At 46.1% G+C, this 144,179-nt stretch overlaps 3 protein-coding genes and 1 pseudogene across 3 annotated transcripts in view; 1 reads left to right on the plus strand and 3 right to left on the minus strand.

Moving 5' to 3' along the window:
• Window positions 1-9,778, minus strand: part of ChT (choline transporter) — a 26,290-nt gene extending 16,512 nt beyond the window's left edge. Inside the window, exons 1-4 of the mRNA XM_084585896.1 lie at window positions 9,537-9,778; window positions 4,928-5,035; window positions 1,954-2,109; window positions 1,098-1,246 (exon numbers count right to left, since the gene is read on the minus strand). Coding sequence (XP_084442022.1) covers window positions 1,098-1,246; window positions 1,954-2,109; window positions 4,928-5,035; window positions 9,537-9,714 — 591 coding nt within the window. The 5' untranslated portion in view covers window positions 9,715-9,778. The remainder of the gene's footprint in view (window positions 1-1,097; window positions 1,247-1,953; window positions 2,110-4,927; window positions 5,036-9,536) is intronic.
• A 45,200-nt stretch (window positions 9,779-54,978) lies between these two features.
• LOC146203907 (uncharacterized) lies at window positions 54,979-56,007 on the plus strand. The gene has a single exon (XM_084585907.1). It carries the CDS (start codon window positions 55,065-55,067, stop codon window positions 55,671-55,673), a length of 609 nt encoding a protein of 202 aa, XP_084442033.1. The 5' UTR covers window positions 54,979-55,064; the 3' UTR covers window positions 55,674-56,007.
• A 7,379-nt stretch (window positions 56,008-63,386) lies between these two features.
• LOC146203908 (uncharacterized) lies at window positions 63,387-107,622 on the minus strand (annotated as a pseudogene).
• Window positions 107,623-117,926: 10,304 nt separating this feature from the next.
• Window positions 117,927-129,478, minus strand: LOC146203909 (uncharacterized). Its single transcript, XM_084603652.1, has 4 exons — window positions 129,324-129,478; window positions 127,951-128,221; window positions 127,031-127,240; window positions 117,927-118,301 (listed from the first exon to the last, which is right to left on the minus strand). Exons 1-4 carry the CDS (start codon window positions 129,476-129,478, stop codon window positions 117,927-117,929), a joined length of 1,011 nt encoding a protein of 336 aa, XP_084459778.1.
• Window positions 129,479-144,179: the final 14,701 nt, after the last annotated feature.

Below are 144,179 nucleotides of genomic sequence, written 5' to 3' on the forward strand. Positions count from 1 at the left end.
CAGGAATGGGCGCCAAAGAGCTGCGCTTCTCTAAAATTCTAGCGGGCGTTACAAGGCTCACAGATGTGACCCTGATAGGCGGTTTCACCCAACAACCCAGTGCCGGCAGCGCGACCGGCGTAGATCGCTTCGCCAATGCACGCTCTGAGGCCGGACTGCATTGGGTACCGGCGCAGCGGCATCAGCGAGGCTGTGGTCGAAACGAAATTGACAACGAATAGCCATGCGCCCGTCTGCAGCTTCCAGGTGATGCCGGCAGAGAGAAGAAATCTCTGGGTGGAGCGAGCTTCGTCACAGGCGCTGTGCTAGCGTGTGAAACTGCCTATCAGAGCGACATTTGAGGGCCTTAGAATGCGCGCGCTACAATCGTTCTTAAAAAAATCTTTCTTGATGGGTATACCATTTGGAGTACGACCTCCAATTCTACAGATACAAAAACTATTTAAAATGCAAATTTAAAAGTTAATTAGTTTTTTATTTAATTCGCGAAATAATTGAAGCAGCTTGGTTTGTAGCTGATGTCCGCCATAGCCCCCCAATATAGCCCCACAGCTAAAATAGATCTAAATCCAGTTACCTTTGACATAAAATTTTGGACCTTCCAAATAAAATGACTCGGTATACTTATTGCTGCCCTATTTCTACACTAATTGACCGCATGAGACATGTTGCTTAAATTTCTGTTGCAACTATAATCAGCAAAGGGCTATTCTTTCAAGAGGAATACGTGTCAGAGCATGTTTAATTAGATGAACTCGGGCACGCTACTGACCAGTGCCATTTTTATTTTATTTAAAAATACTGCAATCACCGCGAGGTGATTTTAGCAGGTTGACATTAGGCTAATCATTTATAGAACGGTGTGTACTGGACAGTGAATGCACGCAGCAGATGTTAATATACGGTCGGGTTAAATAGCCACAAAAACATCTACAAAGCCCATTAACAAGAACAAAAATACAGGTACAAAGTAAAAGCAAAGAAGCAAACCATTTAACACCTAATACAATAAGTAATGTCCCCGTAAATATGATCAGAACGAAGTTAATTTGGTGTAGAGACGACGCTGTTTTCTAGACAGTAATTAATAAGCTCACCAGTCCAATGAATATGCAGAAGAGCTGGATGACATCCGTGTAGGCCACAGAGTAGAGACCTCCAAAGAACGTGTAGAAGAGCGCTATGCACGCCGACGCGATGATCGACGTGTTGGTGTCGATGTCGATGATCACACCCACCGTGGCGCCTGTGATCGACAGACAATGCGGAGTTAGTTGTTAAGCACGAGAATGGTTGCAAGAAAAAAAAAGTGCAATAAGGCCGTCGTAAACACACACACACACACACACACACACACACACACACACACACACACACACACACACACACACACACACACACACACACACACACACACACACACACACACACACACACACACACACACACACACACACACACACACACACACACACACACACACACACACACACACACACACACACACACACACACACACACACACACACACACACACACACACACACACACACACACATATATATATATATATATATATATATATATATATATATATATATATATATATATATATATATATTAATAAAAAGCCGCATATATCGCCCCAACGTTTAGGCATCTGATCATCAGAACGTCCGCGGCAGAAACGTCGGAGTACTTTTACGCAACGCGTTAGGCCTTATGAAAGAGCCCGAAAAGGTTTTGGGTCCTGCGGCGCTCTTTAAATATAGTGCCATCGCTCGGTCATTGATCATTCTTGTCTTTGTGTCCTTGAATGAGATGCTTTGTCACCGCCACTGACTGGATGTAATAGGTTAGGTTAGGTTAGGTTAGGTTAGGTTAGGTTAGACTTGGGGGTCCTGAGGGCAGTAGTGACTGTTCCTTCAAGCAGACTTAATGGAGATTGCTTACCAAGCGCAGCGAGGATTGCCGCCGACCAGAACACTTCTCCGCACAGCGCTGGGATGAACAGCAGGCCGCCCATACGACCACCGAATAGCTCTTGGAATGGGTCCAACATGGTCACGTAACCTTCGGCTCGCATCTTGTTGGCGAAGAAGTAGCCGCCTGGAATAAAATGATAAGAAGAACTGCTCGCCAACCCGCATATATCCGTCGGTCTTGTATATTGTCGTCAAATCTCGCGGTTACAACCTTTACTTTGGCTCGCCGCTCGAAGAGGAAATTGCTCATATCATTTTGCAGTACACTCAGCTCAGCGTAAGCGTTTTTGGGACAAGATAGCTCCCTGTCGTACGAAGCTTGGAATACATTTGTCAGTACGTACACAAATGCCACTGCTGGGTGGAATGAAAAGCGTATGGAAAAAGCGTATGGCACACGAAGCAGCGAGGTTTGGAAGGTTCCCCATACCCGTACCAACTATGGCCGCCAAATGTTGATGTACATGCTACCACAAGCTCTTAATTCCTCTGTTAACAAGTCCAGCTAATCTATACAACAGTATATGTCCTCAAATCAAAATATTTTTAACACATGCAGTTCTGCACTACCCAATATTAGTCCTATCGTCTACATGTACTTTGTAATATATAAAGCCGTCGTTATGTTTATGGTCTTTTCTTGTTTTGTTGCGTTTTTTCCGCTGCTGTATTGCACTGTAAGCGGGTGCTAGCCTTTGTTAAGCCATCGCAGGCTTTTTCCTAGCACCATGTAGCATCACGAGTACTGGGTAATCAGTGTTGATGCTAAATAAAATTATTTGTACTTGTATTTGTAATAGCACTTACGAAGAAAGCAGAATATCCCCCCCCCCCTCCCGCCACTATTTTCAGCTAGTATGCAACTAGTGTGGTTCGTGTTTGTCTAATGGTGTCGTGCCTCGTCGACAGACACTTTGGTCCCCGAGAAGAATTGTCCTTAATGCGAGTAGTCCGCAATAGCGAATAACATAGAACAAAAAAAAAAAAAAAAAAGAAAAAGCTGGGAAAAATGGTGTGAGTAAGGCTTGCTTTCGTTCATAGTGGTGGCCAGTGAAGTTGAAATTAGACATAGTTATGGTAGGTACAAGACCACCCTCCCGGTCACCAGCATGATAGAAATAGTGTGGTGCAACTTGATACGTCTTCTACTACAGCTGTTCGCATCATATATATCAGCGCTCAGTCCGCTCAAAGCTGCTGAATGCGGCCGGAGCCCTTGCTGTCGGATGCCTGCCTCCCATGGTTATCAAAATGACAAGGGTCGTGCGCACAGATTTCGAGAGTTTCCTGGGAACGAATTCAAATTTTATCTTGAAAGACTACACGCTTTGGGACAAATTGTAGTTTCTTTCTTTCTTTCTTTCTTTCTTTCTTTCTTTCTTTCTTTCTTTCTTTCTTTCTTTCTTTCTTTCTTTCTTTCTTTCTTTCTTTCTTTCTTTCTTTCTTTCTTTCTTTCTTTCTTTCTTTCTTTGTCCATGCTCAAAAATACAAAAATAACAGGGGTGGGGGGGGGGGGGGGGAGGGGGGCGATCTCGGCGTGAAGAAGCGCGCTGAGTTTGCGCAGCCGGCTGAGGGACTTTAATTAAGTAGCCTGAAAACTTCGAGAGTATAGGCGATACTAATAGGACTAATTTATGCCGCTGCTTCTATACGCTCGAGAGCGCGAAAAAAACAAAAAAAAAACAAAGCGACAGCACGGGGGTTTCGCTTCATCGACACTAACGCCAATAAAAGGCAAAAAGAAGAGAATAAATTGACAGGGGCGCTTGCATTGCTTCCGTAAGCGAAATGCCCTATACTTTATCCAATGCGAGGCATACGACAGAGCTGTGGTTATATATGCAGCGAAGAGAGAATTTGTGCGTATCGCGAGTGAGAGCCTGCGCTGGTCGTTCCTGCTCGCGCTTGAGCTTAATGGGATTACTGTCAACGAGTACTGCTTATGAATGGCCGTTTTTGGATTCCTTCCTTTTTTTAATCTAATTTTGGAAGAAGCGGCATGCTTTCCAGTGCGTTCGCTGGTTACGTAGCAGCATAGCAAATACCGCGTTCCTTTTTGTAGCGTGTATTTTTTTAATTGTAGCGAGGATTTCACAACCTCCCCTCGCGGAAGTCCAATTAATTCCTATGCTGTGAAGGCTACCCTTCGCAACTTTGCGCTGCGGAGATGGCGGAGCTAGGCCTTTCATCCCTGCGGCTTCTCTTCTTGGTCGCAGGGATTTTATTTTACATGCTTATTCGCATTATGTGCATCTATCGCAGTTGGCACTGTCGAACAGTAGACATAAGAAGCAAGCTAAACAATGCAATGCAAGCAGTGCCATAATGCGTTTTTCTCAGCTACCACCAGCAACAGCAAAGAAAATTATTGACCCAAGAGCAGTCAACTGTACTGTCCAGTCGTCGATGCGCTTAATTTTAGATAAGATTCTCGCAAGTCTGCGGCGTTCACAAAGTATACGCCGGGTGCTTCCTTCCTTTGATAATGTCAATGCCATTGCGTTTTCTTTTAACAGTTATTGACTATATATAGGTATTTATTCCATCTGTCTACTATATTGCGCATTCATGAACAGCGCCCTATCAGTGCTCGGACTTTTGTTCACGCAGCTCACATTTTTTATATATTTAACCGTGCAAGGTGCAGTCGTGCAGCCTATAAAAACCAAACAGCGAGTGAGACCAATGTTTAAAAAGGAAAAGAACAGAATAATTGGGCCACTTTGTGGAACATCATATGCCCGCAACTCCGGCAACGAGGCATTAAGAGCTCTTGATTGGTTTACTCGATACGTGAAAGAAAATAATAAAGCCTATCGCGTTGTTTCGTACTGCATGAAAAACACATACGACGATCACTGTCTGAAAATAGTTTTAAAAATACGCATCCAGAGTTTCGCTTAGTATCGAAGGAAGAAGCAGCTTGGATGATGTATACTCACCCAATACTAGGCTCAATGCGTAGCCAACTGGAGCTTGACACCAGATGATGCCGTTGCTGTAGACAGCCTCGGCGGTGCCGTTTATGTAGCCACCTCCCACCCATGTGGCTGAAAGAATGAAAAAAAAAAAACAATAACAGAAAATATAAAGGTTTCAGTCGGCAGGAACAAGCTACGGTGCCGTCCAGGGCCGCAAATGGACCCTTTCTGTAATACGGGAGCAGAAATGCGAGGCGTGTAAGGACGTTGCTTCATGTGGTAGTTTTCTGCGCGTTTAGGCGCTGTACACTTTCTTCGAAATGAAGCGCCGTTTTTCTCTGAGTTTTAATGGTGCTTTATCACTGCGACTCGCGTGCTCGGCCCAAGCATACCAGCTCCCTTGCCTCTAGCTTTTTAGTGGCCTAAAAATAGGGATAATAGAGCAGCACTAAAGAGGTACCGTGAGAAAAAAAAAAGGAAATGGAGAGAGGGAGGGAGGTGCTGAGGTGGTGGCAAGGAAAGAATATTTAGAATATAAATAAAGAATACTTACCTGAACTTGCAAAACTGGATGGCTAAATGAGCAAGCACTTTATGGAATCATGCTTTTAGAAATATCCACGGCCAGTAAAATTGCGTAAGCAAGAACCCCAAACAAAACGCGCCACAGTATGACTTTCGTTCAAATCAACATTTTTCAATAGTGCGGCGTTCCATCACTAAAATCCCTATTAAGACGCAGCCGGACGAGATGTAATATTAACCGGGGCCGTTTCGTTTAAATTAGGCGAGCGACGAACTCTGCTCTGGATATACACGGAAACATCTCTCGACAAGAACTGATACTTGCCGAACCTATCTCTCTCGTAGACTAGTTTGCTAGCTAATTTGTTGGGCACTGATGCTCCAAACAGTAACCGAAACTTATTCATGCTAAAACGAGCGCGAAAGAACAAACACGGAAGGGAAGACAGCACGACACAAGCGCTCACTCGCAACTGAATGGTTTATTCAAGAAAAACAGCTTAAGAACCCAGGAGAGGAGAAAAAAACAAACAAAACCCGAAGCCGCATCAGGGATCTAATCAGCGCATCAGAACTTGCGCATGATAAAACGTGAAGTAAGCAGAGAACACCGGCACAGAACAAGCTATCTTTTACAATATCGGCAGTGGTCAGCCAGGTTACAGCGGTCTTCGCTGAATGAAATGTTGTGTTCCATGAGGCGTATGTTTAGGCATCGTCCAGTCTGGCCAATGTAAGCGTGGCCGCAGGTCGTCGGAATTCGATATACAACATTTCTGCAGCATTCAAAATATATGTTGACATACTTGACGCCACATGTTTTGGTGTTTTCTGTTTTACTTCACGTTTTATCATGCGCGTGTTTTCATGTCCTGGTTAGATCCCTGATGCGGCTTCAGGATTTGTCTGTTTTTTCCTCACTCTTGTGTTCTCAAGCTGCTTTTCCCGAATAAACCATTCAGGTGCGAAAAAAAAAAGCAAAAGTTACAGGAGTGTCACAAAAGCGTGAGAGTATAGTTGCTGAAAATGGGAAGTTTCGAATGAAAACAAACTATTCTCGGGAACAAATTCTCTACCGGCGGGCATGATTTACTGAAAAGCTATAGTTATCCAGCCAATTAAATAGAACGCAGAGATCAAGCTTCAACAACTCAGTTCGCTGGTTAGCGCGAAGCTGCGGACGAGGAGATGCCATGTCGGTTCATGAAACGAATAAAAACTCATTATCACCAAGCAGCGTGACGATATCCTGCGCTGCCATATCATTCTGCATTGACCCTAATGACCGAAATTGCTGAATTTAAATATAATCTGTGATCTTTCATTGAGTTAGCCCAATGTAATCCGAAGAGTCCTTAAGTTAAATTACACTCATCACGGCTGAGCGCTTATTCCTGAAAATGCCTTTATACCTTACCTTACCTTTATACCTTACCGTGCAAGTTATGAGGATCGGAATACCTTTGTGGAACAGCTGCAGAAATCGCGACAAGAAGGGGCTGCACCGTAAACACACGAGAGTGCCTTTCATCTTCGCATAAACAAAAAATGGAATATGCTCAAGCTCCGACTTAAGGGCAGGTCACGACAGTGGTCTGTGGACGACGCAGGCTCAGCACTTGCGCGCCATCCGTTGAGGCAACGGCGTACACCACATCGCGGGGGGTGTGCATAAAAGCGTGCCTTGCATGGCGAGTCGGAAGCGTGTCTGGTTCGCAAGCGAAAGGTCGAGGGCTCAAATTCCCCCAATGTCCTAATTTTGGGGGAAATCAATTACTTTATAAAGTTACGAAATATTTTAGACATGCGGCGGCCATGTTTTAATCGCTTTGATTCCACGCGTGACCTCAAGTTTAAGTTTTTGGGTCGTCTGAAATTTCCGCTTGTGGTCATGGCTGTGACGCCATGACCCAATCAGCCAATCATGATTTTTTTTAATGACGACGTTACCGACCCCTGCTTTTCTGCGACACGAGCTGTTTAACACTGTCGCTTTAATAAATTATGCTTTACGACCTCTGATTCTCGATGCATTTGTATTGTGAGAACCACGCTAAAATAAAAATCTATACTTCGCGATCTTTTTTAATGATGTCAGCTAGGACACAAACCTTAAGTTTCTATAATGTTCCGGAAATATTTCTCAAGAAGCGAGGAATCATTAGTAAATTACAAACAGTGAAGGCGCCTTTCAACGCCACCCTACCGGCAGACTTTTTTTCTTTGCGCGTCCTGCAGGACTGTGTAGTTCCACATATTTATTCATTTCATGTCGGTGTTGTCGGACGACATGAACTTTGAGGCGTTCATCAATTTATCTGTGTCATTGCTACCTTTAAACCATTAACTTGCTGCGTGTACGTGGCTGTGATCGGGCATAACTATTAGCGCGAAAGCACTTATATGGACACCGGAGCCGACCAACAACCCGTCAGTCGTCTTTGTGCCTGACTCCTGTTTGGCCCGCCAAGTCGTGGCGTCACAGTCCACTTGTCCTGGCGCAGGTAATTCAAATAGTGCTTTCGCACGGCATTATGGGTACAACAAGGTTAAACCAAGGATAGTTTTAATTCTTTTTTTTTTGCATCCTTGAAAGGTCCCATAGCAAACTACTGTCGGGAAGAAATGAAGCGCGAATAGAAGAAAATAATAAGAACGTATTTCTTCGCTTTTTAACGCCCGCGAGTGAGATAAGCCGGCAAGGTACGGGGCCTGGTCGTAAAGCTGTTCGCCAGTCCTAAAACGGCACATTTGCCCAGATATCAGTTGCCTGCGTACGCACTGAATGACGATTGAGGAAAGAAGAAAAAACATGCTTCTGCTGCGGCCCTGCTCTGCCCTTGTTTTCCTGTTTGCTGCAGTGCCATTCATGCAGAAAAGGCCGACGCGATGCCACAGTCCACGCAATTTGACTATACACGCAATATGAGGGCAGAAAAATGGGAGCTATTTCTTATGGCTCCGGAGAATGACCCTCAGCACGAATGAAGTCTCATTCCTATCCGCCAAGGCAGAGCCGATGCTCGAAACAGAAACAGGCGTATCGCTTTTAATTTACAAGGCGTGGGCAAACAACGAGTGCTAATTTCCTCACTTTCTTGAACATCTCTTACTTACAGGTACCTCACACTTGTTTCCAAGATGACTAGGCTAGTAAAGTAGCAGTCGGCCATTGCGTCAAAGAAAGCGCCCAGGCTAAAAGGGGCGCCTCATTTTAGGTCTATGGATTCATTTGGACTAACTGGAGTTGTTTAGCTGCTCATACATCGCACAGCTCACGCCATTTTTGCATTTCATCGCAGTCGATATGCGACCGCCGCGACCGAGTCGGAACTTCTAAACTTATGCTCAGCAATTGAACGCCATGACCACTGGATCTTTTCGCTGAGTCGCATAGCAGTGCAGGCCAGGCAGAAGAAAGTAATCTCAGATTTTCAATTGCAAAAACAAGAGGCCATGTTAAAGTTAATCAGAAATTAATTTCTGGAAGCAGGTCTACCAGAACAAGAATCAGGGGTGTTGTAAAAGAAAATTCACATCCCAAAAGGAATGAGCGTTGTAGCTTGAAGCATCAAACCACCCTACACGTGATACGCATGCTCTCTCAAGCCGTCAGATTTCCTTTTCTTCTTCTTTTTTTTTTCCACCCTACAATCAGGGCAGAAAATCCAGTCTCTCCACTTCCGATCTTCCTCTGTAAAAAGTTCGAAATTAACAAAGGTTTGGTTTGGTTTCGTTTGTGGGGTTTAACGTCCCAAAGCAACTCAGGCTATGAGAGACGCCGTAGTGGAGGACTCCGGAAATTTCGACCACCTGGGGTTCTTTAACGTGCACTGACATCGCACAGCACACGGGCGCCTTGCTTTTCGCCTCTATCGAAAAGCGGCCGCCGAGGCCGGGATTCGATCCTTGGGAACAGTAGTCGAGCGCCGTAACCACTGCGCCACCCCGGCGGAAATAACAAAGGATTGGCGCATTTAACTCAACGCTGTAAAGCGGCAATGAGCGCGCATGTACCGCTGAAACGTAGTGGTGACCCTGCGGTAGGGGTGCGTACCCTTACCGCGCTGACGTACTCGTGGATAATACGCGCGCATCGACGCACCTGTCATGGTGAATATCCCGACGAAAACGCCTATGTTTCTGCCGGCGAGCATGACTTCGTCAGCGTCGCCAGGGTCGTTGCCGGTCTTCTTGCTCTTGCGGCCGGCCCATATGCCCACCACCAAGATGATGATGTAGAAGATCACCACGGACACCACGCCCGCAATGTTGATAGCCATGGCGCTTTGCTTGGTCGGAGGACCTCCGCGCGTCGATCGTCGCTGTCTCAGCAGTCGGCGGAGCTCGAGCTGCGAGAACAATAAACAATAGCAAAAAAAGCTAGAACCCATGACGTGAAGGAATGTGGTTTACAACATAAATACGATCATAGCGCGGGATTCTTTCTTTGACTCGCATGCCTACAGTTACCTGCGTCATCGAACCCATAGACCTATAAATTGTAGCTGTATGTACGAGTTGAAACAATCTGTCAATTTTTCGAAACCACATCGGAATGTGGCGACTGCCCTGCGATGAAACCGACTTCGCCAGCATATGACGACCAAATACTGATGTATTCTGTAACGAAATAACTATAGCGCAACCAAGACAAACACAAAAAAGGACCACACAGGACACAGGCCGCGCTATAGTTCTTTCGTTACAACATGCACCACCAAGCCCAACAAGTTCTTCTATACTGATGTATTCGCTGAAGGAATTCGAAATATGTTCGACCCGTGTACGCATTTTATTGTGTTCAGTTGTTTAACCCTCTCAGACCTGGTAGTACGGGAAAGCGGCGTGAACAGAAAAATAAATGTAAGTGGATCACCTTCTGCCTTGTCAGGACCACGGATAGAAATTACATCAATGATGACTGCATACCAGAAAGGACCTGCGCTCCCACTGTTTCCCTGAGTGCACTGGTCTGATTTTCGAAATTTTATACCAGCACCGGAAAAGTAACATAGCATTTTGGTAGCCTTATGTTCCAGTGTGCCACACGAAATTCTGCGAAGGTGATCATGAAAAACATAGAAGAAAGAAGCCGATGAACTTGACCGCTTACTCAATTGCGGCGCCTGCATACAAGAGCTTAAATGGAGTAATGCACAATTGTGTAGCTGTGACGACTTGGACAGGCCGTTAACAAAGAAGAGCTACAAACGCTCAAACGCTGGTCACAACTCGCCTTCAGTACATCCTCTTGAGCTCATATATAATGTCGAAGGCTCAAAACGGACTCACGCAGCATTCTACCCGATAGCAGCTTCTTTAACGCCGTGCTCCCAGGAGGCTTCCAGTTGCTAAATGCTTCGCAGTTATTGAACTGCATCTTTTCCATATTTAGAGCACCTCTCATTCTCCTTCTCCTTCTTCCTTTTCTTCTTCTACCTTGATGAAGAATAAGAAGAAGGAGAATTCTGCTTCTTCTTCCATAGTTGCGCTTTGAGGCGTCTTCATCTACTTTATCGCTCTACTTAAGCCTATTCTAGGAGGTACGTTTTTTGTTTTAACAATTCCAGTCCATGCAATTTTTAACGAATTATGGCTTAAATAGATTTGTTTTGAAGCTGGTACAGATCCAAACAGATTACAGCAGTAAATAGATTAAAAAGAGCGTTGGAAAGTGAATGACAAAGAAGTGTCTTGTGCTCCACCGGTTTCTCGCAGAGTGCATTTTCCAGCTGCAAATGGTACGATCAACCAACGTCCCAGGTCGTCTGAAAGTTTTTAAAATAAAATTCTGGCTCTAAAGCATTTCATAATGCGACCTTGAATATGAGAAACACTCCGGCGGAAATTTTAAAGCGTTGCTAGGCGCTAATTATTGTTTTAAGGAAGGAAAGATATAAAAAAAAAAAGTATTTCCTGGCTTTAATTTTTGACTATAAGTGGCTCAAACTCCAACCTATGTGAAAATGCACTCTACGGGATAAGTTGGTAGTATTAAAGAAAGCGTTTTGAAAGTGCGACCTAAAATGAGATTCGCACCAGGGTCATGCGCGTCAAAGCACTGCAACGCAACAAAAGACGAGGGCACAAGAACAGAAAGGTTCACCACGAGCGCTAGTGATGTGTCCTCGTGTCCTCGTCTTTTGCTGCGCTATAGTGTTTGGAAACTATGAACCAACAAGTCAAAATAGCCACTCTACCGAGCCATACGCGTTCAAAAGCAAACCACTAGCCGATTGCTCTAGAGAAGCAGTGATGTGCAGAGCGGCTAATTGTGTTCTTACCCGATATCACAATTATACTACTTTCCGCTGGGCGGCGCACTCCCCCTCCTGCGCAGTATCGCTTACAGGTTGGAAACATGCTCTGCCAGCTGTTTTCTGGATTCTTGTTGTCGCCCAGTTCGCACACAATGAAAAGAGCGTTCAATTGTAAATGCTGAAGAATATGTAGTTTTCGTTCCGTCCGTACCATTTACCAATGCAGCTGCGCCGGAAGACGAGCAATTAAAGCTAAAACCGAATCTATTTGGTACGACGCCTCCTAAGATTGCCGCTAAAGTTTTTGGCAGCTTGGTCTTTGAACGAAGAACGTTCTGCTGCGAGCATTGCGCCGAAACAAGGGCATATTTGTATGGATGCTTGTAGCTTGTAGCTATAGATGGAGTATAGATGTCTGAAGCTATACCTTCAAGCCAACTTCTGGAAAATTTCAAGATCAACCACACCACAAAAGACGGCCACCGTGTGCACGGTGCAATTAATAAAAATCCATTGGGCAAATGCCTCTAATATTTGCAGCTCCGCTGTTGTGTGTAATTCAGAATATCCTCTTGTCAGTGGACATTATTTGCAAACGCTTGCAAAGAGAGAGAGAGAAAAAAAGAAAGGAAATTGTTATTTATTTAATACATACTACTAGCCTTATGTACGAGGCTGTTGCAGGATTGGGCGAAGAAACACTTAAAGAACGACATATAAGGGCCCACAGTATACGCACATATATAACAATGTGAGTAAAGACCCAGTATTAGAAATGTATAACTCGCACATTTAGCAGTATCAAGTGGCATGACTGGACAAGGATAACAGCAGCTGCGATAGACCTATTACAAGCAAACAAAAAAAAAAATAAAAAAAAAACAAAAAAAAAGAAGCGAGAAAAGAGCTATGTTTTCAGCAAGGCTTAGAAAACTGCGAAGCAAAGGCATTCAGAGATGAGCAGTTCACGATATGATCTGGCAATGAATTCCAATCTCGAATTACTTGTGGAAAAAAGGAGAACGTTAAAGCATCGTTGTGTGTTTGATATTCTGTTAAGTGCTTAGAATGATGTGCCTTATTATTTCCAGTTGTGGAGTGAGATAAGTACTGGTTAGGGTCAATGTTCAGTGCCCCAGACAAAAGAATAAATAAACCTTAGGCAGGTATTCTTCGCACGAAAACTCGGATGGAAAAATTGATAACGTGACGCCTTAATTCTGTACGAAAGCTGCAGAAACAAAGCTGAACTTCTGAAGCTTGCTGAGGGCTAAGCAATGTTATGAAATAGTATTGATGAAATAGGAGACAGTGCACAAGCCTTCACTATTCAGCCCCTGCGGAGAAGGCTGAGGTGAATACTCAATCAGCAATCCTGATCAGGGAATGTCCCGGTGAAATAAAATCAATTCGCTCCTGAAGAGTGTGCTTAGAAGTTTACGTGAAGCCCAACAAAACATTGCTTTCGCATTGGGCACGGCGACTGTAGACGGAAAACTCCAGGGTACGCTGCAAAAATAACATATTCAGGGAGGAAACAGTCTGCAACATCAGAGAATACAGTAGTTCATAATATAGGCTCCAAATGCAGTTATATGTCTCGGAGAAGAAGCTATCCGGAGTTTAGATGAAGCCAAGTCGACGCGGTGATCCTCCTGAAGGCTCACATGCAGTTTTATGCTGTGATGCTGAAACTGCAGCCGGCGTCTGCAAACCAGGAGTATACGCCATTGTTTCTGCATATCAACTCTGCTGGGTCTATCACTAACCGTAACAGAGGCCTGAACAGTGCAGAGAGCTCGTCTCCCAGACGCCCACTGTTAGATCGTAACGCTTGCACATGTACGTCACTCAGAGAAAGCGGAGAAAAAGGCATTAATGCAAATGAGAAGATATTTTTTTTTTCTTTTACTGCTGGTTAAGCTGGCGAAGTGAGGCTCTGGATCTAGCCATATAATGAAGCAGCTTCGAACGTTCGTTTTACGATGTAATCGGAGAGCGCGTCTCTGTCCTAAGTTTATATTTGAAAGCGTTGCCTGACGCGACGGAGTAAAAGCTGCGACCTAAATTCATGGCAATTTGGTTTTTTTTCTGCGATTCTATAGGCGAAATCTTACAATAAAACATAGTTGAGTGTAATGACCGAATTTTCCATGTTTTAGTGTTCCATAATAGGTCGAAGCATGCTCTATCAATTATAATAATAACCAACGACACGAGAGCGCAACCATGACAGCTATCGATAAACGTACTGGCTGAACAGAAAACTTGATCAGCTCCGTTAGGGTAGCGCAGTAGTTACGGCGCTCGACTACTGTGCCCAAGGATGCGAGATCGAATCCCGGACGTGGCGGCCGCTTTTCGGTGAAGGCGAAAAGCAAGGTGCCCGTGTGCTGTGCGACATCATCATCATCATCATCAATCATCATACTGACTATACCCACTGCAGGGCGAAGGCCTCTCCCACATTTCTCCACTTAACCCGGCTCTGTGCTAGCTGCATCCACTTGACCCCTACGAACTTCTTAATCTCATCCGCCCACCTAACTTTCTGCCGCCCCCTGCTACGCTTTCCTTCCCTTGGAATCCACTTTGTTACCCTCAGCGACCATCGGCTATCCTCTCTTCGCACTACATGTCCTGCCCATGTCCATTTCTTCTTAATTTCCACTAGAATGTCGGTAACTTGAGTTATTTCTCCGACCCACTCTGCACGCTTCCTATCTCTTATTGTTACCCCTACCATTTTTCGTTCCATAGCCCTCTGGGTTGTCCTCAACTTAAGTGGAACTCTCTTGGTTAACCTCCACGTTTCAGCCCCATAGGTGAGTACAGGTAAGATGCAACTATTGTATACTTTCCTCTTCATCGATACCGGTAAGCTGCTAGTCATAATCTGCGAATGCTTGCTAATTGCGCTCCATCCCAATCTTATCCTTCTTGTTATTTACTTTTCATAGTCCGGATCTGCGGTTACTACCTGTCCTAAGTAGACAAATTCGCCTACTACTTCCAGTATTTCTCTACCTAATGTAAACTGCTGTTCCTTCCCGAGACTGTTGAACATTACCTTAGTCTTCTGCATATTGATTTTCATGCCTACCTTTCTACTTTTCCTGTCTAGGTCATCGATCATTATTTGCAGTTCGTCCCCCGAGTTGCTTAGCAAGGCAATGTCATCAGCAAATCGCAGATTACTGAGGCATTCTCCATTTATCCTTATCTCTAACTGCTCCCATTCCAAGTCTCTGAATACTTCCTCTAAGCAAGCTGTGAATAGTACTGGGGAGATTGTGTCTCCTTGCCTAACACCTTTCTTTATGAGAATCTTGTTACTTTCTTTATGCAGAACTATGGTTGCTGTGCAGCCACTATATATATCTTCCAGCACTTTCACGTACGGCTCGTCTACCCCCTGATTTCGCAATGCCTGCATCAACGCCGATGTTTCAACTGAGTCAAATGCTTTTTCGTAATCAATGAATGCTATGTATAAGGGCTGGTTATATTCCGAGCCTTTTTCTATCACCTGATTGATGGTATCGGTATGATCGATAGTAGAGTACCGTTTCCGAAACCCTGCTTGATCCTTTGCTTGATTGCAAAGGATCAAGCAGGTGCGATATCAGTGCATGTTAAAGAACCCCAGGTTGTTTGAATTTTCAGAGCCCTCCACTACGGTGTCTCTCATAGACTGAGTCGCTTTGGGACGTTAAACCCCATAAACCTACCATAAACCACAAAACATGTTCACGAGAACGGATCTTTGAGAATATCCTCGCTGCCCTTGCAAAATCTTTCTTGCGTAAGAGGTCTCCGCGCCTTCCGTCGACACACGACCACTATCAACAACTGGGGAGGATGTAGCCGAATTACGGCTGCGAAGGCTGTCAGCACTTATGGCGAGTTGCCATCGGTGATCCGAAGCGAATTTTGTTCCTCCACAAAACATGAGAGTTGTTTCAATGGGTGCTTTGGATTCAAGTACAGAGCTCTGATTGGACATCGACGGTACGGTTCCTGATCTCCTGAGGCGCATCTTGCCCCTTCACAGATTTGGTGAGCGCTCCGAAGCAGCGATTGGAATTCGGAATTAAACAGGAGACTCTTTGGCTTTGTTACCCATAGTCTGGATTCAGAAAGCCTTTGCGCAAAGTTTAAATTGTTACCTGACTTGCTGTCCTTCTGACTTGTTTTGCCAGCTACTAAAGCAACCTGGTAAAGAGCCAGCCTATCATGAAGATAACTTGGACGTGAGCACTTTTATCAAGTCCGACTCGGATTAGCATTTCTTTTAAGTCGGCGTTCGGCTTAAATAAAAGGATTAGCAGACTACAATCAAGCTGCGAGCGCCATGCGCAAACCAGCTCGATCTGTTGATGGCCGACAGCTGACGTGCCCGAGATTGTGAGCGCGTTATCTCTCGTTTGTCAGCAGCGGCTTCAGCAGTAAGCAGTATACCCGGCTTCTACCCAGCTTCTGGGAAACCACCACTTTTTTTCTTTCTTTTTACCGCAGGCGCTATTCTAGAGTTGGTATTTTGGTGACGTGGGCAGATAATACACTATAAGCTCTGATGGACGGCAAAATGTCTGCCTTCAGCTATAGTTTTCTTGCATGTCTGCAAGAAGACAGGTTTCAGAGGTTATGCAGTTATTGTAGCTCTCCAGAGCTACGAAAGTCTTTTCGGCTGAACAAATCGCCTAAGGAGGTCGACGATATCCCGGCCTTTTTTGCTGCAGCACACGGCTTATGGAAAAGCTCGTTTCGTAACCTGCTGACACCAATTCCTCGTCCACAACGAATGCCACAAGGTTCCGGCAGTCGAGGTTTTCCCCATTTATGTATGCGCTAGAATAGGAGCCGATGTAGTCCCCCAAGTGCAGATCCGAAAAATCACGTCAAGCGGAGCTATACTCCCGGGTCTTCGAGGCCCCCTGTTCGAGCGGCTGCACGAGAATAATTTATTCGGCAAAGCTATGGAAACTTCCAGCTTCGTCGTGTAACGCTGATACCGACACTCAAAAAGCAGCTCATCGTAACTGCTTGCTGCGTTGCTTTACACGGTTCAGCCACCATATCGATGGCCACGATAGCCTCTTTGAGATTGAGTTCCATGCTTCGGAGATACATAATAGAATTCAATGCCACTTCGATACTTTGTCGTCCTAGGCTGGCTACAGTACGATTGTGCTTGTGAGGCAATTGATTCGTGTCTCCGCAGACAAGCGTGCAAGACACTTTTTACGCTAGCTTCGCGCATATTTGCATATGTGTGTGTGTGTGTGTGTGTGTGTGTGTGTGTGTGTGTGTGTGTGTGTGTGTGTGTGTGTGTGTGTGTGTGTGTGTGTGTGTGTGTGTGTGTGTGTGTGTGTGTGTGTGTGTGTGTGTGTGTGTGTGTGTGTGCGTGCGTGCGTGCGTGCGTGCGTGCGTGTGTGTGTGTGTGTGTGTGTGTGTGTGTGTGTGTGTGCGTGTGCGTGTGCGTGTGCGTGTGTGTGTGTGTGTGTGTGTGTGTGGAAAACGTCAAATGTAGAGATAGTGAATGCAGGAAACAACAATTGAGCTTTTATATAACTACTAGCTTTCAAAATTATGAAGGATATCTATATTATGATTTCTTGAAATCTGGTTCCATATACACTCGTAAAAGCAAAAGCTATATTTGTCCTGCAAGAACCACGAAGCTTTTTGAAAGCTATACCTGATATTCCCTAATTAGCCGGTAAATTCTGAAAGCTGCTCACACTTAAGTATGTAGCAAAGTTGGAGCAGCTCCCATAAAAGGTCTTAGCCTGGGCTAGACGCTAGTTAGCCTTGAACCATCCTTGTAAACGGCTTAAAATATGGGCCAGAGAATGAAACAGCATTGAACAAGGGTTGAGGAGGAGCCTCAATAAGTAAGCCGGACCAACGTTTCGGCAAGGGGACTTTTCTTCTGGGCATTTCTCCTTATCGAAACTTCGGTACCGCTTGGGAACTGAGGCTCCCCTAAACCCTTGTTCGGTGAGGTGCTCTTTCGTACTCTGTAGCCATTTTGTTCCTCTCGTTCTACTTTGGGCCACAGAAGAAGTACATAATACAGACACCAGCAGTGAATGTGGTTGCGAACTCATCCCATATATATTCTATAACCTTTTATTGTCTGACCCATTTCTATACCACATGCAATGCATTTTCAATAAACTGTAATTGGAAGTCGATGGTTTCGATATATGCTGCTGATCTCAATAGCTCGCCCATCTTACTATTGCTTATGTTTGAGCCGTCCTCACGGCCAAAGAGGTCGTGAATTCGGCTAAAGTGTGATTAAGTGCTACCAGTCATGCGTTCCAGAAAGCTGCAGAGAGAGCATTTGCATGTGTGAAATTTGATAGGTAGCCAATATAATGCGCCCCATATATCCTGCGCCTGGGAGATCAGGGCAGGCTGGCTGTCCATGCACCAGCGCCGACAACATTTAGGCGCTCCAATAGAGGCTAGTGCAGGGGAAGGATAGTGCGAAGTAAGAAGAGGCGGAGCTCTGTATTGGGATGGAGAGGATTCAGAGAAGTTCGAACAAGACGGTCAGAACGTAGTAGCAAAATGACTAGTCTCGTATGTTGTAGTGATGATGTTTGACTTTTATTGAACTGTGTGTGGTGTGGGTAACGTTAGGGGATTGGACGCTGTACTGGGATTGAATTCTGAGTTGTTGATAGTGTTCGTTAACCGCATGTTCATAGGCCGACACCTTGTTCTACATTGGAAGGCTTGACGATGGTGTCAAATCGTGGACTGACCGATCAGCCAGTCCGTCCCTTGAGATCCCTGTGTGCTTAGGGCTTCACCGTACGGCGGCAGTGAACGGGGGCAGATAGTGTAGAACTTTGTCTAGGTCTTCTTTGAGGTCGGAAAAAAAAATTCTAACCTGAAGGGACTGTCATATGTTGTCAGCACAACGTTTGTGTGACAGAGCAGTAGTGTGAGAAGCATTAAGAACCATAGCTTATTGCTGGACCTATTCGAGGCCTTTCACAAACATGTTCTCGCATATTTTTGCCAACTGGCGTGCGCCAGCGTTCTAGTGACCCATAATTACCGATGAGCTGCCGTACCAAAGACCGAATAAGTAAAAGATAACATTTAGAACTAGCCCTTGACTTTCAGTCTCTCTGCAGTGCTTCGCAAGTAGCGGTCGTCGCTCAAACGTAACCTTTGTCGTTACGTCGCCACCTTTAGCTATAGATAAATCTTACTGGGCATAGGTGGAGGCCGCAGCAGTGGGTGCAACTTTTCCAAAAGTCGCCATGGTCGTGATTATGGGTTGGGATTTTCGGTTTAAACCGAAAAAACACCTATAAAGGTACGCCGAAAGCATTTTAAAAAGTTCGGTTTAAACCGAAAAAGGTCAGTACCTTTTCATGCACACCGCGAACTCTTGATGGCGGCAGAAAATTACAACAGTGTTCAATCCAGAGGCATGATTTGAGACAGTGGGATCGTCGGTTTGAGTACAATGATTGAAGGTTTTGAGGTATTGTTCATGGTCTCACGAATGGGGAAAGAATCGCAGCCGTGCTTCCCGACCCTCATAGACATGTCAAGCTTTTGAGAAGGGGCGCCTGCGGCAAGGCAGGCACTTCTAGGGGCGAAGGACAGACCAAAGAATTTGGAGCGCAAGTGTGTCCAGGAAATCGCGGAGACCCAAGCCCTCCAGTTTCTTGTCTCGTGACACTTTTCAGACACAAGCCGAAAACAGCGCGTTTGTTTTTTAAGTGATTTGGTTTATGCAAATATCTGATCGTAATGAATAATATTTCAGTTACACCTTTGTAAAACGTGTGAATTTATCTTTTACATATCCGTTTTGTCTTAACGCTAATTGTCATCACGGCAATAGCATTTTCTTCCAGGTTCTTAGCTGCATATATATGAGATACTGTACATTAAATAAAAGAGCATAAAATAACATGTAAGAAAAAAAAAAGGCCAAAATGTACACCACGCCACTTTTAACTGTACACGAATGCCTTTATCTCGCCCCCCCCAAAAAAAAGATATTTATTCAGCAGAAAATAATATTAACTGAAAAAAAAAAAAAAAACGGAAATTGTGTTTGCAAATAAATACCGAAAAAAAGTCAGCCGAATTCTCTGAAAATAAAAACCGAAAACTTCAACCCCTACTCATGATCTGTCGGCTCGCAAACCACTGACGAACTTTGAACAAGAGTTCTAGCAGGTCGGACCAAGCCACTGCGGAAAGCGAGATGATCAGTGGAGGCGGCTCATACGCGCTTTTTGGAGTGCAACACCTTAAAAGGAAAGCTGACTTCGGCATTAAACAAAGTTACAGCGGACGTATCGTAGGTAGCATCTCTTCCAACAGTACTCGTCTGATATTGCATCAACGCTCTTGAAAAGCCTATGAAGTACATAATAGCAAAAAAAGTTTTAAAGGCATCCAATTCCAGTCAGTATCATTTGGATTTAGAAAACTGATGTGCTCAGATCGAGGCGAAGTCATAAATAGTTATCAGAACTAAAAGCAGGAAACACGGCGTGACACATGATTCTTGAGGCAGGCGACTATAATCTTTCGCCGATGTGATATCCTCGCCAGAGCACGATCAGAAGAGAATTTAAACGAATTCACAAATCTCGAATTGCACCTGCTTGAATGCTCAAGTCGCCCTTTCACTAACTTGACTAGCAGGCTATATCAGCAGACCTAGAGAACTATCTGCACTTGATTCTATCCTCATTGCACCTTCATAATCAACATGGTCTCTGAGAGCTTTATACTCATAGCATATAGGCAGGATGCAGCTTGGCGAGAGAGAGCAGTATTTTGTGGAAGGAGGTTTCGTAACTCCTCTTCCTCCAAACAAGACACCTGCGAGCGGTTAGGGAAGTCACTGATTAATGCAGCACCGAATTCTGAAGAAGCCTTTCAGCGTAGTTGTCGAGCAACTGCGCCATATATAGTCAACATTGCCTAATATTCTGGCGAATTTCAAAGATCCAGCACTATAGTTCCAGCTCAGTTTTCCACAATAAGTGAAAGACACTGGTCGAAGCGTTCTGAAGCAAGAATAGATTTAGAATCGATTTAAAATCGATTTGTAGATTTGCCGCATACTTTGAGGCTCAGCGTCAGGCTGTGAGCTGTGCGAGTTCGCATTCGCGAATGCTTTACAAATCAGCGACATTTCAGGACAAACATGTGCATTCGTTCTACGCGGCTAGTTCTAATGGAATACCAAAAGTCTGGCTGCTTTTCTTTATACGTAACGTCTGAAACGAGAAAGACTAGTTCAAAACAAGGCCGCTCCCGTCGTGAGTGCTTCCTGTTCGCGTCTTGCCTTGCACTTGTCTTTCACGTTTCAAGTATGAACCAAGTGGCCGAAAAAGATTTTGGTTTCACAGCGACAGTCATTATTAAATTTTCTTCGCGTAACCACGCTTAGCCTATGCAGCATGCTGGCACGTATGAAAATTTCGGTGTGATGTTGTGCACTCTCAGTCTCAGAAGTTGTAACGAACTTGCCGGCGAGTGCTCCTGCAAGTGTAGTGCAACTAGTGGTACAAGTGATTTGTGCCGGTTGGGGACAGCAGCGGTCGCCTGCTAAGTTTAGCTCACTTGAGAGTTTATCGCGCGTGATCACTTAGAGATAGCTTTAATAAGGAAAACCCGGCGTTATCAGTTTGGCGTCCGGCTTCATGTCACAAACACACAAAAACAAGAAACAGGTGTCACCGGGATGGTGACATGATATCGCGTGGGAATTTCAGACACCCTAAAGTTATCTCGTGAAGTGGGACGTCCAATGTGGAACGAAGGGAAGAAAACGTCTTTTTTTTAATGCGATTTGAAAGTCCTCCACGTCTAAAATCGTTCAACTCCACAGATAAACTAATTTCCTTAATTTCGTCCAAAAAATGCCACGAATTTGATATTTCAGGTTTGATACGAAACCAGGACGTTTGTTCTGTTTGTCTTATTTTTTTCAAACCAGCAACGCTACTGCCTGGACTAGGCCATACATAGCATGCTTATACAGCTTAGGAACAAGGGAGGGGGGGGGGGGGGTTGCTGTCCACGCCTTCGCTTGTATGAAACTAATGCAAAAGGCTAAAAACAAGTTGTGGTTGCGATTCAGTTCCAAAGCAGCCGCAGTGAACCATTTCGTATGGCAATGGGTGCGTTAGCGAGCGTTATGTACGCTACGCAGACAAGGCTTCCTTTTCGTATGGTCTTGATGAACTGCACAGGGGACCCTGTTCAGATTTAACGTGACATCGTTTTAGGCCGCAGTCTGTAGAAAATTCGCGGCATCGGCGTTTTCGTTGCGAGCGAAAAATCAAGAGCATGCCTTTTGCAGGTGGTATAGTTGGCAGGTGACACGGCCATGGCACTGTTTTGTGGGTGGGTGCGTGACGTCACAGGACCCCGAGACATGGCAAAGTTGGCAGGAGCTGCCAACTCTGGTACTTCATTTGAGATGGGAATCTAATGCACCGGGTCTCTTGCATTGTGAGTCAGACACGCTACACTATGGGCCCCGTCGGTACGTATAGTAACTTTAGGCCTGGCTAAAGCGGGTTTTCACGTGACGTGGTAGCATATGACTTTACGGAAAAGAACATGGGAGAGAGAGTAGAGACGAAAATCAAGGGATCAGTGATCAAGCGAGCAGCGAGGGACATGTCAAACGCTTTTGCCAATTTGTTTTTCTGGAGGGCTAAAATGATGATTCCATTTTGTTCGCGTCCTTATTGACAGCTTCTATTTTACTATTAATTATTTGTACCGACATTTTCGCTTATTTATTTCTCTTGTGCTTGTCACTTTCAGTGTGTATTGTTCCATACTCTTTGCTACTTGTCTGTTTTTGTAACTTTGATGTATAGCTGGCCGTCATCTTGCCGTTTGCTGACTTGTAAGGGGTCGGGACCTCGTCAAGCTCTCCGAGGTTGTAGTTCCGTACTCCTCCATTTCAAAGAAAATAAAAACGTGATTGATTGATTAATTGATTGATTGGTTGGTTGGTTCATTAATTGATGTACGCGAGAACATCGGAAGCAATTAGCGCTGTCGCGTCATATCTCTAAAGGAGAAGCGTAGATGCCACTCCAATTATTTCTTTTTCATGTGAACATTTTCCTTACTCCTGAGTATCGCATCTTCGTGGTGCAGAAACATTAGCCCAATGGTTAACCATGCTAAACGCAAATGAGCTCGGACTATGTGCCAGGTAGCTGAGGAGACAGTGAGAAAAAAAAACAAGCTAGCTGTGACATTCGACTGGCTTTTTTTGGCTCTTTGGCAGCAAGCGCCAAAGGCCAGGTTGCCAACGGGTACCAAACAACAATAAAAAATATCTGCGCTGCCTATTTCACTCTTTCAACATGACTAGAAGATTGAAATTTTCGCCATAAGCTTCAAATTCGGTTCAAACGTTGCACATGCTGTCCGCCTTTAAGGGCCATTGCTGTGGATAGAGGCCAGGGGGTTATTCCAACCCAACTCGCACTAAGTGGATCCCGAAAGCAACGCCGAATAAAGCGGCAAAAAATAGAAAGCCAGACAACAATGAATCTCTTAGAGCATTCACATTCAGACGCCTAGCGGGATCCATTGAAACAGCCATTTAAATCATTGGCTTGTCACTCCACACTCAGCCCAACCAAACGGAAGAGAAAGCAGTGTTGAACCACAGGACCTCGCCCAGGGAAATCAAGGCAGCACTAAAATTTTTGTAGCCCATTACACGGACGATTACTTATGTGGCTGTCTGGACACTTTTCGCGACTAGGGCAGCTCATCAAATGCAAAATACTTTGACGTACCCAGGCAGCCTTTTCAAGAGCACTGCTGTTTAAGCCCTTGAATAGGCTAAAGGATACGCTCCATAGGGCAGTGGCCAGCAGGGTCAGTGAACGACTGCTTCGTGCGCCTTTTCGTAAGATACCCAGAAAATTTGGATAAAAACTGGAGCGTAACTTTTCTCCATATTCATAACAATTAATATATTCGGAAAATATTCTCTCAGCAAGCTTGCAGTTGTTCTTTATTTTCAAAAACGCACCCCATTGGCTTTGTATGACAGTGACTCATTGTGAGCTAAGGAAAATCTTCAGAAGCATAAGTTTGCCACGCAGCGGAATTTTTAGACCATTTCAGTTGATGTGCGCGTAGAAGTATCTCTAGATAGTTCACAGTTGTCTCGCCATTATTTAAAAAAATACATAGCCCATTGTTTTTCTATGACAAGGTGCGAGCACAGGATAAACACTAAAGCATTTTTATTCTTAGCATGGGAAGCTTAGATTGCCAATGACGTGATGGGAGCAGTAGCTTGCTCTATCCCACACTTGCGTCGCAATTGAAGAATATCCTGCAGGAAGCTGCATTTCTTATCGTGTGCGCACAGACACTATTCGTTAAATATGGGCTATTAACGAGGCTCGAGTCACCCAAGACATTCCTTAATGCGCTGGCCCTTTCAGATGCAAGGACGCTCTCTGCACTGGGTATATTTGCAAAAGAAGGAAGGTTAGCTCTGAAATAATAATAGCACCACCTAAAGGCGTCACATATGTCAAGGTGATATAATTTCGCCTGGTAGTGCACTAACATACGGGAAGCGCTATAACGTCGACGATCTGCACTTGGTACGAGGCAATGCGCCCAGCTAGGCATGGGGCACTGGTTCGTGAGGCAATGACAAGTGCTGAACAGTGCACGTCAGTTCAAATTAGGGTTTGGTTTGGTTTACGGGTTTTAACGTCCCAAACCACTCAGGCTGTGAGAGACACAGTAGTGCAGTACTCCGAAAACTTCGACCACCTGGGATTCTTTAACGTGCACTCACCTCGCACAGCACACGGGCAGTTCGAATTAGGATGCATAGACTGGTCTCCCAACGATCACACAAGCCTAAATCCATAAATGCCGTAGCTGCGGGGCTTTAATTAAGAGAACGACTCAATAATCCGTTCATCATCATCATCGTCAGCCTGACTATACCCACTGCAGGGTGAAGGCCTCTCCCATATTTCTCCAATTAACCCGGTTCTGTGCTAGCTGCATCCACTTGACCCCTGCGAACTTCTTAACCTCATCCGCCCACGTAACTTTCTGCAGCCCCTTGCTACGCTTTCCTTCCCTTGGAATCCAGTTTGTTACCCTAAGCGCCCATCGGTTATCCTCTCTTCGTACTACATGTCTTGCCCATGCCCATTTCTTCTTCTTGATTTCCACTAGAATGTCAGTAACTTGAGTTATTTCTCTGACCCAATCTGCACGCTTCCTATCTCTTAATGTTGCCCCTACCATTTTTCGTTCCATAGCCTTCTGCGTTGTCCTCAACCTAAGTAGAACCCTCTTGGTTAGCCTCCACATTTCAGCCCCATAGGTGAGTACAGGTAAGATGCAACTGTTGTATGCTTTCCTCTTGAGCGATACCGGTAAGCTGCTAGTCATAATCTGCGAGTGCTTGCCAAATGCGCTCCATCCCAATCTTATTCTTCTTGTTATTTCCTTTTCATGGTCCGGATCTGCGGTTACTACCTGTCCCAAGTAGACATATTCGCCAACCATTTCCAGTGCTTCAGTACCTATTGCAAACTGCTGTTCCTTCCCGAGGCTGTTGAACATTACCTTAGTCTTCTGCATATTGATTTTCAAGCCTAACCTTTCTACTTTTCCTGTCTAGGTCATCAATCATTATTTGCAGTTCATCCCTCGAGTTGCTTAGCAAGGCAATGTCATCAGCAAATCGCAGATTACTGAGGTATTCTCCATCTACCCTTATCCTTAACTGTTACCATGCCTGGATAATTCATCTCGCTCCTTTGTTTACGCTATTTTACTTCCTAAGTCATCGTAGAAAGTCGCGGCTGATGACAGCGAGTTCCGCCGCAGCAGTGCTCTTGTAGGCATAGCGTTAAAATAAAAGGGAACAGTTGTGCCCACAAGACTGAATTTTGTAGTTACTTTTGTGCCTGAAGTCGGCAGTGTCTCAGGGACACTATCCGTCTAATAGAAAACTATTTAGAGCCGAGGAAAACTTAGAGAAAAAAAATCGTGAGCCCTTCACCCGCGCTTATGAAATAATCATTAGATATATCCGGAAAATGTGTTGCCCTTCACGTTGGAGCTAGCTGTACTACTGGCCCACCCAAGCGCAGAGCCCTCGAACGCCGCAGCAGCACGACGAAGTGTTTGCAGCTAGCGCTTCTGAGACAGTGCCATGGGATTAACGGAACTTTACACGGAATTAAAACTCCAAGGCAATTGGAGACTTTTGACTGGAAGCGTTCTCGCACCGCTGGACGTGCACATGAGCAAGTGTGGGCGTGCGTCTGTGCCTTGTTTCCTTTGTGTAGAGCGCAATCCTTGCACGAATTTGCAGCGTGATAAGCCCTACAACCAGAATCTCTCCAATAGCGTCGAACTAGTGAATTAGACCAGCTCTTCGTGCAGCATTATTCCCTCTTATGCAATGCACGTGCTTACATATCACTGGTCTACGTAAGTGCCCAAAACATTCTGCAAAAAAGAGCAGGCAATTCAGCGCAGAAAACTTTGTTTCGTCATGTGTGAAGGTTTAGTTGAACTGCACTTCTAATAATAATATGAGTAAGAAGGTTGAGAATTACATTAATTGACATTATACTCTCGGTTATCAAAAAGCGGGCAACACAGCCACTGCACGCTACCGTAATGGAATGCGCATTGGGAATGCATCAGCTGTGCGACTGCACCTGCGTTTAGATATTTGAGGTGGACCCGCAGTTATTTGAAATGCTTATAGGCTTTCGACACGCCACAATATCCCCTTTTTTTATATACAGCCACGTACGCACCATCTTCCTCATAGCTTAAAAAAAAAACATTGAGTAAAAATAACAAAATTGCACTCTACGTCATCCAGCCGTGTTGAGGCACAAAAGCAAGCGCGGGCTAGAAGCCGACAATATGGGTATACATAGGCGCACGCTTGTCTGGAGCTATTATTAGACGATGGCGCTACTCTTAATGTATGGCAAAACAAGTCGACACCAGGGGTGAAAGCGAAAATGGCAAGGGTGAACACTCGTCATTCATCGGAAAGGCCAGAAGAGGGAAGGAAGGAAGGAAGGAAAGAAGCGAATGAATGCATTCCAGGAAGCTCTCTCCCTCGGCTCTCGCGGCGCCCTTGCAAGCTAGTGTCGATAGTGGGAAAAATCCGTGCGAGGCAGAAGCGCCGGCTCTGTCAAAGGAACGCGCCACTGGAGTACGTTTCGTTCATGCTGCGCGTGGCTCTACGAGAGCGGGACTTGGATACTCCGGAGGCCGTAGCCACGTTAGCGATCAACCATCGCTTGGCGTCTGCCAACAAAGTATCGGATAATGTTTTTTTTTTTTAAACGTATGCGCCTGTCTGTGAAAATGACGTACAAAGTTCTACAGATTGTGTTAAGAGGCGTGAGTGGAGGCATTTGATGCCGCCATTTTTGGAATTGCAGAAATCATTGCGTCGCAGAAAATTTTCGCTTAATCTGTATTACATAATAGCGCTGCAAGCAGATAAATGAAGGGAAATTGAGGGTGCTGGTTATAATACATGAAGGAAAGAAGCCAACAGTCGGCGAGGCCAAGGAAAGCTTTGGGAAGTGTACTTTATGTCTTTTTTTTTTAATTTTTACTTCGGTAATCACATAAATTTGTAATGTAATCTGTTTAGGGGAAAAATAATTAAACACAAAGTAGCAGAAAAAACAACGTGCCGCTGGTAAGAAAAGGTGGCAAACATAACTAGCTTAACGCTGGAAAAGAATACTTTGGGAAGAAAGCGATCTCTGGAATATGACTGCATGCCAGGGCCGAGTAGGAAGCTTCTCTAGAATTCATACGTTTAGTGCCTACGCCAACGCAAGTTAGGGGAGAACTAAACAATCGATGTTGGTCGGCCCACAGAGTATTCTGCCAGGGCTACGGGACAAGCGCACGCTTCGTGCTCCCTCTGCAGCAGCCTTGACCCGACAGGCCCTTCGATATGTGGGGCACAGACGCCGAGGCTCTTGTTGGTGGCGCGTACGCGGGTCATCGCAGCGCTGTGCATGCATTCGCGGCGAGCACGGCCCCGAGAGCCGTATAGCGGGTCTCGGCGCCGTGCACGGTGCCAGAGGTTTCGTCCTTACTCGGCGTCAGGCGGTGAGGTGCGCCCCGAGGGGAGCTGGATGAGCGGTGTCCGCTAGCGGGGCCCCACCAGCGTCGGCGACGGCGTGCCTCTTCGGCTACCAGGGGCCGGCAGACGGGGAATGGCGCCGGCAGCTGTCTCCCCAGCGCAGGCTAGTACGTTTCGATGGGAAGTTTCGAAGCCTGCAACGTGGCGCAATCATCTAACACACCCAGCGGAGTGATTCCGAGACGTCTGGTGGATGGCGGGCTCCCCTCGGGTCGCTGGCTTCCCGGACAGCTCGCAGTGGCAAGGTGCCGTCGTCGTGCCCCGCGGCCTCCCTTCGCGGGTGCCGGTTTCGATCCAGGCGGTCGGTCGCCGCCATTGGCCCCATCGATCGCACTGACGAAAACGAGCGCTGGGCCAATGCGCACCGGCGGACGTCACCGCTGACGTCGTTGCCCTCAGAATGGCTTTTCTTTGTCGACGCTTTTTGGCGGGAAAAAGAGGCACGTTTTGGGAAGCCGGCTCTGTTTCACTTGGTTCGTTTCTCCGGGCGCACGATTTTCCTCCCCGCAAAGAGAGGGAAGCGGAGGATTTTGTTTCTGCTTTAAAGTCGCCCGTTTGTGCCCTGCGCCGACTCTAGACGCCCACGCGGCGCAGGACGCCAACGCCGCCGCGAACGAAGCAGGGCTCCGGTTTCGCAATCGACCCTTTGTTCCCGCGAAGTTGTTCTTGCCGGTGGCAGCCTCGCGACCTTCAAGGGATCGTCCGAATCGTCTCCTGGAAGGAAGCGCCGCCCAGAAGGCTCTGCTCCGGTTAGACCGGAGGCTAAGAAACACACGCACACACGCACACACACACACACACACACACACACACACACACACACACACACACACACACACACACACACACACACACACACACACACACACACACACACACACACACACACACACACACACACACACACACACACACACGCACGCGCGCGCGCGCACGCACACACACGCACACGCACGCACACGCACACACACACACACACACACACACACACACACACACACACACACACACACACACACACACACACACACACACACACACACACACACACACACACACGCGGATAGGAACGCATGCAAAAATCAAGAACAATGACCGAAGAGAGATAATATATTTCACTATTTTCAACAGACGAATCAATTTCCTAGGTTTGTCTTATAAATTGTCAGAACCTTCCGCATACTTTGACAAAGAAATTTGTCGATTAGAGCGGCAGCTGCTGTAATGAAGTAGCGTCCTTCACTCCAGTACCGGCCAAATGAGTCTCTCGATCCATATTGTCGAATTTTGGTGCCAGTTTAGCGTCAATTTCCTGCCACGAATTATCACAAGTTCGGTGTGCCCGTTTCCTCGCAAGCAGCACAGGTCGTTCCGGCAACTAATTTTGTGCCGACTGTCGGGAGCCTTAATTAGCTGGAAGGCGGCATGGCCAAAAATATAACATGAAATGCTTCTTAGCCGTCACCCACATGCAACCCCACCAGTGAACCAAAACTAAAAAGCAAGGAAAAGAATCAACGGAATCCCAAATCTACGCAACAAATCGGCGCAACGAAATGTAAACACGTAAGCAAAAAAAATATCTCACATCGGCCCCTTGTTCGCAGTCACTAACATAACCTGCGAGTCGTCTCTGTACGACTTTCGATTTTTACGTACAGGGGCGGAAAAAAGTGGACGATGTAAGCAGTTTGTTTCTTACGTTCTTCCCGCGTTGCCTATTCAAAATTTCTACTGTGCTCCATTTACTTGTGTCTGCGCCTAAACGTTTAATTCCTAGAACTGTTTGACATCACCAGGGCGTCAATCACAGGAAAGAATCACTGATAAGCGCTACATGTCTCTCGTTCAAAAAAAAAAATTATTAACATCCATCACTGAAACACAATCTGCCTTCAGTTTAAATACCTAGGTACAAATCAATTATGCAGGAAGCCCACGTTAAACCATTTGAGGCAGAAAGAGAGATAAAAAGAGATGAAAGAACGGAAAGGCAGGGAAGCTAGCAGCAGGTAACCCAGCTATAGTAGCCCCTTCGGATACCCTACATGTGGGAATGGGAATAAAAAGTAAAAGGGGGATGAGAAATCAGTTTCACAAGTCTCCGCAGGTCGTCACTGTTAGGTTACAAATGGCACCCACTGAAGGATCACAGTCTTGAACTCAGCCTTGAGTCCTATGGGAATGCCATCAGCGCCTTCACTGCTTTTCTCTGAGACGAAGGTGAAGCTCAAGGCCCCAGAACTTTGTCTTCCGTATTGAAACGAGGATTCAAGCGGCGGAGGGTGGGAGTCAGGGCAACACGCTCACGCTCAAGGCGAATGCACGCACAAGGATATACCGATCAATTAACGCTTTATGATGTGAAACAATAAACATTACTCACAATGTTAGTTTGCTGAAATTAATTTGTATATTTTGTGCTTCGGATAAGCTAGTCCAGTGCACGTTAAAGAACCTCAGGTGGTTGAAATTTCCGGAGCCTTCCACTACGGCGTCTCTAATAGTATGAATCGCTTTGAGACCTTAAACTCCAAGCCAAACCAAGCGAGTCGTTTTGTTTTGGTTTTTACTTTTGCTTATACATGCAATAGGCTTTCACATATGTGCTACTTTACAGCATGTGCAAATTGGTACCAAGCAGTGTCTGCTGTCATATATATCTATAATGTGCACTGAACATGTCATGGCATGATGCTTATTGGTTACATTTTCCCTGTACTACTGATATCTTAAGGAATTACACGTTCCACATAGCCTATCCTCATATATGAACGTGTCAGTAGGTGTTCTATTTTTTTCTGTGGGGTGTTTTACATGCTGCCCCTCCTTGATATGATCTGTTCGGTCCAGTCGAGCTGCCCGGGCAGCTTCTTGCACAAGAGCTTCTACTACGCATGTGGTGAAACAAAATCAATCCATTAAAAAAAAAAAAAACGGAAGGCAACATAGGTCAGTCCTTTTGGAATAACCGCGTTGTCACAACCATTCATCCGTGCAAAACACTAACAATTGTTACCTCAGAACCTGATTACAAAGGGACCGCCAGTCACATATCACCCAGTTTTGACTTAGAGAAGTGGTTCTCAGCCATGCTTGTGTCGGTGACTCCTTATAGGCCAGTGGAATTGGTGGGGATCCCTTGAGCCAAAGAAGGGGGGGGGGGGGGGGGGGGCGTTATTACGTATACTGCTGCCGCATTTCGGAATCAGGTTGCAGAATTGCGATTGAGTTAAGGCTAAATTAGCCTCTAAAAACCGAGCATTTGATCAGCCAATGTGCCACGGCTTGCAGAGGAGGCTTTGTGAAATTAAAGTCGGATTTGGACCTCCCTGCTTTTAATCGTGAGAAAGTGTGTTTAGCCTGGCCAGAGCTATCGCGCGTCCATTCTTCTATTTATTTATTTTTAATTTTTTGCAGGCGTGGGTTTCGCGGACACCCATTTGAGAAAGGCTGAGTTACAGTATAAGAAAAGTATAACTAGCTGTCTCCTGGTAAGAGCTAGTTTATAACAGCTGTGCATTTCAATTGCCCTTCTCTTTTTCAACTGATCGTCTCACTTAGCAAAGAGTAGGTATTTGAAATAGTAGCTAAACCTGCGCGTCTGCTACAGAACTTCGTGAGAGCCGCTCAATATTCGCCAGAACAAGACGAAAATTGATCATGCTGGGTCTACGAGCACTTTCCCCTCTCCACCTGCCACCCCGACTATTCAACTCTGTCTCATATGCACCCTATTGTTCCCGAGAAATCAAAAGACATCAACATCACTGACAGCAGGTATATGCTATTTTTTGCCAAGGTAAGCGTGCTGGCTGCCCGTTTTCGTTAGCTCTGTGGTCTTTCTCGCAGACTTGGTAAACGCAACTACAATCCTTTCCATTACGCGTATGTCTACTATCACAGTACTCCTTTCGATGCAGACCCGGCTGTACGTCAGGACGGTGTAGTAGCTTTTTCAGTTTTTCTTATATATAGCATACATTTTACAGCAGTCCTTCATCACATTCGTGCTGCAGAAGAGATCAATACTGCATGGGCGCAATATACGGAACCCTGGGATTTAGCTTAATTCCTTCGCTCGTGTTTAATTAATCGTATTTGGCAGTAGACGGTCCTCCACGGCAGTAGACGGTAACTCCAGACGGTCGAAAGAGCCTATAGCCTCCGCTGTGTGTCATCATTATTAATCACAATGCGCGTCAGCGGCAAGCCTATAAAAGGTAATGACAACATTTTTGTCAAAAGCAGTGCCAGGGAGCTATCTCTAAGAAAGCAAATCACAGGTGAAACTAGGTTGAATAACATGCATTTTGTTTTGGCTTCCAAGCCCGCGCTTAATGAATGCTTTCATACGTTCGGTTCAGCAAAAGGAAGCGAGTCGACTCAGGCACAATTTCAGGAGTAAAATCCTCTATCCCTTGAATATATGACACTCAGTGCGCATGAAGATGTCGAGAAGGTATAAAATAGGAGAAGGTATACTTCTCGCTAACACCTTTGTTCACTTATTCACCAGATCCCGCGGGATACCGCGGAATTCCACTACTCAATCGTCCCGATGACGTCACCAGGAAAACAAAAATGCTGCCTCTAAGGGATATCGCACCTCCATCCCTCGGATCCCCAGCCGAACGTTCCAACCAACTGCGCCAGGCCAGGGATCGTGAAACGCACATCATAATTCTCCTTGTCTGTCGCGTGATGATGATAGTAGCGGGATTCAGCAGGTGACAGATATTGCGCCTTTCCTTTCCTGTAAACTAATTATAGAACGCCGGTGAACTTTGATGCGTTCAACGGAACGCTGGTTGTGTTCGACGCGGTGCGCGAGATGTACCGTGCGCAGTAGCAATGCTCAGGCTTTCGCATTTCTTCGCTGCAGATTCTGTAGTGCGGTCGAATTTTTTTTTTATTTGCTTGAGACATACATGGCATAGTATGTTTGACTTGCAAATGATGCAGGAGTGCAATGCTTTCGGATGCAACAACAGAATAAAATACGCACCATAAAATAAAAAATTGCAAGCAAAGGAAGGCCTGTGATCGGCGCGACAAGTTTGTCTCGGGCCCCCCCCCCCCCCCCGCACACGCACGCACACACGCAAAGGACACCTGTACGAGCTGTACGAGCTGTACGAGATGACATCTAGGCGAAATTGTTGTCTGTGTCTTAAGTCCGTATTTTCGTTTATCCTAAGTTTTGCCAATTGGGCTTCCACAAACATCCTCCGCTCATGGGCCTCCACAAAAATCGCATGGTTCTCTCGATATTCCTTTTTGTATGAGCTGCACTTTTTGATACGTTGTTTCTTGCAGTGTTTTTCCCTGCTGGTAAGTGATATTGCCTGCTGAAGCTCATCACTAAACAGGCACTTTGTAATACCTGCAACTCGTGCGGATTACTTCCTTCGAGTCAGTATGTGACAGACAGTGCGGCGTTGTTAAGCACAAAAAATAATTGCAAGAAAAAAAAACGCAATAAGGCCATCGCGAAAACACACACACACACACACACACACACACACACGCGCGCGCGCGCGCACACACACACACACACACACACACACACACACACACACACACACACACACACACACACACACACACACACACACACACACACACACACACACACACACACACACACACACACACACACACACACACACACACACACACACACACACACACACACACACACACACACACACACACACACACACACACACACACACACACACACACACACACACACACACACACACACACACACACACACACACACACACACACACACACACACACACACACACACACACACACACACACACACACACACACACACACACACACACACACACACACACACACACACACACACACACACACACACACACACACACACACACACACACACACACACACACACACACACACACACACACACACACACACACACACACACACACACACACACACACACACACACACACACACACACACACACACACACACACACACACACACACACACACACACACACACACACACACACACACACACACACACACACACACACACACACACACACACACACACACACACACACACACACACACACACACACACACACACACACACACACACACACACACACACACACACACACACACACACACACACACACACACACACACACACACACACACACACACACACACACACACACACACACACACACACACACACACACACACACACACACACACACACACACACACACACACACACACACACACACACACACACACACACACACACACACACACACACACACACACACACACACACACACACACACACACACACACACACACACACACACACACACACACACACACACACACACACACACACACACACACACACACACACACACACACACACACACACACACACACACACACACACACACACACACACACACACAAGAACGCAGAAATCGGCTACAAAATATTTTAATATTTTTTGTGGGGATTCAAGTCAGATTAACACTGATAAACAATGAACAAGGATGATAACTTGTGATACATGGTATGGAATGTTGTGCAGAGCTAACGCGAGTGCTGAAAATTGTCGCAAATATTATAGGATTATAATCCGGGCTGCGGTCAGAATAACTCGATGTCAAATCCCGCGAAAATATGCCAACTGCAGCATTTTCTTGGCTGACTGCAGTATCTGTAGAGATAACAGTGTGACGGAGATGTTTTGATAGGTGATCAGATAGGCGACCGTTGCTCTTCTTTGCTCCTTTTTCTTTTGGGTGCCTCAAGGAGGTTTTGGTCTCGGTTCAGGGATGTCTAAATTGGGAACTAGGAAATTAAAATAATGCTACATAAATAAATACTGCAGTTCACGAAGCTGTCGCGGCAGGCCTGGACGGCTTCCTTAAATCCTTCCTAGAGAGTCTTTCCATTTACTAATATTTTCATCCACGCTTTCCTGTGCGACAACGATCGATCAATAGGACGATTGCGATATACACAAGAAGCGTTGTATCGGCGTTCTCCTCGTCTGGTGGACGTTTCTGGCAACAGCTCAATATCGCCCGCGCGCCGTCCGCTGATTGCAGTACTTTCAGAGTGCCAGTGACTTCAGAGTGGCTGGGGAGCGGAGAGTACACAAGCTTTGCGACGCATACCCAATCACAATGGATGCTGACGCGCGCATGCCAAACTGTAAACCCGCTCAAGATGGACAGCATTTTAAAGTTCTGGAAAAGCCCACTAGCACGGTAAACTAAGCTCTGCCTAATTTAGGCATGAAGAATAATTTACTCCGGGATTCTCTATGAATTCATTGTATCAATTGTAAATGAGATCCTACGGCCTACCCGCCAGATGATGTTGACAGCAGCAGGGAGAAATAAGAGCGTATAGCTTACACGAACGTTAATATGCCCACCCCAACAGAATGGATCCATGGTGTGACTGGTGCCATTGCCAGCAGTCAGTGAACCAAAGTCCACTCTTTTGCTTCCTCTTGTCAAGAATACAGCAGTAATAAAGACAGCAAGCTTGGATGGCAACTAACCGAGTTTAAACCCTGATCTGTAATTAGCGTCTAGATTGTCTTATACTTCACATACGTCAAATTCACTTAGATCTCATCAAATGTGCGCAGAAGTTAGCTCTCTTTTAGATGCGACATGCTCACGCAGAAAGTTCATTGAACACTGAAGTAACAATCCAGATTTTAAGATTTGGAGCTGGTGTTGTGCAAACCGTGAAAGTGAATGGATTAGGTAGGCTAGATGTTTTCACTTGAAGCAGGAGGGAAGCTGTACGTGCAGCATAAATAATTTTCTTTTCCCAGCGCGCTCATGACTATTGTCCTAAAATGCGGTTTGTCTAAAGCCTGTAATCAAAGTGGCCCCTATTAACAGCAACTATGGCAATGCCGTGTAACCTTCAACCTTCGTTTTCTTTCTTGTCGGCTGAGGCAATAACAGCTCAGAATTTACAGGCTAAAGCCTATTGTACAATCTTATTTTTGTCTTATTATTATACAATTTATTTTCTCAAAACGCTTCCGTCTCTCAAAATTCGCTGCCTGTGTCTTGGCTACGTCACCGGAGTGGTTACGTGCTACTTTTATTTGACGCCAACCAAACCACTAGCACATCTTCATCAGACCACCTCTACATGATCTTGCACATGAAGCAGCGCATTACGTTAATCTCATATCCAATGTGCAGAGCCCAATAACCAGAATATATATATATATATATATATATATATATATATATATATATATATATATATATATATATATATATATATATATATATACATACATATATATATATGTGTGTGTGTGTGTGTGTTTTAGCGTTTTAGCGTTTTAAGCATCAAAATACAATCTACAGCTCCTTCATATGCTGCGACAGATTAGAGCGCGAAGAAAAGGAGGGACATTTAGAGAAATTCTATCAAAGACAGCTGTTTCAGGTAAAAAAGAAGAAGCAAAAGGAGAGGAAGAGAAGAAAGAAGGTAACTATAGTGGAGCAATGGAGCCCTCTGATGTTAAACACAGCAGCTGCAGGGCATTATAATAGCCTCAAGTCCAGGCTTTCAGACCCAGAGATTTAGCGTGATTGAACGCTTATCATTTCCTTTTTACTCTTCAGTAGAAATAAGTATCGTTTTGGGAAACAAGCCGAAAAGACTATTAATGACAATCACGACATTATAGACAATCCTCAGCATTCATTTACGAGATTATCAAGCTGACGTGCTGCTGCAGTATCAGTGACGTCATTTGGGCTGCTGTGGTTTGAAGCACGATATTTACGATACGTGAGTGCGAACCTGCTTCCGGCTTTGTAAAATCCAATAGAGAGAACACGCAGAATGACTTGAAAAAAACAACAAAAAAACAGTCTACTCAGTAGTCGTGCGATGCTTAGAAGGCTTTCTTAAATGCTCGCTTGAGACAGGCTTCAGTCTCAATTTACTAATACTTTCATGCGCCCTTTTCTGTATCTTAACGATCATTCAAGGTCAATTGCGGTGAAAGCAACACGCGTTGCGTCAGCGTGCTTCTCACCTCGCAGGCGCGCAGCACTCGCCGCAGTAACGCACTCGGGAGGTGTTCGGTATGGTCAAAGCTTATAATTCTTATGAGCGACATATAGGTCCATTTCGCTTTTGAAGCCTACTTGACACTAAATGCCCAGAACACTGCTAGAAGCGATCCTGTCTACCAAATCCACTGCAGTGAGGTAGCTGTAAGGCAACGCTTGACCACACCTAAGCTTGCTCAGCCGAGTGCAGTAGCTCAAGATATCCTTGCATTTCTCCAGGTGCCTCAAAATACGAAAAAAAACAATCCATAAAGGTTAAAGCACAGCATTATAAGCAACTAAACATAACTCTGATTTCAAACTTTTCATTTTAACCTGATTTAACACCGCAAAAATGATTGGTGGTGCATGCTATGAGGCATGGTGTTAGAAGTACTTTAGGTGATATGACGGCGCGCCTGCGCCATGCAGCCACCACGAAGAACATTGGAACGAACCTGCCAGCAAGCATAGAGTGGGCGCTACTTTGAGTCGGGCCTGCAGCGTCCAGCCGCCACACTGCATCTCCGTGCGCAATGCTCACGTCAGTTGCTAGCTCGCGCGTGTTGTTTGAGAGGCGGACTTAGTGAAGGTTGTTTAATATGGGTATTAATACTGAGTGTATGGGCCAGAAAAAAAAAAAAGAAAAAAAAAAAAAAAAAAAAAAAAAAACTAAAGAGTGCCTCAAGCCATCAAAAGGGTCCGCGAGTAGCTGTTTTCTTACGATGCCGGAGGAAGACTCCCGTTCCTCATTGCCGTCCGCGTTTTGAATACTGCGGTAAGTTTATCAGTCACGGGTTCCAGGAAGAGCCCCTGGGTGACCAAGCTAGGGCCACCGCCAAGGCGCGAGCAGCGTGCCCTAGGCTGGCACTCCGTGGCGCGGAGGGTCGGCTGGTGCGCTTGCGGCACAAACAATTCGTGGCGTTAGCGGGCACATATGAAACCAGCGTCTCGGAACTGAGGAGCTTCTAGCGCCGTGCACAGAACGTGACATCTTGCTGTGGTTGACATTTGGCTTCGCTCTCGTCCTCTTCCCTGGAATCTGCGCACGGAGAAGCGATTTTATCGCCGATCGTTGCACGATGAAAAAATGACGGCATGGGGAGAAAATTCTTCGTCCTTCGATGTAACTCCCGTTACAATTAAGACATGCTCTGAGAAGGTGTCCATCTTCGCTGCTCTATAAGATGAGGGCCGCTTAAAAGCTTGTCCGCATGCTATACCGCGCAAGGACCGCTTGCTGCAGCCGACTGACTATGTCTGCGAGAAGCTCTTTGAACCAAGTTTTGTTACCAAAACATGGCAGGGTCATTACGACGGGAAGGTGCTTGCAAGTGCGCCAAGGATTGCTGTTCTGGCTGGAGAAGCCGTTCCGAAGATTTTTCTGGTTTCCCGGAATACTTGTTAAAGAAGAGAACAATACGAAGAAAAGAACCCATGGATCGTCAAAGCCGCTCCCAAACGTGAGCGCACAGCAGATGTCTACCCGCAAACCTATTTGCATCGACGTTCGCCTTTTTATTGCAGAATAATGTGTTGGAAAGAGATGATAACGAGTGTTTAGAGCTGAAGCCTGTGCAGGTCATTAAAGTTGAAAGTGAGAGGAAGACTCATGGTACCAGGTCATGCTAGAACACAATTATTACTCGGAAACACGCAAGCAAAGGTCATGAGATGTTTCAACTTTGATATGAACTTTATTCATCAGGAACTGCGACAAACGTCAACGCTTAAGTTGGGCTGTCAGACTTCACCGCCACCAGCGCAGACTCCCGACGCCCTCCCTAAACTTGAAAATATTTGATTACTGGGGCTTAAAAGAGAGGCATGATTGTTTGCGCCTCACATACAAGCTACGTGTTCCCTGCATAAAATGTTGACTTCTGCGATGTGTTACAAAATGTTTTACCTACTTGTTCATCCATATTTACGGACGCCCTACATCCCAACTATCAACATTTTTTGGTAAACTGAGGGATGTACAAAAGCACTTATACATCGCATTGTTACCTTGCATCGCATCTTCTTTCTGTCGTTGCTGTACATATTTTGTAATTCTTTCACTATAGCATTTCACTACCATCTTTATCCCTTGTTAAGACGGGCTAACATTATTGATGATTGCTCCGCTTCAATGGTATCCGTCAAATTATATCATGTGCACGCCATGCACTGAAACATGCCTAATTTTCTCTGCGCTGCAGATTAGCATGTGAAACTTGCCTGCCTTCACACAAATGCCAACTTAAAACATTAAAAATATAGATGCATATTACGCAGCCTCATGAAATCGAGTAGGAAGCTTTGGGCTTTGGAGCGCCTATATTATTTAGCCATGCAAGCCAAAGGTGTTATCAATGATAACAGGACCATGTAGCGTTAATGATATCCGCTTAAGGTAAGTAAATCAGACTAAATCAGCTCCGTGCGTAGCGTCAGAATTCGCAGGATCACGCATAGTGTTTCGAGATATGATATAAGCCGGGCAGAGTAAAGTGTTGAGGGCACTGTTTTTATTAGGCGGCTTTGTCAAGCAGACCGGCGAGCGAGCGAGCGCGACAGACGCGCCGATACTTAACACTCAGAAGAGAAGCGCCACGGCACGCCTGCTTCCGGTTGGTACCATGTATCGCCTTCAGGAAGACGCAGAACCGTAAAAAAAGTAAGCGGAAAATACTTCTCGCGTATCACCCCACACGCTTCTCGTGTTCCCAAGCTGCACAAATACGTGCAAACTGTCCACGAAACACATAGGACACAACGTTGAACAGGCCCGGTAGCGGACTCGGTCGGAAGGATGGATGGATGGATGATGGATGGAATATAGGATCATCCCCTTTGAAACGGGGTGGTAGCAGTTGCTATCATGCTCGTTTTCCTTCCTATATCTGCATTATTGCTTTAGATTGGTTAACTATACCATCATTCTATTTATTAAATTTTTGTTTCTACATTATTAACATTATGTCACTTCTCTGCTTTTAAGCCACCAATATTCCAGTCGTGCTTTGCTACCTTCCACCGCAGGTTTATTCACCCGGCCGTGGTATCTCTCAACCTCAGAGCTTCAGGAAGAGCGACAGCGCCTGCATCGACTTCCAGATGGATACCATTACATTCGAGTATAATATGGTCAATTGTTTCAGTGAAGTTACCACATATTGCACATGCGTCATCTTCATTGTTAAATTTCTTTTTGTGGCTGCGTGTTTTAGGGCACCCTAATCTAGCTTCAAAAGGTAGGGCACTGCCTCTTGAGTTATCAAAGAAAGCTTCCTTCCTTATCTGTCTTTTCCACTTTCGGTATAGTTCCACACTCTGTTTTTTTTTCTTTTCCATCGAATTTATCCAATTTTTAACTTCTGCGTTTTTCACCTGCTGCTTAACGCTCTTTATTTCTTCGTCCTTATGACCAGCATACTTACTGGTTAGTTTCCTAGTTCTTTTCCTCCATTGTGAGTCAACGCTTTTTAGGTATAGGTATTTAAATACTTTAACTGCCCATCTGTTACTGTCCAATTTCCCCAGGCGTTCCTCATATAATATTTTACTCTGAGCTTCCCGTACTTCGAAAGATGCCCGACTCCCGCTAGCGCCATCTCGAGGCGGAGGAGGGAAGTAGGGACAAATGTGAGTAATTATTCTTTCCGATTGTTTAACTGTGTTAATCTCGTTTGAAACACCATAAAAATACTTTTCCGATTCCTGCATTTATTTTTTTTCTGTTTTTTTTTTTTTTTTTCTGTTTTCAGTATATTGGCGATTGCCAGGTTCAAGCATTTCCGGCATATATCAGCCAGGCTGCGGGATCCCTCACTGAATACCAATCAGCATCTATCAGATAACTGAAATGCCCGTGTATGCAAAACTAGGCAGTGTGAGGTAACAATGACGCTGTTGTGGCCAGAATTGCGGGCTCGAATTTATATTTATGCGGATGGTGGGTGGACACCAACAAACCTATGTGCATCATGCGGAGAAGCAGGATTCATAGAACATTTTTTTTCCTCTCAAGGCAGCGATTCACAATTCAGAGAAGGACCTATCTGGAAATCCCTCTCTCTAGGTTAGACTCCCCTTGTCTCTACCCGTTTTACGGTCGTGCGGTGCGAGTGCCAAGGCATTTGCTTTGGACACTGTTTGTAAAATTATCCATGACTACATTATATCAACTAGTAGGTTAACCTGTTAACCCTGCTCGAAATTCTTCCAGCTTTTTTTTTTCCTGCATCAAAATTATTATCATTGTTAGTATACTATAACCAAAATTATTATAGCTGCATTTGCTATAGTTCTTTACATTCTCGCTTTGCGACAAGCTCGTGCCTGTAGTTGAGTTTGCGTACGACACCACACATCGGCATCCCCCATTGTGTGTACGTGCGATTTTTAAAGAGGCTAGCAGCAATAACTACCGTTAAGAGAACGGAATTACCCCTCTTGTTACGATAGGAGCCTACGTACTTAGCCGCTGGCGGTGCTACATGTAGGCTTTCTATAAAGAAACTGGAACTCTGAAAATACCGCCATCAGCGGCGGCTCACAGGCAGCATTGAGCTGTTGTTGCAAAAAATGATCTATAGCGACGAGAACGTCATCTGCTAGTCGAACAAAACGCCTACATAGGTCGTGTTGTGTTCATCGCAATCGGCGTATTCATCAAGTGGTCAATGAAAGTATTAGTAAATGAAGACTGAATACTTGAATACTACTTGGATTTACGAAAGCTTTCAAAGCATCGCGCGACTGCTTCGTAAATTAGTTTTTTCCCGTCATAAACCGTGTGCTCAGAATTTGAATTTCACAACGCAGGAAGTATGCTCGCATCTCTTATAAAGCACTGCACGGGCTCGGGCTTACCCGAAAGCCCGGGCCCGGTCCGGCCCGCGGGCCGGCCTGGGCCGGGTAAAGCATTTTATTGGCGGGCCTGGTCCGGGCACGTGCTTTACAGCCGCGGGCCCAGGCCGGGCGTGGGCCTGTGAAAGTATGAGCCTGGGCAGGGCTCGGGCCTGCGAAAGACAGGCTAGTTTAACCGAATACCCACTGCTTTTCTTTTACGTGGTTAACAGGTGAAGGCAGTGCCAGTTGAATGTGGTAGCAGTTCAGGACTACTTCCAGACTGCAAATACGTTTTAATAGATGGTAATGTTTATGACGTGTTAGGGATGAAAGAGAAAATTGAAGCAATGTGAAAAGCAAACGAATAGAAACAAATAAAACAGCAAATACGTATGTGAAGTTCGGTCAGGTTTTCGGGTACCATTCGGTACTAGAATGCACGACACGGACTGTCTGTTTTGATATTTTACTCCTCCTGTTGCTCCTGTTCGTGGCCATCACCGAGCTTGTAGAAGATCCTCCTTGGGAAGCACTTATCGTCAAGGGTTGCCCTACGGAGGGTCGGCGGTGTAGCCGCCATCCGTCCCTTTTCCTGCCGCGATGCCTTCTGCGCGCAGCTCTCTACAGTAGCGCCATTGTGCAAAAGCACATGCGTTTTCCGTCCATTTTCAAGACACCAATCTGCGGTGAGCCACGTATGTGCAACGCAGATGGTTGTCTGGGCTACAGGCAGCTGAAGAGGGTGTGCTGCTATGAAGGCGCCATTGGGTCACAACAAGTGGCATCTCCGTATACGCGGCGCACGCGAGAAGCGGGCATTCGCTTATAGTGTGAGGCCGCGGCACAAGGTGGGGTAGGTTTGATTTCCAACAGCGTCAGCGCGTGAGAACGAGCCATTTTACGACTGCTTTTGTGTCTTTCGCAGTACACACACAAGCACCATGTAAGTGTTGCAAAATAAAATAAAAAAAAAAGCTGAAAAGAAACCAAAGAAATCCACCTACTCCTTCTGGGAGCACGTTTCGTCCGCCGGGGTCCACCCCACCCTACACGCACGAGCGCCTCGTTTGAAGATTTTGACACGGCACACGAAAGACTGTAAACGAAACATAAAGCGGGAAAAAGTGCGCTCGGCTTTGCTTTCAGTAGCAATGCACTAATGACAGCTAGTAGGGCTCTCTCAATTCTGAGTTGCTGTGAGTGGGAATGCGTTTGAAAAAAAAAAAAAAAGGGGGGGGGGGGGGAAGAAACTTCTTTTCTTTAACCGCATTACCAGCTGAAATTAACGAGGTTGCGCTTTTTGATAATTGTTGCTGACTCACAGAATAATTGAAGCTTATATCGCAATTACAGAGGACTTAGGCAGCAACTATAGGCGCGTAGAAGTGAGGAATACATTATAGTATTATTAGAATTTTTTACCGAACCCCAACTGGAGGCTGTGACTGGAATGTTGGATGCACTCGGTGCACTTTTGCCATTAGTAATATCTTTGTTTTTGAGTAAGTTAATCAATAAAAACGAGGACTTCAAGCAGAGTCCCGCCCCCTTCCCACCAAAAACAGGCACCGAAATCTACCGAGCAGACGTCTCACTCAGGAGCGGCTTTGCAGGCTTCTTTGATCACGTGATCGCGTGACCTCTAGCAGCGAACCAATTTTGAACTCGGAAGTTGTTTTACATATTCTTTAAAAATTAGTACCCAGCAGTATCAGAACTAAAATCATCTTATGATAGCATTTTTTCGGGAAATTCGCATCCATAAAATCCAAGCCCCTGTGCTTTCTTCGGATACAGAAACAATAACCAACGCCACCAGAACTAGAGTTTCACGCCACGCTTATAGAAACGAGGGCCTATTTTTATGTAAATAGGAAATAACAAGAACATCTGCATCTGAACCGCGCTTAGCTCATGAATTAATTTTTCGGGCCTCGACCGGGCCTGTCCACTTGACGGGCCGGGCCGGGCCGGGTAGGTCATATTTTACACGGGCTCGGGCTGGGCCCGGGTTTGTATCGGAGAATGCCGGGCTGGGCTCGGGCGGGTAGCGCAAAGGGCAGTCGGGCCCGATAATTATGGCCTGTGCCGTGTTCCAATCTCTTATCGTAACGTTCTTGCTTCAAACCACACAGCGCAAATGACGCCATTGATGCTGCCGTAGCGCGTCATCTTGACAGCCTCGTAAATGCCCGCTGATGACTGTCAATCATGTCGTGCTCGCTATTTGCAGTGTTTTTGGGTTTCTTTTTCGAAAACGATATTTATTGCGAGTAAAACGTAAAAAGCAAATAATAGACGCAGAATTACGCTAAAGTTATTGATACTGAGAGCCTGCATTTGAGGCTTTTATAATGCCGTGCTACAATTGGTTATCCCAAAGGGGGCTCCACTGCTGACGATAGTTATCTTGTTTCTTCTGCTCATTTGTGTTCTTCTCAGTCTGCAAAAATCCCAGAAAATTTTCTGTTTTTAAGACAGGATTGCTGTGTGGTTTCTGACGGGAAACGTGATGTGAAAGCCGCACTTTCTGCAATTGCATTACAATTTTCTGTAGTTACAACAGAAAAGTACTACAGAACTACAAACAGCAGAAATTTCTACAGAAAAAACTCCCGAACTACAGAAAAGTACTACAGAGCTACAGAAATATCTGACGTTCACGATATCTATAGCATGTTTTGTCGTTTATCTGACAAATTCTGCAGCTTTTTCGATTGGGTTCTTCCTTATTCTTTTTTTAACACAGCACTTTTTTTTTTGCACATTTCCTTTAAATGCTCCTCCTTCTCTTCTTTCTGCTCTCCCGCGCCATAAGGAGGAGCTGAAAAATATATTTTGAAGCTTAAAGCGATAAAACAGGTTTTTTATATTTTCTATAGATTTTATTAGCTCTTGCGCTCCTTCATTTGTAGATTCATGACGAGGAGGCTGAACGAAGAAGTGCTATTGCCTTGGTTGTCCTCAAATAAAAATCGCACATAACGACTCTGCGGAAACAGCCAAGACACTGAGAGCGAATGGTGCGATGTGGTAAAGTAATTACTAATAGCTTATTGCCTGACAGAGTGACAGCAGAGCTATAGGACATCTGCACAGTGAGAGCTGCTATTATCTAGCCCGACAAGAAAGAAAACGAAGGTTATAGATTGCTTTGCAATGACGATAGGTACTGTTATTAAAAATGGCACCTTGATTACAGGGTTTAGACGAACCGCATTCTTGAACAGTGGTAATTGCCGTACAAAGAACAGAAACAAGTCTGTAACGTTATGCTTCACCCACAGCTTTAATGCTGTGTTAAGTGAAAAAGTCAGCGCTGCATAATCAATGCCCTTTTACGATTTGCTCAACATCAGCTGCAAATTTTGAAACCTTAAATGGTACTCCAGCTTTCAATCAAACATCTACGAATCATCCGAAAGAGGGCTAATTTGCCACGCAGATTTGATGAGATCTAAGTGAAACTGATGGAGTGAAGCATAAAATATTGTGGATGCAAGTTCCATATCATGGTTCTGTCTGCTAGCTCCAGAAAAGGAAGCTCTAGAATCGGACTGCGCTTTGGCCATGCCGCCAGCCACCTCATGGAGTCATTAAGGCGTATTGATGTTGAATGAAACTGTATGCTCTTTTTTATCTCCCTGCTGCTGTCAACATCACCTGGCGGTACCCAGTGCCTAATGGTCAGGATTTCATTTACTGCTGATGCAATGAATTTATAGAGAGCCACGGGGTAAATTATCTGTGCTACCCAAACTAGGCTGGGGCTAAATTACCGTGCTAGGGAGCTTTTCCGGAGCTTTAAAGCGCCGTCCTATCTACATTTCAATGCCTTTCGGTGGTCGTTATCACTTTTCGTGTACTGACTGGAATACGCGCGTCAGCCTTCATTGTGGTTGGGTAAGAGGTGGGAAATTGTGCGTACTCTCCACTCTCTAGCCAGTGGAGCACTGAAAACATTACATTCACTGGGCGGCGCGCGGGCCCTAATGAGCTGATGCCAGAAATGGTCCAGTACGGCGAGTGCTGCGCGTCTGCTAGGTGAAGGAGCACGCCGACTCAACGCGTGTTGTGTTCACCGCAATCGGCCTATTGAATGATCGTTGTGGTACAGAAAAGAGCGCATGGAAATATTAGCAAGTGGTAACTGAACGCTGTATCAACAGAGTATTTAAGAAAGCCTTCAAAGCATCGCACGACTCCTGCGTAAACTGTAGGTTTTCTCGAGTCATGCTGTGTTTAACCTCAGAGGGCTCCATTGCTCCACTATAGTTACCTTCTTTCTTCTCTTCATCTTCATCTCCTTCTGCTTCTTCTTTTTTCCCCAAAACAGCAGTGTTTGATAGAATTTCTCTAAATGTCCCTCCTTTTCTTTGCGCTCTAATCTGTCGCAGCATATGAAGGAGCTGTAGATTGTATTTTGATCCTTAGAACACTAAAACATATATATATATATATATATATATATATATATATATATATATATATATATATATATATATATATATATATATATATATATATATATATATATATATATATTCTAATTTTCTAGTTATTGGGCTGTGCACATTGGATATGCGATTAACGTAATACGCTGCTTCATGTGCAATATCATGTAGAGGTGGTCTGATGAAGATGTGCTAGTGGCTTGGTTGGCGTCAAATAAAAGTAGCACGTAACCACTCCGGTGACGTAGCCAAGACACAGGCAGCGAATTTTGAGAGACGGAAGCGTTTTGAGAAAATAAATTATATAATAATAAGACAAAAATAAGATTGTACAATAGGCTTTAGCCTGTAAATTCGGAGCTGTTATTGCCTCAGCCGACAAGAAAGAAAACGAAGGTTGAAGGTTACACGGCATTGCCATAGTTGCTGTTAATAGGGGCCACTTTGATTACAGGCTTTAGACAAACCGCATTTTAGGACAATAGTCATGAGCGCGCTGGGAAAAGAAAATTATTTATGCTTCACGTACAGCTTCACTCCTGCTTCAAGTGAAAACATCTAGCCTACCTAATCCATTCACTTTCACGGTTTGCACAACACCAGCTCCAAATCTTAAAACCTGGATTGTTACTTCAGTGTTCAATGAACGTTCTACGTGAGCATGTCGCATCTAAAATAGAGCTAACTTCTGCGCACATTTGATGAGATCTAAGTGAATTTGACGGTTGTGAAGTATAAGACAATCTAGACACTAATTTCAGATCAGGGTTTAAACTCGGTTAGTTGCCATCCAAGCTTGCTGTCTTTATTACTACTGTATTCTTGACAAGAGGAAGCAAAAGAGTGGACTGTGGTTCAATGACTGGTGGCCATGGCCGCAGTCACCCATGGATGCATTCTGTCGGAGTGGACATATCGTAATTTTGTGTCTATTAATTGTTTTCTACGTTTCACTCGAGATAAGCAGTTTTAAAGAAAAAAGCCCCCTCCAGAAAAAACAAAAACTTTATCATCAGCGTGCATTTACGAGCCCATCAAGATGACGCGCTGCGGCAGTAGTAGCTACGTCAATTACGCTGCTTGGTTTGGAGCACGAAATTTACGATACGTGAGTGCTAACCTTTTTCCTGGGTTGTGAAATCCGATTGAGAGCACAAGCAGAATGACTCAAGAAAAAGTACAGTCTACACAGCAGTCGTGCGATGCTTTGAAGGTTTTGGGATATCCTCGCCTAAAGCTGTATTCATTCTTCATTTACTAATACTTTCATTCGCTACAAAAACAATTGAGTACGTCGATTGCGGTGAATTCAACACGCACTGTGATGGCGTTTTCTTTGACTAGTAGACGGTTCTCGCCACAATAGACCCTTTCTTGCAATAAAAACTCATTGCTGTCTGTGCGTCGCCAATAATTGCGGTATTTTCAGTTTCAGTTACTGAAGCCTACACGTTGCACTGCCGGCGGCTAAAAACGTAGCCTTCCACCGTAGCCAGTCCGCGAAAGCATTTGGCGGCATCAAGTTCAACCTCGCGCATTGCCAACAACGAGCACGCTGACACAGCAAGACCAAAGCATGCCATCAAACCCGTGACACGGAACCCTTTAGACTCCAAGCCGATTGGAGTAGCAACGCAGACAATGGCTGACACGGTTGTAGGAGACCCTGGCAAGATGGAGGAGCTCACCAACCGGATTGCTCAGCTGGAGTATGGTCCCTGGAGAAACTTTGGAAGTTATTCCAGGGACCATGGTTGGAGACTACTTCGAATGGGCTGCAGATGGAGCGGCACTTGAACTACGGTAAGGTGCGTGTTATCGAGATGCTCTGCCAGGAATATGAGCGGGAGCATGGCAAGAGTCAAGTCACCAACAAGATCCTTCAAATCCTGCACGCTACCGAAGATTTCTGTGTTCCGGAAGACTACACCGAGTACGATGGGTCTGCACCTAGCTATGAAAAGAATGATGACTGAGCTGATGCCCCCAAGTTTTCTCTTTATTTGTGTGCGTGCGTGTGGTAGGGCGGGAGAAGTGGGGTGGCTTCTGCAAGCAGTGTTTGGACTCTGGGCACATTGGAAGGAAAATAAAGCTACATAAAAAAGCTGCTGTGCGACGCCTTGAAGGCTTTGTTAAGACCTCACCTGAGAGTTTTCAGTTTTCAGTTTTTTAATATTTTTCATCCGCTCTTTTCCGTACGACAACGATCGATCAATAGGCCGATTGCGGTGAACACATCACGCATTGTGTCGACGTTCTCCTCGCCTAAGAGACGCGCAGCGCTTGCCGCGCCGGACCATTTCTGGCAACAGCTCGATGTGGGTAGCTTGTCGCCCGCCGACTGCCGCCCTTTCAGAGTTCCGGTGATTTTATACTGGCCTGTGAGTGGTGTGTAAACCAGGCTTCCTACCCCTGGCCAACCCCAACGAACGTAGACGCACTTGTGCCACTCAGTACACCTGATCACGAATACGACCGCCGAAAGGCGCTGGAATGTGAACTTGTACGACACTTTAAATCTGACGTTGTTCCGATGATGTTCACAGCAGCAGGGACCAAAATGAGCATATAGCTTACTCTAACATGTCCATTCCAACAGAGTAGCTCCACGGGGGCCATGTTCATCAGTCAGCGAACCGTAGTCCAACTCTTGCGCTTCCTCTTATCAAGAACAGAGCAGTCAGAAGACAGCAAGCTTGGATGGTGACTAACAGAGCTTAAACGCAGATATGAAACTAGCGTGTAGATTGTTTAGTACTTCAAATCCGCCAAATTCACTTATATCTCATGAAATGTGCATGGCAAATGGGCCCTTTTTAGATGCGACATGCTCACGCAGACATTTCATTGAACGGGTTGTGCAAAGTAAAAGTGAATGGTTGTGAAAGTGAATGGATTAGGTAGGCCAGATGTTGTCACTTAATGCAGTAGTGAAGCTGTACGTGAAGCATAAATAATTCTTTCTTTTCCCAGCGTACCCATGACAGCTGTCCTAAAATGCGGTTTATCTAAAGCTTTCAATCAAAGTGTTAACAGAAACTGTAGTCTTGCAGTGTAACCTTCAAACTTCGTTTTTTTTTTTTTTTTTTTTTTGTTGTTGTTGGCTGAGGCGATAGCAGCTCCGAATTTACAGGTCTTCTATAGTTCCGCTGTCCAACTTGTCATGCTAATTTTATTTTGTCTCATTAATATATAATTTATTTCCTTAAAACGCTTCCGCTTCTTACCATTCACTGCCGTGTCTTGGCTACTTCCTCGGAGTGGTTACGTGCTATTTTTATTTGACGCCAACCAAGCCATAAGCACTTCTTCATCGGACCTCTTCTGCATGAACCTACATATGGAGAAGCACATTACGTTAATATCAATTTCGAAATATGCCGCTCCATTCTAAAGGGGGAAAAAAAAAAAGATCGCCTTTTAGGGCTTAAATATTAAAATATGGTCTGGAGCTCCTTCATAAGATGTGGCAGATTTGACAGAAAAGAAGGAGAAACTCATAAAGGAAATCTGTGGAAGACTGCTGTGTTAGGAAAGAAAGAAGAAGGAGAAGAAGAAAACAAAGAAGGTAACTATAGTGAGCAATGGAGCCCTCTGAAATTAAAAAACAACAGCAGCAGGGTATTATAATAGCCTCAAATCCGGGCTCTCAGACCCAGTGATTTGAGCGGAGCTGTGGCTATTATTTGCTTTGTACCTTTCACCATAAATGTTTTCGTTATGGGATAAACGCCACATAAAGCTGGCAATAGCGTGCACGACATTTTACACAGTTGTCTCGGTAAATTTTATGCAGATAGCATTTGTTTAAGCCGCGAACAACACTAAAACACATTTGTGTAATTTTCGTTAGAGAAATATAGCTGCCTAGGTGCTAGGTCACCCGGGGGGTCCGTTGGGGACCAGGTGCACCTCGTGTACGTATGGACACTTGTGTCTATATATCTCGCTCCTCCGTCGAGTATCTGACGTGCTCCCAAAAGAAATCATCTCTTGAAGTCTGCGGGCAGGTGAATTTTACAACGCCGATCCATCACGGGACAAATCTGAACGGGGTATAGATGCACCTAAACGGATGATGCCCAAGGCTTGTTCTTTTTAAATTTACGCTATGAGCGACCAGTACCGCAAACGCATAGCTTACGCATCCGTCTCCCTCTGTCTGGTACGATGCTGCGGAACACTGTGTTTGCACACACAGACGCAGAGATTTATTGGCACCCAAGAACTTCCCGTGGCACTAATGTAGCCTGGATACCTCTGTTTGCACGCCTCGAGCGTGTTGGAAGTGGAACGCTGTGGTTGGCTGTAGTAAAAGCACGAGTCCGCTTGTAACAGGCGCATACCAGTAAAGCGTTTACCGCTGCACAGGACGAGCAAACGCACCTGTCGAAGCTTTCGGGTCGACAGAGCGATTGTGCTCCCCTATTTCGCTTCCTCATTTGTCCAAGGATGGAACCAAGGCTTGTCGTTGACTGATTTTTCGATGCGAAAATTGTGAGCAAAAAGAGGTGCGAGACGCAGTCGAAATGGGCAACAGTGCTCTAAAATGAGGCTTGTAAGGCCGGATGCTTTGATGGCTGCTACGCGTCTCTTTGTCATTGCTTGTTTTTAATCTCACACTGTCGCACACGTCCAGCGAACGCCGTGTCTGTGTGAGAGCGTTTATTTCGCAAATATGCCCTGGAACAAGCAAAATGCGGGTACCGGTATGATAGTCCTCGCACATGTTAACCTTCGTCCTTTTCTTTCCGTCAGGCACTGTCCTGGCATAGACTATTCTGCGCAAGTAAACCCAGTATGCACAATCAGCCGGAAGGTGTGACGACGGAATAGTCTCACAGGAATATAAGCCTTCAGACAACAGCTGGAGATCATAGTGGCTATCAATTAACCTGCGAAGGAACGTAGAGCTACTGAGCAGGCACGTAGGGAGCGATGAAACGCTCGCAAGGTGGGCATTCGCGGCACAATTTAGACGCACGTAAGGACAAGTTGCGAGCACAAATTGGCAACTCATCACTAACGATAAATTAAAACAGGACATGGAAATAACATTCGGAACGTTGGGATTTCCGCCCTGACAAGTTCGCGTAGTTCTCGTCGGACGTGTAGGACGAACTTGCAGTATCTGGTACGTGACACACTCTGTTATCGATTTAGTTGCAGCACTAAATGCCAGTTCACGTTCTAAAGTTTACGGCGTCACTTGCAAAGCGTGCAAGTACATGTTGCTTAAACAACCTGACTTAATTTATACAAAATAAGAAGTAGCAAATGATGCAACGCGCTGCAGCAGAATTTGTATTCACTGTGCGAACATGATTATCGTTGAACGAGGTATTTTGTCAAAGCTTTCACTGAAAATGACTCTTTTTTTATCTTTTTTGATCATCATGCCATTTAATGTGCAACCTTTGTTTTCTTTCACTTCTGTTAAGGCAATCGGCATTTCTTCATCACATTTCCTGCATGTTTACCTACGCATGCAGGAATGCACAGCCTCCATTTCGCTTCTGAACCTCAAAACCACCTCTTTCGAAACGAACGAGAAATATTTCTCGAGCGATTCATAGGCTTTAAATATTTATCGATGCTATGAAGTGTATCGATTAGAGAAGATGGAAAAGAAGAAGGTATTAAGAACAGAGTACTCAGCCTGCGCTCTTGCGTTTAGAGCCGCGGGAAAACGGCAGCTGTTGTTCCAAACGCCCTCATTACCAGCATTCGCGTTGCGGCCAGCGAGTCTGGCCGTCGCTGTGTTCTGCAATGCCCGATGATTATGCAATCGTTCTTTCTGGGCTTCGAGCCGCCTGACCGTTTCAGCTTTTGTGGGTCAAGAAAAAGAGCGTTACCGCTATGCTCCTCTTTTGAGGAGTTACCGTGTATTCCAAACTGGCCGATGTGACGCGTTTACTTTGCCGCTTAACGTAGCGAGCTCATGGTCTATGATTAGGCGCTACTATAAAGAAGAACGTGGCCTACCAATTATGCTCAAACCGTACCACACAATAGTGTTAGTAAGAGTGCTTTTAATAAACTCCCTCTCACTGTATGTGGCTGCTTTGTGTGTAAGGTTGTCACTCTTCCTATGAGTAACACATATAGATAGGGTTTGGATTTGTCGTTTCAAACAAAGGAACACCGATAAAATTAGGCAGAGTTCAATTCAGGAATGCTGGAATGCGTGCCGTTATAGGTGCATGGATATTAAGCAGATGTTATACTCAGTCAAAGTGCAGAAGTCAAGGGCATGGTCAGACAGTGTACCGTTTTATTCAGTAACGGAACTGTGCGTTTTTGGACTTGTCACTCGGCTACCTTACCGCAATTGCAGTCTGGGAGGCTCCACATCATCGTGAAATGTCGCCTCCGAGCCTTGCGCTGTTCACTGTCAACACCCTACAGGGCGATCACCTAGTTAAGCTGGTTTCTCCATTTCATGAGAAGCAACACTACAAATCGTGTAGAAAATAAACTCTTAGTGACATGTGACAGCACAGGAATACCCTGCTGTATCTCCGAAAACAGAAATTTGCATTCATAGCACCAAAAAACGCTCGCCGATATATAAACTAACTGAATTTCCACACCGTAAAAATGGAACTATCGCTACGGCTTCCCTCCTTTTTAATTTTTTTCATTCCGTCCTCTGTGTCTACAAATGGACTAGAAGGGTGAGCGGAACCGCGCAGTAGCAGTAAGAACAAAATAAGCTCTCTGCTAGATAGCGTTGAGGCGTACTTTTCAGAAGTGCTGCGAAATCCTTCTGTGATGAGTCGTTAAAAACTAGCTCGGGATATATATCAATCCAGAAGGTTCACTTTGTTTCCTTATATAGCAATGTAGCAATCAATGCAAACAAAGAGTAGGGCGCTGAAAACGTAGATAACACAGAGCCGTGGCCCGATAACGTAACAAGAGTCCAAAGCCGGAACCTGCTCTGCAGAACAAGGCCCTGGAAGCCTGGGGGAATATTAAAACATTGCAGTCCCTGGTGCCACAGCGGGTATTCATTCGCCACTCCCGCATTCAGTGAACTTTGTGCAATCAGTGAGTGCGTGAGGAACGAGAGTATTTTTTTTTTTTATTTTTTATGCCGACTGTTTCATTATTATCGCAGAAGCGACGATTTTGAAAGAAGTGCGTATCGCAATAGTAATCAAGAACTGCACTAAGGCAACGAGGAGAACATTATCGCATGTCCGCGGTCTCCTGTCTCTGCGTCATAGGTATTTCTGGCGCTACATTAAGAAACCACTGAGCTGACAAAACATACAAACAGCGCAAATGCGGGGTTTAAGGAGCTTAATATCTAGCCTTTTATCTACGCATAAGAAATCTCTAATTGGATTTCGCAACTACCGCTCTTGGCTCAGGGACTCATCCTCGAAGGAAGTGAACGACTCTTTCCATTACTCTGACGAGTTCACATACCCCTTGTCCGTTGCAGTGGCGGCGGATTTAACGCACTTATGAATCCGTTTTCTTGCGCGATCCCATAGTGACACGGACTGCTGTGGCTAGTGCACTGCACGATGTCCTTTCCGAGAGCCTCGTCCGCAGAGACTTCGCGAGAGTCCACGTACCCATCGCCGGATTGCCGTCCGTCTTGCTTAGCGCACTTCACCCCGAAACTCGCACACCCTCCAGCGTGTTCGACGACTGCCGTGCGGAGCAATCAGGCCCCCAGCCACCGCCGGCGAGAACGATCGAGGAGGCGAGCTGCCTTGAAGAGAAAGGGTTGAAAATAGCAACAAAAACGCGCGAGGGAGGAGCCAAACGTGCGTCGCCTTGAATGACAAACAGCCTCCGTACTTTCCCGGCCGATCCCTCTTGCACGAAGGCAACACGCGTGCAATCCGGAAAGCGTGCCACCGGAGGCGGTTGTTGCCACCAGAGGGTGAGAGATAACAGCTGAGAGATGTGCGCACTCACTCCGTCCGGCGCAACAAGCGAACGTGCGCGCGCAAGCAACTTTTTCCGCACCCTTTCTTCTTTTCTGTGTTTGCTATTGATTGGGAGCAAACTGATGGTTGGGGATGCAGACAGCAGAAAAAGCCGCAATTTTTGCCTCCTCATTTGCTTGGCTTGCAGTGAATGACAAGTGGAGAACACATATCCTGTAGTCGCCACAGCTTGGCTTCCTCTCATTGTCTGTGCGCTTGGCTGGTTAGCGACGGTCTAACTAGAGTCCAAGAATGCGTTGTGCTCTTTGTAGCTCCCTTTTTTTCTCTCCCAGAGTTCGCAATACTAACTTAATCAATTCTTAGCAATTTTGCATTATAGTTCCGTTTCTTTTAGTCTTTGTTTTACTATTGAAGACAGTTGTCACGGTTAACCCGCTCAAAAAAAAAAAGCACACATACAAAAATAAACAAAAAAACACTAGAATTATAAAAATAGTGTAATGATCTACTCTAAGAAGGAACTAGTCAAAGTTCAATGCTCTGTCAGAGAGACCTTTGCGATATTGAGGCAAGGTATGTCAGCTGCAATTCTTCATCGTAGTTTTCCGGCAGCTCACAGTAATTGCCCAGAAATCAGCAGGTAGGCGGCGCTGAGGAGCAAGCACGCGCGGCGCCGCACGTGACAGCACCCGCATAGGCACCTGCGCCCGCATAGCACGAACGGCTCGAGCAGCGTGAGCACGCGTTCCGAACCCCGAGATCGTCCCGAGGCCTTCGAGAGCAGTCAGTCGTCCCGAGCGCTCGTCCGGTACAGCAGCACGATGCTTGAAGACGCGAACAAGGGCTGTGGCGACACCCTCGAGAACTGCGATCAGGACAAGCGGGAAGAGTCTGGCGAAGCAGTGGCGGCAGCGCAGCAGCCCCTGGAGCAGATGCAGCCCCAGATCCCCACGAGCCCGGCATCGCTGAAGCGCTACCTGCGCAAGGTCTACGGCCGTCGACCCTTGGAGCTGGTGAACCGCTACTTCCGTTCGCTTCACGACCTGGCAGCGTACGCGAACAACGAGATGTTCCTGACCCGCTGCCGTGACTTGCAAGTCGTACCAAGGGCCTACCGCGTTGAGTGTCGCGGCATCAAGAACACTCAGCATGTTATTCGCATCTTGGACAAGTGCAGCTACCGACTTATGCTGGCCGACCTGGATTACAACAGGATGCGCAAGATGCAAGTGTCTCGGCTTCTGGAGATTCAGCACGAGAAACTGAAGATGATGATGACTAAAGATGATCTTCACTACATCCTGATGACGTCCAAGGTGAAGTACGAGAACATCTTTGAGGCCACCCGTGATGAGCAGCGCTTCGCGTTCGCCGAACTGCTCAGGGAATACGAGATCAGGCTGGAAGAGGACGTGGGCAGCAACCTGTGACATGGAGACTCTCCCCGGGACTGCCCAAGATGACTCGGACTTCGGATCACACTTCACTGGAACAGTTTTTTTTTCTATTTTTTTTTCTTTTCCTCGCAGGAAGAAAAGGGTCCCCCTGTTAAGCCCGCAGACAGCCGCTCAGACTTTCGGATAAAGCGCTGAGCGTAGTGCATCAAGAATGCCTCCCAGCCGTTGAGACAGAGCCTCGCGGGCTTCCATCTTGCATTCACCGACAGAAGGCTCAACAGGGTGGACATTTCAGAAGATCACTGCAACAGTTTTTTTTTTTTTCGATTTTTTTTTTTAGTTTTTTTTTTTTTTTTTCTTTTCAGCGTGGGAAGAAAATGGTTCCCCTGTTAAGCCCGCAGACTGTCGCTCAGCCTTTCGGATAAAATGCTGAGCATTTTTTTTTTTGGTAGCATTAGGTGCCCAGTGCCTCAAGAATGCCTCCCAGCCATTGGGACAGAGCCCCGCGGGCTTCCATCTGGTGCATTCACCGACAGAAGGCTTAACAGGGTGGACATTTCAGAAGAGCTTCTTTGTCGCTTTCGAACTCAGTGTCTTTAACGCGTTTTGCTGGTCGTCAATAAATGTTCGTCAGTCGTCCAATGGCTTGTCTGAACGTTTTTCTCAGATATCACCTTACACACACTTCGTTGTCCAGTTGTTAGGTTAGCTTGGCTGTGTACGGGTGCGCAGCCGCATTTTTGTAGCATTACTGTACTTAAGCTTCTCTTAGCATTTAATGGGCACTTTAGACTTTTGTTACGATAGAAGCATAATTAACTCTTTAGTGCAACTTTGCCTAAGGAGCTAAATGCGATGAAATTCAACAGAGTACACTGTTGGGGCAGTTGGTCAGCAATGTTCGCTCTGTGCAAGCCTCATGTAGCTTTGTCCTGTCCTCGTTTGTCTAGTCCTGTCTTAACGCTACGTGTTTCGCTGAACAAGGCGATGAAGGCTACGACAGCCGAAGCACAGCGTGAAGGACTAACATCTTCGAACGGACCAGTGACGTATAACCCAGTTGTCAACGAAACTGATCTCTTTGCCTCGGCCTAGGTTCGAAGCCCACTGCCGGCGAGTTTTTTCTGGCGGTTGCTCGAAAGGGGCTTCCCAACCGTCCCGGCGAAATCCAAGAGTGCGGAGAGTAATGCTTTTTCGTCGAAACTTTCCCTCTAGCTATATTCAGCATGAGCTCCTTTCACTTGAAGCCATGAGCCTTTCCGCTGTACTGCGCTCTCAACAAGGGCCCTGTCAGTAGGCGCTGTGGTGCATTGTCTTTGCACTGTAGTGTTCGCCGCCTTGCTACAACCTACTGACTGTGAACAGTATGCACTGAAAAGCGAAAACGAAGCATTATCCACCTCTTCAAATTACGGGGAGCGAAGCAGTCGGTCGGAAGCGGGAAACAGTGCTGTGATCGTCGACCTTACACCAAGTGACACGTACCCACACTGGGGATCGGGAGCTTACCTGCAATACCAATCCGAACCATCGGCGCCGATTCATTCATCGATCGGTTCAGTTCACTCAATAGAAAATGTTGCAGAGCAAAGAAATCAGAAATAGCTTTATTTTACATGCCGCATGTGCAGACTTGGAGAATCTTTGGTTGTCTTGTTAACTAACGCGGAATACATTTGATGCCAGTTACATTTATCTGTGTGAGAGCTTGGAAATGTGTAGAGACAGCGAGACAATTGTCTAGCCGCATTTTGTTTTTTCAACTAAAGCTTCTCCCATCGGTGAGGCATCGCACAACATGCAGAAGGGTAGTTTTGATAGTGGTTTTCTGGGTTTCCTTGTGACACCGGAGGACTTGTGGTTCAGCGGAAGCGACACTCGCCTCTTTCGTGGTCGCTCAAGGCCGTCTCGCGTGGCGCAAGAGGGAGTCGAAAATGGTCACGGGGAGTCTTCTCGCCATGGTGCGCGCATCTGTTCACCTCAGATCGCCACATAGCGAGCTGGGCATTATCCTCGAGCAGACGCTGGTTTCCGACTTCGGGGAAGAATTGTTAGGAGAATCTGCCCCAGTCTGCGTAAAATTAGTTTCGATTACTGGTTTGCATCGTTAGACAGCGGTCTGACTAACTGCTCGCAAACGGCTCCGCCCCTGCGAGACCATTTATAAATGAACACCGACAGTGTGAAAAATTCGAGGCTAACCGTATGGGGTCTGAAGTCAAGAATTTCCACCGCGACTTCCTAGCTGGTAGCGCACAACTTCAATTGAAGGGTAGTTGTGTACCACATTTGTAAAGCAAGTTCAGTGTACCTTACTTAGATTAATGTAACACGTGAGTTACGCTTTCCAGTGAGTGATTACGCGCTTACTCTTTACTTAGCCTTGAACACGCTAAAACTATAAATGAGAAGGACTGAAACCATTAGAGACCGCTGGAAGGAAAAAAAAAAAAGAATTCAATATTTGTAATGATCGTCATTGCAGGCTTTGAAATGGTTACGTGCAAGCCTAAGTAGGAAAGAGGTTATAATTCATTAAATCAGATAGAAGTGTAAAATAGACAGTGCTATCATGGGAAACATGAGTTATTTGTTATTAGTTGCGTGCCGTAACGTGCGGAGACTTGCAGCCAGGAACTTCCATGACGCACCACAATCACGACCGACCTGTGAAGCGCTAATGGCTCACACACTTCTTTATAAGCTAGTCGGCATTCGCTTGATTGTCCATTTTGACAACTTTTTCGACAGATGGCGTAGCATAGAGAACGACTCACGCTTACAATAGTTCCATTTCTGCGATGAAAAATTCCGCTAATTGCGAGCAAAGATATGTAACATTCTGCCCCCCCCCCCCCCCCCCCCCGAAAAAAAAAAACGTAGCACGTACACAAAATAAATATACATGCTTATTTTTACAGCATGAATCTTCAGCAAAATCTGAGTCGGCTGTCGTAACCTGAGCATGCCTGCACGTAGTGCTTGGTGTTATTCAATCAATCAATCGACTTTATTGAGCTTTTTTTTCTCCTGTCGACAGAAAAACAAATGCTAGGGTTACTACCCCTGTTTGGCATGGACGGCGGACAGTCATAATTTTACAATGCTCTGCTTGGAAAAAAAAAAAAATCAGCAAGTAAAAAGAATGTGCAATATGGACGGGTGCTGTGTCTGAAACAATATCAATGTGAGAAATGTGCATGTATTTACATTCACTTGCCACATATTCGTATAGACACTTCATTAGTATCTTCAACTCGCGGGAGTCAAGAACGGCAGGGTTTACGCACGATAAACAGAAAGGTCCCGAGTGATTAGATTTGATTGTGAACCCGATCTGGCAAAGATACGCAATGAAGCTATCTCCCCATAAGTGGTCGTGGCCTGCTCTACACACTTGTCTGATTATTTTTGATGGCTGCTCCTAAGGATGTTATCTGTCCTTTTGGCAACAGTTACCTCAGAGTTCCGCATTGCGATGCCCAAAGAGCGCGAAAGAAAAACGACAAGCTTGTTTTATTCCTTAACGAATTTCGTTTTAAGTTCCACGTCATTATGATTACTGAAACCTGGTATTCTTCTACTGCTGATGTTTTGAATCTTCCGGGATACGAGAGCTTTTTTCTAAACAGGACCCACCGACGTGTGGGGGTGTCCTTCAGTTGATATCAAAACAATTTGCATGTGCCGTGCAACCAGAGTTTTCTGAAATGAACGTGCATTACGAGGTTATAACGACTCAAAGCGAAAACAAGTTATTTGCTTTCATTTACTGACCACCTAACGGAAATTTAAACCGCTTTTTTTTTATTTTTTAGAGAAACTGTTGAATTTCACAATAACGAATGAGCTTCATGTCATTATAGGTGGCGACTGCAATATTAATTTGTTGGACAACAAAGCTGCCTCACGTGAATTCCAAATTTTGCTTGCTTCATTATTTTGTGGAAACGTTATATTACAGAGATTACGCGAATTACCCATCACTCAGAAAGCCTTTTAGACGTATTTGTGGCTAACAAAGTGTGGCGACTGTGTTACGTCGGGCAGGATAATTACGGGATTAAGCGATCACTTTCCCATATACATGGTCCGCAGTTGTAATGCATTTCTTTAAAAAAAAAAAAAAAAGAACACCGTCCTGATTCCTACACTCTAAGACAAATACATTTCACAACTCTAGATGCTTTTAGAAGTGAAATAAGCAATTTAAACCGAAGCGCAGTCTTTGCCTCCAAAACTGCTTACCAAACATATGAAACATTTCTCTCATTATTTAAGTCATGCTATCACAAATGTTTTAGGTTAAAAGTAGTAAATAAAAAAAAATTACGGAAGCCTTGGATGACAGATGAATGCTTTAGAATGATTAAAAGAAAGGAACAGCTATACGCAAAATATGAGAAAACAAAAATGTTGGATGACCTCTCTGCTTTCAAAAAATACATAAATTTTGTCGCAACCACATTGCGTAAGACTAAGAACACATATTGTGAGAACCTATTCAATAGTTCAGCTAGTCGGACTGATGTCCTATGGCGCGAAATTAATAAACTATTAAACACTGGTACAGGCACCAAGCACTTGAACTAACAGTAAATGATAAAACACTGAAAGGGAAGGACCTGGTGGACGAATTTAACAAATACTTCACTACTCTATCCTTAAAGGACAGCGGTGAAATTATTAAATATTTAAGCGTACCGAACCCTAAAAGTGCCTTTTTTGAACCGACATCTTGTGATGAAAATTACAAGTTTTTATGTCTTTAAAGAATAGTAAAGCCCGAGACATTTAACCTAGAAATCAAGCCTGTTAAATACGTCCTAGACCTGTTGCCTCCAGTTCTTTGTCACATTTTCGATACTTGTTTACATACTGGTACCTTCCCAGATAATATGCAGTGTGCTAGAGTAGGAGTTATATATAAATCAGGTGATAAAAATAATTTTTAAAATTATCGACCGATCTCGGTGTTACCTGTTTTTTTTTTTCTTTTTTTTTTCAAGGGATTGGAGAAAATAATATGTAAACGAAGCACATGTTTCTGTGATAAACATAATCTCCTATTACAGCAGCAATTTGGGTTCCGTCGAGGCATGTCCACTGAGTTGGCGTTGTTGACACAAAAGGAATTGATACTTAGAGGGTTTGAGGATAATAAATTGACTTTAGATATTATAATAGATATTTCAAAAGCATTGGACAGAATTGACCATGAAATTTTATCTACAAAATTAGAACATTACGAGTTTCGTGGAGTTTCATGGTAAGCTTCTGAAGTCATATTTAAACCACCGTAAGCAATGCGTCGTAATTAATGAGTGTCACTCTTCTGTACTAAATGTTATTTCAGGCTTACCGTAGGGCAGCATACTAAGACCGGTTTTAGTTAATATTTACATAAATGATATAATAAACACTAGCACCACTTGCATCCTACATTATTTACGCAGACGGCACAAGCCTTTTTTTCCAGTCAACTTGTGTCGATGAGCTCGCAGATCTCGTAAATATTACACTAGCAAAACTGTTTCAATGAACACAAATAAATCGTTTAGACATTAACGTTGCAATAACAAAATCCATAATATTTACACCTGTACAGAAGGCTATTAGTCCGAATATTAACATAAAACTCGGTTCCGAACAAATAAAAGTCGTTAAAGAAGCAAAAACACTGGGAGTGACCTTTAGTCAGCACCTAAATTGAAACGGCCACGGGAAACGCGTGGCAGCAAGCCTGGCTATAGCTTGCGGCATGCTGTGTAAGTTCCGACTGATTCTTCCGACTGAAATTAAATTAATTTTTTCATAATGAAACCTTTGCTCTCCATATTAATTATTGCAGCCTTGTTTGGACAGATGCATCTCAAACTAACCTTACCAAATTGCTGCGGTTACAGAAAAAAGCCATTCGTCACGTTGCAAATTCCTCTTATGGCGCGCATGCAAGAAACATTTTTGCATCGCTTAATGTGCTTCCTATATAACACTTATACAAATTTAATCTTTTTATGAAGTATAAACAAAGTCTCAGAAATAACAACCCCACTTTCCTCAATTTAAGAAGACCCTCAGAAATACCTTACTTATTCAGGAACAGAGAGTGCTGGTTTACACCCTCTTCCCGTACGAATCAGGGCCTACATATGATTAACTACCACATACCTACTTATTTGAATCTCCTACAAAAAAAAAAAGATATTGACGTAAACAAGATTACTAAAAACAAGTGGAAAAAATGCCTTATTCTAGAAAACACATAGGGTTAATCATGTTTATTTTTCCGACACCATTTCCTTTTGTATGACTGATGTGCTACAATGTTTTATAATTGACCACCTTGTTCTTTCTTATACGAGAGCCTGTGTACATTTGAATGTACGTGACACTTTAACAACTGCTCTCAGTTCTCCTGAAGAAGGTACTCAGCGGTAACGCTGGTGCAGTCCGACAGAAGAGCGTTGGCAGTGCCCCGTGAACAGGATAAAGCGTTCAAAAGTGTGGCTACCCGCCCATCGCTCCCTTTCGTTCCTCTAAAGCACAATGCCGCTGCAACAAGAGGAAGTTCCCCAAAATGGATGCTGGGCATTTCTTGAAATTAAGTTTTTGTCACTACTATACATCTACGTGAATATAACGCAAGAGGAAAGTTTCAATCATGTTCCTTGTGTTACCATTACTCGAGGGTCAAAGTTGCAGAAGGGCGATCAACAGTATTAAAAGCAGCAAATCCTACTACACGTTAACGCGTGTAGTGAGGGGAGGGGGGGGGGGTAATTGCGGGAGGGGCGTTTTGAAGTTGATTATTTAAGGCAGCAGCAGCAACAACAACAACAAAGCTTGTTTCTCCCAGATTTTTAACGGAATTGCGGAAACCTAGGCACCTTGCGTAAAAATGAAGTTGAAAAAAAAATACACCATTCACGACATAACATCCTTTCTGCGTAGTGCTGCTGCGCCGATATATATCTGCTCATCGGGACACAACTTAAAATATACGCAAGGTAACTTCATGGCTGGATGCGCCATGGCTATCCTGGCGTCTTCTATTTTAAATGCTCAGCTAAACAGATGCTCGTCAGTCACAGGTCAATCTTGAATCGTGAGTTAACCTCTTGATCATTTACAGGGCGCTGATTTGGTTTCAGGTTTTTCCCACTGCTTTTATTTAGCTGACTGACAAGTTGTCCTTTTATCAAATCTTTCGAATTAATAGTACCCGCCAATGTCGGGCCTGGGTACACTGCGCATCAACTCTTTCCTGCAAGCCTGCATTCTGTATAAAAAATCTCTGATTCTTTCTTTTTCCTTCTCACTATTGGCTAGCACCGTCTTTGACAGCCATGTCAACGAAACACTTTTTTTTTTACTTGATATCAGCCCCGCCAGCAAATATGCGGTAATCCCTTATGGCCGTGGTGTAAAGTAGAGAACCGCCAGAATCATGAGAAAATAGGGCGCTGATATTCGCCACATGCCGGCTGAGCAATAAAAAACGCTGCAGCGAAGTCTAAACAACTTACGTCGACCCTGAACCGTCACATCGCGGCCATTGCTATATCTACCTTCGTTTTGAGGAGACAGTTCATACTTAGGCGCCTCGGAGCACCGCGGGTTTATTCCTCATTCCTCAGAACGCAATGAATAACACTCCGTGCACGCACACGCACACGCACACGCACACACACACACACACACAAAGGGGGGAGGAAGAGGGGTGGGAGGAAGGAAGACGGATTACTAGCACTGGCCCTGCTCTTGCATGTAGATCGTGGCGTTAAAGGCCTCCGTTCTAGGGCAGTCGAAGGCGTTGTGGAAGCCTTGCAGCGCGAGCAGCGAGAAGCAGCACAGAGCCTCGGCTATGCAAGGCGGCTCAAACCTCTGCTGGTGCCAGCTCATGCAGAGGCCGACGAAGAAGAGCTGCTCGGGAGCCAGGCCCAACTCCTGTGCTGCCCTACAGAAGCGGGCCGCGTAAACAGGAGAGTGGCGGACCTCCTGCGGTGACACCAGAGTTCACAGTGTGCATGCGGAACGATGGACAACAACGCACTCTGTAGTTTTGAAAAGCCGTGCTCGAAACGAGGTGCATGTATGTATAGAAGGGAGACTCGAGCCGCTAAGGTAACGTGTTCATAGCCTCGATATAACGCTCCAGCGCGCCTTGAGTAAAAGCGTCTGTGCATGCACTCACTGCAGCGTCATTGTCATCGCTACTATCATCCTCGCAGTAGACAAGGAGAATTATGATCTGCGTTTCACGATCCTGGGCCTAGGGCAGTTGGTTAAAGCTCTCGGCTGGAAATCCAAGGGAAATGAGTTTTTATTCCCTGTGGAGGCAGCATTTTTGTTTTCTTATGACGTCATCAGGATGATTAACAAGTGACACATCAGCGCACAGATCTGACGTACAATTCCCGCGCACAACTCTCGTGCACGGGATTTCGTTCCATGAGCTTAAAAAAGCATTCGCATTAATAAACGAAGTGCTTTTAGGAGCCTTGCACAGCATACGTGCACGAAGATTAAGGACAAAAAGTAGACGATATTGAGTGCTTTCAACCAGTCAGTGACAAAACCATAAGCTCTTTGACAGAAATGACTAAATATGCCCTAAGGGCTAGTTTTCTGGCACTGCGTTCCCGCATGCAATAGCCTATAACGAGACAACCGTTACTCCCGTAGAGACTATACCATGGGCCGTAAACCACGGTTAGTTTGCGGACGGCCTAACCTTATGCCCTGAGGGCTAAAAGGTAGTATGTATGCCTCTTTTACAGCGGTTTAGTATTTATTTAGCGAAATGGTCATAAAGGCATCAAAAAGGGGGGTGTTTATACCAGAAATACGAAGAAACACGACGCTATAAACGTCATATGAGAGCACTGTAGAGAGTGCAAGGCGCTGTCACTGGAAAAGACTGGCTCTCTCTGCATTAGAATATAATGAGAAGGCTCGTCTCGGAGCCCTTTATCTTTGCGAGGATGTATTTGACAGCAACTGTAAATGCATTGACATTAGCGAGCAAAGTACGACCATGGACCCCTTATTGAAGCAACACAAATGTGTGGGTTGGTTCCCGGTTCACTCGAAAACCAGAGCCGATGTAGAAAAAAGAAGCTGATTGGGAGACATCATTAGCGCGGTTGATAACATTATAGACCTGTCGTTGCCAAACAGCTATAGGAGGTTTTGTCATCTGTATACAGGGTAAGGCTAAAACCCAGCAATGAGTGTATATTGTACGAAACGAAAATTCTTATCACCTTTTAGGCATCCCAGTACGCTATTTTGTTTTAGTTTTGCGAGAGTTGAACAAATGGGGCCAGATCAACACCCCCTAGACTAAGAGAAGGCCTGTGCAAGTCCCCCTCTCCACAGCCCTACGTCACGACAGTGATCAGCAGCGCCGAGCGCAAGCGTACGCAGGCAAGGCAATCTGGAACGACTCGGCCTGAGTGTGCGTGTTTCGAGCCTGTGTTCGCTGTGTTCCTAATCCGTGCTGTATCGGCGCTTGGGAGCAAGGTATCCACAATGTCTCGGTGTTGTTGTGCGCCAAACTGTAGTTCTAACTACGCCAATGGATCCAAAGCGCAAGTGTACAAGTGTCCGTCGGACTCGGCAGCTCTAAAGGCAGCGTGGATAAAGGCTGTGCCGTGGAAAGAATTCATACCGATGAAGTGCACTGTGGTAAGAAAGCGTTCTTTTTGCTTCCTAATACTCGTGCTGCTTTGATTTAGCGCAGTATATTAATGCGCATGTGTGCCGATATCGAGTACACAATTCGTGCAGCACAGCTACTAATAATCGAGTAGCATCCGCCCTGTTTTTAGCGCGGAACAAAATTGTTTTGCAACCTAAATTATTTTCTTATGGAAACAATTTTACTTTGCTAGTGGCCACGTGATCGTAGTTGCCGTAGTAAATGACTGGTTTAAAGCAGGGTTAGCTGCTCGCTGCGTTAATATATTGATGGCAATCGCTGCTCCCACCTTACTCAGCTTTTTTTATATATATTTGCATTACAGCTTTGTGACCACCATTTCCGTGAAAGCGACCTCGTATTCACCACAAGCTGCACCGCCGAGTGTCATCAAGGTCGTGTTATCATTTTTCAGTGGCTTGCCAGAACACTGTTGCATTAGAGGAAATCACCAGGCGGACGAGGTTGCCCATTCTGCACACAATGACGCACTTTCCTGTATCGAGGGTTGACGCAGCGTGTGGTCGCCGCTCTTTGGCACAGGAGCTCACACTTTGAGCGAGGAACAAGAATTTTGCAGCTGTCGCCTCGACAGTAGACATGGACCGCGTCTTCGCCTTCCACATAACATAGCGCGTCGCGAAAGAACACTGTTGTGCCGTCTATGGCTCTGTGTTGCTTTTACAAACCATGCTCTCAGGACGGGGATGGCCGACAGCACTGCTTGTGAAAGACGTGGCTGCGAAGAGCCGACCGATCGTCGCTTGTGTTAGCGCCTTGGTTTTTTTTTTTTTTTTTTTTTTTTTTGAATCGAAAGACAAACGCTGTGTTGTGCTCTGAACTGCCTCGATCCTCGCCTTGTAACACAGGATAATATATTCACTCCGACTTCCCTCAAGACAAGGCACTGCTTTGTTTCTGCGATTGGCTTGAGTGGCAAATCGTGACTGTATTTCTAGCCTCTCTTTCCCTTTTTAATAATCTCATTTCTCTTCCTTTCCTCATTTCAGGATAGACAACCGGAACACCGTTCTGAGTAATATATCTGCCTACCATTATCTATCCATCTATCAATAAATGCGCTCTCAGATGAATTTTGCGTCCGTCTTAATTTTCATTCATGTAACTAAATGAACGTGAAAATTTCCTGGCAACTTCATTTCTGGCATTGAAACAAATGCTAGGTGGATTGTGTCAATCTTCTCATATACTTCAAAAGACTGGCAATATTAGATAACGCAGGTAACACAAGTATAACTCTCTGCATCGCTAGAACTAAAAATTATCAAGCGGTAGCTTCTAGAGCAGCGTTAAAAAAAAAAAGGAAAAAAAAAACGCGACCGCGTAGAGTGAAGTCGACTTTCAGGATGATCTCACTACGATGACGCCATATAACCTTGCACAGACCTTGTAGTAGTCTGGGTGGTGTTGGCCAGATTCGTACCTGGGTCGCCACCACGTTCTCGTCAATCTCTGACTAATTAAAATTTTATAGCAAGCTCGTGTGCTCTCTTAACATGTCAATCGAGCGTCTCTCCTTGCGCACTGTGTAGTATTTTCCTCAAGATGATATAAAAGACTGTGGCAACAGTTCGCATATTTACGGCCATGCTTCGTGCCGCATACTTTCGGCCTGTTCATCGGTAGGCTCACTTGTTCGCAAAGGCTAGCTAGCTTGTTCTACGCAGTGGATACTTAATTAAATATCGTGTACGATTCTGCATGAAAAACAACGATAACTGACCAGGAACACTTCCCACTTGTGACGTATCTGTTGCATGCGCGGCGTTCCTCAATTCTGTTAGCGGAAGGTATGAGGTGAGCAGTTATCTTCTTCTATTGCTTTAACGCCAATAATAGAAGAAAAGTCACGTTTAACAGCTGCTTCAGAGGAATTCTGCATAATGGAATATAATTCTTGTGATGCAACCTAAATGGCTGCGCCGAAACAACCGGGGCGGCAATTCCTTCCTCAGTTCGTGTGCACCTGGCCGCCTAACCTAAGCTCAAAAACGGTTTCGAGCCCCGCTCGTCGTTTCTATATATATAAAAAAAGAACCTGAAACCCAATTTTTGGATGCCTTTTCTCTTTCTTGAGGTACGCTGCTCCAAAAACGAAAATTCCCGGCGTTCGCATTGAACGCTTATTGAAAAACACAGCTGAAGTTGTTGTTCTGCGTTTACTTCTCGCTAAAGAAGGTCTTACTTCTAGCTGTCATCGTAATAACACCCTTAAGATGGCGCTTCTGAGCGGAGGGAAATGTTTTGAATTGGTCTACAGAAAAAAAAAAAAGAAAAACGACGAGAGCTCCAAGTCAATGCGTTGCGCATTTGCGAACATGCCAGACTACATTTTTTTTTTTTTTGCTCGGTTACGAAAGTGGAAAAATTTTATTCCCTTTCATTTAATAAATGTGCCCAGGAGTGCAGTCATGCAGACATCAAGAAGAATATAGCTACAAGTGGTTGGACTGTCGGCTACAAGAGAGGACGACTTGCACCAGCTTCTAATGAACAATGTTAAGAGCAGTAGCTTGCTCCGATTTTTTGAAAACAATAGTCTACACCACTTGCTTTAAGCTAAAGACAGCCCCATTCTGTGCCACATGGCAAATCTCCAAGAAAAAAACAACAACAACCTGATGTTGATAGTTGACGCGGCACTCTCTCACCTAATAACTAACAAAATAACACAACGTTACGGTATATGGAATGTTCATCTGAGTTTTTGTCAGCGTGGGAGAAAGGAAAACAAATACTAAACGTTGCGCCTTTCGTTCAGAATAAGAAGGGGACGCAAATGAAATACGTGTACGTTCACCAACCAAACGCAAATCTCTACAGCGAGGCGCAGAGGACGGGATGCTTCGGATTGACTCCGGCTCTTTAAAAAAACAGATGAGCTTCCTGAATGTGCATCTAAACCTCGGCACATAGACGTCATTGAAACTGGCTTCTGTGAAAATGCGCCCACCAATGTTTACTCACCCTGTAAACCTTGTAGAGGATCTCGGCGGTGACAGTTGCCCGTATGACGTCTTTGGGCAGCTCAGTAACGATCAGTTCGCTCTCCACGAAGAGGTTCCGCAAGCACCAGTACTCGCCCCTCAAGGTGTTGAAGAATTCGCTGGACCACTCCCGCTTGTAACGGCCGCTCTCATTAAGGACGCTAGGTTCGCACAGGAACAACTAGGCCGCCTGTCATCACAAAGAGATGTTCATTTTTTGAGGACTTGGGCATTTATTTTGCCTTATATAAAACCTAGACAAAGTCTTCCATTTTAGCTTTTTCGTTGACATCCTGTATATATGCTCAGCGCTCCTAATTATAAAGAGGGGTTAGCGCTGCCATATTCAGGCAATATAATCTTTCTGAACTGTTTCTGGCGCTCTTGAAAGTGCTGCAGCGGGACACAACACCAATCAGATACAATCGGCGGAGCGCTAAAGTTATACATACCACTTTGTTTTACCGCCGTTTCTAGTGGCGCGTGACAATGCTTGATCGGCATCAGCTATTTCTTGTGAGTACCAGGCCCCATTGAGTCTTTTGTCCACAAGTATAGCTACGAGGAAGACCTTCAAAAGGTGACAAATGCAGAAAAGTTTTGACCTTTTATGCAATGAACTTCAACTATTAGGAAATCAAACTGACTTCAGTTGCTGCTTCAGCACTTAATCGAAATGTTCGATTCACAGTAACCTTTTCCCCTGCCTTCCTCTCTTCTACCAGCAATTTCAATGTGCAACCATTACCACTGTCATAAAAACAAAAACTGTCCGCCGTGTGTCTGAAGCCTCTGCTACCCAACCGCGGCTGGTACACGTAAAGGTCACCTGTAACTGTTAATTGGAAGCTGGCGAAATTGAGAGAGGTAAATCTCCCCTTTTCCTTTTGTAAGATACAGTTAGGAGCATCGTAAGATTCGGATAACGATCAAAAGATTCGAACGTAACGAAACTCTTTTAATGCGGTCCTCATTACAACTTAAGCGGAGACAAAAATACGTAAGCTTTGGCACTTAGAGCGCATAAGTCAAATCGGTCTTCAAAAATATTTAGTATCAATTCATCTCAAACGTCAGGACCGATAGCACTACCAGAAAATATTTTTTAAACCAAAAATGCGCAGTTTGCCATAACCATACAACGGGCCAGAAAAACCACTGGTTTTCAAAGCTGGTATTGAGCCGGGAGCTCTTTGTCGCCTTTCCAAAATAGCTACACCGCCCGCACCGATCTCCTAATTCGTATTACATGTCTTTGATTGAAAACGAGAGATCGAGAAAAGGGCTCGAATTATCCTATGGTCATCATTAGCGAATTACACTTAAAAAAGTGGTAGGGTGCTCGATTACTGTGCCCAAAGACGCGGGATCGAATCCCGGCCTCGGCGGCAGTTCCTTGATGGAGGCGAAAAGCTAGGCGTCCGTGTGCTGTGCTATGTCAGTGCACGTTAAAGAACCCCAGGTGGTAGAAATTTCCGGAGTCCTCCACTACCTGCGTCTCTCGTAGCCTGAGTCGCTTTGAGACGCTAAACCCATAAATAAAATATATATATATATGACGGAGGAATTAGCAGGGTTAGGGCAAATGCGAATTAGGCGCGCCGGCTCGTCGGTTTTGGCTCGAGGCCCCATTTCTAAGGTCTAGCGGTTTTCAGACAACGATCGGCGAAATCGATGATTGGGGAAATTTGTGGTAGCGAACTATAAAACGTTAGGGCCGCTTAACGATAGCAGTGCTACAGCGGTGCGTTCTGGATCCGTTGTGCACGGATGGAAGTTCATCCAGACGACTTGTAAAGCAGGGCGCGAGAGACTGACAGCCAAACATGTGGGATGTGCGGCTGCTGATCTGTTGTAGTGGTGATCTAAAACAGTGCACAGCGAACCTGATCTCGTGGCGCTGACGCGGGATAAAAAGCCATTCGCGGCCATAAAGGGTTTTTATTTCATTTCAAGGTCACGGAGGTGTTTCGGACTGATATCGGCAGATACTGACAGACCGAGACTAGTGCCGGCGTACTGAAAACCGCCAGATGCCATGTTCAATGAACTTACTTCATTAAAGCCTGCAGGGGAAGTGGTCGCCATGCAAGAGCCAGTGATTCTGTTTTGTGATTCCGTCAGTTAATTTAAAGTGCGCGCACTACCAGGAATGTGAAGGAAGAACTGCCTAAAAAAAAAAGAAAAAATGTTGTGCTCAAGCTTCGTAATTTCTTTCTTATTTCATTAGATTGTTTTCTGTGGAAAGCAAGGAGCGGAATCCGTCTCACTTCTAGGTGGACACCTGCGCTTACTATTAACGGTACACAATTTGAGGTGAATATGTCGAATCCCTACCCCAAACTAGGCTCCAACTTTTTTTTATTTATTTATTTAAAATACCCTCAGGGTACAGATGTACGTTACAGAGGGGAGGGGCGCCTACAGGCTATATATATAAAAACAGAAGGTTAATACCATAAGCGTAAAAAATATCCGAAAAACAAAGCGCATAAAAAAAGAACAACGAGGTACATGGGTAATTTAGGACGACGGCATAGGTGTAAAAAAATAATATAAAAATGCAATAAGCAAAGCAGTATACAATGAAGATAAGCAAATAACCATACAATAAGTTTTAATAAGTTTTAATACTATACAAGAAAGAAAGTTTGTAGCGCGGATCTAAATTTAAATTTAAACCAGAAGATGGCTGCAAGTGGGCAGCGGACTGATATGACACCTCCGCGCGCACGTTGCACAAGAACGAGTATGATCATGGAAGACAGTTGGGCTAGTTGGTGTGTATTCGTTAATGACTGCGACGTTGCAACTAGCGTGGAAAAACACAAAGGACAGCGACAAAAGGCACCGACGGGACAACACGCTAGTCCCGTCGGTGCCTTTTGTCGCTGTCCTTTGTGTTTTTCCACGCTAGTTGCAACGTCGCAGTCATTAACAAGAACGAGTGCGCCATATTTTGACACGAAACCATGCGTGTGTATTTTTCTCGGCGCTCCATGTTTTCCTTCGATAATCTGCTGGGGTGCGGCGACGGCAACGTTTCTTTGGAACAACGAGGTCATTATTATTACTCTCTCGCGTAATGATAGAGGCTAGTAGAAGCCTCTGCGGTGTCCACGTGTTCATCGCAGCCTAATCATAGCAGTACCACTGCGTGAGAACAGTCGCATAGTACAAACTGTGAACAGCGCTTGGCGAGAACGAAGTTTCGACGCAGTAGAAGAACGGAAGAATCACAACGACCGAGGCGAGGCAAATATGAGTCGACGTCGGAACGGCGAAGCCGCTTCTGATGAGAAAATACGTCACCAACGACGCACCAGTCAGCCCCCGTGAGTGCGCTAAGCGCTACTCAGCTGGCTGGCCTGAGCCTGATACTATCTCAAAAAGAGCAAACCATCTGCTGCATCCTTTCTAGCGACTATTCATCTCACCTAAGTTAGTTACCTTAGGAGTGAACCGCCTCCTTCGGCCAAGAATACAACTGCCCGCGCACTCTATCTGCTAGCAAAAAGGACTTGAGGGATGGTTTCACTTCCTTCGCTCGTATAATACCGCAGAGGTGCATGACAACATGTAGCATGCATCTCTTCTGCTGAACATAAATCGAGATCTCCACTTACACGGCCTGAAAAGTCCAATACATTGGAGATTATCATTCAGCGATGGCATGCACTTGCATCCATGAGTATGAGAGGAGAGTTCGTTCTAATTGTCACAATTTCTGCGAAGCAATTATAGTTATGTCGATAAGCTAGAAACGTTTGTATTTTCCAACGGCGTCATACACGTTATCGCACATCTTTAAAAACTTCGGGCGTCCGAACAAAAACACTTTGCTGAAATACCAATGCTCAGGCGCTCTGAAGAAACTTTCGCTAAATCTCCATAAACCTTCTCTATTCTCCAAGAAATGTTAAATGAAAATTGCGGTGCTGTTATTGTGCGAACGCTCGACATGATCTCGAGTGAAGATATAGCCTTTGCCAAACATCTAGAACCTAGATGGTTTGCTTCTAATCCATGTAGCGACACTTCACCGTTCATGGAAGTTGTAGCCTTCGGAGGGGGCAGGACCAAAAACTTCCGTACCTTCTAGAGATTTGGAATACTGGAAATGCATTGCGTGCCACTAGACGCGGCTCTAAATTAAACTCTTTGGGGTCTTAAATATTTGACAAAGACTATACAATGGCTTTTAATGCAATACTTTATGGAGCAGGACGACAGTTACCTACGATCACAAAGGACGAACCATCACTATACCGTTCTCCATGAAACTGCTCTGGAGTGAAGGTTCAGCTATATACACCATTAACTGAGCTGTGCATAGTCTAACGTGGCAATGATCTGTTGCCACGTTAAACAGTTGGGACACTAGATTTCTCAAAACATATGCACGAAGAAGAGCGCAGTGGTGGCTTAGTATCCACCTCGCACGCGGGAGGTACGGGGTTCGATCCCCATTGCCGCCCACCGCTGACGGCCTGGTGATCGGCTTCGCTAGGATGAAATGCTTATGAAACGGGCCTCTGGCCCGACATCGAGTAAACGAAACACTTTGTGTCGTGGTGCTCTTCAACCAAGATGCCCTTGCGCCATCAAAATTCATCACCATCATGATTACCATCCAAGACGAAGAAAGAACACGCTACACTTAGAGTGCTGACTTTCCCAGTAGAAACAAAAATACAGAAGTCTCAAAAATACGACAAAATATTTCGTAGTTTTGTTGTAACAGCAGACCTTTCTGTAGTTGTGGAGCACTTTTTGTAGCAATGTAGCTTTTTCTGTAGTACTTTTCTGCAGTCTGTAGTTCTGTAGTACTTTTGTGTGGTAACGATACAAATTAGCGGGATTATTACGCAACTTTATATAGTACCAATAGGTTCGCTGTAAAAACTACACAGAAATGCTGTTGTGACAACAGAATAACATTTCCTGCAGTTTTACCCAAATTGGTTACAAGGCATTTCGTGTATCGAAAAAAGAAAAGCTATATCTTTATCGCCTGTAACTCCACATTCTTGTGAGGTGAAGCGCCATGCCCAAACGCAGTTAACAACTTTACTTCGCGAAGACATTCAAGACATACATACGTGATCTCCGCTACAATATAATCGTCAAAAGAAACCAGCACGCGAACAAGTGGCGTACAAGATATCAACACAAAAGAACGCAATTTCACGGCAAAGAAGATAATCTTAACCAGGTCCGGTCCACTAAGTAAGACAAAGCCATAAATTCATCCAATCTCGCGAATGAACTGATACAACCATAAAAAAGGGAATGCTGTTAGGCGCGATTACAGATCAGTAAAGCAGGACAAGACCCGACAAAATAACCGAGGTAAAACAGAACACCATCTCTAAGCTGTGCCAAAGAAAAACAGCGAGAAAAGCACCAGGCCACACCAGCACAAAGACGCGCAGCTCAGGAAAGCCTCACCAGAAACAATAAATATACTGAAAAAGGCACCCAGTACAAATAATACTAAAATTCAACGACAACAACAACAAATAAAAAAAAAAGAAATAAGAACGCGAAAATAGTACATTCGACTGTATTTGAACCGATGAAAAGTCGGACCTACGTGAGAGCTGACAGAAAATAGAAGAACCTTTTTCAAAAACATAAATGACGCATTCAAAGAAAAATGAAAACGAACGGAAGACATACTGCGAAAGAAGGCCAAACCAGAACCTATTCATGATCTTCCAAAAACGAAAATTCTCTGATCGAATATTTAGGGGAAGCCCTCAATGTGGAGTAGATTTGTAATAAGGGAGTAATTACTCGTTGACATCCACCCAAGCGCACTCATACGGCTACAAAGGAAAGCTATACAGCTTTCTCAGAAACTTCGTGGAGTTAAAGAAAAACTCGTCCTGGTTCGGGTATCAAACCCGGAACCACCACATTTCCAGGGCAGTCGCTCTACCAACTGAGCTAACCAGGACGGTCCTTTCCTTTGTAGCCGTATGGATACACTTAGATAAATGCCAATGAGTAATTACTCCCTTATTACGAAGATACTTTATCCTACAAGGAAATAGAAGGCTTGCACATGCAAAAGCTTGCAGTGCCGTTGTGGAATGTGTTACGCATGTTACCAGAAACTGCGTCCTCTCAAAGTAGGGTATGCAGTTCCGTTTGTTATCTTCCTTGCAGACAGCGCAATGTTCGGCCAAGAACCCTCTTTCATTTTTTCCTACATTCAACTTGCGCTCTCTTTCTCTTTCATTAAATCATATGCCGGTTTGGCCTGTGTAAACTTTACCGCAACTTAGGGGTATGCGGTGCACTACTCAAGAAACACATTCCATGAATTTCCTTTCATGTTTGATGGTACAGGGAAGTTTCTTATTGTCCATCATCACGCATACCTTTGAGAGTTTGCAAGGGGCGGAGAAAACGACGTTGAGGCCACCTTTCTTCCCGATTGTCTTTACGTTGTGCGACAACGTATGTATACATGGGATTACGTGGGCATTTTTTGACTGCTCCGCTTCTTTACCTTTGCTCCCAGTCTTCGTTTTCTGCAATATTTTCTCATACACGCTAGAAATGACGGGCTGAGGACACCCAGCAGCTTGAAAATGCTGATGCTGACATCGAAAACACTTAAGGCGAAAGCCTGTAATGCCTCATCGTTATCGACGGAAGGTTGTCAGCAGAGGCGTCACGCTTTCGAGAGCGAGAGGTAAAAATAAATCAGTAAACCTTGACTCTACTGGCAATCGAACCTCCATCCCTTGGACCCCCACCCAGCTCAGCGTTCTACTAACTGCGCCCCGCCCGGATTGTGAAACGCTCTCATAATTCCCCTTGTCTAACGTGAGGATGATAGTGGGATTCCGCGAGTAACAGATATTGTGTCTTTCCTTTCCTGTAAACGAATTATAGAACGCCGCTTAACTTTGATGCCTTCAATGAAATGCTGGTTGTGTTCGACAAGGGGCACGTGATGTACAGTCACGACAGGTCATGACGTCACTAGGCGGCTCATACATATAGGAAACTGACCCCGCCGGGCGTCCGATAAAGGCGTCCGTGCGGCTCCTTTCATTTGGCGCTTCCTCGAACGTCGCACCACATAGCAAACAGAAGCAGACCCAGATGTCTAGGAGGCATTAGTACAGCAGGCATCAGCGGCGTCTGAAACTGATTTACAGGATAGAAAATGCGCAGTATCTGTCACAATTCTCCGCGGACACATGTACGACGCTGTATACGAAGGAAGGTGGGAGTGAAAGAAGAGAAGGAGATAGAGGTGCCGTAGTGGAGGGCTACGATCCTACGCGCTATAATGGCTTTCGCCGCGTCGCACTTTAGTGGTCCAAAGTGCCCTGTAGAATATTTTTTCTACTTTGTGGTCGCATGACTCATCCAGGGCAGACGTGATGCACAACAGAGTGATGCCTCTGTTGAATTATTTCGAATAGGCACTGCTATTGGAAGCAGCGCTTTTTTTTTTTTTTTTACCTGGGTTTGAAGGACGAACACAGACATTGCAGAACCATTTTCTCTGTCTACCCGCTTCCATTTTGCTCTAAAGTATCGAAATACAATGATATATATTGCAGATGGAGTACGCTGCACTCTGGCAAGGAGGAGGTGATTGGGGCAAAGGGGTGAAATTCGGAACAAGCGCATTTTCTATTGAAAGGCGCTCGTAGCACTCATTTCTTCGAAACTCTGCACCAGGAAGCATACAGTGCAAGAACTCTACTACAGGTCATCTCTCAAACGCTCCAGATGAGATTGCTTGCATTGATCAGTGCATGCACGCACTCTTGACACCCCCCCCCCCCCCCCTTACACACACACACACTTAGAACAATATGGCATACCAGTCAATCGACTGACCTTACTCGAATCTGCTCATGGAATACCTTCAAGGCTTTTAAGGCTGCCATGCGCGTTATTTTAAGAAGGACAGAGTAGTGATCGGAATAACAACTGCATAAACATAATTCGAGGCAGCGACCACCGACTTACCTGCTCGGCGACGATGTATCCAATTCCGGCTTAGTCCAGCGAAAGTGACTGGATGTAGGTGAACGCTGGAGGCATCATGGCGTCCATGCTGAAGTGGATCATATGTTGTACACGCTGGCCATGAATGGTACACTCGCCTCGAACAAAGGGATGAAGGGGTTGATGGGAATCGCCGACGAGCTGGGCAGGAGGTGCAGCATATACTGGGCCGTCGCTCGGAACACGCGGAGGTAGCTGTACATGTAGCCCCCATCCTGCTGGTCTGGCATGTAGTGGTAGAGGCTGCATGGTGCATGACGGTACAAAGCGCACATGCTGAAGGAAGCAATGTTAGTTTCGTAGTTTCATGCATGGCCGCTCAAAGCAGAGTGGCATTTGTATAGCTGGACGTTTCCAAAAACTTCCTAAACAAATAGAAACTACTTTGAGATTGATCGGGAGGCCCTTTCAAAATTATTGAAACTTGGTTACTCGAGCGTCCCTGTTATCTCAAAAGCATGGCGGCCTTCAGTGCGCTCCGCCTAAGCTGCAGATTAAGCAATACGTAATAACTGCGCAGCATTTCGGAGGTTTTAGTGAGTTCGGAGAAATAAAATTGGTGGAGCCAAGATAAGTACTTAAATAAGCTGGTTAAAGGAGTAGAGATAGAATGTAGACGAGTTTCCACGAAGGAGATTTCCAGCACCCCAAAAATGTCCCGGGTAGGCGAGGGAAAAGAAAGAAAAGGAATCCGCAAAATTTTTGAATGCACGGTTTTCTTTTTCTTCGTAGTAGGGCGCAAGACAATCGTACACCTTAGTAACGACGTGGAGTTCACCTTCTCAAAGCAATAATATATATTTCTTTTTTTTTTCTCCTGCAGTTTCGATTTTACCGCGTAACGATGGCTCTAGCGTCACAGACGAGTGAAGTCACGTATGTGGCGAAAAAACAAAACAAAAGGTGCGATAAAATCTCCGCTTATTAATTTATTATGTTGCAGCTTATGGTCAGGACTGCGTATAAGGCTGGACGAAAGTTAAAACGTACGAAGCAGGTGCCATAGTGCAGTTTTTAGTGAAGGTATGCGTGAAGCATACCTTCACGCGACCTCATATCGTCGCTGGGTTTACGGCCATCACTCGGCTGTTTAAACCGGATCCTAAAGAGCATAGGGAAGGAATTCAAATATAACCTATTTACCACTATTTCGCGCAATCCACATGACTTTTCACGTCTTGTAATCTGTTGCGCATCGTACCACAGACCGAACACACAAATAAAATTTGCTATCGCTACTCCTTTAATGCACCCAAGAGCCGGCGGCTGTTGAAATCATTCGATTATTACCAGCGGTGGCGATGAGTCCAGGACTCTTCGTTCTGCTGCAGATCGGCCATAACAGTACCAGCATAAAAGGTTGCGGTGTCCACGAGTAAGTTGAGCACCGCGACATCTGCTGCCAACCCTTGGCTGCACCATCTGCTGTTCCTCGGCGCTTAGGAATGATGGCGTCGCACCAGCCGAGCTCCTGCTCTCAACGAGTTTCACGGGGAACCACAAGAGAAGGCCTCCATAAAACAGCTGTCTCGGTATTGGGCTAGCCGGAATCAAAGTAGAGGCGGCATGCCTGAAGAGCCACTGGCAACCACGCACACAAAGCGAAAGCCCAGCCCGACCATGCGCAGTAGAGAAACCGATTTATAAGCCTTCTTTCGCTGTCTTCCTGCAGAGGTAATTTCCCTAGAGACGCTTGCTTTTCATCGCAAGAAAAAAAGTTGCGTGAAAAACTTGCTACAGATTTCGACCAAATTTTGTTGTATTGCTGCCACGGTTTAAGCCGCCCAAATAGCAATAAAAGACGGCAGCTCTGTCATTTGAGTCGGATGCACAGCTAAAAGTTGCCGAACACTGTGGTGGTGGAAAACATTCCTTTTGGGACCGGCGATTTTGCATGGCAAGCTGTTCCAAGAGTGCGGACGTAGGCTGGAAATAAGAGATTTGATTTTGTCGCAGATCCGGTACTCCATGAACACCTGCAGACGACTATACAGACTGAAAGCTCCAAGAAAGGGAACGACTGCAAGGAGAGCCCCTTATGAGGATGAGTTCTTATAGCGACTGTTTGTAATATAGTAATTCTGTGCAGCGTCAGTGGTTGTTGCGAGAGGTCCACCGGTGAGAATGGATACAGTAGATGATCATGTTGACTGGGCGAGTTGCCTGCGATCACTGATGGCAGAAATAAGAGACCCCTATCCACTGGTAGGTATTGACACAACTGACAGTTACTGCTAGCGACCGTTCGCTTACGTATTTTCTTTCATAAAGCTCTTGATTGCACCAGAGCAAAGCGGAAGTCTTTGCTTTAAATTTTCCTTTTCGTGAGAAAAACGGAGCGGGCTTGAAGCAATTGCCAGAAACGCCCTTTCATTTCGATATTTCTGGAGAGAACAGAAATATTCTAAATATCACTGCACGAGCACGCAGCCTTCATTGTCTAACTCTTCGCTAATGTTCGCGTCCTGTTCTGAAAGCCTTCGCTAGAACTTCCCCCTCTCGTTATTTCCTATAAAATAGTAAACGTGAGGGTAACTAGAACCGAAAAGAAAATACCATGGGAAACATTAGCCAGCAACGTGGAGAATACTACATGGGACTTCCGCCCAACCTAGCACCGCACTGTCTTAGCGAAAATATTTGCTCTATCCAGTGGATACTGTTTGCTGGCTTATATTAGGTGCATATTTTCTACTTGTGCAGGTCAGGCAATCTTAAGCCATCGGGCGGACATTATGCGGTGACAAAGCATTCGAGAAGAGGGCGAATACACACTGTTGGCGAAAGGAATGAAACAGCTCTAGGAAGGCAGGAAAATGAGCAGAAAAACACTTGCGGTGACTAGCAAATTCATTACCTATTGCGGCAAGTCAGGCAGCGTATAAAGGAAACAGGACGAGCAAATAACAAGACAATGGTAGCCTCTCGACTGCACTACGCGACTGAAATCGCCTATTTTATCGCCAAAAGAATGCGCTTATCTTAGTCAGCGGCGATTGATTTCAATCGCGAAGTGTGGTCGTGCGGCTTCCTTCTTTTTTTTTTTTATTTGCTCGTCCTGTTTCCTTTATATGCTGCCTCACTTTGCAAAAACAAATCATTTCGTTGCTATTATAGTCAGCGCAAGCGTTTGTCTACTACCTTGTCCCGTATCCCTAGCGCTGTTTCATTCTTTTCCTCATAAAGTATTTGAATCACTGGGCGAGCTTTTCTGCACCAGCCACCTCAAGCTGATCTGCCCCGATGACGCAGCAAACAAGTCAGCAACAACGAGTGAGATCTTAAATACGAATATTCACCTGTCCAGCCGGTCAGCGCCGTGCAGCGTCGCAAAAGTGTACGGGGAATAGTCGCAGGTTGCCGATGTTCTCCAATATCCTGGCTTCGCTTGGGACTGCATTCCCCTGCGACGCGCCGACATAAAGGCCTTGGTCGCTAAGGAAACTGTCTGGACTATGGTTTGAACCTCCTGCGCGTCGGTGCTGTTGGTCACGTCCCGCCGATAGAGCTGCTCCACTCTGCGCCATCAACAGCAGAAGGCAGAGGTGCTCAATTGACTCGGCTGCACAACCACTTCTATTATTGCATCACGAAGAAATACATGAAACTCGCATGTCTCAATCGACACTGTGGCGAGACGGGCAACTTGGTGATACATTATTAAGACAACAACTCAACGCATACGGATCACAGATGTCAGTGCTGCTCGCCCTGCGTTTCCTTCTTTCATCCTTTCTGCCGCAGTTAAAAGGTAACTCCTCTAATTACGTTAGTATGCTGTTACTACACTTCTGTCCAATATTTGTGACCATCAGCAGTAATGCTGCAGTTCTGTATGTAACATTTAGTATTTTTTAGACCTCTTGATGCCGTTTGGTGGGGCACCTGGGTACGCAAAAAATAATAATAAAAAATCAGGCAAAGTATTTGGTTCTCAGCCGCGTAGTGGCGTTTTTACGTCACTCCTTAGACCAATATGTTTCGCGCAGTGAGCAGGATTGTTCATCGTCTTAACCTAACAAAAATTTAGACCTTAATTGGCCGGTGCCTTAAGTGCACTGATACACAGCTAAGAAACAAACCCCGGTGCTTACTTTTGCCTAATATAGTGCATATTTACAAAGCAAACAACTATGAAGTTGGCTACACTATACCTTGACACAACAGACAGCCTGAAAATTCAACGGCAGAAGAAAATAACGCAGACGCTGACGGGAGCTTCGCCATTTTTCGATGCAACGCATATTAAAAAAAAAGCACAACCTATACGAGGGGTACAGAGCAAGCCCACAAAACTGAGTAACACCATAGTTGGTCTGAGGCTGCATTTTATCACCATTCATTTCCCAATTCCTTATTTCGCGCTTTTCGCTGTTACGCTAGGGCTGATTCGCAGTGAGAAATCCCATTTTCCGATTCTTGTATTTAAGAAAAGCTTGATACAAATAAAAAAAAAAAAGAAGGACTTGGGTCGGTAAAGGAACCTTTACAACATGCAGTCCTTGGCTTATGCTTCGCGCTTCGTTTAGTCAACCTACTCTCATCCAAAGCCGTCGCATTGACACCCATGAGAAGCATCATCAAATTCCTAGAGCGGCGTCTCGTTTTTGGCATTTTTATCTCTATACTGCGATGACGAATTGTTGTGTGTGTATTCGGTTAAATCGGATCTGAAGCTGTATTTTAGGGTATTTTTGTTTGCAATTCGACATATTTTAGTTGGTTGTTTTCCGCCATACAGGCCTGGTTTAACGTCCCAAAGCGACTCAGGCTATGAGAGACGCCGTAGTGGAGGACTCCGAAAGTTTCGACAACCTGAGGTTCTTTAACGTGCACTGACATCACACAGCACACGGGCGCCCTGCTTTTCGCCTCCATCGAAAAGCGGCCGCGGAGGCCGGGATTCGATCCCGCGTCCTTGGAAACAGTAGTCGAGCGCCGTAACCACTGCTCCACCCCGGCGGGGCATACAGGCATATGCATATACTCTGTGCAGGGAGCAGACAAGGTCCTGATGCCGAAAACAAAATAACGATCCCGCAGGCTATATCACATCGAGAGCAGCAATGAAAGCATTCTCCCGATGACTATATCGACCGAGGCGATCATTATTAGCAACCAAAAATCAATCGTGATGGCGCAAAGCTATCCATGAAAAAATGTATCCCTTTCAGGAGCCATTTTTAGTTCGCACTAAAGCAAATACTTTTCGACGAAAATAGTGCATTTAGAGCACAAGAAAGATAATTCATTAGTCTTGCAGTGAGAAATACCAACGGTTGATATTTTACGGTGATGGAAAATTTAATATAATGTGTCGTAATTGATAAAAATCACAACATGAAAATTTAAAGTAAATCAGTTTATATGTCCGTATTGAAGATGCACATTACGCGTTAACTTCAGTTCGAAAATATGATGTTATTGTCGGTGACAAAATAGCGTAAAAATGGTGAACGACGTGCTATCTTGCTTACTATTACGGAAATAATATATAGTGTGTTCACTGCGCGACAAAAGAAAACTTTCCTTGGGGCATGAGGGATGCCAAATTAGCCCGTAACAAAAAATAACCAATGCACTGTTTACAACACTCCTTTGGTTAAAGGCCGCGAGTTTCTTTTGTACACAATTGTGTACAGAGCCTCTGAAGGGAATATAACGGCTAAAAAAAAAAAAAAAAAAAAAAAAAAACAACTAGTGGATACTGTGTCCAGAGTGCAAATAAACACCTTTTATCAATCTTCAAGGACCGCTTTTTTTAGCACTGATGTTTAGACAAAGAGAGGGATTCGTTAAGTACCCTCGTTAATGGTTGAAAATTTAATCGATATGCCAGGCTCAACAGTGCAGGATGAAAAACATCGGAAGTCAATAGAATAATAAAGGCCTGCTTCACTAGAATATGAAGCTTTTTTTTTTTCTTCATTAGAAAAACGGCGGTAAATTCAACCGCACGAACTAAGGCCTTTTCTGATACAAGGCGGTCGTGTACCGCGCGATGACAGTGCGCGTTAAGAATAAGGAGGTCGAAAATTTTATGCAAGCCCGCCACTACGGTGTCTCTCATTACCTGAGTTACTTGTATGTTAAACCTATCAAGCCGATCCAAACTACAACGCCGGAAACACCAGGTTAAATTTACTGATATGTTAACGTAACACTCACAAGTGGACATCTGCGAAGGAAATGAGCCACATGTCGTTCAGTCCTCTTGTGTAGTTTGGGACGGGGGAGCTGTAGGCGAAGTAGTAGGAAGCCACACGGCTCAAGTACACCACCAAGCAGAGACCGATATAGACTGTTATCTCCGCGCCTCCTCGTATTCCGAAGACTTTTGTAGCTAGACATCCAAATAGTTATTATCCACAACGAGGAATATCGTCTTCATGCTGCTCAAAGGTTCGAACCTGTTGCGAAGATCAGTGGTCAGCGAGCGCCAGAAGAAGGCCTGGGGATACGATGAACTCTTCTCTTCAACGTGGAAGGGCTTGGGGACAGAGAGCTCTGCGAAAACCTGTTTCACACTGCCTACAGTCCTGATGAGAGCCGTGTATGACATGCCAGGTTCGCAGACTATTTCAGTACACCGCCTGACGTACACTTCAAAAACCGTTCCTTGTGCCGAGCCGCTGGAGATGGTTGGCAAAGGCAAGGACGTTCTATGCAGGGGCAACGTAAAGCATGTAGCCTTCTCCAGTGTAAATTCTGCGGCCTCCGATGAGCCTGAAGACAAGCGCGAGACCGGCGTTCAAGTTGAACTCCACGCTGCTCTGAATTGTATGGGAGAAACGTTAGCGCAAAAAAGGAAGGTAGACAAGGAACCGCGCTTCGAATGGCGGCCGTTTTCGTTCTGGCCGCCATCCTGAGAAACTCAAGTCCGCCTGCACTAAGAACGCTTATGATCGCGTCTAAGTTCCCGTTCTGTATGCTTCGTACAGCCGCGTAGCAGTGCAGTGGCCGTCTGTACAGCGATCAGACCTGGATATTTGGACGGCTGAAATCGAGCGGAGCGCCGCTCTGCCGTCTGCTGGATCCGCCTGGAGTAATGGTTAGCACCGGCAGCACCCACGGTGAAAGTGAAAAAAGTCCTGGCAGAGAGCGGCTACTTTTAGCAGCGCGGCTCCCGATACGGTATCAGCCAATGGAAGAGCAGGAGCGGCTGAACCAGCGCGAAGGCTGGTTCGCCGACACTATGAATACGTGATAATCGGTGGAACGAAGAGACGAACCTTCGATGAACGCGTCAGGCCGGCATTACAGTGATGGTATTGTCATATCATGGGAAGGTATAGTCTCCTTGCTCTTAAAGCTGGATTCTAAGAAATCACCTGGTCTTGATAAGATATCTAATGAAATTTTGAAGCGTTACTGTGAATGGGTTTCCTATTTTTTAGAGAAGATATTCGTAGCATCGTTACGTGACTGCACTGTACCGAGTGACTGGCTGTTAGCAAGAGTTGTTCCGGTTTTCAAATCTGGCGACAAATTTGTTGTTTCAAATTATCGTCCAATATCTATCACACGTTGTGCATGCAAAATGCTTGAGCATATAATATGTAAATATCTTGTAGATTACATTGAAAGTAATAAACTTTTTTACAGTAAGCAGCATGGCTTCCGGAGTCGTCTATCAACAATAACACAGCCTTTTGAAATTACTCATGCTTTTGCGACAGCCATAAACTCGAGAGAAAAAATTGATGTGATTACAGTGTACCTGTCGAAGGCATTTGACAGAGTGTGTCATACGAAACTTTTGCACAAGCTGCAAGAGTTCGGTATCGACGTGCAAATTATCAGTTGGATTCAGGCTTACTTGTTGAACAGAGAACAGTTTGTGGTTATTGATAATGTTTACTCATCAACATCACCAGTGTCATCCGGTGTTCCGCAGGGGTCCGTTCTTGGTCTCATATTATTTTCGTTGTACATAAATGACATTGTAAAGGACATACACCCTCTCGTTGAAGTTCGATTATTTGCTGATGACATCGTATTATTCTGTCGCATAAAAAGCCTGCAAGACCAAGTCCTTTTGAATGACTCTTTAAAAGTTGTGTATGAATGGTGTGTTAAGTGGGACATGAAAATCAATTTTGAAAAGTCAGTTACTATGATTGTGTCGAACAAGAAAACCCCATTAGTGTTTCCGTATATAATTAGTAACATTGAAATAAAACGTTCCAATAGATTAAAATACTTAGGTGTTACGATTTCTCATGATTTGAACTGGAGTGAACTGGAGTGATCATGTACAGAATATTTGTGGAGCAGCCCAGCGAAAGCTTGGATTCCTACGGCGAAAGTTAAGAGATGCGCCACCGGCTGTCAAACTAAAAGCTTATAAATCATTGGTAAGGCTACGTCTGGAATACGCGAGCATAATTTGGGATCCAAAGCAGAAATATTTCATAGACAAGCTTGAACGGATTCAGAGATTAGCAGTGAGGTTCGTGTTTTCTCGCTATCGAGGAACACAGTCCGCAACGGAACTTATTTCACTTGCTGAGCTACAAACCTTGGCTATTCGTAGAAAAATTGCTAGGCTCAAGTTCCTTTATCAACTTTATAACAATAAACTCAATTCGGATTCCGGCTTGTACTTGCGGCCGCCCGGGAGACTTCTCTCACACTAATCATTCCTTTGCAGTGATGTCGTATGTGCCAAGAGTTGATGTATTTAAATTTTCGTTTCTGCCTAAAATAATCATTGAATGGAACAACCTTGACCGAAGCTTATTTGAAAAAACTTGTTCCTTAGAAAACTTTTGAGAAAGAGTTGGAAATTTGTTGTGCCGCTTAAATGTACATTGCCCACCCTGTAACAGCCCGGACGGGCTAACAGTACTTGCAAATAAATAAATAAATAAATAAATAAATAAATAAATAAATAAATAAATAAATAAATAAATAAATAAATAAATAAATAAATAAATAAATAAATAAATAAATAAATAAATAAATAAATAAATAAATAAATAAATAAATCACTATATCACTTTCGCTCCTCCTTCGACTCTCATCAAAGTTCTTTGGGTCAAACTTCTACAGTCACTCATCGCATCGACACCGGCACCCAAGCACCACTGCGACAGCGCCCCTATCGCGTGTCTGCAACCGAACGCCAGGCTATTGAAGAGCAAGTCGACCTAATGATTCAGAATGGCGTGATTCAGCCCTCAAGCAGCCCTTGAGCGTCACCTGTTGTCCTCGTAAAAAAGAAAGATATTTCTATCCGCTTCTGTGTCGGTTATCGCCGCCTTAATAAGATTACGCGAAAGGACGTCTACCCTCTCCCACGCATCGACGATGCTCTCGATTGTTTGCAAGGCGCCGAGCTCTTTTCTTCCCTAGACTTACGTTCCGGGTACTGGCAAGTTCCCCTGGAAGCGGCTGATCGCTCCAAAATTGCTTTTGTAACTCCCGACGGCTTGTACGAATTTACAGTTATGCCGTTTGGCCTTTGTAATGCTCCGGCGATATTTGAGCGGATGATGGACACCATCTTGCGTGGCCTAAAGTGGAAGACGTGCCTCTGCTACCTCGACGACATTGTCGTCTTTTCTCCTGACTTTAACACACACCTCTACCGTCTGAAGCACGTTTTGACCTGCTATCTGATGCCGGACTGCAGCTGAATTTAAAAAAAAATGTCGTTTTGCCGCCCGCCAGCTCACCATTCTCGGCCACGTTGTCTCCAAAGAAGGTGTATCCCCAGATCCTGCCAAACTTCGTGCCGCAGCCTTTCCCAAACCGACTTCCATCAAAGATCTACGTAGCTTCCTCGGGCTGTGCTCTTACTTTCGCCGCTTTATTAGAAATTTTGCTTCAATTGATGCTCCATTGACAGACCTTCTGTCCGGCAGTTCCGACCTTTCGTCGTGGTCGTCAACGTGCGACGATGCCTTCAATGCTTTACGCCGCATCCTCACGGTACCGCCTGTCCTACGTCACTTCGACCCCACAGCGCCTACTGAAGTCCACACGGACGCCAGTGGTATTGGTCTCGGCGCTGTGCTCGCTCAGCGCAAATCAGGTTATACTGAATACGTGGTCGCCTATGCTAGCCGAACACTCACGAAGGCTGACTCCAATTACTCTGTCACGGAAAAAGAGTGCTTAGCGATTATTTGGGTTCTTACTAAATTCCGCCATTACCTCTATGGGCGCCCTTTTGACGTAGTGACGGACCACCATGCGCTTTGCTGGCTTTCCTCACTGAAAGACCCGTCCGGCAGACTAGCAAGATGGGCTCTTCGCCTTCAGGAATATGATGTCCGCGTTGTTTACCGCTCCGGCCGCAAGCATCACGACGCCGACGCACTTTCCTGCTGCCCCCTTATAGCTGAGGTCGCCAGCCTTTCCTCTTCCAACGATTCCCCGCCATCGCTTCACATCAATGACATGCCGTCAGCGCAACGTCAAGATCCTTGGATAAATTCTCTCCTCAATTTTATCTCCAATTCTACAGCTGCTTCTCCATCACGTGCTCTCCGCCGCCATGCTTCCCACTTTGCAATTCGTGATAACCTCCTCTACCGCCGCAACTACTGCGCAGATGGCCGCAAGTGGTTGCTAGTAATTCCCCGGCAGCTACGTTCGCAAATCTGTGACTATTTCCACGCTTACCCACAATCCGGTCACGCGGGCGTCTTCAAGACATACACTTGTCTCCGGCTGCGTTACTACTGGCGGGGAATGTACACCTTCGTACTCAAGTACGTTCGCTCATGCCTCACCTGTCAACGTCGCAAGCCATCTCCTCAACGTTCTGCTGGAGAGTTGCTGCCGTTACTTATCCCCCCACGCCCTTTCGACCGCGTCGGCATTGATTTGTACGGGCCGCTTCCCTACACTGCAGCCGGCAACCACTAGGCTATCGTAGCCGTTGATCATCTGACGAGGTATGCAGAAACCGCCGCACTTCCATCTGCCACAGCGCCAGAAGTAGCTTCCTTCATTTTGCAGCGATTTGTTCTTCGCCACGGCGCACCTCGAGAGCTGCTCAGCGACAGAGGACGCGCTTTCTTGAGTGACGTTGTGAAAGCCTTGCTCACCAAGTGCAACATTATTCATAGAACCACCTCCGCCTATCATCCCCAGACTAATGGCCTCACTGAGCATTTCAATCGTACCCTTGGCGACATGCTCTCTGTGTACGTCTCCTCCAACCACTCAAATTTGGACCTCGTCCTTCCGTATGTCACTTACGCTTACAATACCGCAACGCAGTCTACTACTGGCTTCTCTCCTTTTTTTCTCCTCTACGGCCGTCACCCCTCTGCTACAATCGATACCATACTCCCGTATCAGCCAGACATATCAGATTATACTCCTGCGTCTCAAGCAGCCCAGCATGCGGAAGACTGTCGACAAATTGCCCGCGCATTCACGGCTAACACCCAGTACCGCCATAAATCCAACCATGTCAACCAACACTCGACACCGGACTTCTCGTCTGGCGCACTTGTGTGGCTGTGGATACCTTTCAATGCTCCTGGACTGTCTTCAAAATTTCTTGCTAAATATCATGGCCCATACCGAGTTCTGGAGCGCACCTCTCCGGTTAATTATGTGGTGGAACCTCTTACACCGTCTCATGATTTACGCCGGTGCGGACGAGAGATTGTTCACGTCCAGCGCCTCAAACCCTATTACGACCCTGCCGTCTTGCTCACGCCGTAGGTCGCCAGGATGTCTCCTCTTCGTCCCGGGGGTAATTTGAAGGGGAAGTAGTGCGCGAGAAACATTCCAGGCAGTGGCATTGGGATCGCTGCGCGTGTTGCACCTGACTGTGTTCGCTGCCGCTGTGTTCGCCGCTGACCTGCCCAGTCCTGTTGATCGAGTCCTGCTGATCTACTCAATAAACCCCCATCTTACAAAATAAATAAATAAATAAATAAATAAATAAATAAATAAATAAATAAATAAATAAATAAATAAATAAATAAATAAATAAATAAATAAATAAATAAATAAATAAATAAATAAATAAATACCCGCGAGCTCTGCAAGGGACCGCGCTGCTTTTCGCCGCCGCATCGCCGGCTGGTGCCGGTAGAGGAAGGCGCCTCGATGTCGAAGGAGAGCGGAAGTGGCACCTGACGTATTCTGGCAGTCTTGAATGATGACAGTCGCCGCTGGTGGATCCAGCGGTCGCAGGATGGTAAGTGCGGAACAGAGGGTGGAAGGGCGGCTAGCGTGGGTGCCTTTCCTGGTTGCTTTACTTGCGGGTCGGTGAGGAGAGGGCTGCATGGAAACATGAAAAAATTGCGAGATGCCAATGAGTACTGCAGCTCAAGAGAAATACGCGTGCTTTCATGCCTCAAGTAGGAAGGGTGGCAATTGGCTAAAGCGGTCATTGCTAGAACGCATATGATGCGAAGAATATTACCACATGCGGGCATCTACTTAATGTGCGAAATACTAGCGCCAATTCACATTAGACGTAATTCCTTTCGCCTACTACTCATCATTTTCAGCAAGCACTCCCATCATCCCCTGAAGAACTTTATCTTTAACCAGCTCTTTTCAATAGACATAATATGGAAGTCATTACACAGAACCTTGGGTGAGCCATGCAAGAGGTCCGTACTATTTAGTTTGCAATTGCTAAAACAGCGAGTGTCATTAGACGGGATCCAGATTCAATATGTCTGCCTTTCACCGTATCATCGCCGTGTTCCCGCGCCTCTCATTCCGTATCTCTCAAAAGCGCGCATTATCTCTTTTATGAGATAATGCGCGCTTTTGAGAGACATTTGAAGTGGAATGCATCCTTTTTGCGCTCTTAAAAGAGCACAAAAAGGATGCATTCCACTTCAAATGTCACGCTCTTCACATTTCTTCTGTCTCTGGGGAATTAAATAGATTCATCTACTAATTATGTGCCCGTCGCCAAGTCAGAAGACATCTATACGTAACATGACTTAATTTTATTCCCAGCTAAATCCGATACCTTTTTCCGTCCTTTCGGTAAAAAAGCTCCCTTTTCGTGGCAAGGTCCGCTTCGACTTAGGCCTAATAGGATCGATCCGGTATGCAGGGTCCGTATTCGGAGTTTCGTCGTTTTCAAAAGCGTCGGTCGAAATGCCGATCGGTCGAGATGCCGGAAACGGATATCAGTTCGATTGAGACTGCGGGTAACAGCATCGTCACTTCGTTCCAGTTGCCGTAGCGAAACACCTGGCAGCACTATGCACGGTAGCTAAACAAGTATTTGTGTCGACCGGCAAGGCACGAAGCGTATTTCCGCACTCCGTTTCATGCCGACAAGAATGGCGCTACTGCCTGGTGCTCGCGTGTTGGTCGTCTATGACTTGTCGCAAATGCAAAAGAACTTTTCGCTCACCTCGGTTTTGGCGCTCAAAGTTACTGGTTGTGTTGACTATCACTAGACACGACGGTCAAAACGGATATTGATTATTCGACAATTAATGGAACGCTAAAGGTACAGATAATAGCTACTTTATTGTCGTCTGCTCATGTCGACAGCTCTAGCGCAGCAGGTCGCCACGATAAAAGATGTTTTGTGGTGTAAGTGTGGAAAATAATTTCTACAGCTCGCCTAAAATTGCCGAGTAAGAGATCTAAACCGCCAGTGCTTTTGTGCTGCAATTGCTCTAGTTGTTTAAATACTGCGAGTTGCTATCCACCGGGCTGAGAAGCTACCGCGATCCGCCTTTTGCGAGGAGCAGTTCACTGAACGGGACTGCACATATATTTCACCGGAGTTAATGCTTTAGACTATATGAAAATCGTTTTCTACGTAGAATGTTCTGTAGAGCAAACGTATATGCGCTGAAGTCTAGTTTGTTTGTTTGTTTATTGTTTATTTACTTATTTTGGTGCTGGCGCTCCCGCGCCTTGTAGCTGCGGTCACGGCAATATGCCAGCCTGCGTGAGCATGCGAAACTTATTCCCATCTGACACACTGGATAGTTTCGCGACTGCCTATAATTTCCCTGGCTCGGTCAAGGCAAAAAAAGCACTGGCGAGTCTGCCTCACTTGGACCTCGCACTTTCTCGCTGCTCAAATAGCCTCATTATGATCGGACGTGAGCAGGATATGAAAGCAGTTAACGAATTGAGTCTTTAACGCAGCCTTGTATTCATTAATGATCAATCCCCCTCCTCAACCCCCCCCCCCAAAAAAAAAAAAAAAACGCTAAGAAAAACGCGTATAGCTGAAATGAGCGCTTTGTTCTCGTTTATTTCATGAAAGGCTACAAGAGACTCTTTGAAAAAAAAATGTTAATTTGATCATTCGTTTCACTTAAGACATCTTGTTCTTAGATATAAGCTAATATTCTATCGATCGACTACTTTCGATACGCGAGATCCCCGTTTGTAGTACGCTCAGCAGAATAAGGAAGAAAGTTCCGGGCAACAGTAGTTTGCTGCCCGCCGTAATGCCCGTATAACATCAACAAACAAAATCAGTTTGTATAATGTTTTTCTCGCACAAGGACACGTACCGTTTAAACAAATTTAGCTAAATATCGTTCCTGCATGTAGCTTCGCTGCAGAAAACAAGAACTCGAATGAAAGACGCGCGTCGATATCGCCTCGCGTGGCGGCGACTCACGCATTCTTGCCTGCATGGTGACCCACACCGGGAAGTTTTTCTCTTGTATGAAACAAATGAGAGGTGACAAGCCATGCATGTGTTACTCCTCAAATATCGACTCATATTCCAGAGGATATCCGCTTTTCCACTGCGCAAGAAACATGAACGACCGTGCGTTCTCATCGCGCTTTACACTTTGCCGGCGTGCATGTACTATACGTATGCATGCAAGCTGACATCCGTGGCCACACCACCGCAATAACATGCATATGTTAGCCAAAATATATGTGGATCCAAGCTAAACGAACGCAGAAGTTGATGAGAGGGACTGGAAGAAAACTGGCCTTCATCACACCGGATGGGCTTTACGTGTAAATTTCGTATACTGCCTTTAAGGCTGTGCTGTGCTCCTGCAACCTTCAAGAGGATGATGGACACGGTGCTCACTAGTCTAAAGTGGCAGACATGTCTAGTTTACTTGGATGATGTGATCATCTTTTCGGCAACTTTCCAAGGACATCTGCACCGTCTCAGAGCTGTCCTCGAGGCCGTTCGGTCCGCCAGCCTGTCCCTCAAACCTGAAAAGTGCCACTTCGGTTTTACTGAATTGAAGTTTCTCGGCCACGTCGTGTGTGCTGGCGGCATCCGGGGTGTCCCTGAGCAACTCGCGGCTGTTGCGGCATTTCCAGTTCCCAGAGACAAGAAAGCAGTCCGGCGACTTCTGGGTTTCTGTTCCTACTACGTCGCTTCATCAAAACCTTCGCTCAGCTCGCTAACCTGCTCAGGCTCTTAATTCGGAATGATGCAGCCTTTTCTTGGGGCAGCGAACAGCAGACAGCTTTCGATAAGCTACGGAGCCGTCTTCAAGCTGCCCCGATACTCGCACATTTGGACGACGATGCTGACACAGAGGAGCACACAGATACAAACAACGCCTTGGCAGTGTCCTCGTTCAACGCGACAACGTCGATCGACAGGGTAATCGCCTACGCCAGCCACGCCCTTTCGCGCGCTGAGTCGAACTACTCTACCACAGAAAAGGAATGTTTGGCGGTAGTGTGGGCCACCGCTAAGTTTCGACCGTACCTGTATGGAAGACCATTTCGTGTAGTCATCTATCATCACTCCTGTGTTGGTTGAAGGATTTAAAAGACCCTTGCGGCCGCTTTGCTCGTTGGGCATCACGATTGCAAGAATTCGATTTCGCCATCACTTACAAGTTTGGTCGGAAGAACACAGACGCTGATAGCATGTCGCGCGCACCCGTTGAACCCCATCCGTAAGACCCCGCGAACGACGATATATCTTCCTCGGAGCAGCGGCTGCTTATCGATCATCTCGAAGGGGGGCATCCGCGGTTATGCCCCGTCACTTGCTCGTGGACTTTCGTCCTTCTGTATCCGGAGTGGTGTCCTTGTCTGCTCGTCGTACCATCCGATCTACGAGATGAAGTCCTTCTTGCATGTCATGACGAACCGACTTCCGGCCATCTTGGTTACACGCGCACTCTCTCTAGAGTCCGCAAAAATTATTACTGGCCACAGCTTGCGTCCAGCGTCAAGCATTATACGTACGAACGTGCCAGCAATGCCAGCGGCGTAAGAAACCTGCGCTTCCACCTCCCGGCATGCTTCAGTCCATCGAGCCCCCATACATACCTTTCGAAAAAGTGGGCTTAGACCTCCTTGGGCCCTTTCCTCTGTCAGTGACCGGCCACAAGTGGACCGTAGTTGCCACGGACTACTTGACCCGCTTCGCCGAGACGGAGGTCCTTGCGCGCGGTACTGCTGCCCGAGTTCTTTATGCACCACATCGTTCTTCGACATGGCGCCCTGTCCACCATCATCACTGATCAGGGAAAGGCATTCACCGCTCAGCTCTTACGGGATATCCTGACGTTGAGCCATACTGAACATCGAAGAACTACCGCCTACCACCCGCAAATGAATGGCCCGACAGAACGGCCCAATACGATCATGGCAGAAATGATTTCAGTGTATGTCGATGTTGAGCACGAGACGTGGGACAAAATACTGCCTTACATCACCTTCGCTTACAATACCGCGAGGCAGAAAACAACACGTTTTACTCCGTTCCGTCTCGCGTATGGTAGGGAGGTGCACATGATGTTAGACGCCATGCTACCATGCGGTGACGACATCACCTCCGACGCTGACCTGTTCGTGGAACAAGCAGAACAAGCACGCCAGATAGCCTGCTTGCACATCAAGAAACAAGCTGCCGATGCCTGACATTACATCTTTCGCGACAGGGACGTGCACTACGAACCGGGTGACCAAGTGTGTGTGTGGACCCTGTGCGTCGCAAGGGCCTCTGTGAAAGGCTCCTGCATCGGTAGTCCGTACTAAGTCCTCCGCCGCCTAAGCAACGTGAACGACGAAGTTGTGCCTGACGGAACTACGACAGTGGCTCATCGGCGTTAGCGTCACGAAGTCGTGCACGTGGTGAGGCTCAAGTCTTACTTTTCGCGGGACTGAGTGTCATCGACGCTGTGTTTACCAATTCTCCGTGTGCCATACCTTGTCCAGGCTGTGTAATGCTTCTTTGTGTAGTGTTTGCTTCTTTGTGCTGTAATGCTTCTTTGTGCAGTATTCAGAGACTTGTAATGGGACCAGTTAGGGATAAGGGTAGATGGAGAATACCTCAGTAATCTGCGATTTGCCGATGACAGTGCCTTGCTAAGTCTCTCAGGAGATGAACTGCAAAAAATGATTGGTGACCTAGACAGGAAAAGTAGAAAGGTAGGATTGAAAATCAATATGCAGAAGACTAAGGTAATTTCTTCAAGACTCTCATCTCCTCATACTTTGGTCCTTACTGAGTGGTGCGCGAACTATATGAAATCGCTCATTTTGCATCCTGGTCCTCGTCCCCTCTCTCCACCCCCTACATCGTCCACGTAGGCCGCATTAAACGCTACCATGTACTTCCGTCGGCAGCCCAACACCGGGACGACGCTTCTGCCGCGGGAGTTGATGCAACGGGCAGATGACGGAAACGAATTCCATGGGCGGAAGACGACGAGAAAGCTGACGAAGACCTTCTCCTTCTCGGCGCTGCTCGAAACTATCTTTGTTGCCGTTATGCCTTGTCAATGCCGGTAAATATGTTCTTCCCGCAGCAATTTTGATTATTATGGAAAGTTTGTAAAGCTGCTGCAACACTTCACATCCAGTTTATAATGTGCTTCTCGTGCTTGTTATTTATACGATACCTCAAGTAATGTCCCGGCGGAGATTGCTGACGTGAGCCGACGGCAGGAACGATTTCCGGAGACTAATTGATTGTTAATGTTGAAGAGACAGACGTCACATGTATTCTTTGAAAGGAGGTTGTTAGTCTGCTATTTAGTTAGCGAAGCTACGTGCGGTGCTTGCTGGCACGAGGAGGGAATATTTTCCAGTTGTTTAGCCTTTCTCTTTGTCTATATAGAGTCACGACTTCTATTGCTCTTTGCCCTTTGTCCGTTCTGTGTTAGTTTCATGATTCGCAAAATGAAGGGGGTACCTGAGCAGCACATGTTATTGTGATCCTTATAATTATCCCCCCTATGCTCCTTACATTCCACAAAAGATGCGAGTTTAGCAGCTGCAGTATAGTGCGGTCATGCGTGTAATCGCGCCATAGATTTACCAAGACAAATCGGCGTTATGGTGTCTTCTCGGGAGCCCGTCGAGTAGAACGTACGGATGCTGTCCCTGATATTTTTCTTCCGAAATAACTATGTGACTAGCAGATGCTCAGCAACATTCGCTGAATATTTTTTGTCAGTAAAAAATAGTTTGAATGTGGTACTCCATCATCGAAATCACTCGGCCATCTTAAAGATCGCGTTGACTGCAACTATTGTGTGACATGCACCATATACCTACTGAAAACGTTCCATGGCATTACAGTGGGACTTGAACTACAAGTGACTTCCATAAGCACTTCACGTGTTTACAAGCCAAAGAGACGGCGTCTAAGCTGACGGCTCACGGCCACTGCTTCGACTGCAAGCAGTTGACAGTGCGTTGTCCTCTTAACAGCACAAGTGAGTGCTTGCTACGTGCGAACAACACCAAATGTAATGTGTATTCGTTTGAAGGCGCTGATATTCGGGTTATGAGGGATTCGACGCCAGAAGGCAACCGATTAGTTTCAACCGCCACTCGCTCCGCGACGTCACCAACAAGACGGCAACAGCAATTGGGCTACCGCAACGTAACATGCAGTGTTGCTGATTCCCCATTGCCAGCGCGACTGTGCGACTGTTAGCCTTCCGGTAAGAACCCTATACCCGATACCTAAAAGGGGCACGATGTCAGACTACAGCACACGCACTGAAACGGCCGTGTATATTTCTACCTACTTTTGGTTCCAGGACGAAGCTGTCAATGAAGGGAGACACGAAGCTCTCGCGTCGGGTTGTTGGACAGAGGGCCTTGACCGGACCTTCCGTTGGCGGCTGGCACAGAATAGGTCTTACAGCGAGGCGACCAAACTGACGGCTTCTGGACGACTGCTTACTTCTGGCTGCCCATCGAAAAGAACGGGCATTCCTTTCGTGTTCCATTTCTTGTGTGGTGGCGATGATGAAGATGCCGATGTTGCTTTTGCTGCTTTCCTCTAAGCTGATGGCACATAGATGATGACGTCAGCTTCCAAAAAATCCAGGTTGCGCATCTTTCGCGCATGAACATATATGTTTATTACTACTGCTACTGTCCATCCGAGTTAGTTCAAAGTGCACGTTCGGCAGCCGCTCCCCTCACCAACCTTGACACGTAAAATTTCAAGAAATTTTAAAAGCTCGGAAAAAAAGTTTTCTTTACAGGTTTTCTTCATTTTTTTTTTATGACAATTGCAAAAACTTGGAAGAAAAAATTGCAGATGTTCAACCATCCTGGAACCAAGTTTGACGAGCGTTACACATTGGCCACAGCCGCAGTCGCTGCTGTTGCTTCGATCTTGGCTTGTTTACGCCCTTTGCTTGGCAACGGCTCGACGGTCTCGACAGCCTTTTTGGCGCGGCTCCGCTTTCTGTCTTTAGCGAGATGGCGTACGTGGTGGCGTATTTGCCTAGGTTAAATGAAGGAGCGGCGCGGAAGGACCTTCATGACGACGATGATGATCAATGCACAGCGCGAGAGTGTTTCGTAGTTGGAACTTGGTGAAGACGGCGATGTTTACTGCACAGCACGAGAGTGTGTTGCAGCTTTACACGAGACATGATTAGCTGCAGCGATAGCATAGTGCTCTTGTGCCTGGGCACGACGATGAAGACGATGATGTTTGCTGTGCAGCCTGAGATGAAGACGACGATGTTTGTTGTGTAGCGCTAGATGAAACAACGTGTGGCATGCGAGTATGTGGCGCCTTCTGTGGCACAGATGAAGTAATGGGTTTAGGAATAACGAGAAAATCTCAAGTGAATGCAGTAGACATAAGGCTACAAAAAATGCACAGTTTCCTTAGCAACATTTGTAACTCAGAAATAAGCAATAAATTATATTTTCGTGCCAGAGGAAAGATGTTTCAAGCTTTAGGTAAAGGCGGTGACATATTGCATAAACTCCAATCCATGCAAAGCATTGCATAAGCCTGGCTCATCACTGCTTGGTAGGGAAATGCATTCTTCTGTTCCTTTCACCACATTTAAGTTTGAGACACGTTTTTGCATCCTCACTCCCTCAAGCTTGTTGCGCAGCTTCGTATACTCTTCAGCGAACTGCGACCAGTTTCTTTCAGATGACTCAGATGATGAGGGAATGCGGAGTAGCCAACATGCAGCTGACGTCTGCGGTTGGTTGCTACAAAAACGCTGCCACCGTGTGGAAGGCTCAACGTACTTAACAGATACCCAAACAGCTCAGATTAACTTTTACAGAGCCCAGTGAGGTAATAATATCTAAGAAATTTGTTTTGAAACTTTTGGACTTTATTCTTCTTCATACGGGCAACGAAAATAAGGTAACGAAGAACCTTTTTTTTTATGTTTTCGATGTCTTTTTTTTTTTTTTTTGCTCATCTCTTGGCAACCTCGCCGTCATATGGCCCAGCGCAGCAGAACGATGTATTCTTTCATACGCCGGACCACTACCATCGGACGTAAGAATAGGGCTGGAGGCGCTGCTGTACCACCTCTGATCACGCTTCGCCTTCAGTACGGACACCCTTGACTTTGGCGAAGTACAGGCGCCCAAGAAGACCCCGTGCTTCCTCCATCAACTATCCCCACTCAGCTGACAGTGGCGTGGCGTCCGGATCGGGACCCATGTTCGAATCCGTTCCGGCATCCTGCTGCCCGTACTAACGTTTCACTATTATGCCCACCACATATCCCATTCGATGCGAGAGTACCAGGCACCTGCCAAGCGAAGAAAATTTTACTTCGGCCAAACTCTGGCGTCCACGTACCAGGCCTGGATTAGGCCGCATGGTGGAGCGCCGAATTCCCAACTGGCGATGGCCTCTTGCACCGCCTTCAGGATCAAAGTCAATAGAAAACGAGCTGTATTACACATGATTACAGAAACACCGAAAGTTTGGCCCAGGACACTTTTTCCGGGCATTTTACCCAAGAAAATTTAAGCACCTGTCCAGAGGAAAGTTTCCACCCGTTGGAAAACCGTTAGGTACCCGGTAGTACAAATTCCGCAACTTCCGCATAAAATGTAAATTGCGCAGCCATAATAGCGGGTGTTTCAGCGAACACTTTCCAGAATTCCTAAAGACGGGGGGGAGGGGGGGGGGGGTCAAAATAGGAAAGCTTTTTATTCTGGAAAAAAAAATTTTAAATATGTTTACGATACCTAATGCGAAATTTGATCGCAGCAATTCGAACATTTTTTTTTTTTTTGCGATATATTGCGGCAAATATTTTAGAGACGCTTGCGTGTAGTGCAGTTACGACTAACGAAGCACTATTTTTCTCACAAGCCAAAGAGAATTTCTCAAAAGACGAAAAAGCAGAGCCACGAGCGAGCGGCGCAGAGCTCGCGGTTCTTCTTTTTTTTTTTCTTTTGAGAAACTCTCGTTGGCTCGTGACCGTGAACGAGCGCATAAGAGCTACATTCTAAACATTCACGGCCGAGGCGGACGTAATGTACTGCAAAATATCTTCTAATTGGAAATGTAATTAAATAAAACTCCTTAGTCAACTATTGAATTGAATGTTTTGTGTTTAGATGGCATGCAAACCCAAAGTTAAGCCGCAGGTGGCGGGATTGCTAAATAAGCCCTTATATACATGGAGTTCAACCAATTGCGCCGGCTGCCCACGTGAACAAATTTTCGCCTTATTCTACATAAACAATGTGTCGCCCCTATTTCATCAGTTGCCCTTTTTAATCATCAGTTGCGCGAATGCATGTTCGGGAAACATTACACCGCGTGCGATCGGCGCTCCCCGCCAATCGCATATGCTTTCATCAGAGTGGCAAGTACTTGAACGTTTGCATTAATTAAACTGGCAGAATTAAGCATTGCTCGGCAGATCGTGTCACACTACCCGCGCTTCCTGCTAATTGTATTCGCGCCCTGCGACTTAAACAGTTGTGGATCTCTTGTCACTATTGACGTATCTACAGTATAGCGCCATTTGCATTTGAAAAAGCTTGAAAATTCGCTCTCCATAATCACCAAAATCGCACTCACGAATCCTTCCAATTCGCCTTACGTCTACTCGTCGCGGAAGGGAGGTGGAGTGTCGGCTATTTTGAAGGCTGAAAACGTTGGACGCTTTTAACAAGCACGCGTATGTTTCGATATATATATATATATATATATATATATATATATACCGGGTGTCCCAGCTAACTTGAACCAAGGGTTACAAAATAATGTATTTGAGGTAGGTCAGTGAAACCAGCTGCATACAACTACCAGCCTGCTTGCGCACTACAGGCAATTTTTTATTGCAAATTGTTAATTGGCTAATTATGTTAATTTTTCTAATTTAATAAATATTCACCTTAGACTAAAACTGTGAATTGGAAAGTTGTAGAGCACCTTCAGAAACCCACATTCCATTAATTGCGATAAGGAAAATGTCACGTGTATCTTTTTTTCCGGGCTCAAAAGAAAGCCCGCGAAATACAAATAATACCACGTGACTAGCGCATTTGAGCGCAGTGATTGTGGTGCTCTCAGTCGCGGTTATATATATATATATATATATATATATATATATATATATATATATATATATATATATATATATATATATATATGAAGGAAAGAAGCCAACAGTCGGCGAGGCCAAGGAAAGCGTATATATATATATATACTGTCCGCTTCGTTTTCCTCCGCACCTCCGGTTAGCTGGAGCAGGAAACCAACGAAACCTTTCTCGATCGTGTCTGTGTAGCTGAAAGACCACGGTAATGCCCACAAAGTGCTCAACATGGTACCACGCCCAAAATTAAATTACACGAAGGCGCAAAAATGGAGTAAACGTCCAAGTTCGCTACCGCATCAATAGCTGAAGGTCTCCTCAGCTCCTCCGACGATGGCCTTCATCCCATGGCGGTGTCGCAAGCGGCATATGAAGCTCCCTATGCGGTTACGAAACTTCGTGGCTAGTGAGCATTGAATGACTGTGATACTGCTGCGTGCTACGATGATGGTTCACTTCCCCTAACGCGTTGAGGGTAAACCACCAACTCCGTCACAAAAACACCTTAGGTTTATTTTGTTCCGTGCGTTTGCTATCAAGGCCATTCAGTGGTATAGAGGTATTGAAATATCAAATTTATAGATCGAGTAGATATGCGACGGAAATTATTCAAAAATATAGTTTCATGGTCGCACGTCACAGTGATACGTGATGAACTAATGCAGGTGTCTCTGACACGCGGCTTGTGCGCGAAATGTGGCCTGCGGAGCTGTGTGAAGCGGCCCTCCGGCTTCAAAAATTTCAGCCTTTGTTCCGAAAGCATTTGTCAGTTTCACGAGTCGGCTTTACCACCACTCATTTTCCAAATAAAATCAACTACATGGCCTCGTCCCAGGGGGCGCACGTTCTTTGTGAAATTGAAATAATTTGACATCTAATCTGCGTTAAATTAGGACGGACGTCAGCTGCCTTCCAGAGTAAGGAGCCGGACAACCCGCTCTCTCTTTCATCTCCAAATCTTTTTGTTTAATTTTTTTTTGTTTCTTTATTTTAAAGTGAATGTGTTACATATTAATCCTTGTACCCTTTTAGTAGCTCTCTCCGAGCCATCGTGATGCCTGTTTGGTATCTATGGCAGAATCGAGCACGCGCTGCTTTTCTTTGCGACGAAAAATGGAGGCGTGTGGTATGCGAACGAGACGTTCTGGTTTATTTTTATTTATTTTCTTGATACTTACCGAGTTTATTTTCTGGTTAGTATCTATTATATTTATATCTCTTGTTGTAAATTCTTGCTTTTACTTCACCTGTTTCTGTTGTTATTTTCATTTAATTTTCGGCTCGTGGCCCGTGAGGACCGAAATTTTCTCTATGTAACCTGTATAGCAATATGAGTTTGAGATCCCTGCTCTAAGTAGAAGAGGCAAGATTGTCTTCAGGCCAGATATGACAGTATCGTCATGAAATGTGGCCGGCACTGAACAGGTCGAATGGAAGCACCTTAAATTCCCATAAGCCACCTGGAGTTATAAACGCGGTCGTTTCACGATCGCGTGTGTCAACCCCAATTTTCGAATAACTGCTTCGCAATCCATGGAGGAAAAGTACCGTGGGTGGTAAAGACAATCGAAAGAAGCAATTTGGGAAAGAAAATAAACGTCTTTCTTTTCTTTTTTTTTTTGCCACTTTGTCCAGCTTAGTAGATACGCAAAAATGTTTTTCCACAAACAACCCATCTTTTTCTCTCACTAGCGCTACGGCAAACGCCCAAGGACCTAAAGGCTGTAGGATACCATCGTCAAGCATCTGCTGAACCGGATTGCGAATTTAATCTCTTTCCGTTGAATATACTCGGTAGGGGTGTTGTCTCACAATTCGTTCATTGTCGTTGGTTATAATGCGATGCTTGGTGATTCCCGTCAGACCTATTTTCGGGGACAGAGCGAAACAGACCGCGAAAGAATGCCGGAAGGCAGGAAGGCGCGACTTCTCAGACGTCAACAACTTTGCGTTAACGTCAACGTTGCCTGTGAGAGGAAGCCCTGGATGTTGAGCGTCGGCGGAAATCTTACAGAGGGCGCGGCGTTCGTTGGGAGCGGTCGTGTCTTCGAAATAAGCAACTGCACTGTGCCGAGGCAGTCTATGATGCACCGAACTGAAGTTTGTAACGGGAGGTCAGTATTCCCATCTCGAAGCGCAACAATATCTTAGGCTTCACAAAGTATCCTCCCAAGTATAGCACGGATGCGGCTCCTTCAGAGATGTCTTCTTTAAAAGTACGGTTGTCTCTACAGACAACTGTGACGAACTTACTGGCTCTAGAAGCTATAGGTGAACTTCGAAAAATACGTAAAGCTGTTACAAACGCCAGCGGCCGGCGGACGCCTGCCAACGGGTCGGCGGCGGAACCCGTTAGAGCCCAACGAGGCTGATGGCTGGGGCAGAAAGAACCAGGTTTATTGTGTGGCTTGGGTTTTTATACCTAGCCAAAGAAAAAGAAGAACGAAAGGAAAGCTGCAAGCAGAGGCTGCCGTGACGCTTGGTGATAACGACGAGCAGAGCGGAGGCGGGCACACGTGGCGCTGATGAAGCATTTAGCAGTTCGCAGCAAAAGCCATGACGGAATTTTCATCTTGGTTGGCCGGGATCGCTCGAGCAATAAAAAAATGCAACTAGAAGCTCGCGGAGGTCAGTAACTTCCTTATATACGCGAAAGAAGTCAATCCCGAGCGTTAGTTTCTTGGAGCACTCACTCAAAACAATGAAACACGCCAGAAAAGTAGTCTCGCGGATTCTAACTGGAGCAGTTCATCTCCTAGCCAGTGTGACCGATGTCGATTTCCACTGGTCAATTGGAGCTGAGCGCCCGAATCGGAACAGAGCGAATCAGCCTTGGCCGACCAGCGGAACATGCAGAGCGCACGGCGGAAGTAAAAATGAGCCGGTTCCGGAAGTTGAAGCCGCATTCTAGCCAAAAATATGTTGCGATTGATGAGTAGGTGGGAGTGGGGCATTCTGCAACTCGCTTTCGCACAATCTTAAGGCTGTTGACATTTTTCGACAGACGCTGTTGAGATCACCACAAGCACTTCCTGAACGCACGTGTTAAGTCAAATCGCCCGTAACGAAGCGGCTTAGCAGAACGAGGTGACGCCTCTCGGATTTTTGAAATGTCACCAACGTCTGGTGCAAGGAGAATCAGATCGACGCAAGTTGAAGGCAGGAGCCAGGACAAAGCACCAAGCTTGACATTTCCCAGAAATCCGCACGGGCCTCGCAGTGGTTCCGCGAACGGCGAGTCCCATGCGAATTTCTGGAAATGCCAAGCCTGGTGCTTTGTCCTGGCTCCTGCCTTCAACCCGCATCGATCTGATTCCGCTTGCACCAGACGTTGGTGACAAGCAGTGTCTGCCTATTTTCCTGTAGCGCACCAAAAAAAAACAAAAAAAAATCCGAGAGGAGTCACCTCTTTCTGCTAAGCCGCTCCGTTACGGGTGATTTAACTTGGCAAGTGCGTCCAAGAAGTGAGACGCTAAATTTAATAAATCTTCTGCAGCCAAGAAAGTCTCGATCTGCCTGTGGTATCAGTCACTTGCCGCGGTGAGATGCGCTTCACTCTGCAGTAGGATTACTTGCTATCTTCTGCGAGCACCAAGACAACTCCCAAACATTCTACCGCTGCCACTTCCACCAGCGCGCACTTAGACACACGCGCGCAAAAAACGGTGATGCCCAGTGTCCTCTGCCAATATCTATGAAACCACTAAAAACCACCACAACTTTCTCGCAACTTTCGGAAGGCACATCACCTACTAGGACGTCCGGCTAGATCTGACTCTTGTCGTGGGATCGAGCTAAACCACCTACAGTTGCTCCAAAGGACCAGCGGAATACGCGCAACCTGTTGTGGTTGACCAGTGGTATTAGAACTCGTCCTCCCAGATCAAGAAAACCTGCTCCGGAGCGAACAGTGGAAATCTCCATGAATGACCACCAGCCATACAGATCTATGACCCGTGTCATGACTTGATCACTTTTTTAGTCAGCGGCCAGCCCCTGAATCATAACTGAGCGATCTGCGCCTGTGTCCACGAGGGTACTAACCGCATAATCGTCAACACACACTAGTTGGTTGGGGAGAGTAATTTGGGTATCATCGACGAAGGTCGGCAGAGTGGCAGCTGTAGTACTCGGCGTCGGTGGAGGATGCTCGGAAGTGTGAGCAAGAGCGGCTGCACCCACCTCCAGAGGTCAGTTGTTGTTGTTGTGGCTGTCGGAAGAAGGAAACGAAAGTGCACGGGCCTGCTACTGGCTCTGTAGCTGAGCCACCTCCGCTGTCTCATGCGGACAGAAGAGAAAATAGAGAATAAATAAAAGGAAGAGGGAGAGAAAGACGCGCGCCGCAACAGCCGTCGTCCACCACCTAAGCAGTGGCAGGTGCAATGGCGGCCTACAAGAGATAAAAATTCGGTGGCTGGCTAGCCCCCGCCGCAAGCGGCGTTGACCTACCGTCACAGCCCCGTAGGGCCAGGAACAGCCACCCTTCACCTTTACCTCCAGAGGTCAGTGTTCTCAGTTTTCTAGTCGCTGAAGGGGAGTCTTGGGCCTGATTGGCTCTGAGGGCATGGGGCGGTCCGGCGAAAAAACTCAAGAGAAGGCGATTGGGGCTAGCGCTTAGGTGAACCGAGTGGTGAGAAAGGACCGGTGAGATACGTCTAAAGTTCTTGCAGTCGTTCGCCCTAATGAGGACGAGGTGGGTTAGGCATGAATCGTGCAGGCCCACCTGACGGTAATTGCAGTTACAGTGTAAATGGTCCAGCTCCCTTCAATATTAGCAAAGAGAGCGGTGGCTGTCAGAGGTCTTCCAAATGGTCGCCTTCCCTGTTGGTCGCCAGGCCTGGTCGGGACGCCGAGGTGCAGAAGCTCTGCTGGGGTGGTTCGGACTCTGGATAAAAGCAGTTTGCGGTAGCCACAGGAAAGCGCAGTGCTTTGGCTTAACAGAGGACTGTAGGGTTGGCGTTGTATCAGCCGGGGGAGGGAGGGGAGGGGGGGGGCGCAGGACGAAGGCAGCCGAGAGTCAGTCGTAAGCGCCGATTACAGGAGCATGCTTTAACAGGAGCTGTTGGCGGGCTAGTTGGTGAATGTCTACTGTAGTCATGGTGAAATGCGCAACAAACACGACACAAAAGTAAGAGGAACACGTATCACGGGACGAGCGCAAACTACCAACTCTTTATTGAAGGAAAAAGGGAACAAATTTATACTCTCGGCAACTCAAGCGTTCATAGCTCAATCGTTTTCCACCCCTCCGCTACCAGAATTCATGGATGACATGGCTCAGCACGTATGACAAACACCTTAAAACAAGGTTAACTAAAAATAACTGATAAGAACCTTAGCAGACGCAGTCAGTCTCAAGTACTCGAAGCAAAAAGCAGTCAAAGAAAACAAAGTCAAGTATGTGAAGCAAAGGCAGTCAATCGCTCGTAGCAAAAGCAGAGTCAAGTATGCAAAGCAAAAGAAGTAAAAACAAACAAACAAACAAAACTTAACAACAAGAAGGAACAGGGCAAAAGTTAACGAACAACCTGTATCAATAACAGTCAATCTCTCGTGGCAAAGGCCGTGTCATCTATGCGAAGCAAAGCAGTCAAAACCTAAAACTTTAGACAATGTAAAATAAAACATTACTTTATCACCTAGGACAGGTCGTCAAGGCAAGTAACAATCAGTTGACCCTGGGTCTCGCGATTTAAAAACAACTCAAGCGTGCAGTCCAAGCGGTCAAGTCACACGTGCCTAATTTTCATACTCTAAATGCCGTTTTCAAAAAGGCTACTTCATTTCTGTACAGGACGACTGATGCGTCACTAACGCAGTTACTATCGTTCTTTATAAAAAACGCTTCCAAAATCTCACGTGCATTGGCACTACTGCCCCTGCCAAGAATCTTTATCTCATGAAGCCTTGGCTGACATTTGCAGGTTCCGCAATGCTCAGACAAATTTGTGCTAATATGTTTATCGCCTAATGACCGTTCATGCTCCCCTGCACGCTCATTTATGCAGCGCCCAGTCTGGCCTATGTAGGCCTTTCCACAAGTCAGTGGTATGGTGTAAACTACACCTGTCGCGCATTTGACAAAGGGCTTCTTATGTTTTATGGTACAGCCACCTTTCCTTCCTTTCTGCTTTACTGTGCGTGAGCACAGCTGGCCTAGCTTCTTTGGTGCCGAGAACACCATGGGTACTGAGTACCTGCCGGCCACTTTCTTCAGGTTGTGCGCGACCTTATGCATATAAGGTACCACGACCGGTCTTGTACCATTGTTTGGAGCCCTTCTGCGCGCTTTTCCCTTCAGCTTCTGAAGCAGGGTTTCGCTTACTGCCGTCCGGATCGCACAGGGGTAGCCCGCCGCTTCCAATCGAGACATTTGGTTTTCGAAGCTTTCACTCATTTTGTGCACACATGACTTCATGAGTGCGGACTCAAGACAATGGGTAGCAATGCCTCTTTTGACCGTCTTGGAGTGTGCCGATTCAAATGGTAGAAGATCCTTCGCTACCCTGGGGTGGTACATCCAACAGAGGTTATTATTGGACAGGGACAGTTGCAAGTCCAAAAACTGTAAGGTGTTTGCTTTGGGGGCTTCATGCGTGAAAGTCAAGCCCTTACCCAGTATTTTAAACTGTTCTAAAATTTTAGTCGTCAACTCAGTAAAATCCCCATCATCCTGCTTTAAGAGAATTAAAAAGTCGTCTACATATCTGTACACTTTTAAAACTTTCATGCCTTCTAATGCAGTCGTCAGGGAGCGGTCAATATAGGATAAGAAAATATTACACAAAACAGGCGCCACGCAAGATCCAATGCAAATACCTTGCCTTTGTAAGTAAAACATGTTGTCATATTCTATAAAAGTGCTGTTAAGGTAGAATTCAAGAACAGTAATAAAATTGTCTGCATTCATACCCACAGAGTTCTGAAAGGACACTTCTCCATTTTCTTCTATACAGGCTTTAACAGACAATAGAAGCTCGTCGTGAGGAACCGAATAAAAAAGGTCCTCCACATCAACAGAGAACATGTATCCAAAGTTTCTATTTTGTTCCAGGTACGCTGTAACTTCCTTCGAATTCTTGGTAGCGAACGGATCGCTTACTCGAAGCTTTTGTAAGTGCTTTTTCAGATACAAGCTTACCTGTTTTTGCCAAGTACCTGTTTCGCTTACAATTGTCCTAAACGGTACATCTACTTTATGCGTCTTTGCTGAGAAAAATACTTGCAGCGAGTTCCCTTTGCATTTATTAATCTCTTTGGCTAACCGATCTAGACCTAATTCAATGCACATCTTTTGAGCCTTGCTCTTTACTCTAATTACTCCCCTACTAACTTGTTTAAAGTTCTTCCTTATTGCCTGTCCGGCCTTGTCACTGAACATACCTTCCGAGACAATTACAAACACTCCATCTTTATCAGCCTGCATCAGCCGCACATTATTATTTCTAAAAAAGTTCAGCACCTTTCCCGATTCTTGCGTCGTCGTTGTTGCCCTTGCCTTGCACGCGGTCCTCGATAAGCTGTCCACCCCGTCCAAAATGCACAGGAGCGTTTATTGAACAAGTACAATATTTATGTGTTCGGTACATGCGGCCAAAGATAGCCAATAGACAAATAAACAGAGATGCACATGGAGTACAAATCCAATCCACAAGCAAGAACTTCATGAAATCGAAACAGAACTCATGATATGACATATACTCCCTTCCTTGAGAGAACAGTCCAGTCGGCCTTCGACAGCCTACCTCATCAGGCCATCCATCAGGCTCTGGACGACCTGAGGGTGAGCAGTAACCTGCGCAGGTTGATAACGGCTTTTCTTTCTGACCGGTATATGCAGATACGAACCGGGTACACCCTCAGCTCTCTCCACCCCAATCACCACCAGAGTGCCCCAAGGATCTGTCCTCAGCCCCTTCCTGTTTAAGCCTAGTCCTGACTGGCCTCACGAGCGCCATCAAACACGGTCGACGTCATAAGGCCCTGTGTTCGGTTTACACCGATGACAAGGCCCACTGGGTTCGGGCTCCAAAGCGGCAAATAGTATCAACCAGGCGGGCCCTGCAGCGAGCTCTCGACTCGGTCCAACAGTCCTCGTGTCCAAAGGTCTCACGCTCTCAGCCACAAAGTCAGAGACCCTAATGGTCCACCGCTTAGGAGCATGATCCCCGGCTCGGGCAACCACACTCAAGATCGGCGACACCAAGCTTCCCTGAAAGCGTCAGGTCAAATACTTCGGTCTTGTCACTGACCACCACTTGACGTGGATTCCAGCGGACAAAGCCTACCTGGTTCGTCTGAATCGAGTCGGCCGAGTAGAACAATGGGGGCGAAAGCTGTTCCACGTACTGGGCTATACGACTGTTCGAGGCGGCGGCCACATCTACCATACTCTGTGCCCTTCCCTTTGTCTCCCTGAGGTTCATCAGGGTAAATGTCCTGGACTGATCTCGCAGGAGATAGATCCGATGCATGCTGGGAGCAATGCAGAGTTCTTAGATCTCGGCAACAGTGGCAGAAACCGATGTCTACCCGCTGACCCCGCTGCTCCTCCAGAGAGGTCTCGCCCACGCGGACCGTCTTCACCATGCTCCGTATGAAGCCGCCCTCCTAGTACGGCTACGCAGTGCCCCGCACTCTCGGATAGGACACCTGATGGCTGCCTACTGTCGTGACCCAGGTTACGAGGTGCAGGCCCGGTTGGTTGTTGGAGGGTTGAAAAAGGACGAGGCGGCTGGAAACTGACTTTGAAGTGAGATGGGAAACTTTTATATACAGTATTTACATGGTAGCATTTGATTAGTGGGAGACTGACAAGAGGAACAGTCTCCTTTTTACCACCCTCGACACACACTTGTCGCCAGGTTTTATAGGGTTGATTTCCTATGTTCCTCAGATGAAATGCCGGCCAGATTCTGAGGGAGTGTCTTTGTCACCTCACTCTCCCGCACTCTCACATACGCGCACCAATACTGCTCGCTCTCGTTGACACGCCCTTCTGACTGGTCCTGGCTTGAAGGTGAGGAGGTGATTGTCTAGACGGCGCAGATGGCGTCAGCAAGTTGTCGCCGCGCGTGTTTGCACCTGGGCTGGCTCATCGGTCCCGACGCCGCCCGGCGGAATTCAACGAGGCAACTTAGCCGAAAGCTGTCCCCGTCGCCCACCACAGGAAGAAATAGAAGAATGCACGTCCGCTTTCCATAGCGATGCTCGACACTTGAAGGGACCGCAAATTGGTCGTTTCCTCTCCTTTGTCCGGTCGCCGTTCTTAAGATCCGACGCGGTGGTCTCCCCAGCTTGTCCGATCCCAATATTACTGACACAATAGGACCCAACTCAGGTTACTCGATTCTGCCTCCGTCGTCAACAGGTTTCCCTTTGCAGGTCACTCTGGACCTGGATGGGATCAACAAGTGCCGCTCCTCTGCTGCTTCCCTTGACCAGGCTGCTACCGCTCCCATGAAAGACAGGAAATGGAGTACCCTTATCTTCACCAACGGCTGGGTGCTGCCTTCCACGGGCCAGCTGCAGCGGCGATGACGGCCCCACAGGAATGTCTACCTCCTACAGGTTGACTTCCTCGCACAGGTATACTGTACTAGAACTGGCGGAACTCCACCTGGAGGCGGACTACCTCGAGGCTAGCTCGATCCTAGGCCTCGTTGCCATCCTATGCGGCTCGAGGGTGGCCCTGACGCTTTTGGCCAAGCCCCCCTCCTCTCCCAGCTCTCGACTTGTTATCTACGAGCTCGTGTCCAGGCTCTAAATGATGCCGGCTTTGCTGCACTGGCCAGGTAGTGCTGGCATACTGGCATCCAGGACAATGATGAGGCGACACCCTTTCCAAAGCGGCCCACACTAACGGGTCACCCCTAACTTCCGGTGTTTCTATAGCTTTGACTATTCCAGGCCTCACCCCACTAAGGCTTTAGTAAAGGCTTTCCACCCCGACCGGCTCATGGCCTTTCACCAGTCGTCGGACAAGCTTGCCCGCCGGGAACGAGTTCTACTCCTGCGCCTGCGCACCGGCAGCTCGTGGACGCCCACCCAGACGTACGCAGCCTACCCTTCCCTTGTATTTCCCTCGTGCGGCGACACGGGAGCGTTGGGCCACCTCCTTTGCGTGTGCCCGACACATGGCCCCCACCGCCGACGGCTGGAGACAGGCTACCGGGCCTTCGGGCTCCCTTTTGCCACGTAGGACCAGCAGCTGTTCCCGGCCAGGAGCCCTCGCGGCCCACCGGATACTGCTGTGACCACTCTCTCACTTTTCACACCGTTCTTACCGGCCGTCTTCATTTTTTTTTCGGAAGGGGGGGGGGGGGTATTGCCACCTAGCGTTGCCAGGTGGCGCATGACTGAGTAAAGGAGGACGAAGTTGAAAGGACGACGAAACTTGCGCGTTTGCGTCTGTGCTGCTAGCTGCCGTTGTGTCTGGGCTGACCCCTTGCTATCCTTGGTACCCTGAATCCCTGTGTACGTGACAATATCTCAAGAAGACTAGTTCGAGACGGTCGTGACGGCAAGGCCAGCGATGCCTTGTCTAGCGTTTTAATCCGATCATGAACCCAGACGCGTGCCGGAGCCGGCGCCGCGGGATGATGATGATGGTATGTACAAATGAAAGAAGATGCGCATAAGGCTCACAGTATATATATATATATATATATATATATATATATATATATATATATATATATATATATATATATATATATATATATATATATATATATATATATATATATATATATATATATATATATTGTAGCGTGTGCAACAGCAGCCGCTAGGCGGCAGCTCATCGAGAGTCTCGTGCGCGGACTGGAAGAAGTGGTCTCGTGGCGTTTTGAGAAGAAGCTGAAGTCGGCTGCTGTCTCTCAGTGCTCTCTGGACCTACTCTTCTGTGCCTTCTAGGTCAACCCCCCTATTAAAACCAACCTTCTGGTTACGGGCCTAAACGGCTACGTTACACTGGTGGAGGTGAGGCCTTGAATTACATGTCTCGGGCCTCTCGCAGCCGCTCATCGAGTCCCAACCGGCTTCCGCCCGTGTCGACACCCGTTCATCGCTGCAGCCGTCGCCTCCGAGGTCTGGCGCCGGAGTTCGCTCCTCTACCTGAACCGACGCCAGCTGATCAGCAGTTCGAGACTTCTGTAATGGCACAGGCAAGTCAGCACCAGTTGCTGCTTCAGCAGCCTCGTACGCCCCCCAGTTTCCATGGCGCTACTGGGGAAGATGTCGACGACTGGATCGACCAGTTCGAGTGAGTGGCGCAATTCAATCAGTGGAGCCCTGCTCAGAAGCTGCACAATGTGTATTTCGCCCTTGAGGACTGCGCAAAAACATGGTATGAGAATAGGGAAGCCAGTCTTCAAAGCTGGGATTCCTTTCGCCAGCAGCTGCGGGACACTTTTTCCAGCCATGACCGCCGTGATCGCGCACGCCGCCTCCTAGAAGCTCGTGTGCAACTACCAAACGAGAGCGTGGCCATGTTCGCTGAGGACGTGACGCGTCTTTGCCGACGGGCTGATCCCGACATGACGGAATCAGCGAAGTTGCGCCACCTGATGCAGGGCGTAAAAGAACCCCTCTTCGCTGGTCTAGTTCGGAGTCCACCTCAAACCGTCGCGGACTTCATCAATGAAGCTACCCTCATTGAGCGAGCCCTGCAGCAAAGATACCGGCGCACGGAGTCTGCCTGTGGTCAGCCCTTCAGCAGTGTTGCCACATTGAACGGATCCACTGACATCACTCTCTGCGTGAGCTGATCCGCGAGGTAGTTCGCGAGGAGCTCCTCAAGTTCAACCTTGGATCGCCTAACCAGACTGCCGTGGCTGTCACCGAAGCCGTGCGGGAAGAAATACGTCAGACATTGTCCCCGCCTGAGTCACCGTCGGAGCCACGTTCTATGAACTACGCAGCGGCTCTTCGTCGGCCTGCAGTGCCTCCTGCGCAACAGCTTCGATTCGAAGCACAACCGCCACCCACTTTGCAGCCACCGTTCTACCAACCGTCCTTCCAGCCGCCATACCAGCAGAGCCTCGCCATACAGCCGTCCGCTCCTCAGCCACTATACTACCAGCCTTCCTACCAGCCACCGCCCCAGCAGAGCCCCGTCATGCAGTCACCGGTTCGGAAGGCAGACGTCTGGCGCACTCCTCGCCAACGGCCGCTGTGCTACCACTGTGGAGAACCCGGCCACTTGTACCGTCGTTGTCCATACCGTGAGCTCGGTCTTCGGGGTTTTTCTCGGGATTCCCCGCGTCCCCGGGTCGGCGAACGCCCTCCAGAAATCGAGGAATACCTCGCAACCCGTGCAACCTCTTCGAGCAACCGTACACAGTCTTCTCCCGCGCGCTACTCGTCACCTAGCCGCCGTGATTTTAATGATGCGCCGAGGCGCCGGTCGCCAAGCCCACACCGGGGAAACTGAAGGCGGCGACCTCAGGGGGGCAGGTTGCTGACGAACGGAACCGATATCCCGAAGACCCCCCCGTGACGACTCAGTCCGATGCTGTGACCAGGATGCCGCCGCCGCCACATGAATCCGAAACTCCCAATCAACCTCAAGCCGATCAAGTTGTTAGCGCCGACCTTTCCGTTCTCGTCGACGGACACCCAGTAACAGCTTTGGTAGACACCGGAGCAAACTTCTCAATAATAAGCAAAAATTTCGCAGATCGGCTCTCTAAGGTGAAAACTGAATGGCTGGGGCCGCAAATTCGTACTGCTGGCGGTCACCTTATGACACCGATCGGACGATGCACTGCCCGAGTAACCATCGCCGATTCAGCCTTTGTAGCCGTTTTTGTTATCCTGCCACACTGCTGCAAGGATCTCATACTCGGCATGGACTTTTTACGTGAGCATGGGGCGATTATTAATGTTCCTCGCCGTACTGTAACGTTTTCGACGCCTGAAACGATGACCGCTGACTCAGAAAGACGCCACGCACCTTTACGCATCGTTGACGCGGATGTATTCATGCCGCCGCGTTCGTCTGCTCTCGTCGCAGTCAGGTGCGACGATCAGTCCTGTGCTGCCGGTGTTGCCGAACAGAACATAGAGCTTCTGTTACATCATGGAGTCTGTGTTGCACGCGGTATAGTTCATCTTACTAATGGTCTAGCTCACGTACTGATTACGAACTTCGGGAACGAACGGCAACGCATCGCTAAAGGCACCACGGTAGCTTACTTTGAAGGTGTCGCAGAAGCAGCCCACGGCTGCTTTGTTCTTGAGACCAACACGTCTGCCAGCCAAACGCCCAACTTCAACCCTGATGTGAATCCCGCTCTATCACCGGCAGAGAAGGACAGACTCGTTGGGCTACTCTTTCAGTTTCAAGACTGCTTCTCATCCGCCTCCGCGGTTAAACAGACACCCTTGACCAAGCACCGCATAATAACCGACGACCGCACCCGACCAGTCAGACAGAACCCCTACCGAGTGTCACCGCGGGAACGCGAAGTCATTGCTCAACAGGTCGACGAGATGTTAAATGACGGTGTCATCCAGCCATCGAGGAGTCCCTGGGCTTCGCCTGTTGTCCTCGTTAAGAAGAAAGACGGAAGTTTAAGGTTCTGTGTGGACTACCGTAAGCTCAATCAGGTCACAAAAAAAGACGTCTACCCGCTGCCACGCATTGATGACTCATTAGACCGGTTGCGCCACGCGCGCTACTTTTCATCGCTTGATCTCAAGAGCGGTTACTGGCAGATCGAAGTCGATGAACGTGATCGCGAGAAGACAGCGTTTGTCACGCCCGATGGACTTTATGAATTCAAAGTCCTACCTTTCGGATTGTGCTCCGCTCCAGCGACATTTCAGCGAATGATGGACGCAGTTCTATCTGGTCTTAAATGGCAGATGTGTCTAGTCTACCTGGACGACGTTGTTGTGTTTTCACCAACGTTCGAGGAACACCTCCAACGTCTCTCCGCTGTGCTACGGGCTATCAGATCTGCCGGCCTCACGTTAAAACCACAAAAGTGTCACTTTGGCTATGAAGAGCTCATGTTCTTGGGCCACGTCGTCAGCCATCGAGGAGTTCGTCCCGATCCCGCTAAAACAGCTGCCGTCACCAAATTCCCTACTCCATGTAACAAGAAGACAGTTCGCCGTTTCTTGGGCCTCTGCGCCTATTACCGCAGATTTATTGAAAACTTTTCACGCATTGCCGCTCCGTTGACACGTCTCACCCGGGATGATGTCAACTTCACCTGGACGGACGAACAGCAAAAGGCATTCGACGAGTTACGGCACCGCTTGCAGACAACACCTGTACTTGCCCATTTCGATGCGAATGCCGAGACTCTGGTCCACACAGATGCCAGCAACGTGGGTCTAGGCGCTGTACTCGTCCAGTGGCAAGACGGTGCCGAGCGAGTTATCGCATACGCAAGCCGGACTTTGTCCCGTGCCGAATCAAACTATTCAACCACCGAAAAAGAATGTCTGGCCGTTGTATGGGCGGTGATGAAATTTAGACCCTATCTTTATGGCCGGCACTTTCGGGTTGTGAGTGACCACCACTCTCTGTGCTGGTTAACAAACTTGCGAGACCCCTCCGGACGCCTTGCACGATGGAGCTTACGGCTACAGGAGTTCGACATGACCATCGTGTATAAGTCTGAACGTCAGCACAACGACGCTGACTGCTTGTCCCGTTCACCTGTCGAGGCTGCGCGGGAAGACGAAGAACCAGACTTTCCCCTTATCGCAGCCGTCGACGCGCTCACTGTTTCGCAGCAGCAACGTAATGATCCGGCTCTCGCACCACTTATTGATTTTCTAGAAGAGCGCACTACAGAAATTCCCCGTCTCTTCGCCAGAACGCATTCGTCGTTTTGCATGCGAAACAATGTTTTATACAAGATCAACTTCGCTCCGACGGGAAGAGATTATCTCCTCGTCGTACCAGAGTCTCTTCGCGAAGAAATCTTACAGGCATGTCATGACGAGCCCACCGCGGGTCACCTGGGGTATGCTCGAACTCTGGCCCGAATTAAGAAGAGTTATTATTGGCCAAACCTTGCGGCCGCAGTACGCCATTACGTGAGAACATGCCATGATTGCCAGCGACGAAAAACACCGCCTGTGAAACCGGCCGGTTTACTACATCCTGTTCAAGTGCCAAGATATCCATTCGAACAAGTTGGCATGGATTTGTTGGGTCCTTTTCCAATTTCTGATTCCGGCAACAGGTGGATAATTGTCGCTACAGATTACCTTACGCGTTACGCTGAAACGAAGGCCCTCCAGCGTGGTACGGCAATCGAGGCAGCGAAATTTTTCATCGAACGCATAGTCCTCAGGCACGGCGCCCCGAGAGTTATAATAACGGACCGAGGCACTGCTTTCACTGCCAAGCTACTGGAATCTGTCATGCAGCTAAGCGGCACTACTCATCGCAGGTCAACAGCCTACCATCCACAAACTAATGGCTTGACAGAACGTCTGAACAAAACTCTCGCCGACACGATGTCCATGTACGTGGATGTTGAACATCGGTCTTGGGATGACGTCCTCCCGTACGTCACGTTCGCGTACAACACGGCGCAGCAGGAAACAACGCAAATGACGCCTTTCTCCTTATTGTATGGCCGTGAAGTTTCGACAATGCTCGAAGCCATGTTGCCCCACGACGGCCGTGACCTCGAAGTTAGCGCCGAGGAGTTCACTCAACGCGCAGAACAAGCGCGACAGCTGGCGAGGGCACGCATCCGGAACCAGCAAGGTCGAGACGCCCAGCGGTACGATCACCGCCACCGTGTAGTGACTTTCGAACCGGGCGACAGGGTGTGGCTCTGGACTCCGATTCGACGTCGGGGACTATCCGAAAAACTTCTGAAACAGTACTTTGGCCCATACAAAGTGCTCCGTCAGCTGAGCGACGTGACTTACGAAGTGCTTCCGGACGGCTTTTCTTCTACTCGTCGTCAGCAGAAATCCGAGGTTGCTCATGTCGTGCGCATGAAACCGTACTTTTCGCGAGAAAATTAGCGCACCGCCTACCGCATGTTTCTTGCTTTATTTTTTTTTTCTTTCTGCTTTTGAATTCATCAAACTCGCATTTATTTTTTTAGAGAGGGGGGTAATGTAGCGTGTGCAACAGCAGCCGCTAGGCGGCAGCTCATCGAGAGTCTCGTGCGCGGACTGGAAGAAGTGGTCTCGTGGCGTTTTGAGAAGAAGCTGAAGTCGGCTGCTGTCTCTCAGTGCTCTCTGGACCTACTCTTCTGTGCCTTCTAGGCCAACCCCCCTATTAAAACCAACCTTCTGGTTACGGGCCTAAACGGCTACGTGACAATATATATATATATATATATATATATATATATATATATATATATATATATATATATATATATATATATATATACATCCGCCCCCCCCCCCCCTCCCCTTCCCCGCAAACTTTCTCCATTATGGCTGTAACTGCAATAACGCAACAAGCGAGCTCGTCGACTGTGGTAAATTCTATTCTTCATAAACCACTTTTGTGCACGTTTAAAAATACTTATTGAAACTACTCTCAAAAAGTTGCGTACACGCTATTAAATGCAATACCATGCACAATTATAGCACGGTGTTTCAAATATTTTGTCATGTGATTAAACCACATAGCCTAATATTTACTTCGCACTCAACACTTGTTAAAATGCTTCGTTACTTGCATGTGTCGACTGTTTTTGAGGCACACGTTGTGGTAGATTTTTCCAGATACTACCTCGCGGGTACAACATTTATTTTTCACTCCAAGGCTTTCAGTAGTGTTTTACGTATTGTTTGCCCGTGCAAATCAATGAGAACTGTCACACAGTATTGGCGCATGAAAAAGTAGCGTGCACTTTACCCAAGCCTTTAGGTTGGCCAGTAGACGCGATGGAACCGTCTCGATGTGGCTTACTACCTTTGTTAATGGCCACAAACCCACTGAACCCGCTCGCGCTATCTGTCCAGCTGAGAAAACTACACTGAATACGTCTGAGCAACCTCCAGACGTCCTCTAGAGTCCGCCTCCTGTGGCAGCTTTATCTCATCGCCGTACTTTTCTCTAGAGTTATCTTTCTGCTGCGGAACGACCCTGCCTACGGGCCGGCGGCACCGACCTCTACGCTAGACCTGCAAAACAAGACTAATACAGCTAGCGCTGCAATAACAGAGACATACTAGAGCAGGGATATCAGAGGTACCATGTGCTGTGCGATGTCAATGCACGTTAAAGAACCCCAGGGGGTCGAAATTTCCGGAGTCCTCCACTACGGCGTCTCTCATAGCCTGAGTCGCTTTGGGACGTTAAACTCCACAAAACAAACGATATCAGAGGTATCAAGGGGTATCAAAGAGGGGTATCTGTCCGCGGCGCTGTGATGCGGCCCGCCGGCTCTAAATATTTCAACTTTTGTTCCGAAAGTGCATACATGTCAGCTTCCCGAGTTGGCTTTTTAACTAGACTCGTCGTTTCACTAAAACTAACTAGGACATCTAGCCCTCGGGCGGCACACGCTCTTTGTGGAAATCACGAGGGGAACTGGCCGCTTAATCCGCGTGAGCTTCGAACAAACGTCGGCTGCCTTCAAGATCGAAGCGCTGGGCACAACTCGCCCTCTTTTTCATCTCCAAGTCTGCATTTTTTTCTTTTAAGGTAAGTGACTGTAACACTTATTAGCCGTGGTGCCTTTCTGCAACTGTTTTCGAACCATCCTTAAGTGGCGATCGTCCGGCGTTTAAGCAGAATTGAGCGTGCGGTGGTTCCTTTTTCACGAAGAATTAGAGAATGAGGTCTGAGACAGAAAGTCAGTTGGGTTTTAGCTATTTCAATAATATTTCATTTTTATTTTTTGATTTTTATTCTTTTCCTTTTTTATTTGTATTACTTTTTTTTTTGCTGACTCCCGGCCCGCAAGGGATGATACATTCTTAACCCGGCCCGCATAGAATACAAGTTTCAGACCCATTAACTAAAGTACATAACGGTATGCCAACTGCCGCCCATTTACCAACAGCTGACTATGCTGGCTAACAGGCATTTTTTGGCAATCTTTAACCTAAGATGCAAAGATGCAATAGAAAGGAGAGCACGCTATCGGCATACACTTAAAGAGCAAAAAAAGGAAAAAGCTAATTTGCTGTCGCCTTGCGGTCATATGCCCTCGTCGGTATATGTGCTCACGATTGTATCGACTCCAGTGATAGTGACAACCAGGTTGACATTTAGGTCCCAAGCTACAAGGTTCCAAGTATACTGCCTGCCGCTGAACAGAGCGGCACGATGAAAATTGATGCTTATTTTCATTTTGATGCTTGTAATTGATTCTTGTAATCATTTGAAATAGATTTTGGCTCAGCCCGTATCAGTCGAGCCAGCGAAAGTCAGCTTTTCGTAGCTTTTCTGGTCTAGTCGGTTCATAGTATAAGGCTGATTCTGCGGGCGGTGTGAAAGAGAGAATGAAAAGGAAGGGAACAAGAAAACGAGCCAGTGCTGTCAGCACAGTTTTTTTTTTTTTTTGGTTATAATTCCGGGTGCGTGTGTGGCAGTTTCTGTTTTTTTTTTTTTTTTTTTGTATGTGATGCTGCTGCTAGCTATGAAGTAGTTGGAAATGTTGCTGTTATAGTTGGTGCCGTTGCTGTCGATGCTGTTCTTGCTGTTATAACTGCTGGTGTTGTTAGTGGGGTCGCTGATTTTTACTGTTGTCGTTGTTCTTTCCCTTGCTGTTACTGTTGTCGTAGTGGTAGACTCACCAGTTATTTAGCTTCTCCCTCTCTCTTCTTTTTACTGTGGTGGATGTGGTGGTGACGCTACTACTGCTGTTGCTGCTTCTGTTTCTGTTGTAGCCATCGTTATTGTTGCTGCGATGATTGTGGTGTTAATAGTGGACGTTCCTGAAGCCGCTGTGGGCAGCATGTCGGCGCATTCGTCCTGGACGGTGTACGCCGGCGCCGTTCGGGGGCAAGCGAACGCGTCTTTGAAGCCGCTCAGCGAAAGCAGCGAATAGCGGCACACACGGTCGGTCAGGCTGCGATACCCGTGATTTTGTTGGTACCAGTTGATGCACAGTCCGACAAAGAAGAGCTGTTCGGACGTCATTCTGAACTCCTCCTTCTCCTGGCGGAAGTGGGCAGCGTGCTTTGGAACCTTGCGGACATCCTGCGGGAAAACAACGTTTGAACGCTTTCGTTGGGCAGGTTGTGAACGCGGGCGTTTGCCGTACCATGCAGCACCTTCGTCGATCAAACATTTTCCAGTACGTGCGCTCCATTAATGACAACGGGTGCTACAAGTGACTGCAGGTGTCTGTACGCATATTTACCAAACGTTCAGAATAACAGGCTAGTGGGTGCATTTCACAATTGAGAATGACGGCGCGACGCACACTACACATGAAAGCGAACAACACATGCGGCACTAAACGTTGTCTGCGACGATTTCTAAACAGGGGGACGCGAATAATGCGCAGCTGTTCGTTAAGTGCAAAAAGAAATGAGCGAAAGAAATAAGTGAAACGATGCGTTGCACTTCTCCTGACTGTTGAGCCTTTCCCTGAGGCAGGGAACATCTTTTGCTGGCTGATGAAACCGGGGTCATAACGCCGCCGCTCAGAGCCTGGTGCTTGTGGGTGTCGGCGTTTTGTCATCAGAATGATTATTTCACCGACGCGCCTCTGCTGATAAACGCGACATGCTTGTTAGATGCTGGTAGCCCATCTGCCACGAAATGTTTGCCACTTTTTTCTGGAAGTAGGTCAAGAGTGCACAAAAATATTGGGACACTTAAGACTCCTTAAGAACGATGAAGCGAAGAAAGTCTTTAAGGTTCTACAGTAGTGTTTATTTGACAGAACCCCGCCGATCAGACAGTGCCGGAAAGTGGCCTCTTCCGTGCCGGATTCAAGATGAGTCGCTCCACTCGGCGGCGATGGCGGCGATGGGCCAGTAAGGCATTCGCCTTAAAACGAACACCTGCAAACTAGGACCGTTTCTTGCTTCGCGATGTCTACTTTCTTCCTTCTACCATTAAATAAAGTTGGGGCTGCTAGAAAGCCTCTGCGAAAACTGTTCATTCGTGAGAAGGCAATGGTCATATGCGATGTAGACTGCCAATTCACTGTGATTAAACCAGGCAGGCTATATCGACACGGAAATAGCGGCTGAAATTTCGAAAAGCTTTACCGCAGTACCAAACGGAGAACCGCAAGGCTGACCAGCCTTTCATTTAGAACGGGGCCAACTTAAAGAGGGCTCTCGCTTTCGCAGGCCTACATAATATCCGGTGAGTTGCCTAACTATGCGAAGCTGTTACCTGTCGAGGATGGAACTTTGTCGCTAATAATTTGATCACAGGACCAGCGCACTAAGAGTCACGATAACGGAAAGAAAATTTCATTGCAGTTGGCCCCTAAGTCGAAGATGTTTCGGCGAAGCCACCAAGACCACCACTGTCACTTTCTCATGCTTACCAGCTGCGTTGCCAGCTAATTACGGTGTCTGAAGTTGGTGCACATATTTGAGCCCCTTTACGGCGCTGTGATATTAACAATGACCTTTTCCTTCGCTCAATATAAAAGGGGGTTCTAACCGACCTGAAGGGCAAAGACTGATTGCATAGTCCGAGTAAACAGCGACGGCGTTGTAAGGGCAGTTGGAAACCGTCTATTGCATTCTTTCTCATGTTTATGCAAGTAAATTTCTGTTGTCTTCGCGGGATTTTTGTTTGTTTTCAAAATAGGGCTGCTGCGAGAGAGAAAAATTAGGAGCACGCTTAAGCTTCACCTTAAGGGTAAATGCGATAGCGCTTTTAACACCACATTTACTTCCGGGACTTTTTTATTTCTTGTTTAATTTATTTATTGTCTAAAATTATTATTATTGTAGCATCAGTACACATCGCAAACATACGTTAGCAAGTGTTACGTTCACTAGGTGCATCCTTAACACGCTTAGTACCAATGACCCTTTCAAATACAAGTTCTGCCATCCCCCGACAAAAGCACTATATCTGAAAGATGGGAAACCTTTAAGCAAAAAGTTAAAATGAAAGCAGTAGAAAGAGGTTGCGAACTCAAGTTAATAACACGAAAAGAGGAAAAATCCTCAGGGAGGGACTTCACGCGCTAGTTGAACTAGAGACAGCAATTCCTGACGGGTTTATTCAAGAAATCAAACTAAAACTGGAGGAGTTCGATGAGGATAAATACAAGGTTGCAGTGATTCGAGCACGGGCAGAGAGGCTGTTGGCCGGTGAGGAGCCCAGGAGCCTAATAAATGTGCCTTATCGGACGGAAAAGCTTACATTCGAGGCAAATAAATCTTGAAAATGGAATATTATATGGGTATACATCCACTGGATTCCAAGGGAAGGAAAGCGTAGCAGGGGGCGGCAGAAAGTTAGGTGGGCGGATGAGATTAAGAAGTTCGCATGGGTCAAGTGGATGCAGCTAGCACAGAACCGGGTTAAGTGGAGAAATATGGGAGAGGCCTTCGCCCTGCAGTGGGTATAATCAGTCTGATGATGATGATGATGATGATGATGATGATGATGATGATGATGATGATGATGATGATGATGATGATGATACATCACGCGACCAGGCAGGTATCATGAGCGCTTTTGAAAATCACTATATGCGACTGTTTGGACACAGACTGCCGGAGAAACCCGGGATTCGGGAAGATTTTCGGTCCGTCATGCCAAAGCTGGACGAAACTCTTGAAATAGGTATCACAGTCGGTGAGGTTGAAAAAGCCATTGACGAACTTAACACCGGAAAATCGCCGGGTCCTGACGGACTAAGTGCTGCCTTTTATAAAGAGTTTAAAGGTAATATCGCCGGTGCCATGCATGGAGGCTTCATAGAATCCTTTGACCACGGATCACTACCACCTTCTTTCACGCGCGCACGCACGGTTTTAATTCCCAAAAGCAACGAGGAAGTTAAACTTCGCTCTGTTAATGGCTATAGGCCAATAACGCTAACAAACGTCGACTACAAGGTCCTTATGAAGGTCTTGGCCAGCAGGCTTCAGTCTGTTATTAAAAAAGCTAATTGGTCCCCACTAGACATGTGGCATTAAGAACAGGACTATCTACTCAGCTTGTCTTATAGCCTGAGTCGCTTTGGGACGTTAAGCCCAACGAAACAAACCAAACCAACCTATCTACTCAAACATCCATGTGGCAAGGAGCATACTAGAGCTTTGTGACAGCGCAAGAGTGGCCATGCTGCAGATTGATATCGTTAAGGCGTTCGACAGGGTACCACACGACATCGTCTTTCTCTTACTCGATTATGTTGGTGTCGGTTCACTCATTAGTGATGGGGTCAGAATGGCGTACAGAAATTTCACCACCAACTTGATTATAAACCGCCAGCTATCGCGTAGCATAGCTGTACTTTTTTCTGTACGTCAAGGCTGCCCTTTGCCACCTTTGCTGTTCGCGCTATTCCTTGAACGCCCGTGCAGGAAAATTCTGCACAGCTATGCATACGGGGTCTTAGGTTCCACACTTGTGAGATCCGAGTGCTTGCCTACGCATACGATGTTGCCGTGTGTGTGTGTGTGTGTGTGTGTGTGTGTGTGCGTGCGTGCGTGCGTGCGTGCGTGCGTGCGTGCGTGCGTGTGTGTGTGTGTGTGTGTGTGTGTGTGCGTGCGTGCGTGCGTGCGTGCGTGCGTGCGTGCGTGCGTGCGTGTGTGTGTGTGTGTGTGTGTGTGTGTGTGTGTGTGTGTGTGTGTGTGTGTGTGTGTGTGTGTGTGTGTGTGTGTGTGTGTGTGTGTGTGTGTGTGTGTGTGTGTGTGTGTGTGTGTGTGTGTGTGTGTGTGTGTGTGTGTGTGTGTGTGTGTGTGTGTGTGTGTGTGTGTGTGTGTGTGTGTGTGTGTGTGTGTGTGTGTGTGTGTGTGTGTGTGTGTGTGTGTGTGTGTGTGTGTGTGTGTGTGTGTGTGTGTGTGTGTGTGTGTGTGTGTGTGTGTGTGTGTGTGTGTGTGTGTGTGTGTGTGTGTGTGTGTGTGTGTGTGTGTGTGTGTGTGTGTGTGTGTGTGTGTGTGTGTGTGTGTGTGTGTGTGTGTGTGTGTGTGTGTGTGTGTGTGTGTGTGTGTGTGTGTGTGTGTGTGTGTGTGTGTGTGTGTGTGTGTGTGTGTGTGTGTGTGTGTGTGTGTGTGTGTGTGTGTGTGTGTGTGTGTGTGTGTGTGTGTGTGTGTGTGTGTGTGTGTGTGTGTGTGTGTGTGTGTGTGTGTGTGTGTGTGTGTGTGTGTGTGTGTGTGTGTGTGTGTGTGTGTGTGTGTGTGTGTGTGTGTGTGTGTGTGTGTGTGTGTGTGTGTGTGTGTGTGTGTGTGTGTGTGTGTGTGTGTGTGTGTGTGTGTGTGTGTGTGTGTGTGTGTGTGTGTGTGTGTGTGTGTGTGTGTGTGTGTGTGTGTGTGTGTGTGTGTGTGTGTGTGTGTGTGTGTGTGTGTGTGTGTGTGTGTGTGTGTGTGTGTGTGTGTGTGTGTGTGTGTGTGTGTGTGTGTGTGTGTGTGTGTGTGTGTGTGTGTGTGTGTGTGTGTGTGTGTGTGTGTGTGTGTGTGTGTGTGTGTGTGTGTGTGTGTGTGTGTGTGTGTGTGTGTGTGTGTGTGTGTGTGTGTGTGTGTGTGTGTGTGTGTGATAGCGTAAGTGTGAGCTTTGTCCTGAAAATAATCCAGGAATTTTGTGCTCAAAGTGGGTTTATTAAACTTGGACAAAAGTGTTGGTTTGTGGCATGGCTCGTGAAACACCAGACTAGCTGTTTTCGAGAATGTACACTGGTCCACAACGCCGAGCACATACCTCGGTGTGCCACTCGGCATCTATCGTGAAAGCGGGTCGGTTTGGGCCAGCAAGGCGGATGGAATAAGAGAGCTAACCACCCGGTGGTGTGCGCGCGACCCGGCTATATTCGCTTGTGCTATGGTCTGCAATGTGCTTCTGGCTGCCAAAGTGATGTATATCATATAGGCCCCCTTCTGTACGCGAGCGAATATACATAAATACCACCGTGTATTTGCGACATTCATAGGGGGTCCAGTTGGGAGAGGACGTCACGAACGAATCTCTTTCGGCAAGTCGGTGAAGGGGGCCTTGCCTTGTCTCATTTGTTTATGCGTGAAGTGGTGTAAACGTTCATGCTTCACCACGATCGAGTACACCCTTTCTTACAGTTTTTTCGTCCAATGTTTGTTGTGCAATGCATTGCCGGACTTTGTTGTGTCATCTGTTGAGGATGGACGTCGTTACTGAACATCGCTTTACCTCACCGAGGTGGTCGCGTCTTATCGCTTCCTTGTCACGCGTTTCTCGAGAGAGTATTTATGACAAATACTCTATTGATGACAAAGAGAAAAGACCTGACGATGGCTTTAGTCGACACAGCTCTCCCCGTCCCATTGTATCGCTCATTTTTCAGGATCTCATCCGGGAGAAACGTGTTAAAGCGAGTGAAAAAAGATAGGGGTCACGCCGGCAACGAAAACGTCCACACAAGTACCCTGTCAGTAGAATCCTGGCTGAACGAAAAGGGTATTTATGTTCCTTGGGTCACGCAGTGTTTCCTCTGCAAAAAGGAGGAGAACGCAGAACACGTCTTTATTCACTGCAATAATGCCGTGTTCTTCTGGGATGTGCTCCAACGTACACTGAAGAAATATCTCCCGCTCACACCACACGAGATTAGGTATTTACCTGTGATGGATGCAGAAATGCCATATAACACAATTTTCCTACTAAGCGGGCGCAGTGTAATGACTTTCCGGCACTGGTATCCTGGGACCCGATCTATATATGAACATTTTGTGGAGAGTGTTACGAAAATCCATGAAGTCCTAATATACAGAGACTACAGCGAAGTAGCTGCATGCGGTCCTGTTTGAAAAACTCTATCAAATAGAAAAATTACATTACACACTGCCAGTCTGCCAGTTAGGAGTGCTAAAGGTGTGTAAAAACATGACATGTATTTTATTATATTACATTGTACTTTATTGTGTTGTATTGTATATTGCATTGTATAATATTGTATTATAGTGTTTTGTTATATTGTACCCTACAGCCTAAAAGGCAATAACGATTAAAAAAAGAAGCCCTTTGCAGCCTGTATGCGCTGCGTGCTTTCCTGGCAAGCAGCGGGCTTGAGTTCGAACCCCTGGGGCGACAATTTTATTTTAATAAATTACTCCTATTTTTTAAATTCCTATTAGCGGGACTACCACGCCAATTTTGTCCTAAATTACCTGTGATTACTTTAAATGGCTTAAATAAATTAGAACATCCCCCCAATTTATAGCTTTATTTGAATGTGGGGTGATGACGTCATGGCCTTGTCGATCAATGAGGACTTTTCCCGGAGCGGCTTTTCTATTGAACGACGTGTATATGCTATCGCGTAAAACGCTAAAAAATTAAAGGTGATGCATGCTCTGCAAGCGCACGATTTGAGTGCCTAGCAAGCATTTGACTGCACTAACGGCTGCTTGGCTATTAAGGCGAAATCCTTTCCGGGCTCGTGGAACGAAATCCTGTGCGCGATATCTGTGCGCTGATGTGTCGCTTGCTAATAACAGATGTATGAGGAGGAAAATTAGCAGTCAATCATCCTGATGACGTCACCAGGAAAACAAAAATCCTGTCTCCACCGGGAATCGAACCTCCATCCCACGGAACCCCAGCCGCGAGCGCTTTAACTAACTGCGCCACGCCCTGGATCGTAAACCGCGAATCATAATTCTCTTTGTCTACTGTGAGAATGATAGTAGCGATGACAATGACGTTTCAATTAGTGATAATGACAATGACGACAGTTTCAATGATAATGACGGTGCATTTAGTTGATAATAACAATGAGAGCAAATACAATGTGCCGTGTGCAGCAGCAATGCTCACGCTTTCGCATTTCTGCAGTGTAGATTCTATTGCTCTTGGATTTTTTTTTTTTCAAACACTGAAAACACCTTTTGTTGGTCATTGCAAATACTCTTTTTTATCTACTCATAAAAAGACACACAAAGGTTTTAGAGACGAGCGCGCCGTCGCTTTTCATGCCGTCATTTGCCACCACCACTTGTTCACTCACGCCACATACGCTGACATCATAGAACATTTGCTGTCAATGCTGCTGTTGCTAACGCACCTTAGGAAAATTATCAGGTGTGATCGTATTTACCTGGTGTTGGTGTATTTTATTTCATTGAGGATTTATATCCCCTTCATAACACGTGATGCCACCCTTCTACCACTCACTAGCATACACGGTGGTTTCGTACTCGCTTACCGCGCGAAATTTTTGCGCTAGCGAGGGAGCTATTTTTTTTTTCTTTTCTAGGATATATTGCTCCTTTAACGCTTGCGTATCGTAGGCCCGAGGGCACTCCCGTGACCCGCCGAAGGTATCGACAGATCTGAGGAGTGCTACCTTAGACGGCTCCAAACCGGGTGTTTTCTAAATCCCGCCATACTTAAACACATGGACCCGACATTCACAGGTAGGTGAAAATTCTGCGGGCAGTGTGCTGACTTATACCACATGGTGTGGGCCTGCCAGCAAAATACAAAACTAAAAGCAATAAAACAGCCAACTAGGGAGGGCTGGGAGGCGGCCCTGTACAGCTCGGACCTGGAGGCCCAGCGTGTCCTGGTCCAGAGAGCTCGGGCAGCGGCGGCGGCCGATGGCGTCCCGGAATAGGGTCTGCCACTCAGCTCCACAACGAACACGCACCTCCCTTCCCAAATCATATCATCGTAAATAAATGTCTTCTCCTCCTCCTCGCTGAAATCGCTCACCAGTAATCATTGCGCATTAAAACCAGATTGTGCACTCTTGGTGCTGCTCAACTTTTCTGAATCTGCCAACATTCTTGTGCATCAATTTTGATCGTAAGGCAACTGTGGGATATCGCAAAATGCTTCTATTTAAATTTTTTAATGAACGCGAAGAAAGGTCTTTCTTTTAATGTAGTCCTGTCCTTCGCTCTCATAAAGGCTGCGGCAGAAAACCAATTGGGGGGATTATTAATAGCAGAACACTACGAGCCTCAAGAGGGAATGACTGATTGCTGTAGAAGTTTACTTACCGGGGAAAAAAAATGATGTTCATAAATACGTACCAGCTGAGAAATTCTAGAGGGGATTCTAGAGGGGCGCGTGGCGTACGTGACTAGGAGTAAAGCAGAAATTTGGGCTTATCAGATGCGTCATGTATCACCCTTTGTTTCCTGCGAAGTAGGGATACCAGACCCCCTTCTCATGCGATGCCACGTGCATTGGACAGGCCGATAGATGTGTAAATGATCGTCTTATGGAACACTGAACACAAGAAAAAATCATAAACTATCCCACACAGCCATCCACTGCAGAATTTTAAATGTAAACATCAGAAGTAATGTGAAGAACAGAGTGCAATAGGGCGACTCTCTTTAACAGTCCACCTTCCAATGTAAAATGCGTCCCAAATTACTAAATACGTTAATTCTGTTCCACAACGGTGATATGGCAACACGCGAGGCCTTCCACATTTACATCAATGGCGCGGCATGCGTCAGCAGCCCTTCCGTCGCACTGTCTGAGAGGGAATTAAGATCTATTTCCTCCCCCGCGTCGTTTATATAACTGTCTTGTACTGAAAATTTCCCTCAACGCCTCTATATATCTTTCGTTGCTTCAATAAACCTCAGCCTCCTCCTCCTCCTGTCAGCTGCCGCGCGGCACGGAGCATTTGCCTATAGCAACACCTGTAGCTCTTACAGGCCAAACTGCAGCGCGACACGACCTCCAGTATTGTACACAGAAGGAGTAGAGTTATCGCTCTAAGGAATGTCCTTGCCCCGAATATCTGGGTATTGATACCTCATGCGTTCGAGCGTACAAAAAGGCATTCTGACCTTGTAGGCACTGAAGAGGATCTCGGTGATAACTGCAGCCTCCAAGAATCGCCTTTTGATCTCGCCGGTACTAAACCCGTCATCAAGGTGCTGTCGGCGCAGGCACTGGTACTTCTTCCTCAGTGCGTTGACAAAGTCATACGACCAGACGGTGTCGTAACTGCCAGTCTCGTTGAAGATGTTTGGGGCGTTGAAGAACAGCTTGCTCACCTGCGATTTCCATCACTCTCGTTTAGTATACAGTATTATTTTTGGTGCGAATTCAATAAGCATTCATTGCAAAAGAACTGTGAGTTGAGCTAGTTGGTGCATCATTCTTTAAAAATACACAGCGCAACAAACATAGGACAAGCGAGTAGACGGGAACAGCGCTGTTCCCGTCTACTCGCTTGTCCTATGTTTGTTGCGCTGTGTATTTTTAAAAAACATTCATTGCAAGTAAACTGGAGTCGTAATGCACGAAATGAACTGAATTGAATTTCCTCCCATCGAACTAGTCATAGTAGCTATTGCCTTTGGCAGTTACTGTGTCAAACCGAGAATTCTGGCTGACTGCGCACGAAAGGTTTTTTTTTTTTTTTTTTTTTTTTTTTTTTTTTTTTTTTTTACTGGCTAAGCTCACGAAAACTAGAAGTATATACACTGATGTATACTCGTGACGGGATAAGACGCCGGATACCTTAGCTCAAGTAATGTCGGTACCTGATAATCTCTCAGTGCACCTTGCACACGGAATGCTCCAGCTGGCCGTGTTTTTTGAAGCGCGATTTTGCAAGCGTTTTTTAGCGGACAGCTCGCTCCATTGCCAGCCATGGGTAACGACAGGGGAAGCGGTGAAAAGTAAACCGACTTTAAGCATTAAAAGAGTCAGTTATTTCGCCCCATTGACTGCGCTCAAGACGGTTACTGAGAGCACACACCTGCTGTACAACCCTACGTCCGACGATAGCGTAGTTGAGCGAGAAGGACTTGTCGAGGGGTGGCACAATGGTGTCCAGGCCGAGGTGGATTGTGTTGTACACGCTGACCATGTGCGGCAAGCTTTTCCTAAACGGGGGCATGAAGAACTTGCTCGTGTTCGCCGTACTGTCCAGCAGTAGGCTCACCATATACTGGGTGGTGACGCGGCACAAGCTCAGGTAGCTGTCCAGATAAGTGCCGTCTTCCTGGTCTGGAACGTGCATGTATAACCTGCGTGGACCCGTTTGTTTGAAGCTGAAATTCTTCCTCTTCACCCTAGCCCAAACGTGAGTCCGATATTTAAGTGAGGACAATTCATTCTACGTCCCTGAAAACATAGAGTAATGTGCAATAATTGCAACAAATATTCAGCCCTTCATCGCCAATTTTCACGAAATCGACACCACGTAGCACAGCGCCGTGAACTAATCAGAGAAGGATAACGAACGGAACCGCATCGCTTGCTCCGTTGCCAGAGTGGTCCGCCGGTGCATTCAGTCGTTGCAGTCGGAATCATGGCGTAAATTCTTGGAGCGCTGCGTGAGTATCTGCAAGCTATGTAGGGAGATAAGAATTGCGATGTATCACTTGGGATTTTTTTGTATGTGAGTGCTAACCGTACAGAGAAAATCGGATCAACAAAGGGATATCGAAGGCCTTTTGCCCTCGAGTGGCTGATTATGATACAAAGAAAGCATGCAACCAGAAGGTTTCCGAGCGGCAATGAAAATCTCTCGATACCACGACACAGCGCACACGTTATCGGGAATCTAGCCTAATATTTCTAGAAACATGATATGCCTGCACTTAGGAGAGCGTGTATAAAACGGTCTCCCTAGACTCGCTAGTTCCAACCACTCTAGCACGGGCATCATTGTCATCGGCTAACTTTGTCAGCTGAACACGACGCTGTAGCGCTTGTTCTTTGAGCAGAGTACTCGCGTTTGCTAACGCTCCGCAGTCTGACACCTATCACTATTCGTCGCCGTCTTAAATCCTGTGATTCTTGGCAACCTGAACACCTATCATGTCATGGCAGGCATGCAGGCACCATGCTGAAGAGTGTTAGCTCTTTGCTAACCCCAGCTTCTTATTGCTAATCGCTGATTGCATTGAACATGTCTATCGCCATCATGTCCCTTACGTTATTTTGTGAAGGAGTTCGGTCAATCAACCAATACGTTGCTACTGCACTTCATCCATCTCTTTTTTTTTTTTTTTTTTTCACGCAGCATACATACACCCAGGGCTATGGTGGCTTGTTTCATACGAAAGCAGCGTTATATTTTGCTTGTGTAAACTGAAATTGAAAGCTGAGCCGCAAGGCCTTTACCTGTCCACTTCGGCGACGTCGTGCAAGGCACCAAAGGTGTAGGGTAATATCCGCAAGGTGGCAATCTTGTTCATCATTCTGACCTCACTCTCCTGAGCTGGTTTGTGCAAGGAAGTGATGAAGTTTGCAGTAGAGTTCTTGATACGCTCCGCCATGTCTACGATATGCTCTGTGTCGGTGCGGTCCACATGGTCGTTCAAGTAGAGTCTCTCGACGGCAAAGGGCATCAGCCTGCGTCGTGGTTAAAACGATACTTCTAACGGGAAGTCTTTCTCTTGCTAGTTATAGTCAGCAAGCTGAAGGAAAATTGGGACACTGGGCGTAAATCAGACAATACGGGACTTTTCCTATCTTGTGAGAGTGCGAAACCCTTCTTGCAGTTCGGGCCGCTTTCTCTATTTCCACGCAGTGCTGCGCTTCTCTTTTTACAATATTGTTTTACACTGTAGTCACCTTCCAACCATTTTTCACATCTCAATGCAAAAAGCCAACTTTTTATTTCTTTTGCCGTTGCGAGCCAATAATTATATCTCCGAATAACAGGCAGTTCGAACTCTAAAAGTTCACCAACGCGTAAATCGCAAACCCAATAGACGCTAACAGGAAATGTTTCTGTTCAAGTACCGGCCTCAGTGGCTTTAACATTCGGCTGCCAATCTCAAATTTCACGGGATCTCACCCCTCCCACGGCTGCTATATTGCGATAGAGTAAAAATATTAAAACACCTTTGTGCTGTGGGATCCCAGGTGGCCTAATCAATCCGTAGCCCTATACTACAGTCTCTCTCATAGTCCATCTGTCCCTTTTGGAAAGTTAAACCACACAAATTGCAATTAATTTTCTGTTCAGTTCGCGGGAAATTGCAATTCGTTTTAGATCTGTTCAGTTCGCGGGAGCAGAGGTGGGGGGGTACAATAACGGATTAGGTACACTTGAACTGACCGTTCTCGATATGTCCAACGGGCAGTCAGAATGGAAAAGCGATTCGAAGAGTGCGCTTTGCGACTTTTGAGGGGACTGAAAGGTGCTGCTGAAAAAGCGCACGAACATGTCGTCTCGCCGCAAGCGCGTGGCCCGATTCCTAATATTTGCTCCCGTAAGAATAGTCAGTGACCGGTTGAGTCTCTGCTCTCGTGATCTATTTTTCCTTATAGAGCTCATAACCAGCATATGCGAGCCCTGATCGGTCACTTGCTGCTTCTGATGCCTGTGGACTGGGGCTCCAGTCACTTGAGGCAAGATAATTAGTCTTTACATAGTTGAATATGTTAGTTAATCCAAAATTTATGATGAATGCGACGATATCCAAAATCCAAAATGTATGACGAATGCGACGATATCCAAAACCACGGCCAACTGCAGCTGAAATGGAAGCTGCATCCAAACTGAAGGACGCGTTCTGTTCACGCAAGAACATAGCCGGCTATATGCTTTACGATAAGCTTAAATATTGCGAAATTGCTTGCGTAGCGACAGGCTCTGAGTGTGAGCACTGATGGCTAAATGCTAAACTACAAGACGTTTCCAGAAAACGTTGGCTAATTCCCAACAAATTTAGCCTTGATTCTAAATTTTGATAATTGCAACTGATTTTTCGTGTCCTGGATTGATAACCCACTGTGGATCTTTTGGTGAGGTGAACTTTATTTTTTTTTAATCTCTAATGCTGGAGGTGATTTAATGACTTCCTTTTGTGCACGGTCGCCTTATATGAAACGACAAAACCAGCCTGCAAAAGTGAAGTGGAGAAAGAGCCGTGTTTTTCCAGGTGATGGGTTACCCCCAGAAAACATCGCCAGTGTTATGTTTCACTTTGAAACGTTTTTTTTTTTTTTATCTCTAACAGTCGCTTGCAAGAGTGCACTAGTATTTCTGTGAATATATGTACCTATATCCAAAGGATGATAACAACCATTTAAAACATATACTAGTCATATATTTCCTTGGTTTTAACAGAAGAGATGCGGTACATGCTATTTCGATGTAGATCTAAAGACGTAAAAAAAAAAAAAGACATGCAAAGGAGAGAGAGAAGGAGAGAATACAAGCGGCTCTGGCTTGTAGCATAGATTGTATAGCAGGCAAATGTTCAAGCCACGATAATAAGGACACCGAACGAAACCAACTTACTCGTGTATGTCACTGAAGCAACGTGGCCACAAGTCTTTCAATCTGTTCGTGTTGTTTGGCATTGGAGTGTCGTACGCGATGCTATGCGACGCCAAAGGGCTCAGGAACCAAACAATGTACATACCGATGTAGGCGGAGATCAAGGTCGGATCCAGTGCCATGAAGACATTCCGAGTGAGGTATTCGGCATATTCGCTGTCCAGCACCAAAAATGTCGAGCGCACGTTTGGCAATGATCGAAGCTTGCGAGCGATCACCTCAGACATCGAGAACCAAAACTCTGTCGTCGGATACTCAGTGCTATATCTAATTTGAGCGTCCGGTGGCTCGACTTCTGGCAAGCGGTAAAATTGCCTATTTACGGTCAGTACCGCCTGGATGACACGCATATAGGACATTCCATGTTCACCAATGATTTCTGCGGATCGCCTGACGTATTCCTCGAGTTTGTGGACTTTTTGCAGTTGGAAGAGAAACTTGACGAACGGGTAGATGTGGTAGCTCGGCGCAAGGTAAAGCATGTAACCCCTGCGAAGGCGAAGATTGTGGCCAACGGTGAGCCTGAACAAGGGGGCGATGCCTAAGTGGAGGTTAATGTCCACGATACCACGAACGATGAACAACACCGACGTCGGTGTCATCTCGGGAAACGTGAATCCGCCAATGTATAAGACTCCCTTGATCTTATCGATATAGTCTGGCTTCTGGTGGGTGAGCCTCAGGCAGTTCCGAAGCACTATGCCGGCCTTCTGGACGCTGCTCTGACCGGGCCTCGCAGGCGTCGCTGCTATGGAGCGGAGCACCGAATACATAAGTGAGTCGTAAAGCTTGGTGAACCTGGGCGAGTTAGCTCCGCTGCAGGAGTACCTAAAGAAGTCGTGGCAAGGCGCTACCGATGGTTTTATGGATTCGCGAATCGCGAAAGATGGCCTGTAGCACCGAGGCAGGGAGCAAGGTGACGCATAATAGAAGAGAGCGAGTGGCTCAATCATGGTGATGGTAATCGTCACGGCCATCATCGACGCCAGGAATACGCGGCACTCCTTGGAGCGGTCGATTTTCCTCACCGAGGGGGTAATCGTGGACACTTTTACGTCGCACTCAGTCGTGGTGCTTAACCGTCGCAGCGCGGGCGCGTCGAAGGAGACGGATCGTGGAACCTTCCTCGTCGCCCTCCTGGCGGACGAAGAGCGACGGAGGATGGAAGTTTCGACTGACGCTGGACGGCGCTTGTGAATCAGCGGGTTTGGCAGAGACACATTGGGACTCGGCTTCCGCAGAGTTCTAGCCTCGTTGCGAGGGAACTGCAGTGCCTGCAAAAGAGGAAGACGAAGGCTCATCGTTCGAGCGTGAATTAAATTTAGTGTTAATCTGACATGTAGCTTCCAGCTAATCGACAAAATGTGCGTGCTAGGGCAAGCAGTGTTGTGCTATAGCTGATGACTCTATTTAACGTTTATGAACATTGGCACGAATAGGCGGCGAAATTTCGCATTCTTACTGTCTGTCTGCCAATTCACAAAATTATTAGATTTTTAAATAATTCTGAGTAATGAATGGCATCACGTTAGTAAGCGCTCGCGAAGCATCGAAACAATATTTACCTTCGCCTTTCTGCCTCTCAAACAACTACGAACCAGGATACCTCAATAAAACCAGATTAGCCCCGGTGCAAGACAATGATACGGCGCTCATACGATACGGGTCATTTCATTGGATAACAGGCCGCTTTATTCACACCGTTATGTTCGATATCAGAACGGTCCCCATAAATGTCTCTCACAGCACCGGTAAACATATTCGAACTGTAAATGACACAGTGCAGCATGAGCACGTTCAGCGCTTGTGTTTATGCATGCGTCTAATCTTTTTCTTCCTCCGTCGTCTGTTCTGCACTTTTTCAATCACGGATTGTTGGCTACGCCCATCGCGCGCTGTTTTGCTCGTGTTTTGACGGTGATTTTCCGTTTACGGCAAAATACCTGTCGTCGGGAAAGCACGCAGTTACGCCACTTCATGTACTTGTACTAATACGCAATTGCTGACACCGCGTGCACTTCGCTTTTACGCAATTTTCTGGCTTATTAAAGCGTAGTTTTCGATCAGAATGACGAATTCGATAACACATAACGGTACCACATAACATACCATAGCATATAAACCTAACGGTGACTCTAGTGTGTAGGGCGCATGACGGCAGAGCCTGGGGGAGCAGGCGTGATCCTGGCCGCGACGAAAAGCAAGGGTTTCGTACACTGTGCGATGGCAGGGTACATTTAAAAGATAAAAAGGGGGGCGGGGGGGGGGATTTTATCTGCTCACCGCGATTTAGTGATCTGGAATAAGAATCCATTTTTCATTTCGGGTTCATTTTGTTTGCTGTTATTAGTCACTGCTAAGCCAATGGAAGCATGGAGCCTGTTTCCACGGGACGTGGTCGACGCATTGGCTCATCGGTGACCGGAAATCAGACTTGGCTACATGACGCAGCCAGTGGTCACAAGCTGACTGCGTGCGGCAGCTAGCCCTTCAGCAGATGACCTCAACCGCTTCTTATGACGTCATTGTTAATCCGCTGACATGACATTGCGGGCGGCTGGCAGGGCGTAATCGCCTGGGCGTGGTCTTTTGTTGTGTGCTCGCACGAAAATACGAGAATGTCTGTGGCAACACGGAAGATGTTAATTAACATCCCTGTTCCGCGTTGCTCCTGTGGCGCAATAAATTAACGGTCTGTTTTTAATGTGGGATGCAGAGGTCTGAAATCGCTATTCACTGATACTTTTTCTTCCTAGCGTTCTTTGTAATCCATAACAGCTAGATAATTGTAAATTACCATTCAGAGTGTATTGATTCCCTTTTAGCTGGCACTCAGTGATCATTTCGATCCAAATTGCCGCTTAAACCAGAAACTTGAAAACAAATTGTCACTCGCCAGTTTTTTTAACACATTGAAATAGATCTCCTGGACTCAAGTAGAACGGTTTTATTTCCAAATCAGCCAAGTTCACCGAAACAGGAACCGAGAGAAATGTGAAAGCTTATTATGCGCGGAAACCGTAGCACTTTTCAAGCCGTTATGGGACAGGCTTTACGTGTATTTTAGACCAACTCTAAGCTGACATGTAAGGAAAAATTGTGAAAATAGTTCGATCAATATGAAGAGTTAAACTTTGGATTTGGCTGTTTTCAACGTGATACTCTAGACTAAGCTAAACTCGTTTATATCTGCTTTACTAATGCAAGTCCTATAAATGCAATAAATGCTGAAAAATTATTCAAGTAAACAGAAAAATGATTAGACCTTCAAAGGCACGATGGTGGGATGTGGCTAACACATACACACACACACACTATATATATATATATATATATATATATATATATATATATATATATATATATATATGAAGGAAAGAAGCCAACAGTCGGCGAGGCCAAGGAAAGCGTTGGGGATGGTATGTTTATGTCATTTTTTTTTTTTTTTTTTTTTTTTTAATGTTTACTTCGATAACCACAGAAATTAGTAATGTAATCTGTTTAGGAGAAAGATAATTAGACACAAAGTAGAAGAAAAAACAACGTGCCGATGGTGGGATCCGAACCCACGACCTCCGAATAACGCGTCCGGTGCTCTACCAACTGAGCTACATCGGCCGCTGTCCCCCCTGCTACTTTCTTGGGTATTTATGTTGTCTGTATACGAACCTTGAGAGTGTTCACCATATATATATATATATATATATATATATATATATATATATATATATATATATATATATATATATATTAATTTTGCACTTAGGTAGCACAGAAGTGATTAACAAGCTAGAATGCATGGAGCCACGAATATATTTCATTTCCAAGTGGCATCTTAAATTATTGATTTGTGCCGAAACGGTACACGCAGACAGTGCACAAAAGGACAGGGCCACTGCTTACCCGGTCGTGTACTGTCTGCGCCTGCCATTTGTTCAGTAATAATGAAGTTAGGAAGCCAATGCCAACTAACAAAACTGAACACAGTAAAGGGGATTGTAGCTGGGATGCACGCTTGCTTCTTCGTTGATGGGGCTAATTATCCCTTAATTATAGTCATTTGCTCGCTTCAGAATTTCCATCGAACTATTCATGGCGTATGCAGTTGATCGTAAATTAGAGCTGGAGAAGGAATAAATAAAACCTCATTTGAAACAATGTAAGCTGTAAGTTCAAGTACACAAAAATGATTTTACAAGAAGATTTGGCTCATTTTGATTCGCTCATCAGCAGAATCCGACTCATTTTTCCATTTTACATAGCATTTGCGCGCAGCTTATCTGAGCGATAAGGAGCAAATTTCGCTTTAAATATATTTTTAAAGGAAGGATAAATGAACGGGCTTGTCATTACAGTAAAATTTGTCTCTGTTTTACTTTCTAGATTTGGCTCATTTCGAAAAAAAAAAAGAAACTAACAATTTACCACACGATTTGGAATGTGCGTTAGCTTTTAAGTACCGCTCCGAGATGTTTTTGACTAAAAATTGCTGTTTGAATTGCTTTGCAGGCGAGCAAAAGAGCGAGAACGGGAAGTAAATGCGCGATATCTTAGAGCATGTGCAGAACACAAGATCGCACAACGGCTAATTTCAGGCGCTGGAAGGTGCCTCAGCCAAATTAAATTAAACTCAACGTCATGGCCACTGGGGTCATGACAACGAGCCATTAGTTGCAGGGCATTTCCTGAGAAGTATTTGCCGTTTCGATCCTGATTTTTTTGGCATGATCATAAAGGAGGTGCACTTTTCTGAATATGCTCCCGAAACAAAAAGCTGTCGCGTCCTCATGAATCGTCTTACCGTCTCGGGAAACAGCACGAAGCTGCTGATCACCGGGCTGATCGAACTGCCCCGTCGGCGTCCATCTGGTGAAGGGGAATACATCCTCACTTGGGCGACTAGAAGAGAACCCTCGCTGAAATTCCTGAGACCAGACGCCAAGTCAAGCAGCAGCGGCGGCCACCTTGAATGATGGCAATGCTGTTTTTCAGTCTAAGCTGAAAGCTCGAGCCGGGGCACGCGAGTGGAGCGGGTTAGTTTTTTTTCTTCTTCTTCTTCTTATTCTCCTGGTTTTCTCTTTTTGTTAGGAAGCTGAAAGTGTTTTTCTAATGTCCTGGATATAGGCGGCCGGGAAAATCTACCGTTTATGTTGTTGTTGTTCTGCCTTTAGATTCGTTGATAAGTTCGTCTTCTTCTAATCAACCTTTTCATTTTCATTTACCATGCGTGCGCAGCCCTTTACCAAAGTCTCGGCTTCCAACCTTGCACCCTGAGGTCTTCACGACAGAATTGGCGAGGAGTTAGTCTCAGCTTCCTGTCCTTATACAGGCACTCCTAAAGAAAATCTTTTTGCACGTGTGGCGTGGTACAGAAGACTCCACTGCGCAGGTCTCATAAGCTTTCACTTAGTACAGATCCCATCCTTGAATTATGCTTAAAATATGAGGTCATTTAGTTTTCTCTTTGCTGTCGCTTTTCGGAAACTCCTGCGCGAAGCCCTACTCCGTGCTACGCTTTTTCAAGACGTTTCCAAGCCTCGTTGTGCCAGTCACTCCGCAAGAGGTGACCCTAAAGTTCCCGTTGCATGAAGACAAGGCTTCCTGGGTCCATTCTCTGAATTCTGTGGCTATAATTGTGACGTCATTATCTCTAAACATTGTGGGCTTGCATTCGTTCTGCTTGCGTATACTTCGAGCGTTACAAAATTGTCGTACTCTCCGCAGTCTCGACAGTTAACAGCAGGGCGGAAGGCTGCTGATGTGCTAACGCGCTTTCTCATCCACCCTATCAGCGCACAAAGTGAAGTGGTTCTTCAAATTAAAGGCTTATCTATTTGTTAGAATGATTATGAATGGAATTTTATGCAACATGACTAAAGGATGTTTAAAAAAAAAATTTATCGGGTGAACCACTGCCGCGGCGGCCGCTCCCCGTTTTCTGGCTGCCCCTCTCCACTCATGGCCCTCCTATAACGGCAACCCCTCCGCTCTTCCTCTGACGGTGACCGCTCGGCTAGGTCACGTGGTGTGTTAAGCTAATTAAGGCGTACAATTGGATATACATATTGCAGCGATATATTCAAATCTTTATTTGTTATTTTTCGACAGCCGTCGGCATGCCGTCTTATCACTGTGATCCCAGCGCGCGGATCGCTTCTGTATTCTTTGTTGGTTCATGCTCGTTGTTGCGAGCTGATGCTTTATCATTTTCATTGTCACGCAAGATGCGTCGAGATGTATCTCGAAGATTTCAGCCACTCGCGTGTGTTTCGACAATGTTCCAGGTCATGCTAGTCACCGTTTGTGGCTTTATAAGATGTTTCTGCGCCGCCTTTAAACTGAGAGCTGATGGGTACGACGGGTATTCTCAGTTCTACGACCAGAAAGCACGTCTGTTGCTATAGCCGCCGCTGATTCCTTTAGTTCTTTTGCGGGGCGTTAGTTTAGTGCACTCCCAGACTCTTCATTTGTTGTCATCGGCCTTGTCACCACTACGTGACAATATGTCATCGTTTCGAATCCTTATACCAAACTAACCTCCAATTTGACTAGCTCATGCGTGCTAAATCGGATGTGAAGCGGTTTTGCACCGACCAGAACGCTGCACAACGAACGATTGCGTCGCAACATTGATAGGAGAAATCTAGTCCCACATGAAGGCACGATAGTTATGCCGTACGTCAACGCCGGCTTTATGCGTGGGTCCACTCGTTTATTGGCAACAAAACTACAACGCTCCATGAAGTTAAGCGCAATGGTGCTAGAAAGGCTTTCGCGTTCATAAAAACTCGATATGCGTAAATGACACATAAGACAATGCTACTAGCGGATTCTAGAGCAAGAAAAGGCGTTTTTATATGCACGCTATTGGATTATTTTTCTAAAATGTATCAACCGACTTCTAAACCACGAAAGATAGGCAGAACATTTCTGTTTTAAGGTTGCAAGGATTACGAAATACATGCGGCCAAAATATCGTTATTAATTACGTCAAAAATGAAAATACGAGTCGCGACTAGAAGCAAGCGCTGGAAATTCAAAGTGGTCTCCGTAGGAGAACGTATACAGTTTCCGCATTATGCCAGGTGTCTCAACTAAATATGAACAAATATTTTAAGAAGATGGAGTATCCCAGACGAGGGGAACTAACTGAAGGCTATACAGTCAGTTCAGTTCAGTCATTCAGTCGTGTCCGACTCTTCGTGACCCTATGGACCATGTCACGCCACGCTTTCCGGTCTCTCACTATCTTCCTAACATAACATAACTTCATCTGCAGTGCCTCGAGGATGCCATCTAACCATCGCGTTCGCTGCCTACCCCTTCTCCGGCGACCCTCAGCCTTTCCCAACATCAAATCTTTCTCCAGCGACTCCTCTCTTCTCCTCACATGACCAAAGTAGCTGAGCTTTAACTTTAGAATTTGACCCTCCAATGTGCAGTCAGGGTTTATGGTCGACAATATCGACTGATTTGATCTTCTGGCAGTCCAAGGAACTCTCAAGAGTCTTCGCCAGCCCCACAATTCAAACGCGTCAATTCTTCGGCGGACAACCTTTTTCACAGTCCAACTCTCGCATCCATACATCACAACTGGAAAGACCATAGCACGAGTTATACGGATCTTGGTTGGCAAACTAATGTCTCTGCTCTTTACTAGGCGGTCAAGGCTAGCCATTGTTCTCTTTCCCAGAAGCAGGCGTCTCCTAATTTCATGGCTGCAGTCTCCTTCCGAGGTAATCTTGGAGCCCAAGAAGAGAAAATCTGTCACAGCTTCCACTTCTTGTCCATTGATGCTCCAGGACTTGATAGGGCAAGACGCTATGATCTTTGTCTTTTTAATGTTCAGTTTAAGCCCAAACTTCTCACTCTCTTCTTGTACGCGCATCAGAAGTCTCTTGAGGCTATAGAGAGTGGTGTGCTATTTAGCACACTTTTTGTTTATTAACTTCAGGAACAGAGTGCCGACTGAGAAGCCGTTCTTCGCCTTGAAAAGCAGTGTACTGAAATGTGAACTGTGCTGTCCTTTGAAAAACGGAACAGAGTTCAAGAAAAGGTAGTTATGTCGCGCGAATACCACATCTCTGCGTTCTAGCACAAAACACGTATAACACCACCGCAAACATGCGCAGAACGTACGTGCTACCACTCGCACCATGCTTGTTGCCTTAATAAACACAATTCAGTCCAGAGAGTCACATGGTGGCGCTCAGAGAGATGACCAGAAGTGCAGTAAGGAAGAAAATGGGAGATATAAAAAAGAACAAGTGGTGAGAACAGACAAGAATAGAGAAATAAGAGACTCGTTATGACAACACAAGGAGAAAGTCAACAGCCAGCGACACCAAGGAAACGCAGGAAATGTTTCTTTTCTCTTTTATTATGGTGTTTTAGAGAGCGTGATGTAGGTACACTGCAGATAAGTAATGAGTAACCTTTTTTTAATGTAGCATAAAGATTAGTCTAAATTGCTTGCTCTGAAGTGTTACGCTTGATTGTTCTTGACTTCGCAACTATGAATGCGCAAGCAAGCTCATCCCAGGCGTACCAGCAGAAGTCGAGCTTAAAGCGCTGCCTTTGTGTCTTGTATAGATACGGCGTTCTGCTATTGAAGAAAGAGTAGCGGGCTATACGACGGTTTGAAAATGAGAAAATGTTTATGCATTAAGGTTTTGGACTTCACCTCGAGCTACCCAGCAGTGTCGAAATTCACCCGAATTTCATATTCCAGGACATGCCTCACAGCCCACAAGTACGGCTTTAGCGCGCGAAATTCTCGGTACAACATATCTCTTCAACCATTTTCCGGCTAGAAGAAAACTTGCGAACACACTAACTTCTATCTGCATTGCCACGATTTGTTCACACACGTGAACATCAGCGCAAGCAGGTGCGGCGTCAGCAAAGCTGGGTGCTAATAGCGTTCGACATAGATTTATGACATCCTACTCCACAAGATTTCTCTTTTTCTTGAGCCATTCAGGTTCATTGCACCTGGACTAAAGAAATCAGAAATGTCTACATGAATGCTGGTGCTACCAAGGGTATCCAAAAGTGAAGCAAATATCACGACAAAGCAAAGCTTCCAACTTCCAGGACGCCAAAAAAAAAGGGGCAGTTCTTCTCTGGCTAACGCAGCCACATTCTAGGGGCAAGCAGTGCGCGCCCTAGATTTCGTTGCTGTTGTTCTTGGTTCATCCACGTTGAGAGATTGTGCTGTTGTCGTTTAGCAGACAAAAGGTTTAGCTGCTTTTTTCACGTCAAGAAGAAAAACGTACGGTAAAAGAAACATCATTCAACGGGTGTTCAAGGCAAAGGCGATTCATTTCAAACCACGGATCAATGTATTATGGCATATGCAGAGGCAAGGCAGTCTAGCAATGTGTCGCCTTGGTTCATCTTATCCAGACAGGGGACACATTTGTATTTGTTCTCTGTGAGCACATCTAATAAAACTAATAACTAATAATACATTCGCTTTTACAGCGCATAGCTGCTCACCGCGTACCCACCGTGCGCAGCCAAAATGCAGACGTCGTGCTGCGTCGCGACACGAGCGTGAGTTGCGACAAGCATTTCATGAGTCATTCATTTCGAGTCGGACAGAAGTCTCTCCCGGCCAAGTGCAACAAAACAAAATGTAATAAAATGCTGTTACTACGTGCTGAAGCTAGAGAGGCGTAACTCGAGGCGGCCCGTAAAAATTGTGTGCGGGCTTGAGCCCGATCCCGTTCTTGAGTCCGCGCGAGGAATTAGAAACAGCGTGACTAAGCGAACCCTGTAAAAGCGAGAGCCATTCGATCCTGGGAAAATTCGCCATCTTTCAAAGGCTATACGTGGCGCTAAGAAAAAACTAGCGATTCGTAACAATTTCGCTTTCTCCCATTTCATCTGCACCAAAAAGCGTTCTCATAAAATGGCGTTGGTTTTTATAGCGGGTATTGATTTTGCACGATACGAATGCTAATTAGGGCACCAACGTTTGTTTCCATCGAAGTATGATATCTGAAGAAACGAGACGTTTAGAGTGGTTCCTTTTCCCTTGGAAACAAACGCAACTAAATCGCCATTGTTTAGACGATTGTTTTTTTACTATCGACCTCTTTTGCAGGTAATTTCAGGTCTCAGTGCGGTACACCCAGGAAAGAGAGAAAATGATGCAAAAATACTCACTAATTGCGTCAAACTCGAGTAGAATCTGCGTTGAAAGCGCCGAACACAGTCCATGAGTATAGTACGCCCCCTCCAACTATCGTCTGCCCCAAGGAATACGTGTCGCACAGATTTGGGAACCCCACATTTGCGTCTTTTATTCGAAAACTGTGCTCTCACTTCGAATTCCCAGCGCCGCTTTGCGGACCAAGCACTGCTCAGACAAGCGCAGCGCTGGAGTACCGTCGTGAGCTCTGGCATTTTACCTTTATTAGTTCTTACTGTGCCGGTGCTAAACATACGAAAAGCTAGAATTCGAAAATCGGAAATAATGCGCGTGATGTTCGTACTGAGTGCAAAAACTCACACTGTCAGGAAAGGCTGGCCAAATTTCGCCGACAGAAATATATACAACAAAACAACGGGCTCCATGCACTGTTAAACGGGCCATGCGGTGGCGAACAATTTCGTTTGAATTGTGTATAGACGCTTACTGTGCACTCAACACTGCAGCACATTTGCTCCCTTCTGGAATGGAAAACAAAGGAAGGTTCGCCAGGGAAGATATGCGGCAAGAATCATCAGATAAAATTGGTAATTGTCATTTGCTAAATTGTTTTCGCGTTCTTGTAGACGCTCCTTGTACTTTGTTCAGATTTTACGTTTTCCCTATTCACCTATTCTACTTTCCTTTCTCCCTTTGTATACGCCAGGATTTATGAATAATGCCTTAGCAACAAGTCACCGCTAGTAGCTTCATTTCTTCCTATCCCACCTCTTTTCGGCGCTGTTTTTTCCGATATGAACGTCTGCCATGTCGCCCAACTAAACGTTCTGACAAGCAACCAGTCACCTTCTATTTAGGCTAATGAAACTTCGCACTTCGTTGTGTTTAAAACTCTACCTCCGATTTAATCCTAAACAGTGGAACCGTGCTTGTCTTTATCGTAAAATGTTTACGATTTGCGATATACGATTTGCTATTGTCTTCCTCCCTCAAGATTAGTTTAAATCTCTAGCAAGATCTCAGTTAAGCAACAATTATTTTTGGGTAGTGCAGTCATTGACCCACATAACCATATCTCATATACAAATCGGTTCCTGAACACTGACTACAGCTCCAAATGGTATTTTTCTTGTGCAAATAGACGGTTGAGAAATTGCCTAGTAAATGGCTCCAATGGTTGACTACGCGGTACATAAAGCATGTTGCGCAATAGCATCGGCTTTGTCGGTGGTACGTGTGTCAGAAACCTCGGCGAAACGGGCGCTCTAGTTCGATTGATTTTCCGAGCACCCTTGACATAACGATATGTAGAATGTGCGCGCTATCGAGACGCATCAAAGCTCGATCGATGTGCGTAAACAAACGCGGCATTTCGTTTCTATGTCCACCCCTTTCAGAAACGCACGTCTATTTGAGATATTATATGAATACAATAACATAAACCATGCTCTAGTTTCATATCCTCTATTTACGTTGCTTCTTTTATACCTGGCCCGACAGTTATCATAAGAAACTCCAGGGACAACCATGGTCAAGGTGCCGCGTCACAGTGGGTTTACATTCGAGAGGGTAGATCAGCTATTTTAAGACGCGCCTCATTGTCCCACGTTTTAAGTGTTAGCGATTACGAATAGTTAGCTACAAAATTGGAATCGAAAATCGAGTAATGGGTAGGAGCTGCGTAATATTATCAATCTCGGGAAATTCTTACAAACGCTTCTAGTTTGATAGGCTGCTGCACACCCCGTGGGGGCGCTGAACACATAAAATTCCTGCGGGAAATTCAAATATTCGCTAGAGCCCAGGGATTTTTTATAGCCGTCATAAATGTTTGGCTGTAGCGCAGAAAACAATTTATAGGACAGATTTTGCAGCGGGGAGAGTTGGCCATGATTCGTTTCCCGCTGCTTTGCACCACTGGCAATCGTAGTTCGTTTCTGTCTTTATTGCGAGAAAAAAAAAAGAACCTGGCTGATGCGCCTAATGCGTGACACACACAAACACACACACACACGCACACAAACACACACACACGCACACACATGCGCACACACGCGCACACACGCACGCACGCAAGCATGCAAGCACACGCACACGTACACATGGGCCGCATTCCGCGATTCCGTCGTACATGATTATGCCCGCATATAAAATATTCGTAAGACACGCAGACTTCAAGAAACGGGAACTAAACATACGTTTGGTCCCCCAACACCGAGGCGCACTGTTCTTTTGAAAAGGGATACGTTTAATGAGATTGTTCTGCATGGCTATTTATTACGCGACTTTTATATAAAACAAACCGCCGCATGAGAACAAAAAGGTCACATGAAACTATACACGGTCTTTCATTATGGGCAGAAGTCTTATAGTGTAAGGAGAGATGTCCTCTGAAGTACGCCCTGGAAGAGCACAGCTGGCATCGCGACACAACACAAAGCAGTGATGAATAGCCGCCGGCTCCTCACACGAACGGCAGTTCGCTAATCATGGAAATTAACGTTTCTTTGGCGTGAAGCCTGGCTTT

This window comes from Amblyomma maculatum, chromosome 1 (genome assembly GCF_055883805.1).
Source record: "Amblyomma maculatum isolate TAMU_Amacu chromosome 1, ASM5588380v1, whole genome shotgun sequence".
Lineage (NCBI taxonomy): Eukaryota > Metazoa > Arthropoda > Arachnida > Ixodida > Ixodidae > Amblyomma > Amblyomma maculatum.

Coding starts and splice junctions, on each gene's coding strand:
- LOC146203909 (XM_084603652.1), bottom strand. CDS start 129,478: ATGGCGGAGCGTATCAAGAACTCTACTGCAAACTTCATCACTTCCTTG. Junction 127,241..127,950: donor GACGTAGGGTTGTACAGCAG/GTGTGTGCTCTC, acceptor TGGAAATCGCAG/GTGAGCAAGCTGTTCTTCAA. Junction 118,302..127,030: donor TCCTCTTCAGTGCCTACAAG/GTCAGAATGCCT, acceptor GTTTTCCCGCAG/GATGTCCGCAAGGTTCCAAA.
- LOC146203907 (XM_084585907.1), top strand. CDS start 55,065: ATGCTTGAAGACGCGAACAAGGGCTGTGGCGACACCCTCGAGAACTGC.